Source organism: Cygnus olor, chromosome 12 (assembly GCF_009769625.2).
Source record: "Cygnus olor isolate bCygOlo1 chromosome 12, bCygOlo1.pri.v2, whole genome shotgun sequence".
Taxonomy (NCBI): Eukaryota; Metazoa; Chordata; class Aves; order Anseriformes; family Anatidae; genus Cygnus; species Cygnus olor.
The window spans coordinates 7,216,641-7,360,819 of record NC_049180.1 but is presented as its reverse complement, the minus strand read 5'-3'; the positions used below and the strand labels follow the sequence as shown (position 1 = coordinate 7,360,819).

Below are 144,179 nucleotides of genomic sequence, written 5' to 3'. Positions count from 1 at the left end.
TTACAAAAACATTTTCAGTAGTAAGACAAGGGTTTTACTTCTGGTATTTTGTGAAAAAAAAAATGGGATCAATAAAAGTATTTACAGTGCATTACTGTGGGGAAAAAATAATTTGTATAGAAGTTACTGTGAGCTTTAGACTAATGGTCATAACTGTAAATGATATTGAAAAACAGATAAAATTAAATAAAGACTTGCAAAGTATAAATTTGCTGCTGGCAATCTAAAAAGGATTTTCTTGTTACTCACCCATGGGATTTGGGATTCTATCAAGGAAGCTTTCCTACTTGTCATACATCATTTCAAAGAGACATATATAGCCTGGAAACTGCTTTAAGGCAGCTGCAAGCAAGTGTCACTTTGAGTTAAATGCATTATTAAACTGTTGGGAAATTTCACATCATGGGTCATTTATCTATGCTAAATGGGTCAAAAGCCTCTACACACGCCTAGATAAATGAGAGAAGAGCAAAATTCTCCCTCGGGACGTAATACGTTGGCAACCTCTTAGAATTCATGTTGTTATTTTTAGTAGATATGAGGAAAAATGACTTGCTAAGTACACTAATTCATAAAACCAGGTGCCAAATACCCATAAGAAAAGGTTACCAAATATTTCTGAATTTTGATGTTGCTTCATGCAAGGTATCAGTGAAATGAAGTATAATATGCTTTGGCTCTCTGTAATTAATGGCTGATTGCCGGGCCTAAAAGATCCATGTGGAATAACGCATATTTTACCAGCTTAGCTACTTTGGGAAGAAATGTGTGCACTTTGAACCAGGCATAGAGGTAATAAAAACAGAGCAATATAAAGTTTCCAAAACTTTTACATGTTATTACAACGTCATTTAATTTCCTTGCAGAAGAGGGACTTTGGTTTCCTAAATCCTTCAATGCCCATAGCACGTTGCTGAGCATTCCCAGATACCATAGCATGCTTCATCAAACAAAGTAGAAGCTGACCTGGTAGCCAGTTTTAGGAAATTAGCAGCAATGTGAAGTAACACGGTGAAGTGAGCTAGAAACAGTTCTTCACAGTGCATTGGTATTCTTTCACGTTGAAAGATGAAGTTTTCCATCTCCTTGCGCGTTCGTCCATCGAGCTGACCAGTCAAGAAATAGTTGAGCAAACAATTGCAAAGGGAGTGCCATCCTTTTAAATTACAAGCAATTTTACTTTCTTGCTAGCTGATAGATTTAAAAGTATATTTGGTATCAGTATTAGTTCATAACTCTGAGCTGGCTGAGTTCACACGAGCCCTCAGCAGGATTTCTGGCACTCAGAACACAGACGACCTCTGCAGACGAATCGTGTCAGATCAGGACAAGTCCCTCTCTTTTTCAGCCAGAAGATTATGGGATATTTAACTGAATAAATAATTCACATCTAGCACGTCAAGTAAATTTCCACTAGTGCTGAAGTTAGTGACTGAATCTGTGAAAATAGCATAGTTAGCTTGGTTACTCTCACCTGTGGCAGTGACATTTCTATCAGTACATCACTGGCCTCAGCCCCCAGCACAGAGGCTTCCCTCTGGGAAGCTGATTCATTTCACTTCTTGTTTGTTTGTTTCTTTTTTACTGTTATGGTCAAATCAGAGCAACCTGAGCGCACCAGCAATCCACCAGACTCAATGCACCAGGATGGGGGGTGATTTTCCTATCAAGCCCCATGAGGGCAGCATGATGATGAAGTCATCTAAATTAATTACTAGAAGAAATTTCTATGCAATCTGGAGAGCAATGGAAGTGTTTTTAATGTATTCCTAATCTAGTTTTATCTTGAAAACTTTTATTTATAACTAGTTACTGGTTACACATTTGATGAATTTTATTTATTTATTTTGGTCAGGAATGGCTGAGTCGCTTTTATTAAATCAAAAGTTCAGGTAATCTCAGCTCATTATAAGGTTTCTGACACAAACAAAAATATCAGTTTGAACAGAATAAATGTTTATGGCTTGAGAAAAGACTGGCAAGTGTTCATTAACAGGCTAAATCATTCGAAATATCTTCTTATGAACTGGATGCGAACACCATATATTAAACCTGGATACCATGAACAGGTGTCAGAAGGCCAAAATAAAATAACTAGGAGCAGATAAAGTAAACATATATATACGTAAAATATATATAATTGCTCTTTAATGATAATACACCCTGTGAAATTCAACAACTTGAGTTTCCAATCTTGTATTAACAGACAGGAAATTAATAATAAATAGGTGATGGGCTACATTCAAATGCATTTCATTTTTTGTGTTTTTTTCCCCCCTTTTCTGGCTCTAGCATAATTTTTGCAAGGACAACTGATGACAGTCTTAGCAAACACTTTTCCTCTCTTAATCCATGGACCTTATTGCACTTCAGTCTGAATGAGTCCATAAAACATTTCCAGCACTACTTGATGGTTTTGCAAAAACTGTCTCCATGTCTTATTTTGATAGAGAACAGTGTTCAGTCTGTGTCTTGTTATAGGACCTTGAATATCACAAGCATTCATAGAAGACTGACCAAGATTCCAACCTTTATATAGTAACCTTTATATCATATCTAACACATGTAAGAATTTTAATATGAATGCAATAGGAATTCTGAAGAAGAAAAGAAACCTGAAAAATTTTAGTAAAGGATTATGACGTGATTAAAATATATTTTCTTTCAGATTACTACATGGCTCTGAATTCTAGAAAACTTTCAGTTTATAGTATTTATCATAACCATAACATCAAATTCAAATTAAAGTTACATGAATGTAAGCTTTCTCTTTAACTATTTTTCATATTTATTATTTTGTAAATTATTTTCACGTGAAGAAGACCTATTAAAACTTTAGTATGTTAAAAAATTGATGAACCAAACAAAGCAAAGTCTTGCAAGACGTTTGACTGATGAACCAAGCAAAGCAAAGCAAAGCTGATCTGTTTAAACCAACTGACACTACTGGCATTATACCAAAATGTATAAATATGTAAGCTGACCTGCCAGTGCATTTTACAAAGACGTCATTGAGAGCAAAATTAAGACATGTCTCATTAAAAATTTTCTCAGACACAGAATGTATATATCAAAGCCATGACACAGGCTCTAAATTAATTAACCTATTTTAAAGTACAAAATCTCTGTGCTAAGGTATTCTCTCTTGAAAGTTTCTGACAAGCTCCCTAGGTATCCTGATAGTCTTTTAAGCTTAATTGTCTTAATAATGTAATAATAACTTATATCACCATTAAATTCTTACTTTGTTCCTCTTTATAAATGTACCAGGATGATATGAGAAACAGATATTATAAAACAGTTTCAAAGATTAGAAAATATTCCTGATGGTGTTCATCACACAATGTAAGATTGTTTTACAGAGATTATTTTTAACATACTAGTTTTCTTCTATCCGTAGCTATTTTAGTGTACAATGCATGTTGTCATAACGTACATCAGGGCATTTACAGTGTACACAATGACTCTAAATTAAATAAGCTAGATTTACTTAATTTGCTCAGTAATAACAATATTACATTATTTTAGCCAAATGTCTATGTCAAACTGAACAGAAATAAGAGGAAAGCAGTAATTAGTCTAGGTTAAAATATATCCTCAAAGGATATTAAATATGCAAGAGCTCATCCATGAAAATTAGACTGCAAGAGGTTACACCATGTATTGGTTTATTTTGTTACATATCAAATTATCTCTCATGAATAAATATATCTAATAATGTTTAACTCTATAATTTAATAGTGCCCTATTAAAAATATTTTCTGAATCAACCAAGCTGTGTATTTGATTTTCTATGATTATCAGATTTTAAGTACACAATAATTAAATGTGCAATTTGTACTGACTTCTGCAAGCACAATTAAAAAGACTGTGCACTTTAATCCCTTAAATAGATAACTTCAATAAATACAAACTCTAGGACCTAGTACTTAACTTGAATAATAATATAATTTAAGGAACATAACAAGGTGTGAAGTTCCCAAGAGGAAAAAGATTAGTTTAGATCTCTTTGTTTATCAAAAAAAAAAAAAAAAAAAAAAAAAAGAAAAAAAAACAGTTCCTGAACTACTAAATTTGTTTGACATGCTTTGCAACATGAGCATTGCTGTACTCCCTTTCCCACAGCTACCAAGATCGTAGCTTTCTTAAAGGACTTCAAACCACATCTAATCTAGTGTGAAATCCTCACCTTGCTTGTCATTAGGCAGTGACACAATTTCCCTGTCAAACAGCTCTGAACTTGACTGACCCTCAAAACCTTCACAGAGTTACCCACAGCTGAAAAGGAGCTGATCTGGGTAACCTTGCTGCCATTTGCTGCCACAAAGCACTAAGGGATACTTTGAGAAATGAACTTGGTTAATAGGTGCTGAGGAAGTACAGGTGACTTACAAGTCCCCACATGTAGCATTAACCCAGAATCATCATTGCTCTCTCGCGATGAGAAATGATAGGAAGGACTGTTCTAGTTGCCATGGTGACCTCCGCTCAAATATTGCATCTCTCTCTCCTTTTCCTCAGGGTGAATGAAGATCTTCGAGGAGTTTTTGTTCCCTTTTCACTGGGCCCTGCCCCAGCATCAGGCCCAGCAACAGTGCCAGGCTGAACAAAGAGTGGGTGCTATTTGCTAATTCTAAAAACTCATGAAGATAAATTAGTCCATTTCCTATCATGTTCCCTCCACCGTAAGAAATGAAGATGAAGAGTGGAGCAATCAGCTAATTAACCCTCTTTTCCAGGCACAAAGAGCTGCATTACAATGTGACATTGCTCTGCCCTTTTCTTTTTGAGGTGTTTTCATGACCTATCAGAGTCTGCTCTATGAAAAGACCCTCTGCATCTGCTCTTGCAACCTGCTAATTACAATACTGTAATTAAACGCACACTGAAGCGATTGCCTTCATATATCACTGTGTGTGACAAGCAAAGAGTGACTTTCAGCTAAGACATACTTAGCTCCCCTCTTCCTGACTGAGGAAGCTGCAGACTTGTTTTTGGCTCACCTAGTTTGACTGCTGCCTGAGGACATTGAAAATCCTGGTTGTCTGAGCTGCAGTTCTGTGAAACACGTGTGCACACATCCGTGCATGCAAATGGGCCAAAGTCACTGTGAGTACGTGGTAAAATCCCACTGAAGTTACTGCAACTGGGTACGGATAAGAGAGCAAAGTGCGTCCAGTGTAGCGGTTGCCCCATCTTCCTCTCAAAACAGACAGCTTGTTTCTCAACTACTGTTTCAGATTCCTGCATCTCCCCAGAGATACAAGGTCACAACAATATCCTGGGTGTTTCTTGCTTTGATTCTTCATCCCTTCTGTGTTTCAGCATTCCCAACCTCCTTTTCTCTACCAGAACAACAGTACTTAGTTCTTTTCTAGCAGCACTTCAGTCCCAAGGAGAGCAGAGCTTAAGATGTGATTTTGCTTGGTAAAGAACAAATAAATACATTTTTTGTTATAAGTGGGTTCTTTGGTTTTGATTCATTTTGTTGTTTGCTGTACAGTACACTTTGAGACTGTGTCTGAGCTAAACTTGCTTGAGGTCCACACCAGGAGCATTCAGATGTGTTCAGCTGTGGGATACACAGAAATTTCTGCAAATCACAGTGAGAAACCACAGCAAAAAAAAAAAAAAAAAAAGTCCAGGCAGTGAAGGGAACACTACCTTACCATTGCCAGCAGTTATCTGCAGGGAAGCAGCGGTTATTTGCACGAAAGCAAGGGGCACTGAGGAGAAGTCAGAGGACTTGATGGTCACCTCCTGTTCCCCAGCCACTACCATGCTCTGCTTCCTTACTCTGTCTTGATGGGATCACATCATTATCTGAGGGGGGGGAGAAAAAAAAGTGGCCATAAAATACCAGTGCCTTTGAAGTGTAGACAAAATGCAGACACATCAAAATGTATTTTTCTTTTCTATACCTTTTTCTTAAATGAAATATAATGGTCAGCTTTAGGCTAGGTGCTGCCATGCGTTGCCGATGGGAAGTTAGAAACAACAGCAATAAATTCAGCTTTCTTCCTGAAGTACTGCTTGCAGTGTGAGGCAGCACTAATCAAAGTCAAATCACAAAGGTTTGGATTTCTTCCGTTCAGTACTAATACCTAAGGGCAAGATGGAGGAGAACCATTTGATATCGAGCAGCCATATTCCCCACACTCTTTACCAACCAGTTTAATGAAAGCTCAGTAGGGTTACTGTATAGGAGATTAGAAATGGTATCAAATCATACCAAAACCTATCATTTGATGGCACTTCTGTAGCAGCATACATGAGTTGGAAGAGTTTACAGCCAGTACTACTGATATGAACAAAATGTGTTTTTTTCCACCAGTGAAACAAAGACAGTTACACCTATGAGTAAGTGTCACAGGACTGGGACCTATGATGCTAAGAACAAAATTAGAGGAAACAAACAGCAGGGATGCCATAAGAATGAAGCAGCCTGTGCACAGCATTTCTTTGAAGTATAATTACAGCCGCACTGAAGCATGAATGTAGCCTAACATATTTGCAACCACTGTAATCAGTGTAATCATACTGCCATTTCATTTACTTTCACACATTCTGTTAAGGCATTAGGACTGCTGTGTAGACTGCTGGAATGATACAGTTAATACTGTCGATTTATTTCGTTCATGCTGATAAATCGTGTTGTTATTCTGCTAAATTCATACTTCCTTATGACTTTAAGGCTAAAGCAGCCCATTCCATAGTAGTATAAGAATTCTGCTTCTAGAATAAGAATAGAAGCCCAAATCAGATTTTGTTAGATTTTTAACACCTTTACAAGACCTCATATCTGCTGTTAATTAGCAGTATTGGGACCAAATAAAAAGTAAGGGATAACTCCCTCTCGTAAAATTTTTCTTTCTAGTAGTTATTATTTAGTCACAGTGAACACAGTGAAAAAAAAAAAAGAGGAAAGAAAAAGAGAAGACACCAAGAATTTTAATCTTGCTGTCATTCTACACTGTTCCAAGTCTACCACTTCCAGTTTTCTTTCTTTAAGCAGGTGCATTAGCAAAATAAAATAATATAATGTGAATTGCCTTGAAGGTATAGAAGGTAATTAGAACACTATAGATAGCTAAGTGAAGCAAGGGCAGGGAAAAGAAATGTGCAAGGTTTAACATCTGCACTACCATACAGCCTTTGCAAAACAAGATACAAATTGATTTGGAATAAATTACCTTGCTGATTTATCATATTAATTATAAACCTCCATTCTCTCAGATGGTTCTTCAATGCTGTTTGCATAAACGCAACAGAATGAAGTAAAATTACACGAGTGAAAGGGCAAATGATTTTTCTGCTGGTAAGGTGCTGGTGTTGATGTTTTTAATTTATCTTAAGTACGAATGTTGTATTTGCCTGAATTTTAAAGGAAAAATTCTGTGATACTTCCTAAACGAGGCCATGTAAAGAGGTAGTGGAAAATGGTAGAGTGAGTTTTTAATGAAAATTCTGCACCTTGATGTCTACCTAGGATCTTAAACAGCTATGTCATAAGCAGACTCACAAGAATGGAATCTATATAACAATTAAAATACTAATGCTCTTCTAATCACTTAAGCACCTAGAGTGTGTATCAAGGTAATCACATTCATTGTAAATTTATATGCTGTTCATATCCTTGTAAGCATTTTGAAAGAAAGTGGTGCAGAAGACACAGGTGCCTAAATTAATAAACATTAGAAAATCAGCAAGAGATTTAACTACACTGGTTATTGTTTTCATTATTAAATAATTAGTTTGAACATCTTTGTACACCTGGTCCCAAATCATGGGATTCAATTACCTTGAATGGCTTTGGGCTGCTATTTGATCACTTAATATTAAATCTGCAAATTACTGGGCATTAGGAAGAATATCTGGTGGAGGATACTGAGATTTCCCAGAAGTTTTGTGAAAAAGTTCACTAATCAGAACATTTTGGTTTGCAGATGCATTACTATAATTAATTATGGAAAAGCTTTATTAAGAGTTTTTTTTAAAGGGCAGAGCTAAAGAAAAAGGTGGCAGGAAAAAGGCTGAATAGCATCATTTAATCATTCTCTCAAGGAAGTATTTTCTTTACAGAACATGTATATTTGATACATAATTTAAGATATGTCATGTGTTCCTCCTAACTTTCCTACCATTTGCTATATATACTGACTAGCTCACAGGTCTTGTCTTGTTCAATTTCAAGAGTACTGAACTTGTTTTATTCCACCTCCAATATCTGCCTTGTGAGAATTCTATGCAAATAGAAAATTTAGAAAAGCTTTATTTGAATTTAAGACCTCCAACAGGGTCCTAAACAATACACCTCTGAGCATTCGTGATATATCTTTAAAATATCTTATGCCTTTAAGCAACAAACTGGAATAGTTCGGTGTAAAATTTCATATAAAAAAAAAATTAATTAAAAGCTGTAGGAAAGTTTCACATTGAATCTCAATATTCTGCATGATGTTTACAATATGTAATTATTTTCCTGTAGAATTCAAGAAATAATAATTAAAAAACAACAAAAAAAATCCTAAACATACTCTTTTAATGGCTTCAGTACGATAAATGTGAACTAAATAAATCTAGACTTAGAGGAAGCAAGTATCCAATATCTCACTTACTTTTACAGAAAGACATTAAATAACCAAGTGCCACTTCCACATATATACCCAGATAATGGATATAATTCCCACAAAAGTTTCAGTAAGTCAAAGCATCCTTTTCCTTTCCAAAGTTTTTGAACATTCACTGATTGCAAAACCCTGTAATTTAACAGAAAATGATTTTTTTTTCCTCTGCCTAAAAACTCACTAAAAGCAAATTACTGTGACCCTTTGAAGTATGACAGGAAAACAACATGGATGGAGAGTGTTTTCCAAATCTTGAAAAGGGCTAATTGATGTGAAACTATTTTCCAGGTCAAAACACAATAATGTAGGCAAGATTGACAAAGGAGTGATTTCAGTCTTCGCCTGCATCTCTGTAACTGTTTCTCGTTGCTCTCAGTGACACAAAAGCAGGGGCAATATTGGTGACAACCACTGACATTCTCAGACAATGGTATCCTGTTAAGGTAAGCTCCTGCAACAAAATCACACATTCTAGTATGTTTTTGTGGCATCATTTTAAGAGTTACAGAAGCTAGACAATATTTCAGATCTAAGACTTCTGCTACATGCATTTCTGAATATGACCGTTCACTCTGACTGTGAACAGACCTGATGTTCATATTCATTAGATGTTAATTTTTGTGAATGATGTAATCTGCTCTCTGGTTAAGTATTGCATAAATTACTATTTTCAATTTGATTTGAATTAATTTTTAAAAATTTCCAGAAAAACAAACAAACAACAAAAAAAAACAACTCCCATGTACTTGTTTAAAATGTGCTTTGCAGGTACATTTGTATGAGTGAGACCTAGAGCTATGCCATGGAGATGACACAGAAGCTAGGAATTTGGAAATTCATTCTCTCTGTTACACCACTCAGTACCTGTCAAGGATGATGATGATAATAAAAGCAAATTAGGGCTAAAAGGCATTCATCAAACTTGTATTAGTTGCAAATTGATGGGCCTGCTGGGAAACTTCCCAACAGTCTCAGGCCACATTACTGAGACAGCCTAAACAGCAGGGATTTGGTGCTCTGTTTGGTCTTATATATCATAAGCTTTTGTGAGATATTTACCATTTGAACTGATGTTAAGTTGGGCAGGTGTAAAATTCCACTTCTGTTAAGAATAGACTTTTCCTGTTCTAACATGATGGATAAAGGAGTGCATGGGTATTTCAGGAATACCTGTTTTTTGAAGAAAAAGAAAGTCAGAATTAGCATATTTGGTACAGTCAGTACAATAAATGTATATACAACATTGAATTTTTGCATATGAAAGCAATAAATATTTTAAAAATTAATCACTAATGAGTTTTACTGTCTCAGTCTGTTCTCACAGTATTAGAAATCAGCTCCTTCAAGTGACCATGTAGTCACCAAGGCTAAACCAGGGGTTTATATGCGTACATGTTCTTTAGGGGTAATATAAAATATAGGAGGAATGTTTCTTATTTTATTTTGAGTGGGCTTTGTTTGTTTGTTTTTTAATTAATGGAACAATACATTTCCCTGGTACACACATGGTCTGTCCACCTAATCAGTATACTTTGGAGGTGATATGGCTTCATGGCAATGAATCAGCTTATCTTAGCTGCAGGCCTTGCAGCATTTTATTTATTTATTTTCCTTCATAGCGTCTCTGAGCCATCCCTGTTGGCGCCAGATCCCAGATTACTTTTCCTTGGGTGGAATTTCTCCCGAACACAAAATAAGACATAACACCGTCCTGAAGTAAAAATGATAGTTCCCTAATAGTAAAATTTTAAAACAATAAAAAGTCTACAGAAGTGTCTATTCTTTCTGCAGCACTAAATGATTTTAGGTGAGGAAAATTTGCAAGTGCCTAGAAATAATCTGCATGGCTGAACCTATTTGTCACAATAAGTATTGCACTGGAAAAATCAGAGACCGGCATTTGTATTTTAAACTGAAGTCTTCAGTTTTTCCTCAGATTCCCAGCATTTTGCCACTGATGTCCAAAGTCAGTCACCCAAGTACAGCTAGCCTCTTCAGGACTCTGGTTTATAACAGCATCCAGGGAATAGCTAAGGCCATTTTATACTGAAGAAGTTCCCAGCAGAACCGGTCATTTAGTGCAGAATAATTGTACAGGTAAGCACCTTGCTACGGTCACACAGTAGGAATCATAATACTGAAAAAGGTGAGATTTTTTGGGATTCTGCAGGTGTTAATTAGAACGATGAAGGTGAAAGTGTGTTTTCTGCAGTTGGTAGACATAGTTTTTGCTAGGCCCCTTTACAAGTACAGTTTGGGGAGGTTTTTGAATATGTTCTTTGGAATCTATTTTGGAACATTTTTAATTGGAGGCCACATGTGTGTAGAGATAAATGTTTTAAGTCACTGGGCCTTGCTAAGGAGGCATTTGACTGCTGCCAAGCAGAGAAGTACACAGTAGTGTTACGCTGCTGTTGAAGTTAGGTAGGACTCAGGCTGGCTTAAGTTGTGTTTTGTTCCTGAAGTTTAGTCCAAGTTTTCAACAGTAACTTGCTTCAAAAGGAAAGAGGAAGGGATAAGGACTAGTTAACTCTAGTGTTTTCCACAGGGTTAACCTGAGCAATCCCAGTTATAGCAATCCCAATTCTTCAAAGCAGACCCCAGAAACCCCAAGCTGACCTGATTTATATACAATTTAACATAGAAAATGTGTATGAGAAGGTGCCAGAGAAATCCCAAGACTAAACATTTTAGTGTAAAAATTGTGATATCAAGATTAAATGTTGGTAAGGTTAAGATGAAATACAGCTATAATCTAATTATGATCCTTTCTTATTCATGACATTTTCATGTTGCAGGTTATTTCCTTTATTTCTGTTCTTTTTGTTCTTGTGGATTTAGGATGCAATATCATCTTATGCAATCTCCCAATTAAAGGACTTCTCCTGTAGCTATAAGCATCTCAAAGGTACTCTGATAAATGCCTCCATCTCTTAAAATGCTTTGAGATACAATAAGTGCCTCAGAATATGCACCCGTAAAAAAGATCAGCTACACTGACTACATGCCATAAATTTTGTCTCAAATCTGGATCATCTGTGAAGATTTAAAGGAGCAGAATGGAATCCTGTCTGGAATCCTTTCTAATTTTCATGTAGAAATCCTACAAAGTATCTGAATACCATGGAAGTTTACAGTATGCGCAAACCCAGACTGTAAGAGTCCAAATAAAAAAAAATAAAATCAAGATACGGGTGTAAGAACTAAATTGATTCATTCATGGAGGTTGCAGGTTTGGTTAATATAGTCCTGTCTCTTCTGGGATTAGTAAACCGGGTCACTTCTTTTTTCCATCCTCTATCATAAATTGACTTGCTGTTTTGGTTTGCTACATCAGCAGAATCAAATACAAACCAATTTTCTCAGTGCAATGAGGGTTGTACCAGTGAGAGAGTGGGGCTGATACATTAGCATTCCCACAGTCACATCTCCCCTATCACTTGCCCACAGTATTTTCTTGAGTGAGACTTTGCCTCATCCATTTCCACATCAGCTCTTCTCATGCTAGGTTAGCAGTGAGAGGGAGGAAAGAGAGGAGCTTTAGGATTTTTCTGTTGATTTTGCTTCACCTGCCTTGAGCTGCACCTCAGGTATAAGAAAGGCAGGTGTGACTTGAGAGCTGTTAAGGTAAATACTAGAAACTGCTGGAGTGACAGATGATACTGGCATATTATAATGTAGCCTAGAGGTAACAGGCTTGGGAAATTCCATCTAAAAGCTGCAGTGATTCCTCCAGTAGTAGATTGCTGTTGGTATCCACTGACAGAAAGCATTGAAACCAAGATGCAGAAAAGGAAACAGCAGTCCTTCTTCTTTATATACAGCCCTGCTGGATGTTTGAGCTTTCAGATAGGTTTTAAGGGGAAGAATCAAAGTGTGTGAATTTATGTTGCTTCTTAGGACTAAAATAAACTCTTCCTGCGCCTCTCTGCACTTGTAAAGCGAGGCTAGTGGCTCTGCCACTGTGAACTTTCAAGTCAAAGAAGCAGTCACCATGGGTTAGAGAAGCAGGAAATCTGCAAGTAACTGGAATAAAACAAAAAGGATCGGAGATTGCTTGTCACCCCATCATGGGCAAAGTCGCCTCACCAGGACAAAAGTTCTTTTTAGTGGGAGAGAGTAGTAACAGTGGGCATTAACATCACAGGGAACTCTTGTGTAGCTCCTGACAAGAACTTCCTTGACAAAGATTTCCTTACTGTTTGAAGTATCCGCCCTGCCTGCACAGCAGACAGCTTGCTTTCTGACTACTGTCTTCCCTGTCTGCCCTCCTATGTGCTTCTCTGTTGTAACACCCTGTATTATTACAGGCACTCTCGGCACCTGGCTGCAGGAGTGAATCAAAGTGTTGTGGAGGTAGCATATCAATTTGGGTTTGTGCCATGGTAATAGTTATTTGACGGTTAAGTGGGATCATTTCAAAGACCTTTTTCTTCCTTTTCCCTATTTCTTGGTGCCCAGATCACTGCTTGAGCTGTCTTTCCCCTAAACACTATGTGCTCACCTTTTGTGACTGTCTAAAATAGAAAACCTCTGCTCTTGTCAAAAGGATAAACTGAAACAGTCACTTATCTGGCTGAGGAATTGCACACCGGAGTGCTCCATAACCACCTCCCAGCTGCCTGCTGCTGACTGCAGACCCTTGCCCAGCTGGGACAGCTGCAGCCAGCAACATCACCGCATCCTTACCCGAGACCATCACAGTGCAGAGGATAAGCTGACCTCAAAGCTGTGAGCATCTGAAAGAAGGTGAACACAATCAAATAATCCATTTTGAATTCATGGTACTTACAGAATCTCCCCCCCGCCCAAAAAAAAAAAAAAAATGGATTGTGTGTCAACTGACTTCACATTGCTATACAAAAAACTCTCTTCTTCATTTTTCTTTCCACTGCTATTATCTAGCTAGCTTGTTAGCTGTCTGCATGCGTGCATGCACACACACACACACCACACACACAATTTTTCAGTCCATGATATCTACATGGAAAATACGTAGAACTTGTAAGCATAGCTGTGCAGGCTCTCCTGAAAGTTAACAAGATTTTAGTAAATTCCGAAGATTGGAATTTCCCCATATACAGGCCAAATTAATTCATATGTAGAAAAATTTCTGTCTACAATAACAGGAGTAAATGCCACATAAAACCCAGTCCTGCTCCCATCAGAGACAATGGGAATTAAGCCACTAACTTCAAAGAGCAGTGCTCTCCCTGTAGAGTATATTTCATGCTTCTGCAGTCTTGGCTAGATTAGTGCAAATTAAACATTGGGTTAAGTTGCCAGAGCCTATAAGCGCTCCATTAGGCTCTGGAGGATTTGGCTAATTTTAGTCAAATACTTACCTATTTTACAGAATACATGCAAATTTCATCCATGGGATAAGCCCACTGAACTCGATAGAATGCCACTAATGAATTTGGCCTTACAGCTCCACCGTCTATGCATTTATGCAGTGCTTAAAATGCATTGCAGTTCTATGCACCTTATCAAATCTTAAGAAACAACTTTTTCATACTAGAGCATACAAAATAATTTAATAAGAGTTGTAAATAAGTGGCTTTGGCAAGTGCTAAAGGATCTAATCATCAAATCATATTCAGAGCATACACAAGCCTTTTCTTGCCTGCAGGGCCATCATGGAGAAGCTTGTCTGCAGTATGTCCTTCCAGTACCACTCACTGTCCTATATCCTTGTGAATAGCAAACTGCCCCAGGGAGCTACAAGCTACATTTTTCAATCATCTCTGCTTTATGTTAAATACACTTACAAGCAGCCAAGTAGCATCCCCAGAGGGTCTTACTCTGACAGAGGGATGTTAACAATATACTTCTGCTTTTTTTTTTTTTTTTTTAATATGCTTCAGTTATAGCCATTTCTGAATAATCTCCTAATTAGTGAGGAGGCCTTGGTTTAGAGTCATGGACTGCAGAAATAGACCTGAGGTTTCTTTTCCTAGCTTCACGCTATAGCATTTTGGACATGACGGCATGGACAAAGCCTTGCCAGATTTTCAAGCCTCATTTCCTCTCTGACTGATATTATTGGCCTCCTCGCTGACTACGGCGAAGCACCTCACTACTGCGTGCCTCCGTTCCCACACATACAAGATGGACTGGGACTGACAATAAAGCATTTTGACATCTTAAGAAAAGCACTAGAGAAGCTCATTACCAAGTATTTTGTACAATGTCTGGAACCACTGCCTTTGCAACCTCTGTCAAGGCTTCTGGGTGTTGATACAGATACAAATACCATACTGGTTAGTCATTTTTAAATGGTAGTCCTTAACAACTCAGACATTTAGAAAAAGCACAAATTCAGGCAATACAGTGGGGAGAAAAAAAGAAAAAGAAAAAAAAAGCAAAACCCATTGAGAAGGCAGAAAGGGTCAAGCACAGTGCTGCTCTTCTCCTAAGAAATAATATTCAGAACTTTTATGTGGAGACTTGACCACTCAAGCAGCTAATTGACAGTGGGATGTCTTGCTGTACACATCTTCTGAGGTGCTTTAATTATGCAATGACACCTTGTTGTCACACACATATTATAAATAATGCTTAACACTGATGTTTGAAGAAAGTGCTATTGGGAATTTTTTTTCGCATTATGATTCCCCACTGAGGAGAATTCCATGTTATAAACAAGCCAGCACTTCAGCATAGGGTTTTGTTGCTGTTGGGTTTTCCCCTCCTCAAATTATTATTTTTTAAAAAGCTTCTGGCTCTATTCCTGACTGTTGTTACAAAATTGAGTACTTCAGCAAATTGCTTGGTTGACAAAAGGGAAAAAAATGTTGCTTCCAAACAAACAATTATGACGACTTTAAAGCATAACATAAAATGTCTCATTGATTTTGTCCCAGAGGACTGGTGTAAAGAATGAATAACCAAAGATGCAACGAAGCATGTAATATTAGTGCATGCAACATTACTTGTGCAGTATTGTTTTTAATCCATTTGTTCACCTTTGCCCTCTGTGATCATCTACTATCAATAGGGGAAACACATGCAAGTAATATAAATATTTGATCGCCTCTAAGAAAATAATTTTCTTCCTATTCAAAGATGAACTGGCTGAGTACTGGCAGGGAAAGGTACTATTCATTTTCTATGGTCTGAATGAGGCATTTTTTCTATATTACAATTAATAATTTCAACTTTCAGTGCTTGAATTTCTGGCCACTAGAAGCTGGCATTTGTTTTCTTTTGGAAAATACATTTTACATCTGAACTCTGATTACACTGTAGAACTAGTACCAAGCAGCACTTTTTCCATTCCTGCTCTCTATATCCGTAATTATAAGTGCACTCTGAAAGGGCACCGTGCAAAAAGTTACTGACAAAACTTCACTCACGTGCATTTTGTTCACACAACCCACAGTTCAAGATGGAGGACATTAGAGTGTTAAAGCCAGAAAAGGAAGCAGTAAATGATCAATGGTAGCAAATGTTCTGCAGTCATTTCTTCAAACACAAGTGATGCAGTATTTTGTCCCTAGGCTGAAATAGATTCAATTCCCTATTAGGCTAGAAAAAAACTCAGTACAGCTGTTCTGCTACCTTTGGATATGGCTCTTCTCTAATAGATCATCTCATCTTCAGCCAAGGTATTTGCTTCTGTGAGGGAGAATCTCTGACTTGTAAGCTTCCATTCAGCAGAGCAAATTTAAATTGATAAAAAAATGACATTAATCAGATGGTAAAAAATAGTTGAAAACAATCAAACAGTGGCTGTCAGTCCAAAGTTTGATTCCTAATAGACACAAAACTGAAATTCTGTTAATCATATCCATCTCTCTAGATATGCCTGAAATCAGTTTCCATCACTGAAGTGGAACAGATTATTTATTGTCATGAGTTTCTCAGCATCTTTTCAGTGCTCAAACAATTCTACACATCTTTCCACTTAGCTTCACTGGTTTGGGTTATCATACCTCTGTGAGCCAAACCTCAGTCTTAGATGTAGTAATCAGATCCTTGTTTTTTACTAGAAGGATTCTGTTGAGAAACTGCAGGTACCCCTTTGCTACAAAGATCCAGCCATACTGTGCTATGACCTCTTCTAGACACAGTCAGAAATATTTTTGTATGACACTACATAAGAAAGCGATACAGCCAAGATCATTGTGATAGGAAATCCACTATCTATGTGGTTTTGTTGCCTAAATACTTCAAAATATTTCAGCCTTGTTTTTATGTTCCTGGACTCCTAGTTGTTCTAAATAACTGCATTAACAGTACAGAGAAAATAACCGTTTCCTGTGGGAGTGGCTTGATGATTTTGTTTTCAGAGTAGTAGACTGACGGAAGATGTATCTATTCAGCTCTGCTGGGAAGTGGTACCCAGTAGTAAACAAAATTAGCCCACACCATGTTATTTTACCTATACCTTCCATACCTTGCTTTCAGGTTAGCATACAGTCAGAGAGGATTCAAAGGAGAAAGTAGAGTTTCATCACATTTTTCTTCCTGGGCTGATTACTCCTCCAATACTTCCAGGTCCTGTTCTATGACAGTTTAGACCACAACACTAACTGACCATGCTCAAATCTATATTTCCTTACCCCTGCAGGTTTGCTTTATCATCTATAATGGATGAGAACAAAAAGGAAATCATAAATAAAATTGTATAGCTAGGGAACATGCAGGACTGAAATAATAAGTATTTGTAAAAAATGTGATAAGTCAAACGTATAAATGGAGGGAATTAAATACCATGGTATATTTGCACAAAGCAATGTTTAAAGCAGAAACTGGAATAAATATAAAAATAGATAAGTAGTAATCCTCTCCCTACTTAACAAGGCCATTAGTAACAATTTTCAACGACAAACTGCAAAATATCTTTTAAAATGGGGCATTATGTTAAGGAATTGAAAAGACTGATCCAAGGAAAACAATGAACTGAGCCTAGTTTTGCCTCCAATTCTGTATCCTATGTACAACCGTTACTACTGGCAGTCAACCTATACTATCAGTCACATACAATGAGACATAATGACATTATCTGTTTACATTGGTCTTGTTCTTATAGTGATTTATTTATTTTTATTTTTTTCCTAAAATTCACTGTGGAGCAGCATAGAGCATTTGGCTGTTGGCTTTTTTTTTTTTTTTTTTTAAAGAGTATAGCAGAAAAGGATTTAGAAATAGAAAGAAAATATTCTATTCATTTTGGTCCTTTGAAATTAAGCCACTTGCACTTTATAAAGAAGCTATTGGAGGTGACAAACCTGACATTTTTTTGCCTTGTATAATGCTGCAAAGATAACTGCTTTACAAAGACAATCATTCTTAAGAGTGCAAGCATTATTAGGTTTTCTCTGCTGATCTTCAAGGTGTAAGTGACAGGTAACTTAAATGCCCTGCCAACTGCAAAATTTCTTTGCAAAACATCTCAAAAAATATGATTATCTGTTTTACATAAGACTTCACAATTCATATTATATCTAATCCTTTAACATGTATTCTTCTGTTTTCTCTTTACCTGCAGGATTTCTTGTGAGCAGTGCACGTGGCTTTAAGTATTAGAAAAGTAAATGGTGCCTTGAAGAGCAGAATTAAATTCAGAAGCATCCTGCACTGATAGAAAAATTACCTCTACAATATATTCCTGCAGGCAGTTGTTCTATTAATTCCTGGAAACAGACAAATATCGATCTAATCCCAAAAGTAACAACTGTCAGTATAGCAAGTTCTCTGTGACCCATATTGTGTCTCTAACTCTGACAAGACAGACGAAGAGCTCTCCAGCTGGGAACAGAATTATGCCACCATTTTCAGACATTCTCTTTGATTTTTTTTTTTCCTGTCAGCCTAGTTGATCAGTAGGCGATGTATTAATATAAGCCACCCAGCTGAAACAGGTTCAGAACGTGAAAGCCATGAAGACAAGAGAAAAGAGAGAGAGTTGGGTCAGACCAACTTAGTTTTCTTTTTCTTATAAGAAGGTTCTTCAGGCATAAATGATAAACTTCATGTTCTTTCCTTCCATAATGCTGGTCACACTGACAGGTTTCAGACAACAGCAAAACAAGCATTTATTAAACCACCTCTTTGCCAGTGCAATAATCCAGGATTGGGTGAGAGTGATCAAGCAGAGGTAGGGCAATGAACAGTGAGAACTAGCATGTGGTGCTTGCAGGTTGGCTAAGCACTGTTGAGATCAGCTGCGCAGAGCAAACAAAAGCAGCTTGAGGGTCCTAAGGTGCTGTCACAAGGACATAGTCTGAAAACAAGACTGTTTAATTAGCGAGCTGAGATACTCCAAATCTCTGAGTCAGCCCTTCAGAGCCTCTGAAAGCATATCTGAGTGAGCCTGAAAAGAAAACTCTTACTGGAGGAAGATAAGGAGAAAGGATCTAGCTTCATGCATCAAACAGTTACAAAGGCAGGACTGCAAGTTTGTTCTGCAGCCAGTGGAGGCTCAAGAAGCTATCCCTGAAAGCTCAGATACAACTGTGAAGCAACCTCTGTGCTAACCTAGGCATTTTCAAGCCTGAACTAAACTGCTTATATATGCCTCCTTCCTCCACAGTGTGCCTACAGAACAACAGCACTGACATCCGCTCTTGTATCAGATCTGTGAAGGCTGCCAGTGTTGTTTGAAGTTTACCAGCCAGATGGGAGTTCAAACAAAGTCAAGCACTGAACAGTATCATCTCATTTTGGATGTAAGCACAAGGTGAAATCGAACCTTTCACGTACTAACACTTTTTTATCAAACCAGAAGCCTTGCCTGCGGACTGCAGTACTGATGGGACATTAGGTCAACAGCAGTGGTCACTGGTAAGGGGTCTAATATCTTTTCAGAGAAACTGTTAAATCCAGTATTTCTTATTATTTTCCAGTGCTTCACTCAATGTGAGGTACTGATTTACAAGTAGGTTTAGGACTTGAGGGAGAGAGATCAATAGCTTTTTAGTGAATACTAAGTGCTATTTGTGACAATTCAGAATATAAAACAGCCCCATGCTGTCCAGCTCTCATATCGAAAGAGAGAGGACCAAGACTCATTGACCTGAAGGATGAGAAACCGATGCTGAAATTACTTTTTCATTTTCACCCAGACCTCTGACTTGACAGCAGGATTGGGTGATTATGTACCACTGGACAAAATGCAGAGTACAGAGAGACTGCACTCTGCTGGAGAAGTCACAGTTTAATTTAGGACGGTCATATATGTTCCTAGGATTACCTAGGCAGACTCAGTGAGTATCAGTTAAGATATACACAATCAGACTGAAGCTTCTGGGGAAAAAACTTATTGTCCAGGCAAAAACTTGTTGCTTTTGCATGACACAGCCAGGTTTTGTGCACAGAAAAACTTGAGATGGATCGGATCTACTGTGTGCACATCTATGGACTGTTACAGCCTGGGTGCACAATTGCAGTTTCTAGATAAAAATCAGGTTTTCTGCAGCCATACTGTATGTTTCCATTATGTATTAAATCATTTTGATGCTCTTCTGAAGTACATGGCTTACTATACAAATATATAGCACTGTATAGCAAATGCATGGTAGTCCAACACACTTTGGAAACATAGGACTAACTGAATCAGATCATAGATTTGATCTGTGGATGAGCTGTAGAAATGTTGTACTGAATACCTGCTATTAATAGAGTATTATGAGTAGGTCTGTTTAAAAACATTTTTGTTTGGTTCAAAAGGGCTAAATCTTCTTTACGTATACAGAAGCTCATGTTCCCCAAAGGAACAGAGGAAGGAAGCAAATTTAGGTTTTCACTTCCTGGGCACAGATATTAATTAAAATGAATTAATTTAATTAACAAGAGCCACATCTTCATTAGGAGAATTTGAGCTACATTCCCAAGAAGCTTGCAATTCACTGAAAACATGTTTGGAAAATAAAACATTCAATTGCGATGATAGATATTAAAAAGTGAAAAAAGAGCTTGTTATTAAAAAAAGAGAATTATTAGCCCTTAATCCCATCTGTTTCTTGTGCTCATGGAGTTTAAATTAAACTACTTTATTTCTGTCTACTAATTAGGACTATTTATTACTGACACTTCTCAGATATTTATACAAGAGTTTGAATTACAATAGTTATTTTAATATGGTATAAACACAAATAAAGAATGACTCTTGAGAATCTCTGAAAACACTGAGTAATGTCAAACCCTAATGAAATTGGTGGCAGTCATCATGCTTGGAAGAAACTCTCAGCGAGTTGTAGGATCAGTCTTTGTCAGCTGAATTCTGGTTTCTCATTAAACTGGCTAAGCACAGTGCACCAGGGATAGCTAATCTACAAATCATATCTGGGAGATCAAGTGAAAAGGAAATCTGAAAATTCTTGTAATAATTATGAAGTTTGTTCCAAAAGCAGTAATAGTGAGTGTAGAAATATTTATCCCTGAAACCTAATTAGAAATTAACAATTCAGCTAAAGACTAAGTTGAAGTGAAAAAGATGATCAAATATTTACCTAATTATTATGATGAGTTGTGGGACTAAAAAATTATAGAAAAGTGTTTCTTTATGGCTGTTTTCAAAAACACCTTGTCTGTGTTGAAAAAGCAGAGAGGAAGGCAAATAGTTAAGTGGTATAAATCTCTTAGCAGCACTACAGGTAGGTCCTGTATTGTGGTGCTTCTCATAGTTGTAATATTCAAATTGATGGATTAGAACCTCAAAATTCTCATTTTTATCAGGAACCTTGATGCAGTGAGGTTGATGGAAGCGATATCACCAGATGCAAGTATGCAAACAGGAAAGGTATAACAATCTCAGGCCTTTAAGGTAGTTTTCCCAGCTGTTTCAGAATGCTGATACACAACAAAGGCATATATGGAGGAACACCAAGGGAAGGAAAGAAATAAGATACAGTTTTCAAAGTAGAGAATGAACCCTGAGAAAAACATTAGCTGAACTGAGATACAAAAAGATTTAAAGAACTCACACACACACACAAAAAAAAAAAAAAAAAAAAAAAGGTGTGAAGAAAAATCTTTCAGCTTCTAAAAATAAGTTAAAGAACACTAGATAATGTAGATTAGCAAATGCTAAATATTAGTATTTTTGTCAATACTTGGGTTTGGTAAAAATTCTAGTTCTGTCGATTTGGTCCTTTTCCATACGGGATTTTAAAGAGCCATTTATTATTGGCAGTAAGTCATTAACATCATCCTAATCATTCTCATCTAACTCTAAGGATTTTTTCCTTACTCCAGAGTGATAGTAAGTACCATTCCACCAAATGGAAATACTTTAAAATTTGAAAGGGAAGACTTACAAAATTTCCAGGAAAGACTTATACTACAGCCCCCAAATAACATTTGCATTATTTCTGTCTTAATTATGCTTAATTTAAACAAATATTCCTGTTTCTATAAGCACATGTCTACAACACAACAGATGTCTGAAAATGATGTTTATTAGAAGTACAATTCCAGTTATTAAAATAAACAGTTATTTTCTGTGATGTCCCTCAAAGACAGCTGGAAGCATTTGCCACCAAATCCATTATATCCTCAACAGATTTTTATTTTTTTTTAAATCATTGCTTTTAGCTCAAAGAGAACCACTAATCTGCATGTATTAATCCCAACGTTAAAAAGCATCGATCTGCAATGCAAGCAATACACAGATTGGCAGAAAAAATGCATTTTGGCCAGATAGCAAGTATGGTGAAGCCCTGGAATTATTATTATCCAGCCTTCCTTACCACTTGGGTGGAAATGATTCTTAAATGGCCATGCTGAGTTGACATCAGCATTTCACATAGGCAGGAAAACCCACAGAAAGATAAGGAGTAAGGCAGCTTTGGAACAGAGTGGGTTAGATCACAACCTGATTAGACTCTCAGAGCAATCTCAAGGAAAATTTAGATCTGAAAGTTGACTTCATAAGAACCCTTTCAGGAGGTAAAACACCATGCACATAACAAAGTAGGTACTATTTTCACATTTTGCACATAAGTACTTTATATACATCTACCTTACTTACCTTGTGCTGAGAGTGGTATTTCAGACATACTCCAGGCCTTTGAGACATAAGGCTGCGGCAATCTTTAGAACAGCTGTCATGAAACACTTACCAAAACAAGTGTCCTAAGACAAAACTTCTTTATGTATTGTTTCAAACAGTAACATCAGATGTGCCCTTATTGAGGCATGCAGGGCTTTATATGGAACTGGTATCTTCTGCTGAAAAGCATTAACCAGGTGCTCCGTTAGCAAAGTAGGAAGGTAAAAGCATGAACTTTTAGGGTAAAACAAAACAAAACAAAACAAAACAAAAAATTATTCCTAACCAAATGCAAGCTTTATCCAAGGACAGACTTACACGAAAGGAATTCTTGTACAGTTTCCACACTGTGCTAACTAGGTTAACTGAAAGGTATGTTAGAATGATTTCAGTGTAACTTAAGTCAACCAAAACTAACAGTATTAGCTCTCAAGCAGTCACTCAAGCATACATGCAAACCAGTCTGTAAACAGTAGATTTTTCTGATTCAAGCAGAAAGCATGTTGCTTTGTAGATGAGACAGTCAAATACAACAGTATATGGGATATACACAGTAAAAAATAGGAAAAAAAAACAAACAGATCAGCTTCGGTAATAGCCTCATAGGCCTTTAAAGAGTTTCTCAGTGTAGTGACAGGTTTTGCTCCCTGAAGGTTGCTGAAGCTCTGATCGTAAGACAAACTTTCCCATCTTGACCCAGAGAACTGATTTGAACCTCGTTTGTGTAAATCATGGAAACAAGGACATGAGTTTCCTGACTGCAGGCTGGCATGGTCTCCATTCTGAATTTCTCCAAAACACTTTTTAACTATAAAATTAAAAATCTCTTCTCTCCTGACATCCTGTTGAACATCTGTTTTCAAGTCTGGACAGAGGCTGTCAAGTCTCAGTTCATTTGCTTTGGGGCTGTTCTTGTCCAGACTCTCCACATAGGATGAATAACCTTCACTCAACTACTTCAGCTACGAAACACATGCCAGAGACACCTTTGATTTCACAGTACATCTGGAAATTTCCATTTTATGGATAAGAGGCCTTGAATTTATAGGATATTTTTTTTGCCTCAGGAAGATCTTGTTCTGCCACGGTTTTGACTATGAGACAAGTCCCATTACCAAGAAGATGGATTTCCCAGCCAGTCACGTAAGAAATGGGACAGCACCCTTGTGAATAACTTGACTGATCTGGTACTTGTCCCATGTCAAAAATGCAAGGAAGGGTGAGTGTGCAGTATACTTGGGAAGCCTGAGCCTGAGAGCACTTTCATCCAGTGCTTTAGATACTTCTAGGCATGTGAGCTGATGTGACAAAGCAGAGGACTGGTTAATTCTGTTTGATATTGACTCATTCTTCCATCACAAGAAAGTGAATACCAGTTTCCTGTTCCCTCCCTATGCAACTCAAAATTTTCTTGTATTGTTTACCATATTTTTGTGTTGGTGTGTTGTTTTTTTTTTTTTTTTTTCCCATGTTGAAAGTACTAATCTATTTCATCTGTCCTTGGACAAAAGAAATTCTGTTCTTTGTCACCCATGTCTGTACTTCTAGTTCTATTTTAGCCTTTCTGAGATGGGTAAGCAGTACCACAAAGTGTATTCAAAATGGAAACATACTTTTTCACCTAATCAGCTGGAGGGTGTATATTTTTCTTGACTGAAAACTTACAGAGGTGGAATAGAAGACAATCTGTCCATTTAATTTAAACACCTTAAGTGGGGTGGATTTTGATCAACGTTTTGAAAACATGTTTCCTAAGCTTTAAGAAAGCTGCTAAGAACCCTTGAACTGCATTATCTTGAGAAAATCGGGCATCTCCACAGGATCAGGCTGTAAAATGTTATCTACACCCAGCTCCAATGACCCTTTTATTGCACTGCCTTTAGATTTAGTAGAAAACAAAATAGAACCCTGGAGGGTTAATATTTTCAAAACCAGCCCTAGTTGAAGACAATCAGTGCAGCTCAGTGCAGCTTTTGATAAAACTGATCAAAGGGCACTTCTTGACAGCTTGGAAACCTGAAATTCTATTACTTGCCCTCTTTTAGTTTTGCTCTTTCTTCTCAGAAGACCACTGTTTGTTTTGCATAGTAGGAAACATTATTCCTCTGTTGTTTGACTTTTGCACAGGGGCCCTCATTTCATTACACCAGAGTAAAACCAGTGTGAGATTAGAAAGAGGTTCTTTGTGCTCTGCTATATTAAAACCTTTTTTTCAATTTATCTTTCTTTTCTTTCTCTCTCTTCTACCTCTTGGCCACAATTTACACATCAGCATCTTCTGCTATTGTCTTTATATTGGCTGAGAATCCCCTTGAAATATTCCTACAGAGTTGCTATTTCTCCTTTCTCCTCTTTCCATTGAAATTGAAAGTGTTTAAGATAATGTAATTGGCATTAAATTTAAAAAGGAAAAAAAAATGAATGGGGTGAATTACTAAGATCCTCTCAAGGATAGTTTGTGTTGAGGCTGCAAGGCCAGTGTAAGAGGGCAAAATCATGATACCTTTTAAATCCTGGTGCTGATCAAGGGATATATAGATCCCCCATTGACAAGTAATTAGGGGCACCTTAAAACTACTTTCCTTTAGACTGAATACAAAAGCTGCAGGGCATACATCTCAGCTCCATACCTTTTCACAGGAGAGGACATCTCATCTGGCCATTTAACCCTTTACAAAGGCTGACTGGAATTTAATCTCTCTTTCATAATCGTTAATTAGTCACCTCTCTCAGCACCTTAACATTTTTCTTTCATACCATTTGGAATCAGGACACTTCGCAGAGAATGGCACACAAATTAAACCAAGCATTTAGTCAGTAACAGTCTGCAGTCAGTTTGAAAAGCCTTTCAGGCACAGTGTCTGCTCTCTTACACTGGTGGAAAACTACAGGAAGTCTAAAGATCTCAGTATCTAACCTTCCTCCTTATTCAAGAATGCTGCGGTTGTAAAACACAATGCAGTCCTCATAATTCCTTTGAACCAAACATTGAGATAACTAGTAGAGAAATGCTTAACTGAGAGACCAGCTAACAGTGATAATTTCTATGCTATCAAATCCTTATATTAGTTATCACCCTCAGTTAAGTTTAGAATTGCTTTTTAAGCTTCTCTATTTAAGCTCATAGCTTTAAAATGCAAGTCCCTGCATTCTCAATTCGTTGCTGCTTATTGAGCATTTGGGACATAAAGAAGCAGCATTGTTTCCTAATTTGACTTTAGAATAGGGAGCAAAAAAAAAAAAAAAATCTTACAATTCACCACAGATGTTCACAGTGGAGACCTCAGCAAGCCATTAAGACCTTTCTGCTCCTTAGTTTCCCCAGTCATATAATGGAGTTGAAAGTCTTACCTTACTTACCTGGGATACTGCGTATAAACCAGCTGGTGTTTGGTAGGGGGTTTCAAGAGGAAGAATATTTTCCAAATGCCAAACATCATAATTCCCTGGGTAACACATCTGTGAAAGCTCTTAAAGTAACACCCTGCCTTTGAACACATTTACAGAGGACTTGAGTGGGTGCATTTCCTATTCAATTGCTGTTTATTTGTTTATTTTTGGCAAGTAGATGTTTCTGCTTACACTCCAAAAGGATGCAAATCACAGTTTCAACAGTGACTTTGGGAAAACCATTAGTGTCAGTGGCAACCCTGAGAAAAATGTCCTCCCTTTCATGGGAAAAGGACAAGTCTTTCTAGGAGGCAGTGTTCTCCACAGGGCCGAGGATTCGGATAACTGTGCAAGGCCTCATTTTCACTTTTCTTAAAAAATGAACCAAAAGAAAAGAAAAAAGTCCTTCAATGTTTTTAAATGATTGATTTTTTCCCATTGGAACTGACATTTTTCATTAAAAATGCTTTTTGGCAGAACTGTATCTTTCAATTGGAAAGCTTTCCACATGAAAAATTTCAGACAACTGTACTGTAACAAATGCAGCAACAGTGTCTGATACAGGACAATTTCATAACTAACAATATAGAGAGCTTGGTTTTCTAACAACAGAGCATTCAATTTTATATAATGCTCATGATTAAGCTGTGTGGCTTCAGTGTGCCCACTCACTGTACACAGTACCCGAAGAAATGACATTCTTAGGAGATAATGAACTTGCTCTTCTGCTGATGTGTCAGGAACAGCCAAAAAAGGCCATTACAAACCAGGGCTAAGCTTGTAGTTGAGTTTAGCCCTAACATTAGACCTTCTGTATATTTGTCGCAGCTGATATATATGATCTAAGGAAGGTGCTCTAGACACAAAAAGGACTTGAATCCAAATGCATGACAGTAGATCCAGGTTCTATCCCTACATGATGGAAAAAAATGCAGTGTAGCAGGACACTGAGCAACTTAACTCCAAGGCTTTTAGGCCTTTTCCACCGATTCCTTCCCAAAAATTCTGTGGAGTCACTGAAGATCTTCCCACTGCCATTGGTGGGTCCTGGATCAGGCTCAGAGTGACATTCCTTTTCAAGGTGGTTGTCATTTCAAGGCAACTAATTTCCAAAATGAATAGATTTAGATGTAATTTCCCTCTTTTCTGCATTGCTCTTAAAATAATCCTATAGACCTGGGTGTTTTTATTTCCTACCAGAATCACAACAATGGACTAGACTCTATTTGCCTTCTACTGTACATGGCATTTGAACAAATTCCATCTAAATTCCTTTCTTGCTTTAATAGTGGCTTTGGCAATTAGATTTATAGGCCATCTATGCTCTGGCATTTAAAGTCCCTTAGTACTAAAAAAACACTACTCCTTAGGAACAAATCTTCCCTCTTTTTTATCATTCAATAATCTTAATGACATAATGCAAAAATGTTTATTCAAAAAGTAACGTTTCATTCTGCAGAAAACAGCGAGAAAGCAATTTCATTATATAAAAGTCAACATACTTTTAATGTTGTTCTTAAAAGCTAGCTGTTTCCTCATTTTTCACATACATCTTCATACATCTTGTAGGCTATATATTATTCTAATTATTGTATCTACTACAAACACTGCATATACATCACATGTATTCACTGATGACTAAGCTTAAGAAACAAGAACTTAAATTTACCTGTTATAATTTTCCAGGAGACTCAAGATATTTTCAATTTATCTTTATGAGCAAGAACAAATAGTTCTTCTTTTTTTTTTTTTTTTTTTTTTGTCCTGCAACATCCTCCCTAACAGTATTTCTGTCCTAACAGCTGTCAATCTTATTCCAAACTCTTTATGTGTAGTGGTCTTTGCTGCTGGTAAAAAAAAAACAAGCCTCCTCCCCAGCTCCCCTAGTGTTGTTGCCCTTTTGCACTAGCCTTTTTCATGCTTGCTCCTTATTGCCCTTCCTTCAACCTCTGTAATTTAGAAGACTATTTCTAAGTGGCAATGCCATTCTAGTGTAATCATTGGTTTAATCCCTTTAAAAGTCTGCGATCTCTTCACTGGATAGGTATTGAACATCTCCTTGAAAAAGTAAGATTTTTAGATCCACTTTCACTCTCTAATCTATAGCTATTAAAGACATTCAATGCTTTTCTTTTAGCCTCATGCTTTTCTCAGACCAGAAACTGATGGAAGTGGACTATTCTATTTTTACTTCTCTCGGGCACTGACTTTTTATGATAATGTCAGCTCTCCTTGCTATATACCATAAGGCTGCACCTGTCACCCTGGTAGAGCTCAATACCTCCTTTTAAGTGTGGTCCAGACTATTAGATTTTTAGCTGATATAAACCAACATAGTTCCATTGAAGATGTGTTCATGAACTGGGGAGGTATCTGCATCACTACTGTCAAAAGGACTTTGGGTGGTCAAGGCTTGGGCAAAAAATACAGTATGTATAGGTGATCTTTTAGGTATTTTAACAATCTGACACTAAAATCTGAATTTCTGAGCTAAAATGCTAAACACTTTCCTGTGTGTCCGTACTCAGCAGAAACTGGGATTCAGAGCCATGAGCAGAGATGTGGGATGTAATTGTTCTGTGCAGCCCCACCTGCACCCAACACACCAGATGCTGCTGCCTGCTAGAGCCAGTCTGCCTGTGAACAGCTCTGCAGGCAGCACTGCCTCCTTCCCTGCCAGCCACTGCATGTACTCTGAAGGCACTGTCCTCCCTCTGTTGCTCCAGCTTGGGCGACACTGCCCACGGTGAGCTCTGCAGAGCTGCACCTAGGAAGTTATTACTGCAGAGCTGCCATCTACATCATCCACAATATAAATCCCAAAGTGAATTTAGGAATATATGCTCAACTCCATCATCTTTCAGTTGCATCCAGTGTGCCATACGTTGTCTCCCAAAAGCTTTTGGGAGAAGCAATAACTGAAGACGGAATGGACTGCTTTGTTGTTTACCTCTGCAAAGAGTCCTCATGATCCTCTTTTGCCAGCTACAGGTTAGATCAATTTCTGGAGTCACATTTTGGTATGATTTAGTGTGCTTGACAATTGAAACACAACCTTTAAAATACATATTTACTCTGAAAATGTAGTCATCGATTATGACCTTCACCCCAGAAAATGAAGCTTGAAAGTAGTTGCAATCAAGGAACCTCAATGTGTAAGATAAGTAAAAAATTTAGTTGTCACAGAAATACTGGAAAAGCACTCAAAAATGCTCGGACATTTGTGACTTCATTACTCACTGAAATATTTGAGACAAATTGTCAGAGACAGAAGTAAATTGTCATTTAAAATACCAAATGGAAACTTCCTGGAATGGCTGTTTAACATATAAAAGATGTTTTGTAACTTCTTGACAGTGTTTAAACATGAATGGTGACAATGAGGCAAGACTTGGCTGAAGACACCCACTGAGAGTCCTTAAAGAGAAGGTACAATGTATTTGAGTTTGTCAGCAGCCACAGGGAATTTTCTCCACCTCTCAGTGCTACCCCACCCATGGCCCCATTGAGGCTTTAGCCCTCCTTGGGGTCTCTCTCTTCAAGCATGCACTCTGCCTCAGTTACACTTGGGAAGCTGGATCCTCAGATGGTGTTTTCAGCCACCTCAAATACCATTTACCTCATTTATATTTAAATAACCAACCAAAGAGATTACTTGTGACAGGAAGTAAGAAAGACTTAGAAAAGGTGTGCTGAGACTGACTTTCAGAGGTCATTTTTGGTTAAGCCATGCTTTTTGGTTGTTTGAACTCACTTTCAGTGAACGTACAGAGTGCATGAGCTTTACTTAATAGTGGTACTAACAAAACATGATAATATAATCAGTTACGATGTTCACATTCCCCCAAAGAAAAACCCAGAACACACATATGATCACAGTACATGCAATGCTAGATAATTTGTTAAATTACCAGTCTAAATGCAGAATTTGTACCGTTTGCTTAATATAATCAGACCCACATTGTCCCATTGTACTGACATTAAATTCTGTTCTATACTGCCAGGCACATTTATTTTAGCATAACATTTGCATAACATGATATTATATCCAGTAAATAAAAGCAGTACCTGACAAGGCAGCACTAATTGGCTTTGCCAGAAAAATTCCTTTGTTGAGAGGGGCCAGTGCAGTTTTCTGCCAGGTTAGTGGGCTGAGATGGCTCACTGAAATGTTAGACAAATACCAGAGTTAGAGCACAACTAATACTTTTAGTAACAGCCACCTAACATATTAGCCCAGTCATTTCACAGAAGTTCTCCAAGTCTGGGAAAAAATGTGTATTTTTTCCCTCAATCTCTCCCATCATTAAATGATTTTGATTGTGTCACTTTAACTGTATTACCCCTCAAGTTTCTTCTCTGTTTAGTATTAGTGAGCACCTAGTGAATCACAGGAACCTAAACCAGGAATCCAAAAGCCCATAAAATCTTGTTTGCCAATATAACCCAATGATGTCTTTGTTTGCTGTTATAAATTCAAAGAGTTTACATAAATTACTTCCAATGTAGATCTTCATGAGACAAAAATGAGGTCAGAAGTAAATAGTTAGTCAATCCTTTACAGATCCAGTTTCAGATATTCACAACAAGCTATTTACAGATATCAAAATACAAAATATGATGGAAAATAGACTGGTACGTCTATGGGGCGCTCATAGATATTTCAAACAAAAAAAGGGTAAAAGTGATTATGCCCAGAGACTTATTTGATCATTAATTTTGGTTCAATTCCTCTCACAAATCATAAGGACTTTGCTGGCTAATTTTTCTAAGGAAAATGAATTACTGGCATGACATAGTCCTTCCATGACATTTGCTAATACATTTCTCTGTCAAACTGTGAAGTTAAGTGTTTTCATTGTTGAGCTAAAGAGGCTTAACATTAAAAACTTATGGAAATGGCCTTAATACTGAGATTTACTTCTAGAATACTTTTGAAATGTAATATCCCCAGGTACTTTATAAAAAAAGCTAGACTCCATTTTCAATGGCATTTGCTGAGTTTTTATCTGTGTTCATAATCCAGAATGTGCCGTTATAAATAATGAATCAATCAGCATCTGCTACGCTCACAAAACAGCTGTATCTCAAAATTTACTGTTGGCCTGATTCTGCACCTCTGAGGTGGCTGAGAACTTTGCTTCTAGCTTCTGTCAGAAGACAATAAAGCATACAGCAGCAGTCCTCGTCACAGTCTTTGGGTGTGCATGTACAGGTATATACATTAGTAATCTGACCAAGCCAATGGAATCACTTTGCTGGCTGGTACCAAAATGAAAATGTCATTTGAAAAGGTACATTTTTAGGCTGCCATTACAGGAGTATAATTATAAATATGGAAATGAGTAGAGGATTAATGTCAGTTTGAGACCTCACATTATGACCTCAAACTCTCCTTCCCCAGGCTTTGCCACTCAGGGGCAATACAATGTTATCCATGTGGTACCGTTGCCCCCCACCGTTGGAAGGTGTGGTTTCCAGAGATTCAATTCTTTGAGGCCTTCGTGTACAGCATGAACATTTATCACACATCTATTTTGCCCTGACCCATTTGCAATTGATGGAATGCAGCTGAATTTAGCAAATCACAGCTATCAAATTACCACGAGCCAATAAACACTGATAAAATGTCCTTTATCAAATCTTACCTCATTCAAATCTGTCTTTGATGCCTTTTCAGCCTCATACATTAATTTATACATTCTGCCTTTACACTCCAAATGAATTTAAACATCCTATAAAACACAAACGGTTATTACAGTCTGCTGTTAAAACAAAAAGTAAAACACGGTGGAAACCTTGAATGCATTTGATTAGCTGATACACTAGAAAACAACACATTTTGGACAGGCCAGCTATGCTGGGCATCTAAAGGCCCAAAGAAAGCCATGTGTACACTAGTTTCTCTTCAAAACTGCTGTACATGTTTGTGTAACAACACGTACAGTTGTAGGTTCAGAGATGTAAGGCCTTCAGATGTCAGCTCTCTGATGAGCTCTCTGTTATCAACCATCAGTGCCTAAACCAATCTTGAAAGAGTTTTTTTACAAAGAAGATAACAAAACCTGCAAAAAATGAGAGCAGACAGCAACTAGTTTATTGCCATTTTACCCATAGTTACACAGTTTTCTTAATTTAAGTTCTGTCACCCTCGAGTGATGTTCCAACCAATGCCTACCATACTGTCATCACTCTTATTCAAACATTTTTTAACCTGTTTTCGCAAAATTTATAGAATTTCCTGACGAGAAAACACTTGCACTGCATTGACCTGGTTATAAGATATACTGTGTCCTGGTGAGCCATAAAACACCCCATTGTCATCTCTCATAGGATTCTTTAATACAAGATATAGAAGTGGAAGTCTAGGATTTTGATTGATAGACTGAAGATGCTGTGGCTGATTCTATATAAGTAAGAAAAAAACAAAGTTTTTTTTAACTCTTTATATAATTCAGATACGTTTGGTAAATTAAAGCCCCAGCTAGCATGCAGTTCTCTCTCTGTATCACCTGCCAAATCCTTGTTCTGGGCTACATTAGGAACTAATTCTTAGCTTTGACTCACATTTACTTTTATCGCAGCGTAATCTTGCCACATTTCTATTTATTATTGTCCAAAATCTTACACTTTGATAGTGAACAAAAGTAATCCTATGTTTTAAATGCTTCCAGTTTCAATAAAAACTTCTACTTTCATCACTTACTCAGCAACAGGTAATACACAAATACAGATTTTATACAGGCAAGAGCGTTGGAACTAAAACTACTGCAAAGGCATTGCACATTTCTTAAAGTTATGCCCCTCATTTTGCTAGTTAGTCACATATTTAATGGCAGCAGGGATCTCTTCAGAATTGGCTTTGCTTATTTTGCTTTGTGCAAGATACTGCATGATCATTATTCAGGGTTGTAAATAATTCCTAATTACATCTCAAGGGGTCCATTTTGCCTACCTAATTCTTGAAGAAACTACTCTCTTCTGTTTATACAAGCTTAGGCCATATATTTAAGCTATAATGGTACATTTACCTGCACAGGAACATGTCATAGTGGGACTGCTCCCATTTTCACATGACCCACCTGCATGCATATACCGGGAACAAGGGTATGAGTACGAAGGTTTCTGTCTTCTACAAAAAAAAAAAAATGTAGTCTAAACATGATTCTGTTCTGCCTTGAGCACACAGTACTCACAACCAAGAACATGTGGTTAATGAACAAAAGCCTTTTACTTTTTTTCCTTTAACTCAGACTGTCACTATCTGCATGTTTATTTGCCAGATGCATCCCAGCTGCTAATTAAGCTTGAACGAATTAAGGTGAATTGAATCTTGCCTGAGCATCTGCTGTTCTCCTATTAGCATGGAAGGCAATGAAAAGAAGATGATACTATATCTTTTAAAACACTGTTTATACTTAGAAATATTTCTTGCAATATACTAATACAGATTTTTTTCTTATAACAAACACTTTGTAACAACAAAATGTCTTGCAGCATGTGCCAATGGGTTGACTTGTGGTGTAGTTTTAGCAGTTTCCCTGGTAGATTCTCATCATATGCAGAAATAGAACTAAAATTTTAAATTAGTTTCAAAGAAGAAGGAAGAGCCAGATATCAAACAGCTGAGTGGCTTGATCAGGAGTGACAGAAGTATAGCTTCAATTCCTCTGCTTTTGTCAATACTCTAACAAATGAAAAATTCAAAGTAGTGCTAGGCTAGTAGTAGTGCTACTAGTAGTGCTAGTAGTAGTAGTTCTGTGGGACCTTCTTTCCTAGAGAAAGGAAATAGCTTTCACAACAGCCCTGTGAAAACAGTCCACTGTGTAGTCTGTTTGGGTTTTCTGCAGTCTTCAAAGGTTCATCCTCATGATGCAGAAAAAAGCTTTGTGAGGTGGTGTTTTTTTTTGTTTGTTTGTTTTGTTTTTTTACAGCAGAGTGATATCCATCAAATGAGAAAATGGTCTAAATGGAAATAAAGAAGTCATCTTCATGGCAACATCCTGTCAAAGTAGGGATTCATTTAATTTACAGTTTGGAACATAAATACCTTTGTTGCATTTCTCTTTGGTCTAGATTCATTTCAACTTATGGCCAAGAGTGGGAAAAACTTACACAATTCATATCTAGGAAGAGAAAAATTGGGTGAGTCCTATTATCTAAGCCCATAACAAAAGAGAGATCATTGTGAAATATGCTACAGAGATACTGCCAGAGTGGCATGAAAGGTAGAAAAGACCATCTCATCACCCTTCTGTAGATTACTCCTTTATGGAGTACAGTATCAGTACTGAGGTTTTTCCTTTACATTTAACAAATACCTATCCTGTGATACTTTTGTAATACGCAATCAAAGGAAAAACAAAACAAAACATAAAATAGAAGGTAGAACAAGATATTTGACTAAGTCTACCTGTGCCAAATACAGTTACTGCTTAAGAAGCTTAAGAGTTTTGCCCCCTGTAAAACCACAGTTAATATAGTATTAAAAATAATAAAAATTAAAAATAGTTATGAAAGAAAAGCAAAAAGTGAGTCATTTTGATCTTAGAGACACTTTTAGGTTATTTTAGATGCAAAGAAAATCTCTTCATAAAAGAAATATAAAAATGATTAAAACTCTGTGCCTTGTGAAGGTGCAGACTCTGCTTTTACACAATTTTCAGCAAGTCTTTAGAGTGATAAAATCTTGAATATTAGATGTGCATCCCTTAGGGCTTTCATTTCATTTTTATACTGAAAAAAGGCTAATGCAAGTTCATAGTAATCAAAAATGGTGATAATTGCTACTACTAAAATTCTCTGTAAAAAGTTTGTGCTGTCTTATCGAAAAGCAAGTGAAAATTAACCAAAGCTGTCCAAGTTAACAAATTTACTTATTGCACAAGAGACAACTGGAATGTGAAATTTATAAATGTAAATGTCTAGAATTTAGAAATACAGTTCCTCATTTGTAAGCATGATAAATTTAAGTTTTGTAAATGGTGTATTTTGGCAATTAAAACTAAGGGTATTCAATGGTAAAACTGCTGAAATAATGTTTCTTGCTACATGCCTTCCCATAGGAATGTACTGTTGAAAGAAAATCTAACGGACTTTCTATCCAATAATGAATGTTCCTTTGCTAAAGACAAATGAGAGTCATAGTACCACTTCCTGGCTAAATATGATTAAGTATTAATGCCTATTGAGTTAAAAAAAAAGAACAACACAAACACAAGAGGTATTGATCCCAAATTGGATAAATGTATTTGTTTTATTAAACTTAACTGAATTTTGCCAGTTCATAATGGTAAACTGAGCACCATGAGAAGAGTAGTTAATGATAAGACTCCGGAGATCTTAATGATGCTTGGCTTGTCATGAGCATTACCTGAAACACATTTAACTATTTGGGTAAATTAATCTTCATCGCTAAGTTCTGTCTAGGTAAAATAAACCAGGGAAATGGTTCTAATATGCAAAGTGAGTGAATCTTAAATATAGATTGCAGGACTTAAATATTTCATCCATATTTAAATAAAATCTGAATATTTCATAAAATCTGAATATTCTGTTTTTTTCCATCAGATATAAAATAGTAAAAAGTTGATTGTTTTTCTTCTTTCACTGGCACATCATGAGTTGAAATAAGCATGAAAAAGAATATCAAGTGGAAAATTATTGACATTTTTTGTTGAGTCAAGGTTCATGTACTCTTCTTCATAATTTATTTTTAAAGTGTATCCAGAACAAATCTGACCCTTTTCAGCTAATCCATGCAGTATTCTCAAAAAAAAGCCTTAAATATCATTTTTGGGGGAATACTTGTGTTGAACAACTAAAAATGATGAAGCCAACAACAGCACGAAATTATTGTGACAATCAGGAGATAAGAGTTTCAGATCCAGAGGACTAGTTGCAAATAAACAACACAACACATTTTGGATGTTAATTTTCAAAAATTAAATTACTAATTAATTCTTGAATAATTCATAAATCATACTTCATAACCACGATGAATAATAATTATACATAAAATAGGATGTGCAGGAAAAGAGATTACAATTGATATTGAAGAGATAACAATTGATATTGAGTTGATGAGAAATGAGAAATACTCAATATATCCTTCCTTACTGATCTCTAAATTACAACTCTTTTGTGGGTTTCTCAAAAGCAAAGCACATTTGATACTTACACTGCATCATTTCCATAAGAAGACACAGAGTCTTCATACGTGCCTTCTCATGGACCAGAACTGGTTAAGCGAAGACTTTTTTGTGTAAATTTAAAGCTATGAAAGAAAGAATTTAGGCCTCATTGTTAATGCTAGCTAGTGGTCTTCAATTACATAGACTGGCACTTCACATAGAAGTACCAATAAGGAGAAAAGTATTAGTTTGAAACACAATTTGCCATAAGCATCCTACAATGCTAGGTATTCTATTGTTACCCTGTTTCTTCGTTTAAACATGGATTTTGCAGGTGAATGACCAAACAAAGGAAGTGTAGCATTCATGGACCAATTTGCTCTGTGGCTTTGCAGGTACAATTGCTAATTGAGTTCTATACAAATAAATTCATCTAAAAATGAAGGCCTATGGTAGTTTTGTTGTTTAACTAATAATAGCACCTTGGAAAACAAACAAGCTGTCATTTCCAAATCATAAAAGCTGTTACTTTTTTTATTTAACCATTCAGTAAATAAAAAAGTTATTGATCTCTATATTGGTAAAAAACTGAAAAGCAGTAACAATCAAAAATACATATGAGCATGCATAGGCATTTTATTTAGAGATGAGAAATTCTTATTTCATTTTTTCTTGTTAAATTTCATTGTATCTGTGAACATGTCAAGATGACAGAATCTCATTTAAAAGCTGTGAAGACAGCTGACAGAAAGTGCATTAAAAATTAGATTTTGAATTCAAAGAATGAAAGCTTTAAATCACTACAGGCATGTCTGTAGGACAAGATTGATACCAGATGTTATTTAGTACATGTTATTAACAAACCATTCAAGCCTTGAAGGGACCTTGTCACTACATAACTTCTGTCTATGTAAATAAGATTGAAGCAAGGATTTATATTGCTAGCGATATCAAGCATCCAGTACATCAAAGAAACAGGACAGAAAGTACTGCTCAAGTTAAAGAAAGTACTAGAGAATACTAAAATCTATGACTTTCTCCTGACTTTGCTTACACACATAAATCACTTGACAGTGCCACACAAAATCTATTCCATGGAAGCATTGCCTTGCAAAGCAAGAACAAACACCTACAACTGTGTGCTAAGAAAAAAAAATAATAATAACCAAATATTGTTGTATTACTACAATGCAACACTTATTAATGCAGATTCAGTTAAATTGTTAACTGAAAATATATACACTATAGAACCTGTCAAAAATTCTTTTTTCTCTCTGACTTTCAAAGGTCTTCATGTTACGCTATTCACTAAATACGCAGTAACATTGTGTTTCCAAATACTCAGTGCTTTGGGGAATATTCTGATAGCAGTCTAAGAGGCTAAATTCTGGTCTTCCCTGAAAATCTGGTCCATAACCTCCACTGGCGTATTTATACTATGCTAATTTGACACTTTTCCCTTTTCCTGTGGTCTCTCTAATTTATCAAAACCAATTTTCCCTTGCTTTCTACCTTAGTCATCACATGCATACATATACACAAGTCACTTCAAAGTGATTGCATGTGCTACCAGAGGATGATGATGTTTTATAGTGATTCCATAGATATTTTCTTGGATTCATAATTTTTAAAAGTAAGGAAACCACTTGGAAATCAGTCTGACCTTCTGTCTCAACACTTGTTGAATTAAAATGTTTTCTGAAACATCCAGTGTTGATCTCAAGACTCAGTGAAAGAGAATGCACCATATCTCTACACAAATTTATGAATGGTTATCCACAGTATAACTGTTTTTATCTCTGTTTTGGCCTGATTTTCCTGATATAAAATTTTAAGTACTACATAAATTAATATTTGCTATAAAAACTTGAGGAATCCCAGTCATCAGGAAATTTTAAGAAGAATTTTGATGGGTTGGGATTTGATCTGTAAGGTCCTATGTGTTTTTTGTCTGTGATGCTGCTTCCCCTGTGCTGGCCTACAGCCATGGTAATTACAGTACCTGCAGATCATTCTCTGTAAGAGGAAACTTTGGAACCTGTCCTGAAAAATCCTGATATTTATCTTTGTTCATTATTAGGATACTTTACTGGAGTTTGTTTGTATTCCGTAAGTAGAATTGCAGTGGAGAAATGATGCACTTTGGAGCCCATGAAAGTGATGGAAATCTCTGAAAGCAGATATCATGACTCCAGGCTATACTGCCTGTTCCAGATGACTTCTCACCTTGGTGACTCTCTACCAGTAATCAAGATGAGTTACACTGGAGTCATCCTGACCGAACAAGAGGGAGCCTGTTCTGGCAGGAGCAGCAACAGAGAGACATGGATTCATCTGCAGGATTTCTTCACTTCATGGCTGGGCTCAAGGGCCCAATCTTGACTTCTGAGAGATGGATTAGAAAGGAGTCTGCAAAAGGATCAGCACTAAGGTTTACTCCTCCAAGCTCCTCATGCTTTTTAATGAGGTTATCTGGCCTATGTTAATTACTGCTGGAAATATTCAGCATTTATCTGCCTCACCACATGACAAATAAGGATACTGTTCTTTCATTGAAATTAAAACTGCAAGAAACTCTGCTTGCTACCTCTTTAATGAATCCAGCCCAGAGACTTTACCTTAAGGTGATGCCTACAATCTGGATTTGGTAGAATTCTGTAATGTTTCACTTTTCTGTACTACTATTATTATTTTATTTTAGCCTCCTACTGATCTGTCAATTTGGAATTACAATGTTACTGGATTTACGCATATTATTGAAATATGGGGATTTATTCATTGTTGTGTTAGAAAGGATGTCAAAACACAGGAAACTAACTTTACACTGTAGATGTGTATATATATATATATATATATATATGTATAGACATCTACATATGATGTGTCTTTTTCTGGTTGCTTTTAAATTAATCACTTTCTCTTTGTAAGTCTATTCATTGTAACATCATCCCCTAATGCGTCTTACATTCTCGTCCCAGGCTTTACTGAAATCTGTATAAATGCCCTTGATTTGAACAACATCCAGCAGATTTAAATTCTGCAATAAATTTCAAATGGCAGAATTTTATTAGCACTTCAAGTTCTTGTGAATTACTGAGATTGCAGAATGCAACTGTATTTGATCTATTCAGTCCACAGGGCATATTTTCAGAGACTTGACAAATGCATTGAGGGGGAGAAGACATTTCTGTTTGTTTCCCAAGTACTGAAAATAATTTTGCTTTACTTTACTTGGAACAGAAAGTGAATTCTAGTTTGATTTTTAGGACTGTCGTAAAACAAAGATGGCCTTTCTAAGAGCATCATTTTTTATAAAAGCTTAACCTCTGAATACTTATTCAGAAGTGCTTCCCCCACCCTACTCTTGGTTATGAAATTGTTATACGGTCGTATGGATGGTTGTAAATAATACTGACGGGGCTCTCTACCCTTTTCTAGTTTCTAGGAGGACCATGGGCCTAAAATTGCAGCCAGGTGTGGTCAGATTGCAGATGCATTTTCTTCTCATTGATAGTCCTTTAGGGGCATGGCTGGCTTGAGACAACACAATAGCCTTGACTTTTTCTCTTCATCTCAGGAGGTGAGATATCTTGTCCTGGATAATTCACACACTGCTTTTAGTGGTGGAGTATAAAATGGCTTCTGTACACCACAGGCTTAATAAAAAACTGACAAATTGTAGCATTTCTGGGACATTCTGTCAGTACATAGATGCCCTACTTAGTTGAAGTACTGTTGCAACAAACAAATTTAAAGCATAAACCTAAATCTTATGAGTTGAGGTCAGCTCACATGATTTATGCAAAAATTAGAATCATGGAAATGAAAATATATAAACACAAACCTCCTCCCTTCAGTGACTGTTATTAAGCAGAGATGTGCAACCAAAGCCCTGTCATGTTAAGGTTGAATACATGTTTCAGCTAACTATTTCAGGCATTAAGTGATATATTTTACAGCATATTGAACGATTGCTTTACTATGTTGGTAATACATATTTCACTAAAAAGGAGTAAATTCCTTTTTGACCACAGTAAATTCTAACCTTCTGAAACGAAAGTCTGATCTTTGAATTCTGTGGTCCCATGTTTATTGATGGCACCTTCTTTGATAAGATAGTATGGTTATTATTATTTTCTACAGAACAATAAGAAACTCAATGACTGTGAAACTTTGAAAGCAAAGTGGAATCTAAATTATGTAACATCAACTTGAAATTGGCACACAGTGTTTTCTATATGATAGGGGACAATTAAATCAGAGATAATGGAAGGAATAAACTAATCCAAGCACAAATCACTAGAGAAATTACTGAAGAAATGTAGCATACCAAAACAGGTGAGAATGAGCAAATAAATATTATAACTTCAATTAAAAAATAGAGTATTTAATGGACTGGAAAGGGATGTGGGAATTATATTGGCTGATATATTTCAAACCACTGAATTAGATCTATAATATCTGTTTGTGTAGCTGTATTTTAATGTCTGTGGTTGCCTGGAAGTCATCTTCTAGGAACGGACAAAAAAAAAAAAAAAAAAAAGATGTCAGTATGCCAGTAAGACTAAAATAGTGCTAGTTACTGCTGTCAGAATATAATTGGAACTATTTTGTGCAACCACACATGTCAGGAACAACACTACAGTAATACTAGTTAAAAATCACGCTGGTTTGGGGAACAAAGCTGTTGCACTATGCACTTTGCACATGGTGGGGAATAAGCAGTCTCAAAAAAAATTCATAGGTTTCTTCAGTAGAAGCTAACAGTTCAAAATATAGGTGTTAGAAAGAGCTGCTGAAGAGCACAGCTGCATTTGTTCTTCATTAACACGAAGGATTCTGTGCATGGATCTGTTGTTAGTAGAAGTGTGTATTAGAGTGGATTGTGTATTGCCGCAGTATGTATTAGAGTGGATTGGTTTTCTGAGCTGGAAATTCTTACTTGAAATTATTTCAAAAACAAAATCTCTTTTCAGCTAAGCAGAAATGTTTCACTAGCAAAGAGATTTGACTCTGTATCAAACTGATACAAAGAAAATATTTCACTGTTGAATATCAGGCACTGGCATGTGGCCTCACAGGTGGAAAAGCGATGGCAGTATTTATTTTCTATTATTTATTCAGATTGCTAAAATATTCCCTAGTTGCACACCCTCTGCACAGGGTGCCTTTTCCACTGCTTAAAGTGACACACAGCAAGACAAAATAAATGACTGCACCTCACATCTTTAGGGTATCATTGAACAACGTTATTTTTTCCCCCTGAGACTATAGTGCTGAGTCCAGTAGAGAGAAATAACAAACCGTGAGTTGCTGAATTCCATCATGTGAACCTAAATTCCTTATTTCAAATATATTTGATAGATTTCCAGTGTGGTGATATTTGATGATTCTAAACACAGCTCTTATTTAAGATAACCAAATCTACATTATTCCTGAGGGTTTCATACATTGATGGAATAGCCATAAAACTAGTTTTCAGTGGCTCCATCTATTGTGCATTATTGATAATTTGAAGCTTTCTTTTGCTCATTTTTGAGTGTCTCCCAGACCTTATTGACTATTCTTGAATGTTCAGGGTGCACAAGCATTCAGCACTCATTTAACAAAACACTGGAATGCACTCTGTGTGTGGGTAATGAGGAATTTAGTTATAATCATACCATTTCCACTTCTTTAAGGCACCTGATACATATAAATGGAATAAACAGACTCAAAGAGAAAACCCATTTGGGAAGAGATCATTTGGAACTACATTTCCTCTGGTTGTCTTCCTTAGTAAAATGAAAAAAAAAATCATCACCTCTCAACAGGAAAAGCCTTTGTAGCACACCAATTTTCCTTAGATTAACATTAGGTTTAAAATGATCAGCAAGCCTGGAAAATATATTTTGTCTCGCCTATTCAACACACCTTATTTTGTACTGATAAATACTTATTATTTCATATTTTTTAAGGCTTGGTTGCAGAACACAAACAATGTATTCCTGCGTTGCTTTAGTATTTTGACTTGTCTTGAAAAAAAATAAAAACAAAAAAAAAAAAAAAAAAAAAAACAGCAGTTGAGTACTACTTAAATACTCACTTTCCAAAGCCTGACCAAATTACATTTCACATTCAATTTCTCCTACCTTCCGGAATAAGCAAATTGAATGTGATATGTTGTAAGAGGAATAGGCTCAGCACTTCTATAAACTTCAATATTTTTCTGTTACCAACCACCAACTTGTTAATTAGAGAATGATTGAATCTTATGGACTGGAGCAGTGTAGGGAAGCTCAGCTGTTTATACATGACCTGGTCTGAAATTAAAACTGAAGTAGGGGAAAAGGAGCTAGCGGGAAAAAGGAAAAGAACATAGTTCACAATTAATTTTATATATTGTACTTTTATATGTATATTCTTGGAAAAGCCCTCTGATAATAAGTTTGTTTGGATTTTGGAGGAAGGAGATTATTATTATTTTTTTTTTAAATTCATTGTTGATAGCAAAGATGTAGAATGGTTGTTAGAGGCATTGTGCTTGGGGGTCCTGAGATCGCTGGACAGAGAGCATGAGCAGTGCCCAAACTAAATTTTAGCTGGTGTGATTGGAATACAGCTACTCAAATAACCACCTGAAATTTTACCACCTGTCCACAAATGCTACATAGTTAAAAAATAAAATAAAATAAAATAAAATTAAAAGGATATTCAGCTCTGAATGTACCTACCTACCTTAGGCATTTATTTGACCCTATTACTGTACTATCAAAGCACCTTGCAATCTTACTACCTTTATCCCGAACCCCACCCCCGTGAGGTTTTGCTGTTATCTCTGCACTCACGCTGATACTTTATGTTTCAAGGAATTACAAAATCAAACTGATTCAAATGTAATACTTTCCCTTTGGCCTTGGAGGCCCAAGGCAGCTCTTTCTAAACATGGTTTCAATCATGTTTCACAGATTAAATGAATTATTCAGGTCTGTAAATCTACATTTTGCAGAAGATTTTGCTCAGCTTTAAGATCAAGTTATAAAAAGTCATCATTGCTCTAAACTAACTCATAATGGAACAGTTTTGATAAAAAAATCATGTAAGAAGTATACATCTTTTAAATGCATGCTGGTTTTACAATAAATGGCAAAAGTTTTTTTTTTTTTTACATACTTTAGGGAAAAAAAAAACATCAGTTCAAAGGAGGATCTGTAATTACAATTGAAAGGAGAGACTTCATTTGTACATCTGATAGTTAAAAAAAAAGAGGTTAGAGCTAGAATTTCCTAATCACACTTTGTCATACCTCTTCTGCAGATCACTTTTATTCAGAGTTTGAACAGACATTACATACAGTCCTTGGTAAACTTGGAAGGGATTAAATATTCTCAGATAGGAAATAGAGAAAAGCAGAGCAGAGGGGAGAACAGATTAAAGGGTTAAATTCCATTAAATGATATTTCTTATTTTCTGTTATTTTGTTTCCCCAATAAACCATGATTTACAGTTTTCCCGTTTGTTGCGCTAGATGCAAACTGAAAAAAAGTATGGAGAATTGATTGTGGTATGAGCGATGGAATTTTTGGAGACAGCAGTGTTTTCGAAAAGGCACTGGAATGAGCAAAGGAGATGACACTTTTTTTTTTTCATCAGAGTAATCCACTTTCAGTGGTGAAGAGAAATATACCAGTAATCAAGGTGTAAAATGACAGAGAAGTTGAACAACAAATCAACTGGAGAAGACTCTAAATTTAAACTCTTCTATATTAACAATGGTTGCTATAATATCCTTTTCAGGCTGAGGACTGATGACCATTTTCCTCAAAGGATAGCGATGACTTTGGCTGTCCCTGGCCTCCCCTCTGCTCTCCCTCAAGTGAGTTAGGACAACTGTTTTGGGACCAAATAGAGACTTAGATCATGAAGGTGACAAGGTAAATAATAAAATAATAATTATTATATATTTCATATTATTACTTATTACATATGAGTATAGTTCCCCATTTCACTTTACTATTCAGTCTCAAACTTCTTGTGTGCACTCAGAAAAAGGGGTTTGTAAGCAAAGAGAGAAAAGACACCAAAATGGGAGTCTGGATCTGTTGGATAGGACCCTCACAAAGCAACTGCAGTGCAAAGAAGGGAGGATAGCCTTCAACCATGTCAGCCTGTCAACAGAGTTGCTCTCCGTCTTGTTCCAGCATGAGCCAGTTATTCACGGCTTGTCAGACAATGGAACAAAGCAACTGAGACATCAATAGTCCTGCAAGAGGTTTGGGCTTTTTCATCCGGAAGCTGCATTAAGTTAGTGACATTAGCGCCACTGAGAATCTGTCACTGGGAAGATTATCTAACGAGGAAAACAGTTGTCAGGGAGAAAACCATGAAACCAATAAATATTTCCGAACATGATCCATTGTCATTTGTGAGGGCTGCTGCTCAAATCTCAATAATTGTATCACATCTAATCGTACACCACTGCCTTTGCTTTGTAAGGAACTTCCCAGGAGTGGTCCCATCTCCAGTTTACTTTACACCAATCAACTGGTTAGTAGTTTCAGCAGTCACTTTAGCACCTTGATTTGGAAATATCTTTTAAACCACAACTGGGCAACAAAAACTGTCAGTGAACAATTTTACTTGCTGTTTGTTGTTTAGCCACTGGTAGGAAGAAAGAAGAAAACAAACCTTTCATCAAAAATTTTAGTTGTAAAAGCTATTTTTAGGGATGGCTCTGATCTACTGTCATAACAGATAGAGACTGATGTGATAATTCTTTACCTTTGAAACTTGTAATGGGGCATGGAACAGGCAAGCACTGCTTTCTATTATTTCTTACTACACAAGAATAGAACAGAACAGAACAGAACAGAACAGAATAGTTCTGTTGGAAGGGACCTACAAAAATCATTGAGTCCAACTGCCTGACCACTTCAGGGCTAACCAAAGCTTACAGCATGTTAGTGAGGGCATTACCCAAATGCCTCCTGAACACCAACAGGTGTGAGGCACCAACAACCTCGCTAGCAAGCCTGTTCCAGTGTTTGACCACCCTCACGGTACAGCAATTTTTCCTAATGTCTAGCCTGAACCTCCCCTGGCAGAGCTTTGTGCTGTTCCTGCGCATCCCGCCCTTAGTGACCAGGGAGCAGAGGCTGACGAAGAGCAGGGCCTCCCTCTGTGCCTCCCTTCCTCAGGGAGTTGCAGAGAGCAGTGAGGCCGCCTCTTGGCCTCCTCTTCTCCAGACTAGACAACCCACGTGTCCTCAGCCACTCCCCACAGGACATGCCTTCCAGCCCTTTTACCAGCTTTCTTGTTCTCCTCTGGACGCATTCACAGACCTTAACATCCTTTTTATATCATGGAACCCAGAACCACACACACTATTCAAGGTGAGGCCGCACTAACGCTAAATATGATGGGACAATCACTTCTTTAGACCGGCTGGCTATACTGTGTTTAATGCATCCCAAAACGCAGTTTGCCCTCTTGGCTGCCAGGGCACGCTGCTGGCTCATGTTGAGCTGCTGTCACCAGCACCCCTGGATCCCTTTCTGTTGAGCTGCTCTCCAGCCACTCGTCTCCCATCCTGTACCTGTGTCTGGCACTGCTCTGTCCCAGGTGCAGCACCTGGCATTTACCTTTGTTCAGTTTCATGACACTGACAATTGCCCAAAGAAGAATAAGAACTGTTTGATGTCCCAAGCGTCTGCTCTTCCCAGTCAAATTGTCACCTCCTATTTCACTGTGTTTTATCTATAAAATGCCCAAAGACAAAATTTTTCAGTTGGCATGTGTAGGGTGGATATATCACTAGAAAAAACAATGCAGGTACAATCCTGAATAAATTGTTTGATATTATGCATGTTTCTTCTATCTCTGTTTATGTGCAATGTTGTTAACATCTATTCTAAGAGGCAATTAAAGTATTTGTTTCAAATTATAGTTACAAACGTGACTTCTTTTTAGGTAGTGACTTCAATATTAACCTGTCAATCCTGATTATTATTAAGCAAACTATTCATTTCATCAGTTCATTGCTGCTCATGTCTTCCATCACTGGTCACCAAAGGAACTGGGCTACTGCAGCTGCTCCCTGAATGGAGATCTAAAAGTTTTCAAATGTGAGACCATCAAATAATTGACACTAATTGTCAAATTAATTACACTGGATGTCATACAAATATTGGGATTCATGAAGATTTTCATAAACATGCAGTAGTTATCTGAGCTCTCCTGAATAACACTGCCATGTTAATTACAGTGAGCTAAACACTGCATTTTATTCATTCAGCTATTCATGCCAATTGTCTGGCATTTGGTGAATTCTGTTTCTTCAAAAATCAAAACAGCTCTACTCTGTATTGAAACCCTTATATTGTAGTCTGATGGACATTATATTTGAGATCCTTTTTATTACTGCACACAAAGTAATTACAATATATTCAAAAGACCTCATTTTCTATTTGCGTTTTTTTTTTTTTCAACTAAGTTTTTAAAAAGTTATTATTGGCTCTATTAATAGTGACAATTGAAACAAAACAAAACAAAACAATGAAGCATAGGAAATGTATCCACCTGAATAATACTTAAATTTGGAAATTTCTCTTAAAGATCCGTATTTTTAAAGAAGGGTGTTATATTGTTCCATGCGTGTTGTAACAAAAGATTATTAGCAACTGCTCATTCAGATGAGGCACTTTGCATCTAACTGCCTACAAGCAGTTAGTTGACTATGAAACTGCCCAGTTTCTGTGTGTAATCAAAGTAACTGTGTACACATTTGGCATATAATTACGTTTCTAAATTGATTAAAATCCAGCCCTGAAACGACTGCAAGCTAAGGCTTGGCTCCAATGATTAGTTCTTAAAACTTCTTTCACAAGCTTGAACAAATAACACATTTGCCAAAAAATGCTGCCAACTGTGAAAGTTAATTATGATAAATGTAACACAGTTCTCTCATCAACAATGTACAGAGAAAGGCTTTTACCTCTTCTAACTTTATTGTCCATCAAGACAAAGATGGCGCTTGAGTTTTTTTCCTTTAACAAGGACAGATATGCTCATGAGTGACAGTTAAATTTGTTGGAGGTATTAAATTGCTAATGCTAATGCATTTTACAATCTTCTGAACTGATTTAATATATTAGACTGTCACTCAAAGTCTTAATAAACAATTCTGCACTCTTAGTTTAAAATCATCCTGTCAGATCTGGAGGTTTTCTCAATTGGCCTCTATTGTTAATGTGATAGTAGTTTACAAACAAATGACTTTTTTTTCTTCATAGGTTGTATCACATGAGACTTTAATGGGTGTTTCTCTTGTTTCTCTTTTTAATTTATTATGAAACAGCTGTGCCAGAGCTTAATGGTGTGGATTTGTGCTTTAAAGCACCTGTGCTTGTAGCTAGATTTCTCCCTTTCTTGCAAATAATCTCTCATTCATATTGGAATAGATCTTTCTTCTCATTTTAAGATATTGCAAACTCAGCCTTGTGCAACTTAATACACTTTTGAAGAATGATTTCATTATGTTTATTCTAATATAGTATAATTTCTCTATGGAGTGCCACTTTTGCTTCAGAGACCCATCAGAAGCTCAACAAGTACTGAAGTTTCATGTTTGCAGATGTGAAAACAGAGGTACTCATTATGGCTAATAGACTTTGACAGAGAAGTCATTAAAAATAAAATATTTTTTCTAATTTTGTGGAAAAAAATAAAAGAAATGAGAAATTCATTTTTCTAAAATGCATTTATGGAGAAAACCTGTGTATTTTGATTTTGACGCTCTCAAATTTAAGAAGAGCAGCACCAGTATCAAATGGTTTAGATTATTGTTTGGATAAGTATCCAGATTTTGATACTTTATCTGTCTGAGTATGAAACCAATGTATCTGATTGTTGTCAAAGAAAAAGTTGTAGAGAACCTTAAGCTGGTATTAATAAAGCCCCCTTATGTTTTATTTGTTTTTCTTTATCTGTGTGCTGGTTGCAGTTGGATCTAAAATCTCTGCAACAGATAAATACAAATTGTTCTGACAGCTCATTCAATAGTAGGCTGCTACTTGCTAAAAAAAAAAAAAAAAAAGTTTCATCTCTGACTCTCACGCTTTTCATTATAGACTTTCTTAACTTAGTTATCCTCAGAGTTAGATAAGTATTCCCTAAGGCAGATACCTCTTTCTTTATAGATAGCTTTCAGGACTAGGACAGAGGCTGTGAATGAGAAGAACTAGAACTAGTCAAGACTACCAAGTTTAAAACTAATGAAAGCTCAGTAAGTCAACCACATGACGACGTGTGTTTTCATTTCATATGAATGATGAAGCCTGATTTTGCTCATTTGTATAACTAACCCAAAGCTGTACAGAGAGAGAAAAATCTGCCCAAATGTGAAGTTTACTGTCACTTACTGCAATAGGTTCACTTGCAGAGATCTGAGAAGCTGTGAGTGACCACTGTCTGTCAGCACCGTGATTAGATCTATTGTACTTGATGTGGCCAAACACTGGTTGTTACTACTAACCTGTTCCATTGCAAGGTGACAGTTCCTAAATCTTGGTAGAAAGTGTGGAAGATCTATCTTACGTGCTTCTATAGATCAAGATAATTATATGTTAAAAGATGCAATGCCATAATAGTACTTTATAAAACTTATAAACTTAATGCCAAGGAAGAAATTGGCTTTTGTCCAATGAATATGTTTAAAAGAGTAGTTACAGAAAAGATAATAGGGTGACAGGCACAAATGTAAGAAATAGATAAAGGCAGGCTGAGACAATATAGAAAAATTCTATCAGGATACTACCTTTCTCTCTCTTTAATGCTGTTGTCCATTGAACAGTTTCCCAATCTCTTCATTTCAGTATTACAAATAGACTGAATTTTTATTTTTGAAAGAGGATGCCAAGTATTTCTTCTGTTAGATTTGCAATTCTATGAACTCCACAAAGCATCTATAGTAATAACAGATAATAATTATTAACTGGTATGGTTTTCATTACACAGTTATCTTGCATAAATTTCAAGCTGTAACAGCGCTGGTCTGCCGTTAGTGTAGGATGTGGGAGGAGCTGATGAAAATCAAGTCCCAAAACAATAGGTTTGTTGGGACTGTAGCTGTAACAGCTTTCTTAGTTGTTGCTTCATTCCTTGTGGGAACAGTTGTGCAGCTGCACTACATGCAGAACTCCCACTGAAGTCTTTGAGCAAGTGCATAATTGGGCCCTAGTGCACACTTTAACACATTTGTTTTCATTACCATGTTTACTATCTATGTTTTGGAGGTGTCTGTTTTGCTGTGCTCTGTGTCTCTAAAACTGCAATGCGACAGCAGTATTTTATATTTCTTTTTTGAAATAATAATTTAGCAATTATTTTTCCCCTTATGTGTATGTTTTTAGAAAGTACCTCTGTGTGTTCCAGAAGTGTATGCAAAGTCAGCACTTTACTGAACCTCTTATACTTGTAAACCTTATGAAGTGATATAGATTGGATTCTTCTTTCAGACTTTGCAGGCAGTTGAAAATAAGAAACATGCCTTTTAATAAAGAAGTCTTTTTGTATATAAAATCTATAGCTAAATTTACTAGAAATTTATAGTTGGCATTTCAGTAGACTAAAACATGACATTTTTGACTTTCTTTACCTTTGAAGAATGTGGAAACTAAAAAATATTGCAGTTCTTCATATGCATTCTGTGTGAAATATTAAACCATAGTCTTTGAAAATCTCACTACCAAGTGTAAAAGGCAAGTGGTTCATCCCATATCTTTCTATCATTGAATAATAACTAATATATATATTTGGGGAGGAGGGTATTGAATCAGTGGTTAATGAGAAATATTTGCAGACAGTACACAACAAATCAATACCTTTGTTTCTTCTGCTAATCTTCACTCTACAGATAATCAGCCTTTAGAGGACTGAGAATTTGGGACTATTAGGAGGTAAGGATGAATTGCTGACAGCTTACTCATTTACTCATGCAAAAATACGTTAGGTCATTTTTTTGCTGTGTGAAATATGGTACAGATATATCATCAACATTTGATAAATAGAAAGGTTTTTTAAAAGTTGCATCTGAAATACTTGACATTCAGTACAGTTTTTGAAAATGATAAAATCATAATTGTAAAAAAGACCTGCAGTATTGCCAATCAGATTTTTGCTGTTATGTGCACCCTGATACATATATCTTACTGTCCCCCTGCAGAAGAAGGAATGAGCATAAAGAAAAGAGCAATTTTCCTGCCGTAAATTGGAAAGTCTGCCAACCAGCTAAGTGATCTACCATCAATCAGTGTTAAATTCTTTTTAGCTGCAGAAAATTCAAGAACTAACTATTACTGAGAGATTTCACACAGTGACTAATGGTATATGACAAACACATTTAAAATCTGCATAGACCAGCATCAGTTTAAAATATAACATGAATAATAAACTATTCTAAAGATATCCTGGTGTGCAAAATAAGATATAATCTCCTCAGACACATACTGTACATAGAAGATCACCATTCTAGACATGCATTCAATATCAATACAGAACAAAGTCAAATATACAATACGACTTTATTTGGAATAGCATATTTCACGAAATGTATGCTGCAATATTGCACGTATTCAAGCAAGACTGTACAGCAAGATGGCTAGGTTATGGTATAAAGATGACAGCTGAATAAAACACTGGGCTGAATATATGATTACTTTACTCACATGAGGAACCCCATTAAGTAATACTGAAATCTTGAAGTGAGGAAGGTCTTCTCCTCCACCATGTCATTACTAAAGCCACAACTAATGCATCTGTTCCAGATGGCAAGCATTCAAATGAATGTGAGATAGTGTTGTTGCTTGCATACTAAGTTGGCCATTTCTCAGTACAAAGATTTTTCATTCCACTCATGTCTGTTTAGTTTTCCTTTAAAAACATATTCTTTAGCTACAGAATATGGAAAAATATTTGCCAGAAATGAATATATTATCTATTAAAAGCTGTCTGCACCTCTAACTGAAGAACAGTCCATTTAATAGGAGACATTTGTCTTAAATTTGCATTTTGATATATTTAGACCTTTGCATTTATTTCAATTCACTCTTCATATTTACATATTTAATTCAGAAAATAAAGTCTGTCATTTTGACAATGGCCTTTCTAGCCACAATGTTTTTTGTTTTTTTTTCTTTCTGACAAAAGTGTGTTGCCACAGAAGTCAATAGGAATGGCATTTTATTGAGAATAGGATCTGTTATGTTGGGCTTTGTCAAACTAAGAAGAAACCATAACAGCTTAGGACAAAGGTGTTCTCACTTTAACAGATACATATTCTGAAAGAAATATAAATTTGAAAGTGAAAGAACCTGGGGCAAGGTGTGCTATACTGATAAAACAAGCAGTCCTACTAATCACCAAAGCGAGATGGAAAACCTTGAATAAATGTAAGCATACCAAACAGCCTCAGGCTGAAGTAGTTTTCCCCATTCCTAGCAGAAATACGAGAACCAGGAAGGAAGTGTAACTTCCCAAGAGGGAAGTATAAGCTTAAATGTGTTTAGGTACAATGTTTGTAAGCTATGGTGCAATCTCTCAAATATTAGTCTGACCATATGTCTCTTCATCCACCTTTCTGCCTCCCAAAATCTAGATGTTCACAGCTAGTTTGCTTAAAATCTTTAAATGCTGATACTATTCACCTCTGAGTTGTGATTTTCTGAATCATTCATGGATCAGCTTATCTGATTTTGTCTCCTCTGAGCTCAGATATCCCATATTTAAATGGAATAAAGTGCTATATATATTAAAGACAACAGTGCTGACACAAGTTTGGAAATCTGTGTCAGTGAAAATCACAAGTAGTACAATAAACATAGCTATACCTTATGCTCAAGCTGTTTTTAAAGCAACAAAAGCATGCTGTTCCTCAACCCTAATTCTACAAAAGCAGACTGTCTATACATAGTACTATGAAAGCACTGACCAGGTTAGTCAGATTAAACAAGAATACTTAAATAATCATCCCATTAGCTGAATTATTGTAATGCCTGTGATCTGAATGCACTATATAGCTTCACTTCCATTTACAGCATTGCTAACAAGAAATCAGAAAAAGGACTAAAAGGAATTTGCATTTCATCATTTGGTGCCATTCTGTCTACCTCAATGCCAGCTAATACACACACTTGTGATGGAGAGAAGATACACAGAAAAGGTACTGCAAAAATATACGGTTCCAAGCCTGCTGAGAGCCATAAAAGACCCGTCTGATTATTCCTGCACCTTGAGTAATTGCTCTGAAGGCCATGGAATTTTTTTGTAGGGCAAGTGGAGGCAACGCTATCAAAAACTTGGCTAAAATCCCTTTAGGACAGCTCACATACTCAAAGTTAAGAGAAGTCATGAAGCTTATCATACACATTTTATTTCCAATTATTGACTTTTCCCAAAATAATGTATTTTGTTGAAAGTCAAAACTGAAGTGGAAGTGAGAGTATGGCAACACAGATGACTAGGCAGAAGGATATTTGCCATCTCTTCTTTGTGCTCTCCACTACAGTTAGCAAAAGCCTCTGATGTATTATCATCATATTATCTTCCTTTGTTTTTAATACATATATATTTTATGAGTAAGGAATTAATGGCTGTATGCAAATCTTCTGTGAAGCTAGCAGCAAGAGAAAGCGCTATTTACACTGAAATTCATGTACTTACTAAAAAGTATTAACAACAGCAATTAACAACAATGGAGATTGTGCTGTTTCCATCTGTATTTTGTAATATACAGCAAATGATAGTCACTCAGCAATACTTTAATTTGCTCATTTTCTTCAGCTAAAATATGGGAGTTCTATTTATTTTAGGGCACTTTTATCAAAGTAGTCCAAATCTACAAATCCCATCTGCTAAATAATTAGAAATCGTTAATGATATGAGAATTCATTCATAGCCCTGAGCAAAGTATTATTTCCCTGGGAGGAGCTCCAGAAAGGACTCAAGAGATACTTTTTGGATTTTCTGTTATTCCAGATGGGATAGAAAGGAGTAATATTTTGCATCAACACCATCAGCAGATTCAGGTATTCTGCTCTTGTGCTACCCAGATACATGAACAAAACCTACTGCCTGCATAAAATACTTGGGAGGGGGAGGGGGAGACGGTGAGGGAGAGGGAGAAGGAAGCTTCACCTGACATCCTCCTTTCTTCCTAAACACAAAACAGAGGTAGAGGTGCATGGAAGAAAAACTTGTATATATTTATTTTAATTTTTTTTTTTTGCACCAGCTCAAACAAATACACTTAGCAGCTGAAACAAATTCTTCAGAAATAGTGAAACTCTGCACTCTAGAATTTCCAGGAATAATTGAATTGTGTAAATACTTTTTGCTTTCTTTTAAATCTCTGATTTTAAGGAAAATTTCTCCAGTTCTAAAGATTAGAGTAATCTAGAAATCTGCGAGATTCATGACAGCTTTCTCTCTCTCCAGCAATGTATGTACTTGCTTCATCTATACCTGTACAGCAGCATCCAGGTGGATAATAGGGTCTTCATATCCTTCCCAAGTGACCTTGCAGATACCATTAACCTAAATGAGATTAGTCACTGGAGCTGTGCACAGTTGCTCTTAGCAGATGCAGCCACAGCAGCAGCACTTATCAATAAAAGAAGCTTGTTGAAGAGAGAGAGCCTGGATTTGGAAGTTTTGAAGATGATCATAAGGACATATGGTATCTGAATTTCTGAATATGCCAGAGACAAGCAGGCATAAGGACGCATTTCAAAAAAAATGGGAAAAGCTTCTGTGAAGAATGCACATATTCATGTTCATTTTTATAATACACTGCAAGTGTTTACACAGAAGCCTCTCATTCATGAAAGTGGAGTTTATTACTATCAATCACAGAAACAGCAAGCAAAAGTGCTGAGATTTTATGTACAGTGAGGGTTTTAACACTTCTGTAGGCAGCAGTAGTTATTTTACTAGCAAATGGTGTCATTGGGAATATGTTGATCATCTGGCTATGTTGTAACATTCATAAAATATCAGCATCCCAGCTGAAAAACAGCCATAACAACATAATGGGGCAGGTTTTCCTTTGCACATATTTAAACATTTATGCTCAGGTACTAATTGTTGCTGTAGAGAATATCTTTTCTGTGGAATAACAAAATCATCCATGAATGAAGTTCCAGTGTTATTGTTAATGCAAAATCAGTCTATCCATATGAAAAGATTTTATTTTCCCAGTATCTTTCCCAGATCAAGAAGGTACTGTGGATGCAATTGTATTTTGTGCACTTTGAATGAATTTGAGAAAAATTCAAAAAAGCTTAGATTCATATCATATTTAAATGAATTACAAAGGACAGAATCTACCTCTCATATAGTCATTGAAAAAAGAGAAACACTTCAGAGAGCTGTGGGTATGTCTAAGACCTGAACTATATTTTGAAGATGTCTAAATCTTTCCCTTGTGTACCAGAAGTTTCTATAGACTAGTGTCCTGACTTAAACACCTAAGGTACTTATGAAAGGTTGGGATTAATCTAGAACTTTGTTCTTGAAATAACTTCAGGAACAAGGTCTTATAAAAAAAATCCCAGGATGTGAATTAATATGATAGCTACTGAGTATGGCATTACTCTAGGGTTTAAAGTATCACCTGCAAGTCAAAATCCTGGATTAAAGGCCTTTCTTTAATCAGAACAGTAGGCAATAATATCTGTGATGACAGCTTGTATCAGAATGCACTAATCATTGGGCTGCAGGGCAATATGCACTCCTGCTCTCTTTCTCTGTGGCTTACTGAGTATTTAATTATTCTATGTAAAGTGAAACAGCTTCAACAGAGTGGAGAGCAGGATGAAAATCAATCCTGTAAGTCCTTAATGGTAGGACAGGTTCAAATGTTGTCAGACAGAGGAGGAAACTGAAATTAGAACTGCCAGAAACCGATCAGTTACCTGATCACCTAAATTAAGTGTAGAACTATGGTAGGGTGTACTTCATTTTTTGAAAACTTCTATGGGATCACTTCAAAGAAGGGGAAAATTATTTTCTTTGTGAATCCCAGTAGGTTCTGGATTTCCTTTTAACTATGGAAAAATGTTTTATAAATTTTTAAGGTCCACACAAGTTTGTAAATTTAAAAAGAGATACAGTGTCATCCTCCAAACAATCTAAGACAATACAATAAGTTTTTTTTATCACTAATAACATTGACTTAAACAATAAGGTTTACTGAGGATAATGCTTGGGGTCCCAATTGTTTAATAAGTACTAGTGAGTTTCCAGTTTGTGCCAGAGGTCTGAATGTCAGTATTCAACACTGCAGATGATGACCTATTTGCCAAAAGGAAGTTAAAATTTATGTCTGTCACAAGCAGGTAAGAGCTGTTCGGGAAAGCAGCTACTAAAACCAGTAATAATGTATTCAGCCCTTTCCTAAACAGTGAATATTAAGGCACAGTTGTGACTAGAAGAGGGAAGAACTGACATTTCTCAGCTGCCAGCACCATAGCTAGCTAGGCTGTCTGTCCTCTTGGTCCTTTCTCACAGTTCTGAAAGGCGCCTGCTGGCACTGCTGTGGAGGTATCTACTTACCAATTTATCTGACAGGTGGTTAGCTATTAACATAAATAAAAGTTGTGACCTGTCTGCCACTTTCAATAACTCTTGTGTTATATCCCCAATCTGTCATGTCCTTGGCAGCCCTTTTGTTTATTAGTAAATGCATTATTCATTAGGAAAACTTGATAGGAAAAATTGCCTTAATTTTATTCATTTTAGTTGTACTCTGCTATTATCTCTTTAGCAGCAGTTTTCTTTGCTGTACTCTGACTGTTATGAGAACTAGATGGTGACTGGGCTGGCTGATATGCCACTACAAAGGAACATGAGGGAGGATGACACTTTGCTGCTGCCTTGTACAAGTTCTTCAAGACGTGCAGGGATAAATAAGTTTGTACAACTAACTTTACCATAGTGAAACAGGTGAGTGGATAAATGGGAAACAGGAGACTAATAAACCGGCATTTGCCATACACTATAGCTGAATTAATCCTGCAAGTTTAAATCTGAATTTAAAAAAATTACCTTTGAGACTTTAGACTCGGACTTTGAGACTTTGAGACTTTAGACACTGTGACTCAGACATGGTTCTCTTCACTTGGGCTCCTTATACAGAATGGCGCCTTCTCCCTCCTCTATCCACTTCAAAATTGGTTTACCCCTAAGGAATAAGGAATTTCAATGTCTCAGACAACCAAACAAAACCTTTGTTTATACTCCATTCACTGTATTAAAATTAAAATTAATATTTGAATTGTGAAAGATTTAAGGAAGGCACTGTTCCTTACAGCAGCAGTCCTTGAAACAGATGCTTACCTGTCATCCTTTCTGGAACAAATTTAAGATTCCAAAGAAATACACTGAGCATAGATGGAGTTTCCATGGCTTAGCACTGGGGTTACCATTCTGTGCTCACATTAGTTTGGATATTTCTAATGTAAATTTATTGTTACACTTATAACACCTGTTATTATAGTAGGATTTATTCAGGTTAACAAAACAGTAAAGTCACTAATAAGATATCACACTATAATGCTGAGAAGAGAAAATGCCATTATAAAATTTCATCAAATGGATGTGATAGAAATTAGGAAGCAATGTTCACAGACTGGAGGTAGGAAGATAAACAAGGATATTATGCAAGACCGATCCTAATGTAGGGGAATAAGATGAGGCATAACAGCTTGTCAGTTAAAGTTATTTCAACCAAAGTTTCCTTCCCAACCAGCTATCTATCTTCCACGTAATTTAGACAAGATGATTTTAACCTCAAAGTTCACCTTTTGGATTGATAAATCTGGCCACTTGAGGATTTTGGAAGGTGAGTTATTTGCTTTAACCATCTTCCAGACAGTTTTTGAAATAGTCTTTTATACTGGTGAACTCTTTACCCTGCCCATTTTTCACTTCTGTTTTGTCCATTTGTCTCCTCCTGTTTTCCTAGCTAAGTGCAGCTTTGCAAAGAGAATGTCAGAGACTAATGGCAAACATGCTTGTTAATTACTCTTAAACCTCCCATGTCTAAAGTCACTTAAGGCACACAAAACTTGTTGAACATGACTCCAATTAACAGACAAATTTGCCAGATCTTAATTGAGGAGATATTATTTCTGGGTGTCTTTAGGTGAATTCTGGAGCACAGAATATCCAATGTGCAAACTGTCACAGTGAGAAAGATTGCCTGTTGCACTCCAATCCTCAACTCCACAAAACAGCAGCCTATTTTTCATGATTGCAGCTTTGTCTTAGCTGCACCAGTGAGATGTTTTTCTGGCACGTTATTCAGGGAGACATTACTGCATAGGTGCTTAAAGAATTTTGAGTTAAATTCAGAGTTAAAGGAAGAGAGAGAGAGAGACAAACTCTTACCAGTTGTATAAGGAAACTGAAATCTCATCTGACATTAGATGAGTGAAAAAATAGGAAAGTTAAAAGGATGTAGGATAGAAATGCAATTCTCAAGTATTGTTCCTGCTCAGCTTAAGCGCTGTAAATGCATGTCAATTGTCAATTAACCTTGCCTGTTTAAATATAGAGATGAGTAGATGACTCTTCTTTAATTTTCTCTTTTTCTCTAGTTCAATTTCTGAAGCTGATTTTCAGTGCATGAACATGATAGGAACTATGTTGGGACAATCCAAAGGTCTTTGTAACCCAGTGTCCGATCTCCTAAAGCAGCTGGCAGAGTAAGCACATAGCAGTACTTTCCCAGATATCTTTCAACTTCAAATGATTGTCTTTAACATCCATGTAAAGTATTAGCTTTCCTCTGCAAGCTGCAATTTCCCACCCAGTACTAGTGACTGGGACAGTTGTCTGGCAGGGAGAAAGCAAGAGCAGGACTTCAACCTGACCTTTTTGGCGGGTAGCACAGCTGAGCAGTCTTTTGCTCTAAATAGTCCCTCTGGGACTGAGGAGAACAGTACAGAAAGCTATTTCTTCATGGAGCAGCCAGTTACACCTTGTCCCCTAGTCAGAAAAAGCTGCATTGTGAGAATCTAGTCTTCAACAGACTGGCAAAAGAAGAAAAAGAGTAACTATATTTGTGATGTGACAGAGGATCTAGTTACCTGCATAGAATAAATGAAAAATTATTAAGCAACAGGAACGTGCTAGGGAAATTGCTTCTAAAGTTACCAGATGGCAACAGCTGTAACTTACTTTTCAGCAGTTCTGCCAAGAACCAAAGTGAATGTAACTTAGTACAATATCATTTGTAAAAAAAACACAAAACCAGAAGAGTTTCTGCTGTAATTGTTCCATGATTCAGCAATTCAGCCAGATAACTGCTCCCAATCACACATAAACTCCAATAAATTTGAGTACAACCTCACATACAGGCCATATGTTAGGATGAATGTAAAACCCCAAGGATATCATTGGAAAGCTCATAACGCCTATGCAGAACTTGGGAAGGAAAAGAGTGAATACAAATCTGCAGTATTTGTTTTTAAGAGGAAGGGCATAGGGAACAGATTTTTTAAGTTCACAATTAACTTGCAGCAAGCAAATGCATAGCTCTTCTTCCCCATGATTACCATAAAGTCAGTGGAGCAGCTGCCTCATCCATGGGCAGATACAAAATAAGAAACTTTGAAAATGAGACAGGTTAATACTTCAAATATGTGTAACCAAACACCTAGGGGCTAACTCTGCCACAGTCACTCAGGGGGAACACTTTCTTGCCTAACACATAATACCTCTGCAGTCACTCATGATGTAACTTGTAGAACCTAAGGCCAAATTCAAATCCAAGTTACACTTTGTGAAATTAAGATTCACCACTTTAATTTCCTTTGAATCACTCTTAATTTACACTGGCATAACAGATTAGAATCTGGCCCCTCGAGTTTTAACACCTGCTTAGATTTAGACAGTAGAAGAGCTTTAGCTTAAGACAAGAGCTATTAATTCACTCATCTTTATTCACACATAAAGGCTGATATACGTCTTTATGTGTTCATATACAAGATAATGCAGCTGAAAACTACCACTGTGTTTAAAACTGCAGAAAGTTGTAGCAAATGATTTTCAATACCTTTACGATAATTACAATTAAGCATACAAGTGTGTTTTGATGTAACAGGCAATATTTCCCTGTTTCTGTTTTTCACCACTTTTTTATAAAACTTTAAGGGGATAATCATTTTTCTGGTGCACATATTAAATGTTACCAGCAGTTTGTTTTTGAGACTGTTTACTCCCTGGAGTTTTCAACACTAGATTTTTTTAAAGCAATGAAAAATAATTGTAAATTCCCCATGTAATTAAATTCATTACAGTAATATGCTCATCTGATTTAGTCCACTGTTAGCCAATTTTCTTTTCACATTTCAGCTTCTAGGTTTTGTTTAAATACTTTTTCAGGGGATGGTCACTCCTAGGAGTACAGCATGGGAAAAAAAAAGAAAGAAAATTATTTTGTCATTAGCTACTGGTTTCTGATGCAGCATTTTTTAACTGCAAACCTCTGACGGAATTTCACACCTTCATATAAAAGTGCTAATATCCTGAAAAACAGTTTCAAATTTTTAATTCTTTTTTGTCATCACTTTAGAAGTTGTCTTCAGATTCCCACAGGATGCTGACCAACAACTTGAAAATCACTGCTAGTCCAAAATTCTATTCTTTTTGGTCTGTTCATCATTTTCCCCATTTTTTCAGGTCCCAAGTTCTTGTTACATCCTTAATTTCACTGACAAAAATAAAGAGACTATTTGCTACTGTGTTTGGAGTAAAAGCATTTTTTAAGCTCTGCTGGAAATGTAACAACTGTCTTTTAACAAGAACTAAATTCAGCTACCAAATAAATACAAGGAAGAATGCCCTGCCTTAAAAATTGCTAACCATGCAATTCTCTCAGCAGGAATTTTAGCAATGACACATACAATGAAGCCCAGGAAAGTAAGAGGTGCTATATAATGAGAACACTCTCATTGGCCTTCAGATTGCAAGGTAAGACATTGTACTCTTAGCTATTTAGAAGCGATTAACCTTTTTATGAATACTGCAGTTGGTATGACCCTATTCTTCACATGCTGCATATAACTCTGATGGGAAGAGAAGACTGGGGAATGACCTGCCTTTAACGGTATGTGGTCTATAATAAAAACTCTTAAAATATTATGCCTTTACCCTTTGACTGTGTTTTCTTTTGCCAGAAATGGTGATGTACAAAGACATGACACAGGACTTTCAATTCTCACAAAGAGTGCCTTATTTGTGAGAAATGGCAAGAGGTCAGAAGAGGGAGTCAACCTGCTATGACCAGATCTCTGATTCATTTAAATAAAACAGGTGATCCCTCATGCTAGTATGACCTGATGCTACTCAGTATCTGCCAAAACAAAAAGGGTAACACCCCAAGCTGGCAATGAAATGCTAGATACCATCAGGCACCATTACTCTTATTTTTTACAAAACTTGTGTTTTCTATCATGCTCTGATGCTAATCCAATTGCCACTCATCAACTTACTTCCTTTCATGTTTTGAATTTCACGTAAATAGGAAAATCATGAGAACTGGAAAAAATCGGGAACATTGAGATACAAAAAAGATTTGGGCTTACATTCAGAGAGCTACAGCTAGGCAAACTGCTGGCCAAAGACATGATTTAATTCTAACATTGCCATCCTGCCAGAAAGAAAGAGAAGCTAGAAGCATAACACAGAGCCAGAGATTACCACTAAACTGATATTTTCTTGAATTAACACAGATTAATTTTTAAAACAGAAGAACTATTATTGCAGTACTACTGATAAATAACTCTCAAATTAGACAGAGATTCTAAAATTAAGGGAATTATTGATCCAAATTTCAAGTGCAGAAATGAAACCATACTTGTGCAAATGCAAGCCATTTCTAAAAACATCAGGTGATATTCTGATGTAAGTAACATACCACTTGTTATACCTAGCAGCCACTACCTTGTCACTCTCTCCACTTGCAATCACAGGTTGAGTACTTGTCAGGAATCCCAATATTATCTGTATCTCTGAAAACAAAAGAAAATGAGGGAATGTTTATACTTCTAAAGACCTTAAGAGACAGGGAAAAAAATGTTTCACTGGCATTTATGGGCATCATTAAAAACAAACATTTTGCCATCAACATGAACAGACCGTCACTGTCAAGACAAAATCAGCCTTTCTACCTGTTGAAGAACATTGTCATAATGATCAGGGCACAAATGAATTCCCTTTATCTGTATGCTCGGAAAGTTGCCTGGGGGCAAGTTTTATGATAAATGCAGCCTGTATTGTTCCACGCACACAGAGCAGTATTATGATATGTGACAGGCTGAATAACTATTAGTATGGGCAGTGTGATGGATCTTGCATCCTTCAAAATGAAAATTCCTCTCAGCATCATATATCCCTCCCATTGGCTTACTTTCAAGGGGGAAAGAGAAGTTAGATGGATGGGATGAATGACAACCATAAAAATGATTCTATATAAGCCTCAGAGGGATTTCCTGCAGGTCAGATATTCTATGCATTGGCTTAAAAGGATAACACAAGCTCCAAGAAATCATGAGACTGACTGGATGATGCTTCACAAAGTAATAAATTTTGGGTTCTTTTTATTTAATTTCTGGAATGTTTGGGTTCTCTGTTAGCTGGAGTCTCAGAATCAGTTCTGAAATTGGACATGGGCAGAACTGACGCATCTAAATGTAAAACTTTAAGACAGGAAATTTTCATTCAGCAGTTACTTAATCCTGGAAGTGCCTCATTTATCCACGTGCATCTCCTTCTGAATTTCTCCATGTCCATTTCCTTCTGAATTTTAATTTCTTTCTTTGAATGCCCAGAACTGCTGTGGTTTGAGTGTGGAACTTGACCTCAATCTCATATAAACCCAATCAGAATCAAAAACTACGCTTTTTTTGGCTGAAGTCCCACAGTGAACTCAGTCCAAGAGCACCTCTAGAACTCACTGAGTATTTACACACAACATAAGGCTCCTCAAAAAAACAACAGTGACAATTTTCTTCTAAAATATCATGGTAAATATGGCGTGCCCATGTTTCATATTGATGAGGACATCATCAGTCTGGAGTTCCTAGGATCATGCCTGAAGCAAGTTTTGTAACAAGCTGGACAGTTTTTACAGAGGCTGTGGGGGGCTTTTACACCATCTTTAGGGGTTACCTTACTGTCCCCACATATTAGCTAGAAAGACAAAGTGTATGTCTCTGTATTTTTGCTTAAAGACAGGGACTTAAATTCTAAACTAGTTCGAGCCTCCTCTTTTGCTTCCCCCTCCCCCCCCCCCCCCTTTTTTTTTTAAGAAAATGTAATCATAAAGAATAGTTCTGATGTTTACACTCTGGTTCAAGTTGCAATTTTGTCAAGATATATCCAGTACTCTATTGTATATACAAATACAGTACAAATTGCAATAATGTATTTGTAGTAAACTTTTGGAATTATGGATCTCTGGCCTTATCTGGAATACTTTGCACATTCTTCCACATATTCCTTCCTAACTGCAAAGCAAGGGAGTGATTCAAAGTTTATCTGTACAGTGGAGGAATGTACCTCCATCAGTAAATGCCAATTTGACAAACAAAATACTTCATGGAACTGAAATGACACTAACATTCTAAAAAGAAAATAAGTGAAATGGCTTGTTTTTAATCTGAGCAAAGCATTTAGTTTTTACATTTTTACAATAACATTAATTTGGAAACATTTGTATTCAATATTACTGCAACAAATGAGTTGTCTTTAAAGCAATATTTCAACTACCTGGAATAAAATATTTCAAAAGAGTTCTCTTACAAACAATATGATTTATGTTTTGTCCTCATTCAAAATAAAATTAGATGTTCAATAGCAAGTCAGAAGTTTCAGCCACTGTCCTAAAAGAAATGTTAAAATTTTAAGAGCCTTTAATTTGTACTGGTGGAAAGAGTTTACTACAGAAAATATGATTTGAATGTCTCAGACACTTAATGATCAGTTGTTTAGATCAAAAGATCGACTGGGCCTGCTGCAGATTGCTCCTGCCCAACATTAATACCCCCTTTCTCTCCTCCTTCCCTGAATTCTACACACACCTATCCATCTTTCACTTCCAGGGGAATCTCATACTAATTTGACTTCTCAGAGCATTAAGAAGATAGAGATAGATTGATTGAGTACATGAGCTCAAAGAAGAAACAGTTGTGAATGCCTCATATTTCTCTTTTTTTCCCCAATTATTGAGTAAGTGATCAATTTGCTTCTCATAATGTGCATGTTAACATTCTCTAAAATGTTTTATAGGGCATCACAATGTCATTGTATTAAAAAATCTTACTTTAACACTTCTTGCTGCCTTTTACAAAATGCAAATGCAGATAAAATTGAATTTTCCCATTTTAATTTTAGAGATACAGTATTTGATTTATTTCCTATGCGCACTGAACAGTGAAGTATAATTGAGTTATTTACCACTATGCAAATGTTTTTAATAGTTGGATCTTAAACTTCCTAAAAAATCCTAATAAGGAAACATATTTTCAGAGATGAAGTTCTCCCTCTCTTCAAAATAAAACTATTTAAGACAGTACTCTTCAAGAAAACTTACTATATCACAAGTATGGTAATTAGATGGTTATTTTATCCACTGAGGGAAAATTCTTTTTGCAAGTAGAACAATACCTCGAAAACTATCTGAACATCTGAGTTTTCTTTATTTTTATGTTAAGATAGTGATGGGTTGGCACTGCTTGTGCTGTAAGCTTGAGCACACCCAGGACATGAAGTTGAGGTGGATGGAAAAGAAGAATCTGACAAGTGTAGGAGTAAGATATGATGTAAGGTAAAAAAGGTATCTTAAGTTAAAAGCCTCCAACCCTTCTCCAACATCAAATCAAATTAAGGTAGAATCGCAAATGTAATTAGATATCCATAGGTATTCAAACAGTAATATCTGGGTATCTGAATAGCATCCATTTGCTTGGGTATTAATCACCTGAGTTTTTACACACAAGGCACATGAAAAAGAAAAAAAGCCTTCTTAGTCTATTAGTAGTATTTTCAAACAACATCCCAACATTTTTGAAATATAAAATAACTTAGAGGTATTTAAAATCTGTATCCAGTTTAACCAATTTATATCAGTTTGCATTATTTGTTGTTAAATTACCTGAAGTTGAATGTGTCACTTGTATACTATTTAAAGTCACCAGAAACATGTCATATTTAGTAATATTCAAGTGTCCCAGAGCACATTGCTAATTGAATATTATTTTTGATATTCGTGAATGATTAATGGTAGGCCCCAAGCCACTTATTGCTGAATCGTAGATTTCTAAAGGAAAAAGAGGTTATGCTATCATTATTTACAAGATCAAGTTTTGTGTGGTAATCAAAATTCTGTCTAAGAAAGGGTCATCCTCTAGAGATATGCCTGCTTAACAACAGTAATAGTAATGAATGACTGATTAATGGTCTGACTCCACAGCAAAATCACAGAAAAAAAAAAAAAGAAAAAAAAAAAGGAGAGATAATTTTCTTGACACACAAAAGCAAATTTGAATAACACTTTTAGAACTGTGTTTTACACTGCTAATATAACAAAGCTCTGATATACAAAGATAAGGACAAATGGTGAAGAATTCAAGGGAAGCTTTAGTAAAAGAGCATCCGCTAGAAACTAATCAAAGATACTGAGAATAAAATATTGTGTAACCCTGGTGTATTTTGATACCTTATTTCATCTGTGCTTAATCCTCCCTTTGGGAGGGACAGCTGATGTCACCTTAAGGTTTTCTTGTCTCTTGTACTGCACTAATTTTCTAACATTTTCTGTTAGCAGGACATATTCTGTTTCCTCAATGGACATTTACAGTGTGATATAGAGATGACTCACAGTTAAATGTCATACATAAAATGGTCTCTGGCCATTTTCTAGCACAACACAAACATGAAAACTCTGTGGTAGCATAGATCTATCTGAACCTCAGTATCTGTTCTTGTCTTTTTTGCACTTTTATATCCTCATTCATAAGCTACTGAACAGAGTGGTGAAGAAGACATCAGAGAGCTAGGTCCTATACATTCTGGATTCTGTAATTTACAACTTGTGAAGACTCTTTAGAGGAAGAACTTTTTGTATCCCTGCTCCTCTACTCACTCAGGTAAGACATGCGCACAGATTCCATCATTCCTTTCTGCAATATGGATCACAGCAGGCCTGTCTTGCAAAACAAATGAATATAAAATAAATTTCAGAATGGGGATACTGAGACTGTGCAAACAGAACAATCATAACATCTAATAAACTCACCCTAGAAATTGGTGAAAAGTAATATTTTTGGTGCTTTTTAAGGCAAGACCTTATGGAGACATTCTAGAAATATTCATAAATTACATCCGTATGGGTATCTTTCATACAACTAAAAGAGCAAACAGCAAGAAGCCTTCCAAGAATGCAAGCCTTTATACAGCTTGCTACTGAGTCAAAGTGCTTTTGTTTCAAACATTTTAAGCTATCTTCAAGTAACCAAAACATTTCTGATTTTTTTTTCTGGGAAAAAAAAAAAAAGAAAAAAAAGAAAAAAACGTTTTTTGTTTTGTTTTGTTTTTAAGCTTGGAATAAATGGGAAAGTGCCTCTTAGATACTGACTTGCTAATAATTTTTTCCTCTGTAAATGCATTAGTGAGGCTATCATTTAAATGTTCAAACCATTGCTGTGCTATACTAGTTCTCTTCAGAAATTTATTCAAGTCATGAAAAGAAGTTGTTGTTTATGTACATCATTAAATTGTGAAAAAAATGGGAACTTCCCTTATGGGAAAGCCCTAGTGAGTACTGTCAATGTTAAGAGACTTTGTGGTTATGCCTGGACAGTAAGCATTCCTCAAGTCTCATGACATTAAGATATTAGGGAGCAATAAATGGTGGGTTTTGCTCACAGTTTAATAAAAAGGACTTTACTTTTTCATTTATGTAATTTTGAAATTCTCTAGTAATATGTCAATTAAAAAAATGGAGTAAACAAAGCTGGGGAACCATCAGGGCTCACAGGAAGTTCCTGGGAATGCTACCAAAGAAGTCTGTAACACGTTAACCACATTCCTGTAAGTTTTTTATTCCCATTCACTTTACAAGGTAAAGCAGGTATGTTTAGATTATAAGTCTATGAGCAACCCTGTTATAAGTAGTTAATCAAATCTAGTTTAAACTAGATTAGATGTCTGTAGTAGCAAATTCTGAAAACTAGTCTCTTCTCAAGATCCATTTTGCTCAGGCAGTGCCTTAAAGGTGTCAGATTAAAAAAAAAATATGTTTTGCTAAAGCGTTTAAAAATCTTATTTTAGTTTAGATGCCTATTTTTTCCATTTCCCTGTTTTTGATCTAGACTAGGATTGTCATATAAATACAATAAAATCTGTATTTAATCTCATTATGACCAGGGAATGCATGTGCTTGTAAGAGAGACACAGAGAGAATAGTATTGAACCCCTTAGGCTAAAGTACATACTGTGGCCCTAGCATTTATTAGGCCTTTATAATGTACTTTGCTGGATTTATTATCTCCACCTCCATCTACTTGTGCTTGAAGAGAACAGTCCTAAAATTGCCCTTAAAAGAAGACAATCATGAGTCTTAAAATAGAGCATCCTTTCACAGCAAATCAAAAGTGGAGAACAATAGTGAGGGGGCTGTCTTTCCAACCTTACTGTGTGAAGTTTTCCAGCTGGAAGCTTTAAATGAAATAAAAATCAGCCTTTACAATGAGCCTTTACAGATAATAGGATTGGGCAAGGACTTTGTTGGGTTGCCTCCTTTTAACTTGTTTCTTACTAGGCTAAATGAAGAAATAGCCTGATTGAGGGAGAACTGACTTTATCCAGGTTACAAGACAGGGAACCACATCTAACAATCACAGCAGAAGGTGGCAGTGACATGTAGCCTGAATTATTTTCTCAGCTCTCCATGTGGTCTCTTCTGGCTAAAGTGAATGCATCCCTTTCTTGCATCCCTGCAAAACCGAGATGACTAGCAGGGGGCAAGAAGCATGGGTCATTTTGTACACTACTTATTCTTACCACTGTTTCTTGTCCAACAAGATTTCTAAGGATTTAGCTGAAGATTCTCAAATTCAGTAATGAAGCAGTGAACAAGAGACCTGAGGCTCTCTGAAGGAAGAAAACAGTAACTAATCAGATGCAGGGGCAGTATATACATATCTAGAAATGTCAAATCTAACAACTGTTCTCCTCTGGAAAGAGAGGTACAAAGTATTATTCAAATTATTTTTATTTTTATTTTAGATCAATAAGAGTACAATTCATAGGAAATGATAGATTCCTCTAGCGGCTCATTCTGTGCTTACTCACTCTCTCTGCTGCTGAAAGGATTAAAGAAACTAAGTTTCCACTCTTGGGAATACTGGACTTCAAATGGTTTGCCCTGAAGCTTCTCAAAACTTACACATGAATTCTATAAAATGTCTTAGATTAATTCTCCTCTCAGTGACATGGTGTGAGCTGGAAATACCTGTGTTGAAATGTGTGGGCCAGTATGGTACTATTTTCACATTACAATCTTAATTTGATTTATCTTGAATGTATATGATGGAAAATTTGAGCAGAAGTACAAGCAAAAACAAAAATGGATTTTATTCCTTTCCCATACTTTCCTCACGTGCAGCACACTAAAAAAGTTGTTAGCCATTTTTTCTGCTAAACAGTTTTATACAGCTCAAAATCTAATGCCATGTAAAGATTCTAGATTCTGGTTTTATCCAGAAAATCTGCATTTCTATGTCATGCAGTTCTGTATGATCACTACTTCCTATTTGTATTGATTCAGCTGCACAGCCAAGGACATAGTTTGTACTGTCAGATGAGGTCCCTATGTTCTCCTGCGTATAATCGCACTGTCCCTGCATATAGATAATCAGTGTGTAGACACAGTTTGGAGATCAGACATACAAAGAACTTCCTAATGCACCCACCTTCCTGGTTGTTGCTCTCACAGACACATCAGGTTCCATCTTCAAATTAGTTTGATGACCTCCATTCCTAAGGCTACCTCTGACCCTGATTCTAATGGAGAAGATTTCTTTTTAATTCCATCCATCTTATTCATGGCCACAGGATAACATATAACAATGTCTACAGGTTAGCTGCCTATGAGCAGCTTATTATGCTGCTCATCCCTCCCCCATTCAGACAATAAACTTACAGATGATGCTATAGAACATGATATCTTGCTTTAAAACAATAAATAAGCCAGGGACCCTCACTACCAGTGGAATGGAGAGGCCATGATTATCTCAGCATCTCCACTTGCCAAAGCTAATCAGAAAAAACATATGCTCAACCATTATTAAATCTGGCTTATAACCAGAAAATTAGTAGATTTAGCAAAAGATCCAAGAAATGAATTGACCTTTCAAAGTTGAGGCCTGTTTCTCTTTCCCTGAGCTAAGTAACTAAAAAGTTAACAAAGAATGAGAGGAAAGGCACAATGAGATCAGCAAATGAGCAAATGTCTCATATGCACAATTGTAGCTACATAAAAATAAGTTACTAATCATTTCTATAAGGTACAGTTATCTAGCTCCAGTAGTAAAGTAATGGAGGGACTGCAAACTAGCATTCCAGCAGTTACATACTATTACTCTGGTAAATGGATGCATTTTTAGGTAGAAACACATTTGGAACAGATAACCGCCATTGAGCCTTGACTAGCATATTGAAAGTATATGAGGGTGCTCCTGAGAGTTTTGAGAGTTCTGCACAGTTAGGTTAAATGATGTCTAGAGTCCCAACAAGCTGGTTCCCAGTGATTCAAATGCTGGCAAACTGTTCCCTCTAGAAATAGTTGCAGAAGCTCCAGAATTTACAGTCATTTTCCTTGTAGGCTACAGATAAATTGAAAATTTGAAAACAGTTTTCTTCCCTCAAGATTTCCCTCCTCAGAAATTCAAATGTCTTTCAAGAGTGTGAGACTAACAGCAGGATGGGAAAGTCACTTCTGTTCCTGGGGACAAACACGGAGACAGGTAAGGACAATTTAACAATGGAGAGTGAGATTCATACATTTAGAGAATCAATACGAGGACAGAAATCGTGGCAGTGTATAGGAGCAGATATAAATTTAATCATTGATTCCAAAGGACATGGCTTTTATCCAATATCTGTAACACACCCAATTCCCAGATAAACACTCAAATGCTTCATAAACCTCATAGTCTGTCTCAGAACAGGAAATTCGTTTGGAAAGAAGGATGTTTTGGTGTCTGGCAGCAGATATGGCAGAGGACTGTTTCATTAGCACAGGATATTTCTAGAGCTTTACTACTTTCCTTCTCCACAGCAAGTAACTTTAATTCAATATAATGACCAAATTTGCATCCAAACAAGTTTGAATATTCTTGAATTTTCCATTCTGTCTTCAGTGTTGCCGTATTCTATTGAGGTCTCATCTTGCACTATGACACATTTATTACCAGATGATAATTGAAAAATAGAAGAAATGGCTTGGAGAGTAAATGGAAGAGAGGCAGATAATTTTAGGATTCAATTTTCTCTGCATTTTTTACTGGTAGGCATAGCATAATACTGCAATAGAATCCAATCAGAACTTCTCTTCTCTACTTGTCACATTTCAGTGAGCTAACAGTGGCATGTCAAAACAGCTACAAATCTTGAAGACTTGTGTTTGCTGGAATTAACAATAGGACAACCAAAACTATGAAGAACAAATAAAAAGAGAATGCAAAAAATAATTGTTAGAGTAAAGGATTTCAATTATGATTATTGCCACCTTAATTTGCTTTTCCTCCTGTGTAGCACAGTCCTCAGCATCATGTTATAACACAATTAATTCAACCACTGTAATGAAATTAAATACATTTGTATAATTTGCACGTTGGCAGAAAACAGTAGCATTAATATTGCCTGTCATTTGGCAAACAGATAATAAAGTCCAAATCTAGTTAAGAGAACTCAATAAAATCTTTAGTTGGTAACAATGGACTATGTTAGCAAGAAGTTATTTGCATGGACCAGAGTGAAATTAGTGGAGTAGTGTGCAAACAGAAACACAAAAATGTGTATGTGGGGTTCTCTAACAATTCCCCAAAGAGAACATATAAGAAAATCCATTAAGATTTACTTATTTCTACCACAGTGAGTCTCATAGCAAGTTTCATTTCATTAGCTTTTTATTCAGTTTTTGAAAAAAACCTGCCTTAGCTTTGCATCCTAGGCCAGAAGAATATGTGCTTAGAGTGAGATTTGCAGCTGTGGAAGAAAGACAACGTTAAGTCAACATTAAGTCCCAAGTCTGGGAGCTGAAGGGCCCTCAAAATAAACCAGAGAGTATGCAGAGGTTCTCTGTAAAACCCAAAATCATAACTGTGTGATGAGATCCTCTGTCTGTCTTTCCCATTCTCTGCTCTGTTTTTACAAATCCTTACTCTGTTCTAGTACTGTGTTCTATGCCTACACCAGGCAAACCATGTCATGAGTCTAGGTTTTTAGGACTTCTTCATCTTATGAATCACAGTAAAAGCACAGAAAAATTCCATCATTTTCATTACTGATTTTATGAATTTTACTGTGCATATCCTCTTGATATACAGAATCAAGATACAGGCTTTTTGATCTCGTGGCCTGGAAATGCAAAGAGATTATGACATCATGGAGAAGGTCACCAGCAAGAAAGGCAATTTGGGATGCTTGCTAATCATCTCTTATTCCAGCATTCCTGAAGCTCATCTATTCTTTATTTTTTGTGCCTATAATTCTACCTATGATCTCTCTTGTAAACATTTATGAGCAGACATTTCAGAGGCTTCATATTTTCTTTAACAAACGGTTTATATCATTTCTGTGAAGAGTACTACATAACAGTGCAACATCACACATTAATATTTAAAACAGAATGAAATAACACCTCAACAAGGATAATTTTTTCTCTGTTTGCTAGCTGTCTTAAATCCATTTGTGAAATGAATTAGAACAAGGAAACTGCAGAGATAATGTTTCCTTGCATTTTTATGAATAGACAGCAAAATAATTTTTAGAAGAAATATTTGCATAGATGTCTTCTTTTTGTCTTTTTTTTTTTTTTTCTTTTAGTGAAAGGACACCTGTTTTCACAAATTATAAATTTCAGGTTCATCAGATGACTAGAAGTTCTGAGAATATGATTTATAGGCCATATCTTCCAATCAAGAAAGAAAAATAACACTATACAAAATGAATTTTAGAAGAAAATTCAGCAGAATTGTAAAACAGAAAAACTGAATATTCTGTAATTGCTATTTCAAGCAAACACCACTTTCAAAGGCAGCATTATTGAAACACTCTTTAAGAAGCAGCAAACAAAAATAAAATACAACAAAATGCCATAACATACAAAATGAGAACTAAAACAGGTTTGGAATCCAAATCAGGATTGCTGATGCAAGCTGTATATCAGACAGCCTTTGTTAGCATGCTGCTAGAACTTGTCTTATCTTGGATTCCCTTCTGGAACCACAGGGATTGTCTACAGTAAGGAACATTGCTGCTTCAAGAATTCTTGGAGACCTTCTCATGGCCAGTCAAGGCAAAACAATATTTTGCATCCCAGCACCAGCTGTATTCTTGCATTCCCCCTGGTGAGTTGGCAGAAACCTATATTTATTTATTTATTTATTTATTTATTTATTTTAATGCGGTCACATCTGTATTTGCTTTTGATCCATGTCCTGAAGGAGGGGCATCCTTGTGGTTTGCATTCTGCCACCTTGTCATTTTGTTGCCTCCATTTTTCCTGTTCTCCTATCAGTGTTCCCACTGTTTCAGGACCTCTCCCGGTAAGGGCTTGATACTATTTTACAGAGGTGCAGAGAACCCTTTTGGTGATGAACACGTATTTCCAGAATGCAGACCTTCCAAAATTTGTCACCTTGTCACCCTTAACCCAGTCCCCTCAACTATTTGTATTCTTTTTCTCTGATTATTTTTAACACCAATTTTTCTTTTCATTGCCCTTAGGCTCCAGTGGGATCACTAAACCACAATTTACAGTTTCTGCAAACCCAAGGTACTTTCTTCCACTCTCACTTAGCTGCTTTGGGATTTGCAACTTATTGCCTCCTTTTTTTTTTTTTTTTATTTTATTTTCTTACAAGAAGCAATGTGTCCCTTAGATGACGGTCTACATAAAACATTTTTATAGACCTGAGGTCAGGGTACATTTTTTTTTTAAAAAAGACATTAAAATTTAGCTTGGAAACTGAAATATTTATGACATGCACTGGATTTTTTAAAAAGGGAAAAATAATCAGTCCCTATTTAGAAAAGAAAATCAGCTCAAATCAACAAAGCACAGTCTTGGAGGTTCAGACAGCCTTATGCCAAATAAAATATAGTTATCTAACATTTTTACTTTTGAAGAACTCAGCAAAGACCCTGGATACTTGCTGACAAGACCTGGATGGATTGGAGAGTATCAGTCTGTCTATATATTTTTAGACTTCTGCTCCTTATTATTTGTATAATAGTATACTTCAGCTTATATTAAGTCTCAGCTACTGTCCTTGCCACTGTACAAACCCACAGGAAAGTTCCTGTCCCTTTGAAGCTACAATCTAACTGGATAAAACAAACAAATTACAGAAAGGGATACATGATTTTAGGGTAATGAAGTTGCTTATACTATTATCACACATTATGACAATGGCAGAATTTAGGCCAAAACTGAGATTACCTGAATTCTGTTTGGGTCAGTGTTCTGTTTACTGGACAATCCTATCCTCTATGTCCAACGCCAGTGGACTTGCCATTATTTCACAAACAGTTGTATTATACAAAGAGAGCAAATTCCTTGTTCACTCCTCCATGATATGACTGAAAAGAAAGGAGATAACTTGATCTGAACATCATTTTTATCAAGATTTTCACTTAAATAGGTCTGATATTAAGTACTATATGACAGTGATAATATGTGACAAATATATTTTTACTCTAAGATACAACACTGTTCTATACATCATCTACATTACTATTATGCAAAAGGATGCAAATAGCTGCTGACAGTAGGTAAAACACAGGTGACACTTAGTAAAATCATGTCAAGGTAAATTTGATTAAGTGAGAATGACATAATCTGATTTACGGATTCCATTGACACACTATTTCCTTCCTGGCAGTGAAAATAGTACTATTTATTTCTGTCAAATACAGCTTCCCACATTTACCACATTCTGGGTCTTGTATTAAATGGGCTCCATTATAATACTATTTATATGACATTAGTGCCTAGAAAGTCCAGTTAGGTCTTCTCTGTGACATGAATAACAAAATATGTCTGCCAAGAAGTGTTTGTTGTTGAAATGTTCAAGTGAAGCAAAGGGTGGTTAAAACAAATGGATTTTCATGTTCTACAGTAAAAGACACTGACATCTTCATGCATGATTTCTTCATCTGCTTAAATAAATTTGGAAGAATCTTTCATCATGACTGACGTGCAGGGTTCAAGCTGTAACTAGTCTTGCTGTCTTCATCTTCCCGCCCTGTGTATCAGCACTGATTTATCTCTCTTGCAGCCTCATGACATTTCTTCTAGCTAGTGCAGCACAGCTTGGCACTAATGCATGCCCTAGCCTGGCAAAAACACAACTGGGTATGTTTTCTTATGACCAAAAGAGCTTGCTTCCAGATTCTATTTCCTTATATGATTTTTAATCATCCCAAGCCATCTTGTAATACATTCTTATTTTTTAAATGAAAAGTGTGGGAAATAACTAGGAATGAATGGGATAATCGAACACAGCTATAGAAGAATTTCTGTTGAAAGGGACCTCTGGAGGTCTCAAATCCAGCCTCCCTCTCAAAGCAGGGCCAAGTAGATCAGGTTGCTAAGATCTTTGTACAGTCAATTTCTGAACATCTCCAAGGGTAAATATTCCTCTCTTATCCCCTACTCTGACAGGATGGACTTGGATGGAAGTTGACAGTATAAAATAGGCCAGAACTTTCAGATGCTCTCTCTACCCACACCATGTTCAAATGAGTGACATGCCAGAGAGGAAAAACTACAGGTTAGCATAGTCTAGCAAATCCCACTCCTTGCTTCCAAAATGTGCAATAGGACTTAGATAATAATTATTAACAAGAACCTCCAGAAAAAAAAATATAGATGCCTTATGTTCCCATGACACTCTATGAGTGACACATATGGAGCAAAGAGGAACAGAAAATCTGTCCCATCCCATTCATTGTAGTCCTTTGACCTTTTAAAAATTATAGATTTGGCAGAAAAGGCTGGACACTGCTGGTGCACTTGCTATCAATATATTCTTAATAGAAATGACTGAAACGGCAGCTGAGCCCATTCCTTCTGCCACAGAGAACTACACAACACAGCAGCAACAAAAAACTACTGCAAAAAAATGAACGTATTTGGTGATACATATTGTAAATAAGAGGTTTAGTGGCAGCTGTCAGATTACCTTCTTTGTAAAGTTGCTGTTCTTTAAATTTACATCACTGCAATCATAAAAACTGTAATTAAAAGCCATGTAAATTACTGTTTCCATTTCTAATGTAATGGCAATTTTAAAACAATGTATCAATATGGAGCAACAAAGAAATTGGCTGTTTTCAGAACTGTGGAGAAGAGATTTTATTCTACGATACATGTGTGTTTCCCAGCATGATTTTTCTTTTAATGATACCTCATAGCAAAATAGTCCACTCAACTTACTGATCATGTTAAGCTGTTGCCATGGCAATATGAAGACCCTACTATACTCAGATGTTAACTCTTAAAGCACAGCTTTACCCTTCTTTATTAGGAAGTTTATATATATTTTGGTTTAAAAGAAGAGCTCTTGGCACAGCAGAATTCAGTTACTCTTTCAGCTGCCTAGCACGATAGCTTAGTAATGAAGACGATGGTTAGGGCTTATTTCAAGAGTGTTGCAAAGACCATGACAGTCAGCCCTATGAAAGTATCACACACATACATCATTTCCCTATGAATAGAGAACTACAAGAAAATTGACAAACAGCTCCACAGACAATGTAAATAGTTGTTAATGAGTCAACTTCATTAAAAATGGAGAGATCACTAAATATGGCTTCAGCTTAGTCTATCACCTAATTCTTCTTGGTCAGAAAATGAATATGTTTTCTCTCTTCTCCTTTACTTCTATAAATTTCTTTTAGAAAGAAAGATCAAATACAATGAGAAGCAACCCTTCCCTCCCTTCCTTTTTTTTTTTTTTAAGTGGGTTAGGATCACCAAGACATCTGAGTATTGAAAACAGAGCAGTGAAGTCAAGAAATGTCTCCTGATCAGCTGTAAAAGGCTGTCTTTATGTTATGGGAATCAATGTCAACCAAGCTGTGATTCTACCACATCATCCTCTGCCATTCTGCTGGCTACAGAAGTTGGTGTTTCTGGCCCAGCTGACCTCTACACCTAGAGACAGACCTTTGATCTTTTATTAGCATAGCAAGGGATTCTGTATAGTACCTAAAGTAAAGCCAAAATTCAGGCAAAGTTTCTGTTTAAATAACCAGGACAAATAGTCATTCTATCTTTCTCCATAGCTCCTACTTATAACCAGAAGAATATTTCCGAAGAAACACTTCTCATGCATGCTAATGCATCTAAAATGAGTTGTCAGGAAATTCATTCCAGATGTCCAGTTACAGTCAGCTTGAGAACCAATTGATTCTCAAATGCAGCCTTATAAAGGTAAAGCAAATGTATTCAGTTCTCAGTAAGACATCCTGATCTATACAGGTAATATTATTATGAACAATGTTTCAGCAGGCAGATGCTTACTTTCTAAACACTGACAACATAAGAAAAACAGCCTTGCATTCCTAGCACCTTTAATCATCTTTTAATGCTTTTGTTTGCCTGTGGTTCTTTCTTGCCTTACAAAAGGTAAACACATGCTCATATTATTTTATTTGAACTTACACTAACCAAATACCCAGATAATTCTGAAAATATGCATCAGCATGGTGATTTATAAGTGAATTATATACTTACTGTATGTAGCAGTTATAAATCAACATGGTGGGTCTCCTGATGCTCAGATAATTTGTTTTACAATCTTTATCTTCCTAAAGCTAAAGAAGTTGATTTAGATGGCTCTAAAAGCTTAAATGAAATACAGCCTAGAAGAGTAGTTTCCAATAACATACATCAACTCTTTATACATGGTGAGAAGCCTAAATCTTAAGTCTACACCTTTTTCCTGTGATAAATGCACTGCATTTTTCTTCACCAGTGACAGAATACAGACTACACCTCTTTCTTCCTGCAAAGAAACTCAAGTACTTGTGACTTGGTGTTGGCTATCTTTAAAAAACAGCAGTACATAGGGGGTTTGACATCTGCACTGTGCTTTCACTATGACTGATGTCATCAATAGTCTAAACACAGCATGGGGGGGCCAGGAACCCTCTTGTGGACTGTAAATTGGGATTTGTCACAGATTCTCTTTGAGGCCAGAGGCAAGTGATGTGTATGTCTGCACAGGCCCCTGAGTAAGGTAAGGGTTGATTACCTTGCAGAAGTATGTAGATGTTTTGATGACTAAATAATTGTCTCAATAAATGTCAAGTATCCTTGTAACACATCCCTACTTAGTGTATATCAGTTGAAGGTGACAATCTTTAAAGTCACTCCCTGAAGAGATTCCTAAATATGTCAGTGCTTGTTGGCCCCATGCAAATCCAGTTCAAAATCAGGTGAATGTCTTTTTTTTTTCTTTCCCCATCATGTATTTGTATTACCTGGTTTATTCTTTCACTATTACTGCTTTTCATACGTATCCTCCTACCACCCTCCAAGACAGATAAGTGCTGTTTGCTTCCACTGTAGGTGAGTGACAGAAGCTCAACAAGATTAATTACCACTGCAAAGTCTTACAGAGTCTGCTAAATTAGGGGCAGGAACTCAGATATTTCAAACAGTATCCCAGTTTACAAAGCAATATTAGATATCATTCCTTTCCTGTGCTGTCATCTCCTGAAACCACCACAAAAGTACCTGATAAGTATAGGAAGGCCATCACAGAAAGTATGGAGCTACAGTTCTGACAGCCATATTTACATACAACTGATATCCACAAGAACTAAGTATCAGAACAATATTAAGAATTTAAAGATGCTGTTATATTTCTCAGATGCTTTGCAACATTGTTAAGGCTTACGTATTTGGGTTCTTAAGTCTGCCCATGAAAACAGGCTGATTTTTTGCACTGTGAGCCTTTATGACCTCATCACTTAAAAATAAATCCAAATCACCTGACAGATCACTAATTAGAAACAAATTTCTCTGAAAATCCTGTCCCACATGATTAGATTTTATTTTAGCATTCAGCCCAAGGATGCCCAGTACAGCTCTGCTGTGAATGAGCAGGCTGTTTGGTTACACATCTGCAATTTCTACTTGACCCTGGAGAGCTTCCTCCCTTCCCTCTCACTGGGACACATGCCAAAAGCAAGGATGGAGCTGGGCAAAGGCAAGCACTCAATCAGCTGCAGCCTTTCTGAAACTCTGGAGTCCACATGGTAGATGCAGCTGGTCATCAGACAAATCAACTACATCTGACACACATACCTCTTAGAATGGGCGATCAGCCATAGCTTGCTGACTGGACTGCAGAAGGGGCAAGAAGAAGTGGTAAAAGACAATGACCAAGCAATGATGAGAAGAAGGGGAGCAGAATACTATATAATCTCACACGAAGGGTTGTTTACGGCAGAGGATCCACAATATTCTTTTAATAGAAGTCCTTGAAAATTCAGTTTATATGAACAAGAAGATAACATAAATCCTTTTAAATACATTTAATTAACAAAAAATAACCTACCCCAAAATCTCATTTTGAAAATAAATCCTTCAGCAACTCTAGCATACAAATCAATTACCACATATATTCCTTAAGAGTTAGTCTCTAGATGCCTAGTGAAAATCAATGTAGTTACTTAACTTTAATATAGGACAACACCAGCTTTATGAAAGTGTGTAATCAAATGTGTTCAACTGAAACTTGGATGGTACTTGCACCTTCAGACTCAAAACAGACAAAACTGCTGTGTTTGAACAGAGACCCATTATCAAAGAGTTAAACCAAACTCAGTGCAAATAACTGAAATTAAAGACACCTAGTGTCACTTAATCCTAGAATAATGTAGGCTGAAAGGGACCTCAGGTTGTGTAAATGAAAGCTGGTCACATTATTTTCTACCTCTATGACTGACACATGAACAGTCTATATAGGAAGGTGTAAGATTGCTCCTCATGTAGATCTCTTTCTCAACTACAGCATTTGTTTTGACTGAATTATGGAAAGACTTCTTGACTGGATTGTGTAGGAACGATTTTTCAGAAAGCAGAAGATACAGCTAGCATGATATAAGGACAAGATTTTGTATAATCTTGGGGTATAGAGGTTTCTTCGTCGAAAAGAAAAAAACATTTTCATTTGCATTTTCAGTGTAAACAGGTATCTGTAGTTGGATCTGGACAGATACTTAGGATTTTTTTATTATTATTATTATTTGGTAAGAAGGGGTAAAATATGCTTCTAAAGAATACTAAAACTGAGGATTTTATGGAAAGTATATAATTAAGCATGCTAGCAGTAACAATGTGATTGCAAAGCAGAAGGGTGCATATATTTGCAGGATTTTCCAACAAAGAAAAATATGTTCAAAATGTAATTCAACTGAGTGATGCAGACATGCCTTTATCCTCACCTGCACTTATCGGCTGCCAGCATTTCAAATCGTATTGCTATTACTGGAGTGAAACTTCCCCTGTTCTTATACTGACTGAAGCTTATCTACAATGTTGAGACACAATGGGTCTACTTTAAAGATGCAGATCCTCCTTTGAGGAGGAGTTTCTTAACTCTGTTAGACTTAAATCTAACCCTCAGGGTATCTTAAATTCCTGGGGTGAGCACCTGTTTTTAAAGGCTCATCAAAGATAAAAAGCACCCCTTTAGCATCAGGCTGATACTGCACAGAAGGTTGATATTGTTGCAGTGTGTTTAAGAAAAAGGCTGAATTTCAAAATGGCTTTTAGGGGAATTGGCCATGGCAGCTAGCTTCTGAATGTAGGGTGAATGTGCTCTGCACATTAACACAAGTTAGTGCAATCCTTAGAATACTGGTATCTCAGTCAAAAGTGAAGGGTAAATTGGCTTGAGAAGTGCATGAGCAGCTTCATCTTCAGCAGGAGATCCCTCCCAAAGCCCTCTCCCATTAAACATCCTTCTGGGTCAGAAGAGCAAGGAGGAGGTTAAGAACCAACCCCCTGTTGCCTGAACTGTACTTTACCAGGATTTTGCTTTTAGAGTGTTTCGTGCTGTGATTAGTGAGAGGCAGCCTGAGATGGCAATGTCTCTGCTTAAAAATCTAGCCGGTTTTTGTGATGTCCAGGCTACATCCTGAAGGGCTGGCAGGTCCACAGGGGACATAAATTGCAGTAGCACTCATCCTATCACAAAGAGGTGAGTATCAATCTGGATATCCCTGGAATGGAATCAGATACATTCTATCGTTTGTACTTGCAAGTAGAGAAAGCAGTATGAATATGTAGCTTATGCTCGGGATTTCTTACCCAGTTTACACAGAAGTCTCAAAGTGCAGCTGGGCTTAGTTCACCCAGCACTGCCTCATCTCCTTGGCATCAGGGAAATGTGAACATAGGCTATGTACCTCTTTGGCACTGACTGCTAGGCTGTCAGCTTAAGTGTACCTGAGGAAAATTTTCAAGAGCCAATATCATATTTCATAAGCAATACCTATGCTGTGTAGTTGCTTCATAAAGTGGTAAAAGCTGTGTTAACTGTTCTCAAAGCACTTTGGTACACTGGATGAAAGAAATTCCATAATTACAAATCAGAATTATTTAAAGGTATGAAATACAATAGATTTTACTGGCTGCTGTTTTAATTCAGGCATACAGCCTTTTCTCTGCTTGCTCCCTACAGCACGCCATCTAGAACTGTGTACCACTGGAACTGAACACAGCAGTTGAGCATAGCAAAACAGCAAAACCGTCTCAAAAGAGCACAAGTATTGCAAACCAATAATCGGTATGATGGCCCACCGCACTCCCTCCTTTTGACTAGGGCAAGAATTGTGTCTGCAGAATGAACTGACATTTCTAATGTATTTGTCTTTTTGCCCTGTTAATTGGACTGATGTAATACATACTTCTCTTTTTCTCTGTTGCTGAAAAATATTGCAAGAATACATCAAGGCTGATACTCTTTCAGTCAATCAGAGCAGATTCCTGCACATAGCCTTCCTGACAATAGTGTGTTTGCACTCCCTCTGCAAACTTGTGGTGTGGGAAATGTAGGCAAAGGGAAAAAATAATAAAATAAAATAAAATAAAATTTATTATTCATTCATTCTATTAGGATGAAATTCAGACCACTGCAAAGGATCTGCACAAGAATGCCAGTCCCATTTCAGTACCACAGAGGCGAAGCATTATATGTAGAGAAGGATTTGACTGGACAAAACTAACCTTTCCAGACATTTTCTGCAGAGTGGAAGCCACAGTTGTTTTGCCTGCCTCTCAAATAATCATGTCACTCTAGTACAGATGATCTAGAGCACAAAATGGAGCATCTCTGTCCACAAGATCTATGCCTGATATCTCCATGTAAGTGTAATGGTCTAAAGCTCACACTCCTGCGAACTTAGGCTGCTGATGCAAAATACATGCCCCTGCACATTCCTCCTTCCTGCACTCAAGTGTATCCTGTTTGCTTCCATAGTCTCTTAAAGGCAACTTCTGTAACCTCTTCCTCAACCCCTAGATTGAGTCAGACTTGATTTCACACTGCCACAGTGTCACTGTTGATTTCAACAATAAAAAACCTCTGAGGTTTTGATAAATAAATACGTGTGGTTTTTTTTGTTTTGTTGTTGTTTGTTTGTTTTGTTTTGTTTCCCTACTGAGCTTTCATCCAGTCTCTGTCTGGTCTTTTAGAGTCCTCCTCTTATACCTGATTTTTAACAACTTGCTCTGTTATAGCCCACAGTTTCAGGATGTTGCTGCAGAAGGGACTGATGGCCTGTTAAGTGACTTGTCCCAAAATGATACTGCTCTCCAGAATAGCTAACAAATAGAGCAACAGTGGATTAAGCATTGCTCTTATGAGTTCAGGCATGATGACCATTTTATTTCATGAATTTGAAACTTGTATTTCTATGAGAGTCAATGGAATTATGCTGGCATCAAAATAGTGCAATGGAGTGGAGAATTCGGCTCTTCGAGTTAAATTCAATATGGAAGAACTAAGTGAAGCTTTATAAGGGATGGAGAGTGACTATGACAACTCCTAACACTCTTGTAAGTCTGTCTGAACATCAACATTTATTATTTCTCAGACTTTGTCATCTCCCCTCAGATACATTTGCCATGATATTCCCTAAAGGTATTGACCAAATGTTACAGTATTAGATTCTAAGAAAACATTGCAGTAAGAATAGAGGAAGTCTCTGTGTGATCAGATAGATCAGCTGTTACAGCTTATTGGATGGAGCAAGCAGATGGTTCTAACATGATGCACAGAGGTTTAATCTTGGTATTTTATGAATCTACACTCATCCACACAAATTCGGTGAACTTCACACTTGAGTAGCAAAGTATCTTTGTTACAGCAAAGCTCACTAGTAATACTATATAAAAATAAAACATACAAGAGATGTTTTAATTAGAAATGATCAGCACTAACTCTCAATAATCTCTACGAACTATAGCTTCACTTAACACAATGACTGCAGTATAAGTGCAATGGGAAAAGCAGTAAAAATTATACAGGTTTCATATGACATGCTACAGGTAATATCTCTGATCATTATAGTTGAAATAATATTTTGAAAGGAAATATTTCATAATTTTCTTTTATTCTTTGAATTTACTTTGTTTTGATCTGTTTTGTGTAAGTATTTCATACATCACTGGTCTTTCATACAACATCACTGCTGATTTTTATTTTATTATGGAGCTTTCATGGTTGGTTTATACAACAACAATTATTTTGTGGCAAATAATAGCATTAAGGCAGGGAACTAAGAATTGGTTTAGTCTTGTCTCCAGCAATTCTGAAATAATTCTTGGAGATATATAAAATGATAGGCATGTTTTGCCTGAATACTGAATCCCAAACCAGACATAATAGAAATCACTTCTGGTCTTCAACCTGTTTGAAAACATCAGAATGACTTGTAAATGAACATGCCAGAAAGGAAGGATGCAATGTGTTTAGCATAGAAATAATACATATGTTATCAAGGACATCCAGTTTCTTGTGTGCTTAATGGCTGTTTGGCCCGCAAAACCTATCTCTGTGAACTTGACAAAATAGTTGAACACTAAATATAAAAAAATGCCCACTCAATCTTATTTACTATCTTGGAGGTTTGAATCATTCAGCACACTGACTGTCTGACTTACATGTTCCTGAAAATTAAGACTTAAGGATCTCAAGTTGAGCATCCAGAGAAAATAATCCCCAACCCAAAGTGGGTACTTGAAAATATACATGTTGTCCTCCTGGATTCACTTAGACCTCTAAGTGATGGACAGGAAAATTACATCAAAGCTTCATACATGGGTCTTCAGAACATGCTAAGACATTTCTAGTTGTAAGCCATAAACTTGTACAATGCAATTTTACTGGCACAGCAGGGTACCTTGTATCCTTTCCTGATAACATTACTACTTTCCTTTAAATATAAACAGAAAACAAATACAAAAGTGTTGAATAAACATTAAAACAAGGATTAATTTTACGATTCTCTGACTTTCTGTCAAAACTGCATTCATACGTATTCAAATATCATCTGATAAATAACTTAACTGGAGATTAACAACAACAAAAAACAAAAGGCGTGGGGAAAATACAGATACCTGGAAAGATTTCAGTAAAGATCTAACTCCTGGAGTGTTTCCAAGCAGCAGCCTTGATTTTGATTAATATTATAATACAGGCCACTAAAACAGCTCCTCATAAATATCCATGAAGCAGTTTATTAGAGGTGGTTGTAAATACTTAAAATCTTGTCTTGCAACCCATCAGATTTCAGAAAAAAAAGACAGTTGAGAACATCAAAAGGTGAAAATAAGATGAATTCTTAGACGTTTTCTTGCTCTTTAATATTACAATGTATTGGTCAAAAAACTGTTATCCTGGAGAGTGGAAATAGGAAAATGTGTGGGTTGCTTTATAAACACAACTAGCAGAGATTTTGGGACAGACAGACTGCTGGAAAATAAAGACAGAAAGAGAGGGAATACATGAAAATTATACAACCCTCTCTTTTTTATTTCAAAAACAAAACAAAGTACTACTTGCAAGAAAATGAAGATGGTATACATTTGAAACTTGGGTGGAAACAAAAATGCTGAGAAAGAAAGCAGTGAAATACTGGGGCATCAGCAATTTACTTTTTCAGTCTCTTCATCTTGGAAGACTGTTTTCCGATGTAAACATCTTGTGATTGTAGAACAAAATAACTTTAATTTAGGATCTGTTATATTTGAAGTTTTAGTCATCTATCCTCCAAGTTACTGTTCTATATCAAAAGTCTATGTGTTCCTAGACAAGGACATTTAATGTTTTTCTGCATTTCCCTTCTCTTAAAATGAACTTTAGCTCATGAAGTCTGAAAGACAGCCCAGAAAACTAAGTCATGCATTCACCTAGAGATGGTAGACAGTAGGAAGATCAACCTTCTAAAATGATTGCACAAACGCAGTGCCACAGCTCTAAGACATCGGCCTCCAATGGTAGAAGACATTAGTGGTCTGATGCTTCATCCTCTCTGGGAAAGATCACAGTGGGGAAACTCACGATAGATCATCCTGCAGGAACTGAGTTATGATCACAAACTGAAACATCTGTCTCGAGGGAATTGTCAGCAGTGAGAAATAGAAAAAGTCATGACTGACCACAGATAAGCTACCTATAGTAAGGCCAATCTGCAACTGCTATTCCAGGTCAGCTCCTGTCTAGCTGCTCCCTGCAGATGGGTTGAAGTCACAGTGTGGATTCAGCAGAGTGTCAGACCAACACTTTACTTTCAACTCCCACTCCCTTTGCTGTAATAAGAATTTCACATGTAACCAGCTCAGTGCTGCAAGTCCTCTGTTTTCCTGACTATGCGTGGCAAATACATGCCCCCAGACAGTGCATGGCTCTCCCAGCCTACAGCCATGATATACGGAAACATGATGCAACACGATGGGGTGTGTTCATCCCCCTGAATCAACACTGGGGCTGCATATGCTCCTGGGAAGGAGAGAAATAAAAGAATGCTATGGAAAACGATAGTGTGCTCTCTGTCTTCCTTCACACTTTCTAGCTTAGCTAGTCCCTATGAAACCGTTTGTCACATGTTACCAATTCTCGGTGCTGCTGAGGTAGAGCTGTTAAACAACAACAAAAAACTTTCTCCTCCCATAGAAAGTTTTGACTTGGAAACAATGCCAATTTTGTGCATGGTATTGCAGTTCACAAGCCAGATGCTATCATTCTTCACTGTCAGGCACATTCTTTGTGCTGCATATCGCACAACGCACTTCTATCTCTCTTCCTGTGTGGGAACCTGTTGTATTTTGGAAAACATATTTCTACTTGGTTGTCATTTGGAATATATTGGCTTCCAACATTCAGCTTTAAAAGCAAAATACACACGTTTATAAGACACTCTTTTGCAAAATGAGAATTTTGGTGTGAGCCAGGAGGCAGACCAATCACAGAAAGCAAAAGGCTAACTGCAAATAACAGACAACAGGAAGATGAAACAAAGGTTCATAGGTAGATGATGGGAAAAGGAATAGCACATACTAACACAACAACTATTTACTTTTTAGAAATATTAGCAACTCTAATAACATTCTTGTTGCTGGGAAAACCCTAAAACCAGTTATGCTCTTGGAAATGCTCACTGAATAGCAGAAATGAATGAATGAATTTTATACACAGCCTTTGTGTGAAAGTGCTTGTGAGTCACAGAGTACTTGGTTGAAGATCAAGTGTATTTTAGTGTCGCAACTTCATACATAAGTATCTATAAACTTTATCTTTGACTTCTAGGACCATTAGTCTTCAGCCACAAAAGCATATAACCAGCCTCTTACAAAGCCAGATTTCCTGATTTCTAGTTGCAGTGCAACACCATGGCCGTGCTTTCTTTCATATTATGTATGATCATGAATTGAAAGAACATTATTTATCTCCTTTCAGAATCTATCAGTAAAAATACATTCATGAACTATTTATGGTATGATTTCCCAAATGAAAATAATAAATAGCTCTGTAATTAACAAATTAATTATGTGTCATAATTACACTGTTTTCCATAAATGGCATAGTAGTAACCTTTTGAGACTGCTGAAATACATGTTTACCTTTTTTTTTCTTTTTTTTTTTTCTTTTTTTTTTTCATTTAGATAAAAATGTAAATATTTTTCTTACTTGTCAAATTTCAGGCTACTCCATTTTCAGTTGAAGTCTCCTCCATTACTAATAAAAATCCCTCAGGGAGATGAGCTGTAGCTGAACACACCAACCAAAGAAAACTGATGAACTACAAAAATATACTTGCTCAGTGTGGATGTCGAAGGAAATCATATGCTACTCTCCTGCTTCCCTACTAACATTATTTTCTATTGAATTGTATGATGCAGCTCTTCTCTCTCCCTACATTCTTTCCCCGGAGTAATCATTCATTTTCAGCAGTCTGGCTATTTTGATCGAGGTATTTTGCCTACTCTTCACTGAATATGCTTCATATAAGCTGGAACACCAACCCTCTGTGTTAAAACCGGAAAATAAGGAAGAGGTAATTCCTTATCTGAATAGTTGACATACTTCTAACAGAATGTTTAATATAAAATACAGCATGAACTACCATTTATTACAGAAGGAAGACCCAAAAGAACACATTCTAAGCAACTACAGCAACTATTTATCTGAAATTACAGGACAAAAGCTAAGGAAATTATTCTGCAAACTCACCTTCATGGGAGCAATCTTACAAGTGCTAACAAGACCTAATAAGAGCCAGTTCACTGAACTTAAAAAAACAAACAAACAAAATTTTCAAGGATATAACTAGGGCTGGTAGATACTGTATACTGGCAATCACAGGGACTCTGATATTCTGAGCAATTCATTGATGAATTATCTTGAAGATAATGAGGTTTTAAAGAGTCAACACATATATAACTCTGGCCACTTATTCAGCTTTTAAATTTAACTGAATTATAGAAGCACTAAAGCTTGACAGTTCTATCCTTGGAAAACAGAAGCCCATTACAGTTTATCCTTAAGGTCAAGAAATTCAGGCTCCAAGACAGCAAGCTGGGAAATGGCTTCTAAAGCTAGGAGTTCCCCTGGGGTAGTGTTCTGTTACCAGCTACTTCCTGTTTAACTCAGAGGTTTAAGCCCTTTCATTCATAAACCTGCAGTAAAATTACATAGAAAAAGAGATGATTTTTCTCCAGTAGCCCCTAGGAGTCATAAATACATTGCTCCAATGTCAACACAACTTTAAGATAATTGATTTGATATAATGTACAGATGAATAGTCTTAAGATGCACAAAACAGAAGTGCACTCCTGTCTAAAAAGATACAGTTTAGATCTTGGACCCTTGGTATTTTCCTTAGTGTAACACCACAATAATTATCTGTGGTGATCCCTCATTATAACAGAAATTGACTCCTACATTCATTGTGCTTTGGTAGTTGCATAAGAAGTCCAATCAAGGTCAGGGTTTCCACCTGCTGTTATGGTTTGTGTACCTAAACAAGGCCTTGTGAGAATGTCTTAATATACAGTATTTATAACGCATCATCCTACTTTTTAGTGATCAAAAAGTTTCTCTGTTTTTCTTTTGCCTACATGAGAAATTTGCACTTTTTAGAACCATGAAAGTGTAGATGTTTGCAAGCTGACAGAAGCTTATGTATTTAAAATAAATCCAGAGTTTGTCTGAAATTTGTGACAAGTATACAAATATAAAGACTGTAATCCTGTAAGGTTTATTACATAAATGAGAAGTCTTAATATTGTACAGTATCATTTTAACCTCTCTGTGCAGTAATATAGCCTGGGCTTCACAACATACAACTCCAACCGTTCTGACAGTTTTGCAGTATGAATAAAAACTAACATCTTTTTCCTTACTTAATCAAGGCAAACTAAAACTGTACATGACTATAGAACTGTGCCATGGAGAACAGAGGAGTCCTCCTTGCATGGAGGACAGCTGACTAGCAATAGGATTAGAACTTCTTCAACAGGTTTAGATTGGTCACAAACTGGTTAAAAAGAGATAAAGTTACTGTTGAACTTTCTCCAGAGCAAATAAATGCTAGAACTACTGTGTGCAATTGCTAAAATAAAGATAGAAGACATGATGTTGCAAAGTACCTATGTTTTTATTCTTAGCAAAGGCTCATCTGTTGAATATGGACACAGAACAACTCCCATTCCATCTATGATGACAGTATCTTCAGTGGCAGGTCAATAAGCATGGCTAAATTTTCAGCACGATTGCCGTATGTCCTGTGGATAAGGGAAGAACTTCTGTTTACTGTGGTTACTATTCATTTAAAGGAATTAAAATTGGTATAATAGTTGAAAATATGTCCTCTTTTTCTAGGAAATAATATTCACAGAAGGAGTTTTGGATCTGGCAGCTTGTTTCTCAGGACACGAGTATTTCAGAAATGGAGCTTCTTTTGGAAACAGAAACATCTCAGTAAATCATATAGGAAGAGTTAACTCATGATTTTAGAGCATTGTAATCTAACAGACTGTTACACAGTGTGCAAGAATTAAGTGACCTGAAAATGGCATAACTAATTGCAGAGTCTTGAAAAAAATAACGGTAACGTGGAGGTTCATGAAATGTGTATGAACTGTATCACATATTCATGCCCTATTACTGTAAATTCTGAAGTGTCTTACTGTTCAAGATAATAGACCTTGATTCAATTCAGTCTGATGTAGGATGAATTTCATGTGCTAATTAGTAAAGCATTTCTTAATGATTAGGAAAAAGTAGATAACATCTGATTGAAAACCTAACTGTCAGAGATAAAACAACGATACAACTCAGGGTGGAAGAAATGCCAGTCAGGATGAATTCAGGTGTCTTAATTATGATAATTAATGACTGTATTCCCTATATAAATGAACTCAACCAACATGAAAAGCATATTGTAATTAAAGTGCTTTTGAAAAGCAACATTTAAACAAATGCCATTGGTAATATTAATTACTTTTCTCATTTTCCATTTCACGTTTGATTGCATTGGTTCACTAAGAGGCTAATATGGGAAGACTTTGAGCTACTACATTTCCTACTTAAATCAGAACTTAGCACTACAGACAGAAAGAGGGCTTAAAAAAAACCTGCATCTTTATCATTGCACATAATCAATGAATTTTCTCACATGCAATGAAAATATATTCTCCCATTAACAAATTATGCATTATGTTTTCCATCTCCAATATGCTATATTAATGGTTTTCCTCCTGGACAAAAGAAAGCTACAAGTAAATATGGAAATATCTATAGATGTTCATCTGATGTGGGAACATCTACTGATGTTTTCCAGAGGAAATGTGAACTGAAAGAAAGTGCTTTCTGGGAAGAGACCTGTTCAGGAAACGGATCTTGTGTCCTAAAAGAGAAAACTTTTTTTTTCTTTGTTAACTATTGAGATGTAGGTTGATTGGACTGAAATGACAGTAGGGTTTGTTTGTGTTTTTGTTGTTGTTTTATTTGGTTGTTGTTGTTCGCTTTCAAGAGCTAACATCTTTCCAGAGAAAGCTTGATTTCATTTAGAATAATGCAAGAGGTCTTCAAAAAAAATCATCCATTTATGTTTTGGGTGCCCTAGGCCCTTTTGTAGTCAGTTCCATTAAAATAGCTACTTGTCCACAGGATTCTTGCAGCTCTATAACAAGTGAAGCACTTAGACATTCTTATTTAATGCTTACACTGACCCTATCATATAAAGACTTGTCAAATCTACAGGTGACAACATATGTGGAAGTATCAAAAGTTGTATTTTAAGATTGGTAAGAAGTATATCAAGAAATTTGTCATCTACATTTACTATAGTAGGAAAAATGCTTAGTGACAGGACTTTTCAAAGTAGTGTAAAGTCAGCATATTAAGGTTAATTTAGCCTGATAGTAATATGGTGAGTACAGAATAGCTCCCCTGGAAGCCAATCCTGTTCTGATTACAATTCTACATGGGAGATAACACATAAGCTAGTGAAAGTTTCACAGCTGCAGACCAAAGTGACAACATAGAAGAACAAAGAGATCAGCGATAATGGGTAAAATTCTGGCCTCAGTAGGGTCAAGAGCAAACTCCCATTGATTTTAATGATGCTTGATATTTCTAATTCATCACCTTTGAAGTGTCAAACATACAAACACCAGTTAGTACAGAGAAGTGGTCTACTAAACCACACCTCCACAAATGTGCTTTTTTTTGCCGTGTTTAGTCAGCCACCCGAGAAATTTGCCAGCAGGCTTTGAATGTACACTTTGAAGTGATTCAATTCTCTTAAAAGTGTTGCCTGCTCATTTCCTATTTTTGAGCTTCTTAAAAAAGCAGTCTGTATTTATTCTTCCAGTCAGAATAACCATTTTCACTAATGGAAAAATGAATTATCTAGGGAAAGACTGGAAATGTCACTGTAACAGATAAATACTACCTATTCTTTCTCCCTTTTTCTCTTTACTGCCCTTCACCATCCTCTTTTTAAAAGTTGGATCTCTCCTTATTTTCCCATCTAACACTGAGCCATGAGAAGCCCAAGAGCTGCTACAAGCAGAAAGAGTAGCCCAGGAAAGAGATTTTACTCTTTTTGAGATTACTGCTGGCTCTGCACTAACCTGTATGTTTTTAGAAATGAAGTGATCTGAAGGAGCAGTGTATTCTACAACACGAAGAGACAACAGCTTGAAATGTTCCCTTCTTTTCTGTCAAGGCCTCTGTCCTCCACTACATAAACTTTCACGCAGCTTCTCCTATGCTCATCTGGACAGTTTGCATCACCATTGTTACCTATAGTGCTGTTTTCAACACCCTCTCCACTACTTTTTTAAATACAATGCATGAAAATTCATTTCCATTAAACGGCAAGGCTAGCATTCCTGTCAACTTTTGCAAGGTTGAAATTTTGCTTAATAGGCACAAATGTAGTATGAGCCTTTCCTGGAACTAATTATGCTGTAATTTCAGCTAACAGACCTACAGGGCAATGAGATTTGAGAAACTAAGGACTGACTTGCCTTCTGGCCATAAGCTGAAACTCTGACAAGCTGGAGTAACACACTGTCATGTGTGAAAAGAGTGACCACTACAATGTATGCTCACTTGGGGCTCAAAGGCACCTGAGACTAGGATTCCACAAAACCATGCTGTTGTCATGAATTGTCTCATCTGTGCTGTCCTTCTCACGCCTGCAATTCCTGGTAGAACTCATCACTGGAGCATAAGAGGTAAAAAATAAAAAATAAAAAAAGAGAGAGAGAAAGAACTAAACCAAAACAAACAAACAAACAATCTGGGTTAAAAATAGTTCATTTAAAGAATAATCTGTTTTTTATGTAGGATTTTTAAACTTGCTTCTTTAATTCAGTTTTGTTTGTTTGTTTGTTTGTTTAGATTTATTTGTGGGAAGAATCACAAAAAGATTTATTATTTTTTTTAAAGACAACTGAGTGCAAGGTAAGCAGTTACAGCAACATGGAGCAGATTGTGAACTCCTAAATCAGTTTGCCACCAATGTTATAAAAACTTTTTATCCATGACCTGAGGCCAAACTATTGTCCTAGCTGTTTTCACTGCAGTGTACAGCTTCCCCACCTCAGTTTTGAGGAGGCTAATGTGCCCCCTTTTATATTTACCACAAACAAAAACCCAAAGTTTTGCATGGGAGTACTTTACAGATCACAGCACAAGGGCAGACAAGAAATCATATTTCTTACAGAGAAAGAGTTATTTTTCACTTTTAGCTTCCTGTCTCTTCCCCTAAACAGACTGCTATTGCCCATATTTCGAGTGCCTGTTGCTTTATTAGCATTCATTGTCTGCAGCCTGTATTCCATTTGTACTATACAAAAGTATTGTAAGTCTATTTCCTAACCCAATGGTCACCAATTAAATACCACCCAAGACTCAACATTTAATCAACTTTTGGCTTTTTTTCACAAATCCCATAAAAGAATTTAACTTCAGCGATGATTTGCATTTTAGAAGTGCTTCAGTGCCTATAAAGACACAAATGTCATTCCAATTTTTCACACCAACTTCCAGAGCTCAAAAAGAATTGAAAAGATAGTAAATCACATTTAAAAAGGAGAAAGTAGAAGAGCTCTTGCAGCTTATTATCTAGATTTACAGATTTAGTATGCTCTGTCTTTGAGAGTGGGGTCTATACAACCCCTTGACTGCCCTTGACTGTCCTCTGTCCTCTTCCTCTGTCCCTCATGAACATTCTTGAGCCACGCTGCATGCACTTTTCTCCTAGTGCACCTGGAATCTCATACCTTACCTTTCAACTGTGTCGGCAGCTCCCTGACCTAGAATGGCATGTCCTTATTTCTCCCAACAGAAGGCTTTTAAGTCAGCTCAGCTGTTTCAGCCTATCTCCAGCTCAAGTCTGGGCTCTAGAGAGAACACCACAAAAGTGGATTGTCATCTATAGGAGGGTGTCACAATTACACACTCTATCCATGATATTTGTTCTAGCACCCACATGGCCAGATACATGCTGAAGGTCAGCATGAACACAAGCTCCTTCTTACCCTTCAGATACATCTTTATGTTTTGCCAGAAGTCCCATTTCAGTATAAGTTTTCCTCTGCATAACACAAATGCACAGTGAAGATCCATACATAGATTTAACATGGAAGAGTAACAGCTTTCCTTACTACTCTGTACACAGTTTCAGCTCTTTCTGAATATAAGATCATTGAAGGATTTCTTCATGTACTTCAGTAACTTGCCTATAGAAAGATGGACTTTTTTATACCATGGTGTTGGAAGACAATTTGTGTATTTAGGAAATTCATGCATTCATTGAAAGCCATTTTAGTCTGAGTGGAAAACTGACTGAAACTTATTAATATTCCTATCATTCTTTTTAAGAAAATTCCATATTTGTGAGACTTCTTTTTTTTTTTTTTTTCATATTTTACTGTAGTTAGAGGAGAGACAAAAAGCTTCTAAATAGTAATCAAAGTTATATTGGGATGCAACTTCAAAAATAACTAAGCCTGAAAAGATTCAGAATACATAGTTTTAAGGGGATGTTTTCTATTTTAAAGCCTTAATTTTCCAAGGCAGATGCAAGATTAGTTACTGATTGGTACAGAGAGAAGGAAGATGAAATAAAAGTGATAAACTTTATGTCATATTTAAGGATATATCTTCATTGTAATAAAGACCTAACTTCGGGCTAATCATGGTGGAATGACTAGCATGGGCTACCAGATCTGTCTGAGCAGAGAAAAAAAAAAAAAAAAAAAGCTAAAAAATAAAACTAAAGCATAGATATGTCTGTGTCTAAGTTACTGCTGTGACTGTCTTGATGACATAAAATTCATTGGCTCAGCAAATCTTATTAAGATGATATTTAGAGTGTCAAAATATACACTCAGAAAGATAACTAGAACTTAAACTCTATCAATCAGCTCCTAACAGCTGAAAAAAACAGTTGCTATTAAAAACTTATCAAGAAGATTGTAACAAAGATAAGCATTTCATTTGGTTTGCAAGGATATTTTCTTTTACTAAAGGAAGTCTTTGTCTTCAAAAACATTTTTGCCAACCAATTTAAATATAGTCCTAAACTATGTGATACTGTGTCTTTAAAAATCTTGTCACTGAAATTGTGAACGAATTTAATGATAAGAACTGATGTAATCCCCAGTCTCATCTCTGGATGTTGTCTTTTTTATTATTTTTTTTTTTTTTTTTAAGTTATGATTTTCCTTGCTATATAAATGTTTTCAACTACTATGTTTTATAATTAAAAAATGTGTTTATGTACCCCTTTACTCCCACTATAGCCTTTGATAATAGAACATTGGAGTTGAAAATGGCCCATCCACTAGTTCAATTGCATTGAATGGGAGAGCAGGGCTAAACAGCACAGCAAGAGGGAAATTACTTTGGTGTTTATGTTTGCAGTCTGAGGTCCTGATCCTGCAGACATTCAGGCAGTTGAGACACTTTACACTACTGAATAATCTGATTTAGTTCAAAGGGAGTATTCAGGTGTGTTAAATTTCTTACCTGCCTACAGGTTTATAAGCTGGCGGCCTAAATTACGACTGAGCCGTTACTTTTGGTGGAGGTAACTTCACTGGATGAAAACACCAGTTTTTCATTTTCTCATAATTGTTGCCAAAGGAACAGTATTGCATTCCCCTGATCTAGTTTTATGAAATACAAAACAAGAGTTTGCATTGCTACAGTGCACGTGAAGCTAAATTGAAAATGGTAGCTGGCCTTAAACTTCAGGACAAGGAAGCGGAGCTAAAAGGCAAGTTAAAATAGTTAGGATACAGAAGAATATTTTCTGTTATGTAGTACATACATTCTGCTCCCATTAACTCTGGTACTGTACAAGTGGGAGGTATTCTGTATTTCCTTCAGAAATGACACTGAAAAGGTAGGCTTCAACAGAAGAATTTCTCCCTACTATTTACCAAATTTCTTACCTATTAATGTAATATATATGCTGTCATAGTACTGTGATTCCACGTTTACAATCTGCATAGCAAAAATAGTGTACACGAATGGTATCAGATGAAAATCTTAGCTATAATCAGCAAATATCAAGGGAAGGCACAGGACTTCTAACTGCATTCGAAAAGGAGGCAGACATTTACTTTCTAGAGTTTACCTCTGAATTCTTAATAATAATATTTTGTTCAGGCTGTTAAATACTTGAATTAATAAAATACATTAATAAAAAAAAAACCACAGCACTTTTAGTACACTTTCATTAGACTACTTCAACAAGAATCAGTTTTTCATCTTCAGACAGCATCATTCTAAGGTTCTGAGATATGACCAAAATGAAATCATCATAATTTAAGTGTTACCCTTTTAAAATATAAGGAGACTTTTTTCCTTCTTTTATAATTTATATTATCTGCACTGTGGGAACAACTTCATCTATTAACTGCAGTCTCTCAAATATAATGAAACCTCCTTAATGCCATCAACATTTCGTCAAAAGAGTATCACAGTTTGTACTCTGACCAGACATCACTGAGAAACAGTTGGTTGAACGGAAGTCACCAAGAAAGCCCATATCTCCTTACAGTTCCAGTGAAATTAAGCAGGAGTAAGCTTTGTACATTAAACAGAATTATCATTGCATGTGATAGGCATAAGCAAATGAAAAAAAAAAAAAAAACATGCTGTAACAGGGATTTATTAAATATAGTGAAGGAAACATTGAACAGAACACAGCCCATATAAGCCAATGTATTAAAATCTTAACGTGAATTAAGATAACAAATACTTTGAATATCTCTAAATGTATTTTCTTGTGCATTAATGCTAATTGATATGTAAAAGCCAGTTACTCTGGACGAAGTGTTGCTCCCAGGAGAATGATGACACCTTTTGTTGAGATGTATTGGCTCAAGGGCTAGTATTCTTTCTTGACATAGAGCAATTCTGCCCTAACACACATTTCTATAGTCATTTACCTGTGTTCCAACTGGATATGAATCACTGACATACAAAGGACTGTCATACTGATTTCATAATGACTTAAACACAGTTTCCACAAGCATAAATGCACAAAGATAGAAAGCTGGGAGATTCAGATCCCGGCTCTGGATATTATGATCAAAGCAGGATGGAAACATCTCCTGCTTTGCTTTATTAGGAATAGATACTTCCATACATAGAACCTTTTGGATAATTTACTGAAGGAAACAGATAAGCTGAGTAATTTATATTAATTTTATTCCATAAAGAGGACAGGAATAATATGGCCTTAAATACTGTACAAACAGCTACTTCCAAATAAGATCTGTGGAAGATACTGTTGTTTAAATAGAGTTCTTTTATCTGTGGAATCTTGACAATGAAGTCTTTCTAATCACCTCAGCTGTCATCACTATTTCAGCCCTAATTACTGTGCAGGGCTGCTACTTGAATTCCCTCCCACCCCTCAGTGGGTTAGTTTTCACCCAGGCTAGTGGAAACATGGGAGGTGGGGAGGACATGTAGCCAGGAGATCAAGATTGCTCTTTTCAGTGACAGCCCTCCAGCCAGATCAGCTTAAGCAGACCATGAAACTGAACCCTGAGGTAGTTAGCTTCGAATTCAGGCAAGGGAAACTGTAACATGTTTTCTCCCAAATAATACAGCTATCCTGAATTCTTTTACATTTATAAAAAGATATTAAAAAAAAAAATAAAAATCTTCCTACATCCAGTCTGGGTTGCTATTTTATAGTGCTTTTTGTTAAACTAATGTAACACTTTTGAAAGTAGTACTAGTAAAGCATAATACATATGTGTATATCGTTACTTACAAAAAAATTGTCACTCCCTCAGTAATTGTGAACTTGAGTAAGTAATACAGGAAGAGCTCCGTACACCTTCTTCCTCCCCAGAAAAGGCGTAATCTTTTTCTTTCCATCCCTCCTCCTTTATTTCAGTATTCACTGTACATTATTCACAAAGTAAAAGTTCAGATAGTTCTCCTTATACTTTGAAAGATTCAGATTTGGATCCAAATACAGATGTTAGGTTCCCAGATCAGGCCGTATCAGCTTATTTTGTATTATCTGGGACATATCTTCAAAAGAAAGTTTGAAACGTATGAGTGAATATTCTTGCCTTTTTTTCTCTTTATCCTGACAAAAAGGAGTTTTCCACCCATCAGTAGGCTTCTTAATGGTAGAATCATATCTGGGACAGATTAGACTATGCTTTATATATGCATCCAATAAAACACTTTTTCTAAATATGTATCTAAACTGATAGGATTTAATAATTATCTTCTCAATACACCTTTCTTCTCCTTTATATGAAAGTTTTCTCCTTCCTCAAGCTTTTTTCCACCAAAACGTTCTCTAATGTGTCTAAATCCAGCTACTACACTGGCAATTTGCAATCTTAGATGTTCCCAAGAGGCATGGGAAACCTATAAAGATGCCCCCAGACACATTCAGTTGTCCAGTTGCTTCATTTAGCTAACCTCTTCTTTCCAGATGAAATGTAGGTCAGAGTTCTGATGTGAATGCTTGAATTTCTAACTTATCATACACTATTTTAGTTTTACTATGAAGTCTTCTTTTCCAGCAGAGTTTCAAACTTTATTAAGAACTAAATCAATACAAAGAATTATCTCTCCCATGCTTTTGGAAAAGGAATCCTCAGCACCATTTCATCCTATCCTGCTACTAAGAAATTGAGCAATATGGGCAGTTGCCCTGAACTTACGTACTGAAGTTGTTTTTATAGGGGATCATGAAGCTTAATGGGCTGATTTAATGTGCTTGGTTACTGATTGAAATCTAAACATCAGCAGCATAGACCAGGGATTTTGTAAATGTAGTTCTAGATGAGATGCACCAAAAAAGGCAAAAAACAAGACAAATTAAAAAAAAAAAAAAAAACAGGAAGCTTCAGAATCTTCAAATGTTTTGCTAATTGTAGATGTAAAGTATTATTCATGGTAGGAGGGAGTAATCTTTTCATCAGTAAAACAAATACAAATTTCAAACATTCCTGAAAATTCAAGGGCTGATTCATGATTCAATGCAGAAGCACCTGTGATTACAAACAAATCAGGTTTGTTCTTAAACTCAGTCAGAGCTGAGCACAGAATGCAATTATGCTTTATAGTGAAAGCAAAAAAGTAAATCTCACTTGTAGAGGGAGACTGGTAAGTGAATAGCAGCATGAAATCTGAATACATATATATGCTACTAATTCAATACATACATCTTCAGCTTAAAAAAGCAATATTAAAGAAGTCACATTTAGGAAAATATAACTACTATGCTTCATTTTCAGCTTCTGGGAAGGAGCTGCTGCACTCCCTTTACACAAAGAAATGATTAGAAGAATACGCTTAGAACAAAAAGCCCACACAAATGAGCTTTTTCTTGGCCATTGCTTTCTGAACCTGCTTTGTCTTTAAGCAGAGTTTACATTGTGTATGTCAGAAGAATTTCAGTTTCTGTCATACTGCTTATCAGGTCTGATCTAGCTGAGAATTCCTCACCCATGACCTCTTCTGTCTGACAGAAAGGCTCTCTGCTCTCAGGCTAACAGAAAACTCAGACTCACTCTCTAAAAGCTTATATCCAGCTTTAGGCTTCTCCATGTTCTGGAGTTCATTAGTTCTTAGTTTTTTGCCTCCAGGACTATCACTTCATATTACACTGAAGACAGAAAACCAGGAAACTCACACCCATCTTCTCCTGCCACAAAGAGAGTTATGTAGCATAGCATAGCTAAACATACTATCACAGTTTATCTTTCACTACTTCCTTCGATTCTCTTCTCACTTCTCATTATGTACTTTTTCTACTTAACATTTTTCTTTTTATCATAGGTTGAGTACTGCAAAGTTAGAACCCATAACCACCCACCATTGGTATTCCACCTATTCCACAATCTTTTATAAAACTTGCTTTTAATTGACTTCTCTATCACAGCTGGGGAAAGAAAGGATACGGCCAAGGATTCAAATGGTTGCTCAGAATAAGGAATAGCAAAATCTTGAACCTCTTACTTGCTAAGTCTGCACTTAACTATAGATTATCTGACTGTTCTCTACTGTATTTCTACTTAAGTTTTAAAACAGAACTGGGTTTTATCTTCAAGCAGAATAGGAACTTGCTTGAATTTACAAAGAAATTTTGTAGGGTGGATAATCCATTTCATACCAACACCGTGTTTATAACCTTTGCTGAGCTGTATGCTATGAAGATATTAACCTTGTGTACAGGTTAACATTAAGCATAGTGTATGGCAACAGCTGATTTTAAATAGAGACATACCTCTACACAGGGTACATACCCTTCTCTAGTCAGGCTTCCTTTTTTCAGCTATCAGATGAATACAAATTAAATTGATTTCAGTGTTTCAGACTATGAATTCAAGCTTGAAAGAATTCAAATTAGTCTGAAGATTCACTAGAACTATAAGAATAGGTGACCACCTGAGACATTTGTACGTGTTCCCATTACTTGCCTTAAACCTTCCGCTGGTAAATAATAATAATAATAATAATAATAATAAATAATAATAATAATAAATTATTATTATTATTATTATTATTATTGGTCATTTCTCATAACTCATGAGCTGCTCTCAAACACACACTTAAATTCTTTTATGAAGTATGGTAAAGATATGAAACATCCCTATACTTTATTTAAAAGATATTCTATTTCCAGAAAGTAATTTATATTGTTTCATAATATAATCTTTCTTTTTTTCAAAAAGAATGTCACACTTGTGTTCACAGTGAACAATAAATCACAAGTTTCTGTTTCTTTATTTTTTAATAATAACATTCTTGTTGCCTTTTAGCTCAATAAATTAACTTAGAGTAACACTTTGATGTAGAAAATCACAAAATGAGCTAGCTAAGCCTTTTTTGTTTCTATTTATACTTTCTCCTTTCTCTGGGCCCTAGACTGAATTATAAAAACTTCTGAATGTCTCATCACCACTCTTCAATTTCATTCTAGATTAAATGCTCTGACAACTTGGAATGGAAACGCAGGAACTATTTATTTCCCTGGAAAGACTAGAAGTATAATGACTTTCCTGTTGTCATTGTATCTTGCTTCCATATCTGGCTGAAACATTCAGCATTGTGAGAAGAAGCCTAAATACACAAGTATCAGCCTCAATTATTGGAAATACATTTTTTCATTAACTCCAGGGAAAGACTCCCTTTTCCTACTCAAAATTTTATTTTCAACTCTTACTATGAGAATAATATCACACAAAGATTTTTTGGAAACTTGACGCTGATTGACAAAAGTGATTTTTTTTATAGACAGTTTATCTGTCTACTGAAGATGACTTTTAAAGTGGAAAACTGCTTAAAAATGATAGAGAATGGTTGACGATTAAAAAAAAAAAAAAAGAAAAAAAAGATGTGGGTGAAAATACTAATTTCGTTTCCTCTGATAAATTGCTTCCTGCATCAAAAAACATTCCCATTTAAGGAAACAAAAAAAAAAAAAAAAAAAGGAAAAAGATACCTGCATGTTACTTCTGATTGAAAAGACTGAGCACATAATAAATTTCCTATTTGGTACTCATATTCACAGGAACCCAGGAGCAAGGTTTTCCCAGAGTCCAGTGGAGTTTTAGGCACTCCCAGTTTCTGATATTGCTCTCTGCCTGGATTACTTGCTTCCTCGCCCTGTAGGTACATGCAGTGAGAATTACTTCTCAGCGGACATCATGTCTTCAACTCAAAGGGAAATTCCTGTTTGTCAAATGAACTCGAGTAGAGGAAAAATGGTAATAATTTAGCAAAGGGAATATACAAAGAAAATTCAAATGGAAGGCCTTTTGGCATAAATTAAGTACTGCAGATATACTAAAAGAATGACTTTTAAAATTTACTGGAATGTACACTCTGCTTGTCAGTATATAACACTATCATACTGGAAATAATGGGATTATCTATAGATAATTTAATAGGCTGGCATCAAAGGAAAGAAATACTGCAAAGACTGAGATTTTTGTTTTTAGTTGTGTTTACATGTCATAGTTTAGAACAACTGGCACTGGCCCTAGTGCAAACAATGGAACACAGGACCACTAGCGCTGAGGCTGCCTTTCCTGATCTTCAGAATCTGTCTCCTGGGCCTTAATAAACTGTGGACCCTGATGCAATTACACTTGATAAGTTTGCCCTGCTTATGTACATCTTTGATCTTTATATAAACAGTCCCTGGACATTCGTGCATGTTGAGCAGTACTTTGATCCATGAATAAAATCAGTCAAAAGTCCTAGTGCAGCAAGGTATGGCTCAATAATTATAAAAGTAAAATCTTGACATAAACTGCTTTCACAAACTTGCCTTCCTCAGGGACAACATTCAGACCTAGCTTGCTGTTTTTCTGGTAAGCTGTTTGGAGTTAGAATAGAATTGAATGATAACTTTAATGGAATGGAAGGAGAAGAACAATAAAGTTCATTTTCCAAGTAAAAATATTACAGAAAAATTATGAATTGATTTTGTGCAGAATCCTTCCTCTTTTATCATTTTATTTAATTATTTCTTTGCTTTAAGGAGGCCTGGCTGTGGGCTGATATAATCTCAGAAAAAAAATCATCCTGTAAATAATTTCTAATAAATTATGTGTTAGTGAGAACAGGGAGGTTGAGTGAAAGACCACTCAACCTGAATTCTCTATGTACTATAAAGTATGTTCTATAACAATATAGTGTGATTCAGAACTCTAGAACTCTTCAGTACCTTCTGTTGCCACTATTTCTTTTTTTTTTTTAATTTTCTTAAGAATCTACACAATGAAAAAGATATATATATATCTTTATATATTTCTCTCTATATATCTTTATATATCTATATATATCTTTATATATCTATATATCTGTGTGGGACATAGACTCTGTGGATATGTATCTAATTCTAGAATTAATGGAACACGGTCCAGAAGGAACTTGTGGATATTGGACAATAGTATGTTTTTTATCTCACTCTTTACCTGAAAGCAATATACCCCTTTGGATAAAAGTGATGCAATTGTAAATGTTATAGGGAAAATGCAAAAATTTATTGGGAGAGTACTGTTAAAAGAGTTGGTGTTTTTTTTTTCATTTCATACCAATGTCACAATTGCTCACAAGCTATTTTGATAGAAGTAAGCTAGGCACAAGAGAGTCATCAGCTCTGAATGTATTTTACTTTATACTAGGATACTGTATGTGTATTTTCTTGTGAGAAACAATAATTTCTCATATGGAACAAACTGCGTAACTCAAAGATGGTCACAAGTTTCTGCAATTTACATTCTATACTCAGAAAAGCTTCTGAAAGATATTAGATGAAAGCTGCGGATTCTTCATTTCCTCATTTGATCATGCTTCTAGTTATCATTTCACAAACTTCCTTCAAATCAAACTAATGCAAGTGGAGGTGTTGTTGAAGAACCTTTCTGTAACTACTTAAAACACATTTAGCAATATATTGGCTATATAAGTGTAGTTTGCAGTGAGTGCAATATGGAGTAAGAAATATTGAACTGTGATATACAGAAAATATTTGGACCATTTGTTCACATGATATATATTTGCAGGGACTATCTGGGTAGACCCGGGGAACTATAGGCCTGTTAGTTTGACCTCAGTGCCAGGGAAGCTCATGGAGCAGATTATCTTGAATGGCGTCACGAGGCACTTGAAGGGCAGCCAGGCGATCAGGCCCAGTCAGCATGGGTTTATGAAAGGTAGGTCCTGCTTGACGAACCTGATCTCCTTCTATGACCAAGTGACACGCCTGGTGGATGAGGGGAAGGCTGTGGATGTGATCTACCTTGACTTCAGTAAGGCTTTTGACACTGTTTCCCACAACATTCTCCTCAAGAAACTGGCTGCTCGTGACTTGGACTGGCGTACGCTTCGTTGGGTTAAAAACTGGCTGGATGGCCGGGCCCAGAGTTGTGGTGAACGGAGTCAAATCCAGTTGGAGGCCGGTTACTAGTGGAGTCCCCCAGGGCCCAGTGCTGGGGCCAGTCCTCTTTAATATCTTTATCGATGACCTGGACGAGGGGATCGAGTGCACCCTCAGTAAGTTTGCAGATGACACCAAGTTAGGTGTGTGTCGATCTGCTCGAGGGCAGGAAGGCTCTGCAGGAGGATCTGGATAGGCTGGACCAATGGGCTGAGGTCAACTGTATGAAGTTCAACAAGGCCAAGTGCCGGGTCCTGCGCCTGGGGCGCAACAACCCCAAGCAGCGCTACAGACTGGGAGATGAGTGGCTGGAAAGCTGCCTGGCGGAGAAGGACCTGGGAATACTGGTTGATAGTCGGCTGAATATGAGCCAGCAGTGTGCTCAGGTGGCCAAGAAGGCCAACAGCATCCTGGCTTGTATAAGAAGCAGTGTGGCCAGCAGGTCTAGGGAGGTGATTGTCCCCCTGTACTCAGCTCTGGTGAGGCCGCACCTCGAGTACTGTGTTCAGTTTTGGGCCCCTCGCTACAACAAGGACATGGAGGTGCTCGAGAGAGTCCAGAGAAGGGCGACGAGGCTGGTGTGGGGTCTGGAGAACAAGTCTTATGCGGAGCGGCTGAGGGAGCTGGGGTTGTTTAGCCTGGAGAAGAGGAGGCTCAGGGGAGACCTCATTGCTCTCTATAGGTAACTTAAAGGAGGCTGTAGAGAGGTGGGGGTTGGTCTATTCTCCCACGTGCCTGGTGGCAGGACGAGGGGGAATGGGCTAAAGTTGCACCAGGGGAGGTTTAGGTTGGATATTAGGAAGAACTTCTTTACTGAAAGGGTTGTTAGGACCGCCCAGGGAAGTGGTTGAGTCGCCATCCCTGGAGGTCTTTAAAAGACGTTTAGATGTAGTCCTTAGTGATATGGTTTAGTGGAGGTTTTGTTAGTGTTAGGACAGAGGTTGGACTAGATGATCTTGGAGGTCTCTTCCAACCTAGATGATTCTGTGATTCTGTGATTCTGTGATCTATAAGCCTACTTACAGTACTGAAGTACGAACATCAAATTAGCATTCAAATAAACTGGGTTGTAAACTCAGATTTTTCTTATCATATATCAGATATATTTTTTCTTTCACATACATTCTCTGTGTTCTGTTTAGTATCTACTTAGAACTTCCAGGATTTGTTTCATTCAAAAATCAAGATCAGGTAGCTTTCTAAGACATTTTCCCCATCAAATGAGGGATTTTCGTATGTTATGTAAGAAGCATTGACATGAGATTGAACTAATGATCACTGTTGTCTCTTCTCCTTAAACAAAGAATTGACAAAAAGTGTGCTATATACAGGTTAACCTTCTCTCTACTTTGTAACTTAAAATTCACTTAGCCATTCCTAAAGCTCTCTTTACTCTCACATTCAAACAATGTTTTTCTCATTTTGTGTTATGAATAAATTTCCCTTCATTCAGAATTATTTTAATTCTTTGTTTTTAATGTTAAAATTCATTCGTATTTCTACTTTTTCAGTAATTTCTGACAGATACCTAACTACCTGTGAACCTCATGGAAAATTCCATATTCTTTCTTCTTCAAAAGTTGTATGTGGGTATTATAAGCACCACTTGTAGCATTATAATGTAGGATTATGTTACCTGATTTTATTAAACTTAAAGAAGCAGGAAAGAGTTTGAGATTTCTGAAGTTAGTGCCATTTTCAAAATGTCTTATTCAATGTTTAAGATATGTAGAAATTTAGATGTAGCCAAATATATTGTTATTGCATCAATCAAATGACAATTTGAGGAAATTATTACATGTCACAAAGAAGTATTTCACATTAATGTAATAAAAATGGTTTGCTGAGTGAGTATGTGAAGGATCTGCCACTTGAACCATAGCAGAACTGGAAGTTTGAGAATCAAATAGCTAAGAATAACACTGCTCCATTTTCAATGTACTAAAAGCTTTTTACTCAGTGGGAAACTAAGTTATTAGAAAGGGCAGTCTAAAAATGTACTGCTAGGAGATTTGGGAGTAGTAGTCCTTGAAGTGAAGATTTAGTATTGTAGATTTTACAATTTATCCATTTTTGGTGGTTGTGATGTATGAGTCACAGGGGTAATAAACTTCAAATAGGTTGAAGTAAAGTTAAGCACTTCCCAGTATCTTCTATTAATTATCTGTGGAATAGAAGAAAATAAATTAATGCAGAGACATAAGCTCATCTTGGAACAAAAGGGGAATACAATCTTATTGAGATGGTTTTACTGAGTCTTCTTCAGAGAGGGCTGAGTGATCAAGAAGTATTTAATGTCTATAGATTACTTAAAATATTTCTTCAACTTTTTTACTTTTTTAATTTAAATGAAGAATGTAATACTAAATGAAGGATGGCAGACAAATTCTGTAAACAGAACTATCAAAAGAGTTGTTCTCTTCCCTGTGTGAAAGCTGTAGGTCAATCCTAGCTAGCAGGCTTACCCGCTGGAGTTGTTTCAAGAGTATTTCATGTTTTTTGTTCTTTTAACCTCAGATTTCTTCTGAGTGAAGACTGTACAGTGATAGAATATTTGTCACATATATGATAGCTCTGTGATTTAGCAGGCAGTTGATATGCCATTGCTCAAGGGAATCTCTAAGCTTTTTGCTTGGCTGTTCCAAAGCTGGCTCACCAAGATGATCTGTGTTTATAGTCTGATACAAAAAGAAAGGGTAAAAATTAACCTTCCACTCCCAACACATTCTAACATCCCTCCTAACTCCCTAACTCTGAAGACTGCCAATACTAGCAGAGGATTCTTTCCCTAAAGACAAGTTTTATATGTGTATAGTATAAGCAACAGATTACATACTTGGATTAACTGCTGATTTGGGGTGACCTTGATAGATGTCATCAAAAACATACTCAGTTTTATGGCCCTTTAATAAACTTATCTCCAAGTGCAACATCCACATTGAGGTCAATCAAAAGCACAAACATAACAACAACAACACCCCACCAAAAAAAACAGAAGACTCATTTAATTTTCATGAAGAAAACATGGTGTTTGTTTACATAAGTGTTGCCTGTGAATATTTAAGGTCAGCTCAAAGTTTGACTTTGTAACTTCTTATTCTTCAACTCATCAGCATAGCTAAAACCTCCAGACCTACATCCTTTTGATCATTTCATACCTGGACACTCTCCAACACATTAACTCTCATCTAAAGCTTACAGCTTCTTGGCAGCAGTAACACTATTTACTTCAACTTTGCAGAGGCTTCAAGAACTTAAAATAAACCAGTATGTTTTCAAGTTTTCTTCCCTTGGAAACAGTAAAATACTTGTCTCTTTGCTCTCTTTATGAGGATATTGTCTTAAGATACTGATGTTACTAATCCTCATGTACTACCAAGAATCGGTGTATTTGGTACGCAAACATATAAGGGAAGTTGACATCATCTGTCTTTTCCCATGCCTACGAGAAAACACCAAACATGACATTGCTTCAGCAACCGGAAACTGATGAATAGTAATTGTCAGGCAAAATAAAGCATTATTTCAGGTCCCAACTGTATACAATGTACTTCAAGCTTAATATCCATTAGCTATCAAATAAATAAAATAGTTTTTAATGTGTTTCTGTGAAAGCATTGACCTTTCTTTAACTAGATCCTACAATTTATGCTAGATTGACCAAATAAAGCAGAAATGTCCAGTTCTAAAATGTGCAAAAAAATGTCTCATGGTTTTTTTACCCATCAGCCTCTACCTCTGAAAGACAGTGTGAAGGCTTGTATAGATATAAACAGGTTAATATACTCCATAGTCTCAGAGCTGAGGTTAAACAAAATGCTCAGTCTAGTTTGCACTCTTCTTGTTACATTTTCTAGATCAGCCTTCCACATGTCTAGCTAATTATCAACATCATCTCTCCAGATAATCTTGTCAGATGATGACTGTGTCTGAAGATAATCTTTTTAGGGCATAATCTCACCGCACAATCATATTGTCTCAAGAGAATTGCATTACATCAGTAGCTCCCAAGAAGACGGTACATATTGAGAAGCAGTAATATATAGTTCTTAAGTTTAAAACATACACAAAGCTATGTGATATTTGTCAGCGTAGCAGTGGAAATCAATCTCTTTATGTCTTTGCAAAACATCCTGCTCAAAAATGGTTATGAAAGAGGACCCGAATGAACAGCAATTTTGATAGTATAGTAATTACAAATAAGTAGTCTTCAATTCTTTCATTGTAGGTTATAATACTTTGCATTAAAGCTTCTCTTAGATGAGTTTCCACAAGCATTACTTTGCATTAGCAGTTTCTATTTGTTGACATTCCACAAGCTATTCCAATAAATACTGTCTTACTGCAGTATTCTTAGGCAAGTCTAGAGGATCTCTCATTTTTATGGGTGGATTAGGACAGTCAAGCAATGCAATACTAATCACTCACAGTAAAAACTCCCACAAACACTACAGCCTCATGTACAATGTTAAAGAAGATCTACTGATTTTGAGTGCTTTTATCAGTGTGCTAAACTCTCACAGCTAATGACACAGTAGTAGTGGTGGAATTAAAATTTAGCAATTCTGATCCTAGGGCCTTGTCCATTTTGATATTCTCAGAAGCACATAACCAAGATCATACTCAAAACCTTCCTTTTTCTAGACAAAGACTTACTAATTTATCATTTTTTCCTGACTGTGGACCAGTCTCTGCTGTTCTTATTACTAACTCTATAGGTTATCAAGAATCCATTCAGTTATCAAGAATTCATGAATTACTTCAAAATACACCAAGGACAGCTTAGCTTTTTTTTTTTTTTTTTTTCTTCTTATTTTTCCCTAGTTTGATAATGAGTTTCTGCATGAATACTAGTTAATATTTCTCCAAGAAGTACAATATACTAGCCTGCATTCATTTAAATGAAAACAAAACAATCCTACTCAAAAGCTACATCCTCAGAATACACAGTGCTACTTTTTCAAGTACTCCCTGAAATCAATTCGAATTTCCAGGCAACTGTGGTAACTTTACACGTATTTGTTGAATTACTGTTACTCTGGCCAGCTTGTTTGTATTAGTTCCCTCATACTAGACAACACTGTCATACATTAACTGCTAGTGCACCTTCACATTAGCTCTGAGCATAGCTTTTAATTGCTTTTCTGGTTTTCTAGTTTTATTAACAACATTTTATATCCACTACACCTTCTTTATATATATATATATGTATATATGTATATATATAAATTATGGGTTGTTAGAAACACAGCTTTATCCCTCTTTGTTTTAACTAATTTCTAATGTTTCCTAACTTTTACCTCAACTAGCCAGCAGAATGCATGTCATGGTATACCTACATTAATCGATGCTCTCCATTTCTACTGCAGCTTTCACTTGTTCTATGCCAGCTGCCTACTTTCAATTTATCTGGAGATATTCTTTATTCTTTTTCTTCCTGACCTTCATGACCCTATTTGTGCTACTGCAAAAAATAACGAAGAGTGTCAAATATCCATGAAATAGTTCAACTTGATATTTTTGGAGAATGTACTGTTTAAAACCTCAAGTGGCAATACTAAGCCTTCATGATTTGTTACATGCTTATTCTTTCTCCCATCACATAGAAAACACCATTTTACTACATTTTCAGTCTTCATAACTGATGATTTTGTCTTGCATTACACAGTAAACCTCTGTATAATATTATCAATGATTCTTGAAACTTCCAACTGTTATTCTGATTTACAGTCTTTCCCAAACATATTTTAAAATTAATCTTTAAAGAAAAATGATGATATAAGCACCTTACACAATTGAAATCATATGCCTCAAAAGGCCCAATGAAAATCTGATAGAGAGAATATTTAAATGTCATTTGCATTTGCAAAAACATCGCCTTCAAAGCAGTGTTAGTGTGTTTTAGTTACTGAAAGAACAGGACAACCTTCTGGTGTTAGAAATAAACCTTGAGGAAGAAAATGTGAAATCCCATTTCACAGAGACAGAAAAATTAATTAAGATTGGGGTATAGTTTCACAGTGCATTGGAACCGTTCTAACGCAGGTAGCTGTCTAAAGAGGTATCTTGGTCCTCTTCCAATCCCATCAATACATCCCACCTTACCCTTCAGGACAGTTCTAGCTACTGCACGGTTTGCAACTACTTGGTTCAGACATTTCTGTGTATCCACACACATAGATCCTATGTTTGATCCATTTATATATATGAGTATGTATTTTTATATATAATGAGTTGGAGCTTTTCAAAAACTCACAAAGGAGAGAACCTGAACCAAACCACTTTCTTTCTCTGAAGAATACCAAAGATACTTTCCAGATAGACCTATGTTCAGAAGTATAAAGCCATCTCAGCTTGAGACTTTTAGATGTCCCAGTACCTTGCAAATCAAAACTAATGAAGATTTAGGATTTTTCAGTTTCAGAAGTAAAATTTCTAACAAGTCTTTCTGCCATGCTTCATAGCACAGTCCACAGAAACTCAAAGGTCTGCACAAGACTCCTGTAATACACACTGTCTCCCCAAATTCCAGAATCTGTTATAACAGTCTCCTTTTTTACTGTGTTCCCTGTACAGGCAGGTATGTTTTCACAGGTATCTCTGCCGCTGTTATGCTAAGATACTTCTTTGCCATTTATCAAAACATCACTTCATACATCTATATATAAGAGCTGTGTTCTAGTACAAGTAATTCCTAGAGATATTGACTTCTTAGAAACAGAAGACAGTATCAGATCAAGATCTATAGGCAAATAGAAATGAGTAACTTATATTTACACAAAACAAAAAATGCTCTGAATTTTAGTTCAGCCTTCTGTAGGTTGTTCATCTATTTACAAAGCTGAAAATGGTTCTGGTGAGAATGCATTTTTTTCAAAGGAAAGAACAAAAACATTTTGTCTGATGTTGTTAGGTATGGCATAAGTATTTTCACGTTATACCCCCTTAATACGAAAATGGGAGCTCTCAAAGTATATTTCTTTACTAGAAAATACAATATTCATTAATTTTCTTTTGCTTTCTTGTGTTTTCCAAACTTAATTTAGAGTTCATTCTGCATTCTTTACTAGCTTTTTATGTAGCTTAAAGTATATTAAGTAATTTAAATGATAGGCTGTGAAATGTATAATAGGAAATATTATCACTAATTTGAAGTTTGTTATGACAACTCAGACATACTGAACACTTGAAGAATTAAAGTGTTAAAACCATAGTACTTGCAGCTATTTAGCAAAACTTTCAAGATCAATAGTTCTGCTTTACAAAACCTTTAAGTGTTTATTAATTTAAGTAAATTTCATAAAATTTCTTTGATCACATTTTTTGCAACAAAGCTTTTGCAAAGTGAGCATGCATCCTAATTGTTTATTTACACAATATTAATATTCAGACAGAAGGATCATAGAACCACAGTTAATTAAATATAGATTAATGTGGTGAAATATTTAATTATCTATTCTACACCTCACAACTAATGATTATGTAAATGCCTTGCATTTAATCTTGTTCCCAGGAAATTAACTTAATGGCCTTCAACAAATGAACATTTTGTATGCATTGCAGGACACTTTATCTAAATTTTAGCAGCATGGTATTAGTTTCAGATAATAACATGATTACACAATTTAAAATGTAAATGTATACAATACTTTTATTTTCTTGATTTTACCTTAAAATTGAAAGTGGAATGTAAAACTATTTATATGTCTATAGCTCTGAAGTTCTGTTGTCTAGATTTCAGACAACATCTCTTTCCTTATTTGCTTTCAGCACAATTACTGTTTTCTCTTTCACTCAAACACAGACACTGGTCCTAGAGAGAATAACTTCCATGCTGGCTGTCCTAGCTACAGAACACCAATAAGAGAGATTCAAAAGATACATGAAAATGGCATACTGTAACACAAACCTTCCTAGGTCCAGTAATAAATATTGAAAGGTATCCACCAAATTAAAGATATGAAGCTCCACAGACTAGAAAAAGTCTGTAGCTTTTGTAAATAAGGGGAATATATATGTATTAAAAATACAACAAATGTGATTCTGGTAGATAGGTAAAGCAGGTTACATACAAAATCTTCCATAAAAGAAACCACTTTAATAGTTATACACAGAAAATATAACATTCCAAGGCAGTATTTTCATCCTCCAGTTTTTTGTACTTTTAGAGCTATTAGGCACTCTTGCATACTTTAGCCTCAGAACCCAGAATACTTTTAACTGATCTCAGAATGCAATTGCAATTACAGTAATTACAACAAGTATCATTAACTACCACTAAAGTACGTTGTGGATATAGATTTAATGTTTCTGGAAAAAAAGTTTCTTGCTACTAGCCAGTATAATTAACATGCACTCCAATTTAGGATTGATCTAGAAGAGTTAGGCCTCTCAAAAGGAGAAGAGAGGGCTGTATGGGTTGTATGTACATCCAAAAAATGGACTGAAGATTACTACTTACTTGTCTGCAGGCCTAGGAATACCTGTGCAGAGTGTCAAACACTGCTTTTTTCTTATTACTCACACTTTTGCTTCTGCAGAATGATTACAGCGGGGAAAAAAGTGAAGTGGTATTCAAAGTCAGTGGAAGCCAATGCAAAATGATCTGAAATTAAAACAGAAGAACAACAATGAGCTTTTATATTACATCTTACAGAATTTTACATACCTTTACATTTTACAGCTTCACAGTATTTTACATACTTTACAAAAGCAACACAACACAAAATTATATAGCCAGGTAGATTTTACCACATAGTGGTAAATGGTATTTAGAAAAAAACTCAGGAACTATCCAAAGAATAGTTTAATCCAAAAACACCAAATGAAAGTTTTCAAAACTTATGTCATTTTGGTATTATTTAAATTAAATGTTTCATTTGTGAAATATGGAAGAGCAAAAAGGCTTAAGAAGATAGAATCTCTGTTCCATTTATAAAGAATGAAAGAATAAGAAATCCTAGTTCTGACCAGGTACATTAATTTGAATTACACATTTGCTTATCCGCAGCTCTGCATTTGTTCTAATCATTACTGTAATTGCATTCAGGAAAAAGGGCATGGAAATTCTGTAGAAAAAATCTTTGAGTAATTTACCCATCCTGACTTCAAGGGTAATAGATGTTAGTTTTAAGAGATTTAACGTTAAAAAAGAGCAAAACGAGGCTTCATTTGAATGCAACGCAAAAGTCTGCTTTGCTCTGGATTCCTAACCTGGAGATTTTATGTTCAGTAAATCTTTGGGATTACCCTCGTGGTATGTCTGGGAAGACTAATTTTGACAGTCCATACTTCAGAATAGGGTCTCAGAAGATCAGGAGTACCAGAACTGATGTCTGATAAATGAAAGGACAATTGCACTTCTGATAGAATCCTGGTGGCAGTTGCCTTCATTTTACTGCAGCAGACAGGCAAGGATAGCCATTTCATAATACCACAAAATACAATTGGAACTGTGAAAAAAGTGAATTTTAGCACAATTTGGACTGCTATACACCACAGGGTTTCAGCCAGACAGCTAGTTCACATACTGAGTATGTCTCCATAGTCCCTCTGGAATCTGATGCTTTATTTTGCTCATTCATGTATATAACTTCAGAGTCCCTTGAGAACATGAAAGGAAGCAAAGGAAGAAAAGGAAAAGGTAAGAACTGCAATGACCTACAAGTTTACAGCTACATGATGTAAATGCAATTTGATAGCCTGGTACAAACTAAGTTCTTTGAACTCTAAGACACATTGAATCCCAGTTCTTGAATGCTGGTTATCTTTCCCATTATTAATGCAGAGTACATACTAAAGTGTTTTGTCCTTTAGATTCTGAAGTGGTACATATTCATTATCATTCACTCATCATAACTGTCATCCAAAAATCAGTTGAATAATCACAGTGAAGTGCATTCATAAAAGTGAGTTGATCAAATTAAAATTAATTAGTTGACCTTGTATTCTTTGTTTAGCATGGTCTTTCCCAGCCATCTTCTGCAGGGTTATACTCATGTCTCTGAAATAGTTTTTTGCCTTTGCAAAAGAAACGAGTGATGCTACACTAGGTACATAAAGTTCAGAATATTACATCTTTTTTTGTCTCTCTCACATATCTTGCTGATTACACTAGGAATTTATCTACCTTCCACTGTGTAAAAATCCTTCATTTTATGTTTCCTTTGTTACTTCTTGTTGTTTTTATTTTCCATTACTTCTTTCTCAGGGTGAGAAAGAGGCAAACCAAAGTTTTAATCCAGCATGGAGATGGAAAATTCTTGGAGGAGCTTAGCATTCAGTGGAAGTTGATTACACTTAATAATTACATAGAATACTCAATACCTTCCAGGATCCTTTGCCAGGTGAGTGAGAAAGTGGATGATGAAGAGCAGAAGTAGCTATTTTTACATATTATTTCAAAGGGCTTACTTAATTCAACTCTCATTTAAGTCAACAGGAGATTTTCCACTGAGTTTAACGGGAAAACTTAATTAACATTTTACACACTTAAGAATTATGCCATTTAAACATCTGCCTATCCAAAGCTTTTACAAGAAACAGAGCTAAATGCAGATTCTAAATACTATCCTGTAATCTACCCATCATACAGCACCCATCTCCACTAGGGATTCTGTTGACAGTTAATCGTACTGAGTGACGAGTTCAAATGAGATAGTTCTAAAAGTGTACGCTGTATATTTTAATACACCTCTGTGTATAAAGCCAGGATTTCACAATGGTATTGTATACCAGAAATGTTTACCACATGTAGAAAACAAATACACAATGAAAGAATATATGACTCCATGCTCTTCAAAATAATCATTAAACTATAGTTGAATCACAATTCCCTATTTGAAGCAGGCTTTATAAACTTTCCATGCTTCTAACTATTAGACTAATTTATTTTTCAGAACATCACCCATGGGTGTAGAATCTTCTTCTTCGTCTTTTCCTTTCATCCCTGCTGTCTCCCCCTTAAAACTGCTCCTGATCTCCTTTCCAGACCTTTTCCCAGTCCTTCTTTTTATACTTGCTCAGTGGAAAAAAAAAATGAGCAGCCATAAAGTAGCAGTAGCCATAAATTTTGTGGGGAAGTTATGTGGAGAGCAAGTTCTCAGGGCAGAGTGCTGGGGATGGTCAGTAAGGGGAGTTAATTTAGGCTCTGCAGCACCCTTTCCTACTGTCACGTTCCCTCTGAATCAAGCTGACTGTTTGCATCAACATATTTAGAAGAAATTAATTTCCTGTAACTAAGAGCACACAGGAGAGCGATCCAGTTACCATCATTTGTGGTTATCTTTGACATCTCAGACTAAATGATCTGGCTATTTTCAGCTAAGTCAGCTAACGGCAGACTTCAACCATCAGAGATCTGAACTCACACTGTGATATCCACACGGAGACACATTCATAGCTCTACCTTTATGTACAGTGTGCACTTTTCTTTTTTGAATGATGTAGATATATATTCTGCCATCTCTATTGTTTACCATTCTTACAGCCTGAGATCTCTTTTACTGGCATCAAGCATCTTCAGAACCCAGATTAAATAGGATTTAGTCCAGAATCACTAGCATCATTTCTTCAAATACTTAGGCTTCACAGTCATAAAATAGCAACTACTCCTTGGATTATGGCACCACATCCTTGATCCCACATAATCTTAACACATACATTGCAGGGTTCTAATTTTCAGTGACTGTCAGGCACCTGTTTATATTTATGTGGCGTGTTGACATTTCAAATGTCCTGCAAAGACTTTCACATTGATTTGGACAGAACAGCTCACAATTTAAAAAAAACCAAGCATGTGAAAAGTCATTAGAACATGACCTCACTGCAACTTTCTGATAGGAGGCTGACATACATCGGTAACATCGGTATTAGCCATTTGCTTGTGCATTTTGGGGAGTATGATGAAACACAGACATTTAAAATGTGTTCAGCTTTTGTGTGACTCTCCTCCTGTTGAAAACAATGGTAATAAACAATATATTTTTAAAGCAGCAGAATTAGGTCAGTCCTGAGCACCTCTGAAAACCTCTACTAAATTGGTAGCTCAGCCTCTACATAGCTGAAGAACCTCAGCATCAAATTTCAAAGCTGATGTCATTTCTATCTTTTGTGGGGTTTTTACTGTTTAGGAAAGAGTTGCAGAAAGAAATTACTGTTGAAGTGAAATAAAAATCAGCTGAATATTTGTGCACTTATGCTGTTAGGTCTCCCCTTTCCATTTCTTCATTAGTTGAGACATAACTGTAATACTTGAACAGTCAGTGAGTTCACTTTATTAACAGTTCAAACATAACTTGAAGCTAATATTTTTAATGTTAGTTATTAACCTTCTTTAAATTTAAGCTGCGTTTTTCTCACTTAATTAGGTAAACTACATTGTTTTTCTCTTAGTGGTTCCTCTCTTTAATATGAAAGTAATAAAAGCACCATAGGGTGCACTGTATTTAAAAAAATGCATTAGAGTATACATTTTTCTATGAATTTTAAATTGTGTATAATTTTTTTCACCTTCGCTACTCTTAGTCAAGATTTCTTCACTATAGAACATCTGATCCCTAATGAAACCCTTTTAAAAGTGACTGTACCCAGTCTGTAACTAATTAATTATCAACATAATCTGCTTTAGTGACAGTTATTATTTAGCAAAGCTTTATAATGCAAATCATGGCATTTACATTTTTATTCAAGTGAGTCTACATTTAAAATCTCATACAGGATATTGCCTTAGAATCAGTCCACAACTTTCTCTTTTTTTGTTTTCTATTCTCTCCTCTACAGTTCTCATTTTCTTTTGAAATAGAACAAAACATTGATAATTTGGCTGAAGCCATTCTCCTCTTCATGGCATTTTCATCCATTAGTAATAGTCTCATCGCAGACTGACTATATCAAGCTATTGAACATAAAGCTAGAGAGCATTTCACTATACATGAAATGAAGGAAGATCATGCTGGGACAGTCACCTTCAACATCATGCATTCAGTCTAAATTTACAGTAATAGACTCATACTCAGAGAACGCTTGCTGTGTTTGTTTGCAAACTAGTATGCAGTACTTACAAGTCTGTGGTTTTATTGACATATTCCTTTCCTTTCCTGTGGTTTTTAATTGAAACCCCCACTGCTCAGCCTAGCTCCTGGAAGTCAGAGAACAGAAGTTTTGCGTTTAGTTTAGCATTTAGACAAGATGAACACATACAGTAGAGTTCTGCTGGTTGATTATGAAATACATAGTTCAGAGTTGTTGGGGGTTTTGTTTTGATTAAGTAAGACTCATGATACGTGTATGGAATTATCACTGGGTTACTTAGGAAAATATTTGCTAGAAGGCATTTACTTCCCACTGCAGCACACACACTGTTTGTCTGCATGTCTGACTTGAGTATACAGCTCACAGCCCTTTGAGTTATAACGTATTAGTAAGCTTGTTTAGGGTTAGCTTTTCTTTCTGGTCACTATAGGGATGAGCTGAGAACTGAGTCAAGAGTATCCCTCTGTATCACAAGGAAGGAATGATTTGTTTAAAAGCATACAGTGTTCTTTACCAACATTGAAACATTACTATTTTAGGTATTAATAGAGTAACAAAATGCATATACAAAACTGATGTAAACTGATATACAAAAGTCATGAAATTAAAATCATACATATCAGTTCTGCAATTCTTATGGCTCGTACCATTGCCTTATGACAGAAGTTAACACCCATTAAAAGAATTGGTTACCAGTAAAAAAAAAAAAAAAAAAAAAAAAAAAGTTAGGCAATGCAAATAGCATGTAACTATGACGAAAAATGGCAACTGATGCCCACCAACCAATATTTAAAACTTGATTCTTGAGGGCTTTCTAAGTATTTTTTTTTTTCTTGAAGTAATTCCATTGCAAATGTGTGTGGTGAAGATCTGCCAGCTATACTTAAGAGTTTTCACTGCCAATGACAAAGCAAACATACGTCATTATTCTCATATTGCAGAAGTAACTAGCTCCTTCAGTTGCTATAATACATGTAGTATGCAATTCACTTGTGATTTGAACATCATCTTGGATATCCTGTAGTGTATTTGTTACTGCTCTGAATAATTAAACCATATCCCCGTGACCAGGGTCACCTCTTTTCATCCAGATAATGTATACATTCAGTAGACTGTGATTCTGGACTAAAATGTATCATTTCTTCCTACCATGAAATGAAGGGAATGGCTTACTCATATTCAAATATGGATTTTAAAAATTGCCTTGGATGCAGATGGAAGACTTTCAAGTATTCCTCCTGTTGCATTAACACCCTTAAACCAAGTAGCCAGCGAAGTCTTTGCAGCACTGAAGTTCTGCCTGAAAAAAAAAAAAAAAATCCAGCATTTGTCAAATAAATGTCTGTTAATGAATAACATGAAAGAGCCCATGTTCCTTAGTTGTAAATAAGACAGAACACAGAAGTGTGGAAAGAACTCTGCTAAAGAAACAATGAAATATTAATAAACTTGTATAGGAAGCCTTGATAGGTGAGGGAATAGACAAATACATTACTTGCTTTCTTTATCTTCCAACAGAACCCTGCCTACATGAAATGGTATTCACCTATGAGGTGAAAAACACACCAAAAAAAAAAAAAAAAACCACACATGAGAAACAACCCACAATTCTACAGTCCAGTTCATGTCACAGACCACTGCACAATTAAGGAGTTTACATGCATAACAACATGACAAAGAAAAATCTTGTATTTGATGTGTGTATAGACTGAACATCAAGTTCATGCTGATAAACATTTACATTTCTTTCTTTTATATTTATAGTCATACTTGAAGAACTGACATGAACAGACATATGCTATTATATTTCAACAGTCAAAAGATGCTCCAAATATCTTGACTTTGTAACAAAAGAGATAGTAAATTACTGATTTTCTCCATATAAAGCATGTGAACAAATTCATATTTACTGTGTACCATAGCCGTGCAAACACACTCTGAATCCTTTTCCCGAACTCAGTATCAAAAAATTTGAAAAGCAACTATTGATCATTTAGGTAAAATTCATCCTCCTTTGGAGAACTGGTGATTGAAGTCTTAATGATTAGGGTCACTGTTCACTTGTTACTGGTAAATGTTGACTTTTTAAAGGAGATGACAAAGATAACTGGATGACTTTTTCTACAGCTTAAGGCTGGAAGGTATAAAATCACTATCTTGTCTAAAGATCTTTCAAACTGAAATGGTAAACTACAGGTTTTGTCAGTGGGATTCCACAGTGTTTAAGAATTTGCAAATATACCTGTCAATATTGTTTATTATGCAAGAAATAAAGTCAGACACTGTAAGACACTGTCACTCCTTTGAAGGGTAACTGGGAAACAATTGCTAGTAGTCCACTGAAATTCCAGTGTGTGAAGGACTGACAGTTGGCTCTCCAGAACATGGACAAAACAAGGGGTATTTTCTGATTATCACTCCAAGATCAGCCCATTTGGCCTAAGCCCAATCAAAATGAAATGTCCAGCTGGGAGTTAGCTCCCACTTGCCCCTTGAAGTTTTAATCCATGTCTGCAAAAGGTAAAACAACTATTAGGTTATTATTGCAGCAAAGAACCTCTTTGGGGAGTAGCAGAAAGAAAAATCTCCTACTCCACTGTGAATAGTCACCTGGTAGGAATGTATTTGCTGGCTAATATGATCTGAAAGAGAGCAAATGGAATAGTGAAACATTTTTTTAGACTCTAGTGCTGGTGTTCTCTTATATTTGTTGTGATGTTACTTTTTATGCAGACAAAATCTAACAGCTAGCTAGATACTGTCCCAATTAATTCATATTGATTTTAAAGGTGTAACTTTTCCATTTTCTTTTCCATATCATTTCCAGGATCAGTTTGTCAAAGTGGAAATTAGATTATCCTCCTTCAAATGAGCTCCAAATGAAAGGCTCTTTCGTGTCCTTCCACTTTGCCTTCCTTCAGAGAGCAGCAACTTTTACTTACTTATGTTACTGTCAGGGAAAGATGACCCTTTGGCTTTCAGCTTCATCTAGAGATTAGGCACCAAGTGCTCTTGAGCTGCAGGTTGTGAATTCCTAAACCTCAGGAAATCTCAGCTGTAAATGCTTTCAGCTTAAATTATGCTGTTCATATAGCACTTGAGGATGGTATTTCACTGAGGGAATGGATGTAATGCAAGCTGAGTTCTGGTCACATCCAGAACATGTTTCCTATGCAGGCGGCAGAAAACTATAGTGGGAAATAATTTTCTGAAGACCCTCTCACAAGAGGATAGCTTCAGCTTGGAAAAAATGTTTTGGAAAAGGTAGAAAAGGTAGCAAAGACAGTCCTGGATTAAGAAGTTTTTCATCATTTTAATGAAGTTTGATCAAGTAAATTTAACCTGTAATGCTGCTATATGATTTGTATGATATTTTGGCATTATCTCCAATCAATTCTTTGAAAATGAATAATGACATCCTAATAAATGACTGATGATAAATTGTAGGTTTGTATTTGCTCTCATTTTTCTCTAATGATGGTTTTCTCCTCCACATATTTTAAGGATAATTTAAATATTCTACCTGACTGCTTTATAATGCAGACTTATTGTCTTGTTATTGTGAGAAAGATCCACACTAAATACAATAACAGGATTTAAATTAAAATGCAACCTTGGATAAAAATATCTATGCTGAAGACCTATATCACAGAGTATATTATTTTTCTTCTACATGTATGGTAACAGGATTGGAACACCTGATTTATTCCGTATTTAGAATTCAGAAGTGCAAGGTTCTTTGCAAAGTAACAAAGCTTTCTTAATTGAATCCTTAAAGTCTTTTCACAGTGCAACATGTGATGATATACCAGGCCCCATTCCCATCAGACCCATATTAGCACTCCTCCATATAGACAAAGATTATGCCATTCATGCCCCACAGGACACCTACTTCTATCACTTCTATCTCACAGATCAAACTGAATGTAGGCAGCAATCACCATGTAAAAATAAACTATATGGTGCTCTAATACAGCATAGTTTGTGGCTGACAAGGAACCAGTATTCTTAACAAATTTGTATTCTAAATCCTTTACCCATAATAAATGTTTTTGAATATGTATTTCATTTATCTTGAAATGAACACATACTTACCATGGCTTAAACTACAAAAGTTGAAACAGAGATCGAGTTATAAAAAAGCAACAGAGGATGAATAGCTACATTCCTAGCTCTACTCAAACACCTACTCAGCTTCTATACACTGTAGGGAACATTTCTGTCCTTACATGGAATACTTTGCATCCTGTATTTTTTAGACCCAGTTGAGGCTGGTGTAAAGCTGGATAAAATCAGCCTGTTTCATAAAAATTTATCGTTATTTTCTTAAATATAATCATGAAAGCTTTTGACAAACCTCCTGTATCACCGCTGTCTCAAAGCACTTTCAGTGCACCATGAAAGTTCTGACAATTGGTTTTGTATGCAGAAAGGAATGAGTATTAACTTGAATGAGTATTAACTTGTCCTTCTCAGTTACCTGTTACCATGTCATGGGTGAAACACAGTAAAAGATAACCTGTAGTGGATCTGGATACCAGGGTTTATTTAAGAAGCAACACAACTAAGAGCTTTTGGCCTACCCGGTTATCCCACACGCCCTTCCCATTCCCTCCCCAGCATTACGTTCATGAGATCTTAATTTTCCTTCCCAGCAGGGAGGCCACTGCTAGTTCAGCGAGGCCAGGCAGAAAGTCACATCAATCTTTGCTGTGCAGCTGCTCAGAGTTATCTGTCTCAGGTGTTGCGGACAAAGTCCCTGGGCATCCCCTGACATTGCTCTCTGCATCCATGCAGATCTCCGATCTCCATGATCTTTCCAGACAAGATCTTAAACTTCTAAGACAATTTATTCTCTTCAGGAATCCTTTATTCAGTCACCAGCTTTTGAGAACTTGTTTTGCCCAATTTCAATAGCAGACGCACAATGCATGCTCAGCCTCCTAATTGGTGGTTCTGTGTTATGTTTCTTTATTAGCTGGAAGATTTGGAATTTGCCACTTTTGTTTAGTCTGTTTGGTTAGCTGTTACCAAAATTTACAACCAGCCCATATTGGACACCAGACTTCTGTTTGAGAGTTCAAAAGTTTAGTTTTGAACATCTATCCACACATGCAAATACTCTCAATTATCTGCCACTTGTTTGCAATTTAAACTACTTGTTTTGACTACAACATACCACCAGTACACTTTCTTTTTTCCACTTTTCTTTCATATTACAATTTTGATTGCAGCCTATTTTTGGATTATTTCATCATTTTATTAAAGAATTAATAAATTCCCAATTCAGAAATGCAATATTTATTGAAGTAACATAAGTAAATAAATTAATGCTGCAATTTATTCCAAACATTTAATATTTCACTTGTCAGGTCCAACTTGACTTTGCAGTAGGCATCCTGTTGGCATGTGGGGCTAAGACTGTACCTTAACATTTAAAAAGAAGTAAGGAGGGAGCCTAATCTGTGGCTACAGTAGCTGTAGAACAATGATCAAACCCAGCTCAGAGGCCATGCTGTGAACAAGAACTCTGAATTTGCCAGGACTCCTTCTGGGGATTTATCTTGAAGCAACAGACACTGTACAGTTCTTTTAAAGTATCTAATGGCAGTTAGGACAGATCCTGTCCTAAAAGGACGGGAATTCCCTTTCATCTTTATGGAAGCTGTCTCAAAATGATATAAACATCACCAAGTCTTGATTTTAAAATGTTAATTTATCTTCCCAAATTACCACACTCACATATGGCTCATAATTGCAGTATCATGGAGTGTCAATTGAGCAAAACAGATGTATTTTTCAAAAAAATGTGACACTGTTTGCAAAAGTGCTCTATTCTCCATGGGTGCCCATGCTGCTTCTACCTTCTGCTTCAGTACCTACATATTGATACTGCTGAACTAAATGCAGATTTTCTGCTTCAAGTATATACAACACTAACATTCAGGCCAGCAAATCACTTCATTCTGAGAGTGTTTAGATAAATCCAAATAAACCAGTTAAAGCAAATGTTTGTGCATGAAGTAACAGAGCAGGATTTCCTATGGAACCCACAAGAAAGTTAAAAATTAATATTCTAATATTACGTCAGATAACTCATGAATCAGGAAAAAAAATCTAATGAAGTATATAAAATAGCTTCAGGTACAGTAGTTAGGAGCAACCGCTTTGGTAAATAAGAATCTTACCCCATTACTTTTTAAGTTTGTGATTTGGATCTGCATATCTTTGGTAGTATGAAGTGCTCAGTTGTACTGAAACTACTCCACAGATCTTAGTAGACATTAAATTTGGTCACAGTGACCAGCCTGTCTGAGCTACATTTTCTTGCATAATCCTACATAAAAACTGCTGTTCATTGGTCCTCCCATCCTGGAGATCTTGCTATATGATCTTTGCTATACATTAACTTTTGGACACCATTTTCTTCAGGAGATGTGTCATTAATTCTTACATTACACAGAACTCTTGACTTCTAGATTGACACTGGTTTTAGCTGAATATTGGGATGGTTTTCAAATGGTTTTCTCATTTTCCTGAAGAAAATTAGTTTCTTGAAGAAAGAAGCAGCATTTATCTAGGTTTCAAGAAGTGTCAAAATATTTTCTATTTATTTTTTTTAAATTGGAATTTCATCATCCTGAATTATTTAAAATATTAGTTTTTAAAACAGGCATATTTAAAAATTCTGATTGTTAAAGAAATTTGCTGCTTTCTGGTATTAATTGTGATGTGAAAAAAAAAATCCATTTTCAAGAACTGCAGGAAGAAAAAATATCAACTTTAAGCATTGTTATCTTGAACTAATTTCTATCTGTTACCATTGCTAATTGCTTGCTGTGCAACTAGTCATTGAGTTCTTGCGGATAGCTTTTGATCTTTATTACTTTAAAGTTTAGCTCTCTAGTAGTTCAGGATGAGTTTTTCATTGCATTTCTGTCTATCTTCATGTATTTTCTTGCAGCAGAATTTATAGCAGTATCTTCTTCATATAAAAAAGAAATCTCAACGTGATGGATGCAGAAGTACTTCTGAAACAGTGTGATATACTGCTGTTATCTTTTGGCTCTTTTGTATGCAGTACTCCGATGGGAGTTAGATGAAGTGAGAGAGTGGGGACTGAAGCCTGATGTACAAGCTGGAAGCCTTTACCAGATACAGGCAGAGTAAGAAATCATAGTTACATAGAGAATGACAACAACAATTTCACTTTTATAACAATATTATAACAATATACTTCTCATAAATTGCAATATTTAAAACATCTAAGACTGCTTCTCCCTACTAAGAATTTTACCTTTTGGCTTTTCTGACATATTTTTAATTCAGCTTCCTCTTATCCAAAGGAGATTATATCTAATTCCATGAGAATAGGATGGAAGCATGGTTAAGTTCTCTCTCAAAGTCACTTAGCGCTTTACAGAATTGAGTCTATTATCCCTGCACCAATCCAGACACCTTCTGCCTTGCTACAAAAATTGATAGAGAATATACTGCGACACTGGAGACTGCTGTTGTATACTCCTGGATATGTTTAGGACAGTTTATTGCCTTCTCTGTGTCCCTTTTTTTGTAATGTAGGGATAGTAACATTTGCTTTGTTTTTAAAGCATTTGCAAAAATACAATACAAAGTAAGTAGTGCTATTATTGTAATCTTATTATTTCATTTATAACTGTTCTAACCTATATGCAACTCCTTTTAACTTACAAAAGAATACAAAATCATACATGGCACCAGCAGTTCTTAGTTTAGAAAGATATCATAGTGGACACAACTTCACTGCCAGGAATAAGGTTCTGGCACTTGTACTTGTACTTCAGAATACAACATGATTGTGTCTGTAAGTCTGACTTTTCATGTTAAAAATCAGTGTTGAAGATAAGACTCTATATTGGCTTCTTTTATAGTTTATGTCACTAAGAGATGTAGGATGCAATTACAGACTTTTACCTTCTCCATCCTATCAAATATGATATTGTGAACCTTCTCAAAATGTCACCATTGGAAAGAAAAGGCAAAGCTGATTTCTTCTATTCTGTAATGTGTTACTATCCACTGTGTGGTTCAATTCAATTTTACAAGGCTTCCCTATGTGGTGCAAGAATCTGATTTATGATTCTACATTAAAGCCTCCTTCACTTTTGAGATTCTGGTTAAATATTATATGATGTGACACAAGTATATTGAAAAATAGAGTTTCAGTTTCTTATAATGGGCTTTTGCTTGCTACCCTTGCAGCACGTTCACTTCAGATTGTGCAGGGTGTCCCACATTTCTATTTTTTATGTATCTCTGGTAAATGTGAGAGTTCAATTTGATATACTGTGCTATATTCTCTCTCAAACAAAAGTTACTAGATCAGATCCAAAGAAAAGTCTTCATCTTCTGGAAGTGCCTAATGGTTTACTATGGGCAAGCAGAAATGAATATTTTATCACATACTATTATTATGGATGAAACTTTGATTCTGGGCATCTTTCTATGAGATGGAAATATGTGATACCACATTCCAGACAGATTCAGTACTACACAGCTACAGTGAGATTTAAACATGATTACTTGGATCAGTATCAAAATCTGTCTGGTAACAGAAAAGCTTATTTTTGCCTCATAGTGTTTATAAATTGCACAGATTGTTACTAGCCCTTCCATGGCCACAAGAACATATTATAGCATCTGTTCAGATTGGGTTTCTGACTCTAGGAAGGTTTTCAGTGAAAGCACACAGTATATATCTACTGCTACCTATAAGTAAACCAACAGGTTTTGAGCCTGACGAAAAACAAGCAGAGAGGACAAGGAATGTGAGAAACCCAAGTTCTACTGCCTGTTCTCATCAACCAGACTAGGTACATTGGAGAGCAGTGATGTGGTCAGGAAAATGGGTTTTATGAGGAAAAGAAGCAATATAATGTCAAGAATCATCTGCACCTAGAATTCATTCATAGCTACATACCAGATCTCACCTTAGTGAAAACATAAAATAAGAGAGATGTTTCACATTCCACAGTGATCTTTCAAGTAACAAGAAATGAAACACCTAAATAAGATGTGCTTGCGTTCAAGGGAGCCACTTGATCCCAAGCTATGCAAACTTCAGAATAGTCTAAATCTCTTACAACTACACATACAGGCTAGAGTTAGACATGTATTGAAGAGTAGCTCTGCATACAATAGTCATGAAAAAGACATAGACTGTTGGGAATAATTAATAAAGGAACTGCTCCTTGGGTAGAGTACAGTATTATATTATCGTGCGTACAGCATATTCACATCTTCTTTACTACAAGCAATTTTCATATCTCAAAAAACGATACAACAGACCTGAACAATATTAGTAGTGTTACGAGATATGGAACAGCTACCGTATGATGAGGCTGGGAAAGCCAGTATTCACAAGCCTTGTAAAGAATAAAAAAAAAATAATAATTAAAAAAAAAGCTAAATTATTTACCAGTCCTTGCAGCATAAACAGATTAGGCATAAGGTTTCAAATACCTTTTTCTAAATTGCAAAATCCAATTGTCTAACTCAGTGCCACAAGGTGTTCTGCATGCAAAAACTTAAACGGGCTCAAAAGAGTTAGATACACAAGTAAGAATATGTTTAAATATAGCTATCAATATGATCATCCGGATGAAATTTCTGTCTCAGAAGTTCTCTAAATTTGACCAGAGGCTGGGAGCTTATACCTGTGAAAACAACAAAATAAAGTTGTTTACTCCTTCACTGTGCATCAGTTTTGCAACAGATGGCCCTTTCGTCTGAGCCAGACTCAGCATTCTTCTCTTCTCACTATTGTATAAATTCCCACAGCAGAACTAGTATTGGTTGCTGGTTTATTATTTTCCTAATATTTTTTTTAGCTTTCATAATCTTGTTGTCATAGTCAATTACAAACACATCCATGGCATGGTAGAGTTAAATCACAAGTGTTCTTAATTTAAAAATTATTAGCATACTACATAATTAATTAGACTTTTACACTTCACTGAGTTTTGGTTCCCCAAAGAAAATTGAGCATACAGAATTTAATTTGATTTAACGTTTTGTCAAGGTTTAATCTACCTGAAACATAGTTATATTTCAGGGGAAGCATAAGCTGCTTAGATCTTGTCAGAATTTCCTTAGTGGGAACAGAATTTATTTATTTTAATGTTAAAATACAACAGAGTTGTTTAAAAAGACTGCTTTATCCATTACCAGTGAGAAAAATGAAAACATAAGCAAGGAGGACATACATGCTGTATCCATGGAATATTAATAATCTTTTCAGTATGTGAACACTTATGACAAAAGTGGTAATTCTACCAGACATAATTAAACACTTAAAATAAAATACAAAATTAAAAAGAATAGGTGAAAGGAGTGAAGAAAATAAATGCTTTAATAACTGCTGAGTAGGTTAAGAGAACTTAGATGACTTACTAAGGATATTTAATAGTATGGATTGTTCACTTAACGCTGGATATTTGAGGAGTCTGTGCAGCTGACAAATGATGCTTCCTACTTAAAGAGTTGGTGAGAAGAGCTAATAGCAAAAATCTCCTCCAGACTTTGATATTACAAAGACTAAGTACCTGTAGTGAGCTCCCCATTAACCATGATAAACGGAGACTCAGAAACCAAGATGATTCAAAAGTTCTGATCCTATTCTGCTTCTAGATTTGACATGACTGTAAAATGTTTCTCAGAATTGTCCTCTCAAGTATTCTCAGTTCCAAGTGGAATTAGTTATAGAGACAACACTGCAGATATACATGGGAATATTTCAGAACCTAAATACACCTATATTCACGTTACGCTAAGCCTGAGCTGATAAACTCTCTTAACCTAGATACACTAGGAAAAGTAGTGCAGAAACATTTGAAAGCTTCCCTGCTGAGCAGTCTTGGGCGGTGAGAGGAAGTGCTGAGCCTGAGCTAATAAGGCCCACCAGATGCACTCTGACTCTGTGTAGAACTGTTTTGGGTGTGCTCACATTGCTCTTTTAGTATCAGGAACACAGGTTACCCTAATCTGCCCTTCTGCATGATATAGTTGAGACCTGCTACAGCTTGTCAACATAACTAAGCATCATATTTTGTAAAACTAGGACTTAACACTTCCCTTTTCTGTAAGGAGTTTTAAGGCAAAGAGCATCCGTTAAGTGAAAGCCTGATTTTCTAATGTTCCATGATCTACTGTAACAGACAGGCTGTCAAACCAGAGAAAATGTCTGGATGGAATAAAATTCCCATTTCATGTACACTGAATATGAGATGTTATGAAGAGCAGAGTTATATGTCATAGTCATACAGCAGGTACATATAGTACAACTCATGAAGAGCAACAGAAATCACGCTCCTGCCCTGACAATCACAAGTGTTGTCTATACACCTTTGGAAGAAGCACTGCTTGTTCCTCTTCTCTGTCTTTGTTCCCTTCTTTTTCTTTGGTATTTACAAATTTTTTCAACTGCCAGAAGTACTGAGGAGTGTAGTTGACAAAGACTGCTGTTAATTTAAACAGTTGAAGGGGAGGGCTGAAAATAATAAAACAATTCTTCCAATCTTCAATGCTACAAAGACTGAGTAGCAAAATATCAGTCTCAAATGTGTTGGATGGGATAAACTATTCATTTTGTGAATGTACAAGCAATTCAGAGTCTTGATCTGGTGTGATTAAATCTGAGAAAAATTCTATAATTAATCAGTTCAACAGAAGGTATATTTTTAAATGACTGTCAAGTAAATTGTATTTTTTCACAACCTCAGCAAATGAGTAAAAATGTTCCTGTCTTATAGTGTCATTTATAACCATTATGCCTCCAGAGGACCACTCATTCCAAATGAATGGTTTGTTGTTAATTCTCAATTTTATATCCTGCCATAAGGAGGTTTGGGAAGAGAGAATTTTATAGCCTTAAATATGTGGACAAAGCATTGTCTTAGGCCATGTCCATAACTCCCTGCAGCCCAGTTTATCTTAATCTGACTAGAATAAAAAAGTCTTAGAGGAGGAACCAAATATGTGTTTTGAACATAGATTATTAAATGACAAGAGTGATCAGAAAACATTTTCTATCTTGGAAAATAATATTTTTGATTCTCTTATTCAATAATTTTTCAACATGAAAATCACAGAATTGGATTCTATAGCAGCAACCAGAAAAACAGAGTATTTCTTTAGCTGGTAAAAGCCAGCATTTAGTTTATTTTTTTATTTCTTGATGTGCTCTTTTATAGAGTGGATCAACTTCAGTAAAACAGGTGAGAAGTTCCCCACTTTTTCTGCTTCCTCTTTCCACGTATGGTAGTTTGAGGATTCTCGGGATATGAGAAGTATTTGTTGTATAAAATGTCTGGTGTGTAAAAAGGGGTGACATTATGTGTGACACCTGATCTTCCAGGTGTGTGCTAGGTGTGCTCAGAACACATCTACTGGATTCATACTCTCAAGGCAGAAAGGCAGGGAAATGCCTGGTTCTTTGAATGGATGCAGCTGAAGCATGATCTAAATATAGATTTTTTAGCCATATCAAGGTAAGACAGCTATACCTCTGAAAAAAGGTCTCTAGAAAAGTGTACAGGAAAAATATGCAGAGATGTCATGTTGGTTGGTATGGGACAAGCTGGAAGCAGATGGGCATAACTTTATAGGAACATAAGTTTGCGGTGTGGTCTCCAAACTCCATTCAAGTCTGACTAAACATTTACTTTCTTCTTCAACCTGAACTCCTGCTGCAGTTAGCCACCAAGACATTTTTCAAAATACCACCAATACTACTTAAAGACACTTAAAAAACCTGCCCTGAAAGCTTCCACCAAGCCTTTAAGAGTTGGCACCAGAGCAAGAAAGCTTGCTCTGAGCAAGATACCTAAGCTCTGAGCTGGGTTTAGGTGTCTGATAGTCCAGGTTGGCATCCAGTTTCCAGAAATTATACTCCCTCTAATAAAATCAGCTAAGCCTTTCTGTGTCACCATTGCCCTATTCTTTGCTGAGCCAGCCAAAAAGTTGTTAAAAAACAATCACACATTTGAACAGAAAGCTAAACAGGACTTAATTTGGCCTTCTTTCAGTGACATGCTGTAGCAACGATTGTAGCTATATTATAATGTTATTTCAGGTCATGATAGCTTTGAAATAATTTGTCATTAATAAAAACACTATGAAAAGTTGCCACTGTGTGTGCCTAGCAGCCCTCTTTTAAATTAATGTCTTTGTTCTGTCAGAGACACTTATAAAATACAGCAAATGATATCGTCTACATGACCGACTAAATCCTGCAGAAGTTCTTCATTTTAGATTAGATGAAGCTGGTTTAAAATCAGGAAGACAGGGTTTCTTCTTTGTCTTTATCGCAGTCAATTGTTTAGCTATTTAACTCTATTCTAAAATAAAATGAGTTTTCAGTCAGCATGTCAAACAGCATACTGAATGTCAGCAATAGTTATTATCAAGGAATTATTAAGCATACAATATGTAGGTTTATGCTGGAAACCTCATGAACCTGTGTCGGATGAACCTTGCTCAAATCAGAATGCCATTACATCCAGAATGCCAGGCCTCATCTGAATGCAGAGAAAAGCAAGATGATTTGTACACATACTCATATTCACTTTGTATTTGGTGTTGTTGCTTCCCTGATTCCAATATACTTTAGAGGAGCTACCCTTAGACTCACAGGAATTCTGAAAGGGTGATTTCCATGTGTGTTAGCAATCAGGCAGCTTCTTTGAAATTAAGGGAGACAGCGGGCTTGTATACACATGGTAAGTTTTATCATTTCCAAATTTTTATCTAGCAGTGTGTGAGGTCCCATGTTCTGGGGCAGCGGCCATAAAAAAGGGGAACTGGACACCTCCCATTTTCCAGATCCTAATAGATACCATATCCATAGGTAGTGAACAATACACCACCTTTGCTCTGTGTGACTCTGGACTTGGGGAACCATCTATGTTAGCAGAAGACAAAAAAGCCTTAGTAGAGGCTAGCTTACTAATGCTTATTCTGTACTACATCTTGTCAAAAACATTTTAAGGATCAGCAGCTTAATTACAGATCTATTAAAGAATCACAAAAATTAGAGGTGAAAAGGCTTAGTACATCATTTAGGTTTGCTAATGCAGGAATTTCTCTCTAGCATATTTATTCTTCATTCAATTCTCAGGCCCATTTTATAATGTGCATAGATGGTGTTTTGGTAATGCAGAATTTCCTCTGGAGCTTATTTATTCCTCATTTGTTTCTCATGTCCATCTCAAAATAGATATAAAGACCTCAGTGCATTAACTTTGATGGTGCAAAAACATACATATCAGGGGACTCTCTCTCTGTCTTTTGAAATATAATTTCAGTTTTCAGGTTATTTTGCTACACATGTTGTATCTATTTACCCTCAATGTACTTCCTTTTAACTTACACTAGTACTCAGAGTATAAAGCCTTCATATACTACTATAGCAATGTCACTTCTCTTTTTTATTAGTAACCTTCATGTGTTTGATGATGGTTGTACCATTTTTCTGATCGAACACCTTCTTAATCAATTAATAAGAATAGAGTAAAATATTTTTTCAAAACCCTGCAGACTCCAAGTGAGCAGAGATGCACAAAAATAATAACAGGAGCATGTATGGAGTAAGGTATTATTCAGAAGAAGTAAAATTGACCGAATTCTGCCATAAGAAGTGTCTGCTTTATTGACTATTTCAGTCTATTTGTCTTTCAGAGAAACATTAATATGTCCAATGCTTTGATAATGACAAATGAGATCAAAGATGGACTAATCAAGAAATAAGTGTTAAACCAAAATGGAATAGGAAACCAATGTGTGAACTAATTTTAATAGACACCAGTTGTCTATTTTGGGTTATTTCTTTTCTTTCAGTTGCAAGGTTGTTCTACCAAAATGATTTTCCATGAAGCTGGTGACAGTCTCATTTTTCACTATCAAGAAAGTCTGCATTATCAATTACATTCTATCTTATTATAAATCTGTCTGTTCCAACACTCCACTATGATATTGTTAAGGGGAAACAGCATCATAGAAAACTTTCAGCAATGAAAGATTCACTTCTTTAATAACGTTTCTATAAATATACTTTCAGAATGCAGCATGTCAAAGGCAAATAATTTTGAATAATAAAAGCTGATACACCTGGGAGTGTGGGACAGACAAAAATATAGATATAATAGGCCAGTTTTCAGCTCCTCTCTAGCTACTTTGACTGCAGAAGGCAGTAAAAGATGCAGCCTGGAGGGTTAAATGACTCCTGGGGAGCACAGGACCTCTAATTTTTGGCAGTCCCCACATAACAAAATAGACCTTGAGGCTGCCCCAGTTTATATTAGCTCTTAGCCACACTCAGACCTTGATTTATCCCAAGGTTGAAGTCTGATGTCAGAGCCTGAGAGACTAAATACGTAAAACAAATATAATACTTAAGAATTTCACTGCTCTTAATTTAATTGTTTATGCAAATCATATCTCCTTTACTTTCTGCACTATAACTAATCACTTTCTCATGCTATGATTTCCACATTTCCAGATTCCATGTTTCCATATTTCCATGTTTCTAGATTTCACTCCTGTGATGATGGGCTGAAGGAGTTGAGGTTGTTCAGCTTGGAGAAGAGAAGAGAAGGTTCTGGGGAGACCTTATAGCGACTTTCCAATATATAGTGACTTTTTCCCCAAAAGGGGCCTACTAGAAAGCTGGGGAGGGACTGTCAGGGGGTTTAGTGATAGGACAAGTGGGAATGGCTTTAAACTAAAAAAGGGTAGATTTAAATTAGACATTAGGAAGAAGTTCTTTACTTAGAGGGTGGTGAGGCACTGGCACAGGTTGCCCAGAGAAGCTGTGGATGCCCCATGCCTGGAAGCATTCAAGGCCAGGATGGATGGGGCTTTGAGCAACCTGGTCTGGTGGGAGGTGTCCCTGTCCTTGGCAGGGAACTTGGAACAAGATGGTCCTTAAGGTCCCTTCCAACCCAAACCATTCTGTGATTCTATGATTTTATGTTTCTTACCATTGAAATTAACTTTTAAAGAAAGAGATAACTAGTCTCTCACATTCACCTGTGTTTGGAGGTTGAGGACCTTCTAAGAATGCTGATTTTCACTTCACTCTGAAGATTATAACTTCTATCCGCATTTGTCTGGGAGCAGTTTTAGCTGGCAAACACCCAGGCGCACAATCTGAACCAGTGCTCCCAGGGTAGGAGGAGTTTACAAAGGAAAAATGGTTGCTGTTATGCAGTTGTTCATAAATCTGTCTGATTTTGTATCTCAGAGAACTGTGGCTTTCTATTTTAAAAGATTAGCTCTGGGTATCTATTCAAATGATCTGTTATTTATTTTTTCCTAAAGTTCAAAGAGCACTGCTAGCATTTAGAACTACCGACTTCTCTAGTTCTACTGACCCACCTATGCAGTGCAGGCTAGCTCATGCAAGACAATGTGAATATCAAGCACCGACATCATATTTCCATGAGATTCTTTACTGTCATATCAAATCAGTTTAGATTTTGCTTTTTGACTGAAATACATGGTTTCATTTTTTACAAGGTATTGACATTTTCGTAAGAAACGACCATTTGTGTGACTAATTTCATTTCTCCAGAAACTCAGCTTTCAACCATCCATGTTATATCACTGTAAGTGACACATTTGGAAGGTTTTCAATCTTTGAAAGATTTATTAGCATGCTGTTTTCAGAAAGACTTCCATTTTTGTAACCATTACTCTATTGTGCTAAGAGTCTTTAATGTATTGTGCTCAAGTTTGATAGAAATTAAAGATAATTGTTAAAAATTACTGATAGCACTAATGAAGGAATATGAATTTTATAAGTCAATGTATGCTTTCATATGTATGACTCCCATTAATGTCAATGAAAACTCCTCAGGCTTGTAGCCCTGAGACTTAAATTAGATTCTCACACATTTCAGTATTCCTGATTACGTATCCTATACAACATATGTTATGACGTTAATGAGGCCCATCATTGCAAACATGCTAAATGGACAGAAGAAACATAATTTATATCAAACTCATATAAGGCAAATTGCTATATATACAGTGAAGGACCTATAAAACTCATTATGCATAAAAGACCCGTGTGCTCAACCGGTGCCCCTGAAAAGACGATAAGGATCAAAATAACCTCTTGCCAAAAGCTGCAGCACATACATTTATCATTTAAAAATGCATATAGGTATTAACTTGACAGATCCAATTGCAAGGTAATAAAGTTATCCTTCAACTTAAAATTAGAATAAAAGGAATGAAAGGCAAGAACAATTTGTGTTTATTTGATGAAACTTTGTGTTTAAATTACCTCAGTATTATCTGTCAAAATGCATAAAACAACACTGTTTGATAGGACGAATCCCTTGTACCTGAGGGATCCAGCTTGAGCAAGCTGGGTGCATTATTATAACAACTATTCATTTGATGACACATAACTTGATGAAAGTAATCTTGAGAGATGATGACAAAGAGGCTTTTTACTAAGCCTGGTAATTCCTTAAAGCTAGTATGAAAAGCATCTTACTTTGGGGCTTCTTCTGAATACTGAACAGTGAGTAATAATAGCTATACTATCAGCAGTGATCATTTTGTTCACTGATTTTAAGTTTATGTGTTGAAATTAAAAAGTAAGCAATATCAGATATCTTAACAGTATTTGGACATTCTCTGGAAACTGAAAACTTCCTAAGTACTTTCATGCAACAGAGACAATGTGGATGTCACTAGTTACCAGCTATTTAACTTACATACCTCTTTATATAGTATCACCGAGATAACCTGCATATCTGTAGAGATAATTACTAATTTGAAGACTAATGGAATTAAAACAATGAAGAAGACAGGTTCCTGAAACAAAGTATTGGATCTGGATCTGGTAAGCATGGAGGATTAAGTATTTCAAATGGAAAGGTGTAGTTTTGCAGTTTTGTCAAAGAATGTAGGCCATGCTTAAAGGAAAGGAAACTTGTCTACCCTAGGAAGCAATGATTCTGTTACGAACGTAGAAACCTGGTAATTAAAAAAACATGAGTTTGTAGTGAAACAGCGAGCACCAAGGAGATTTACATGATCCTTAGATGTAATAAGCAAGAAAATATAAAATAGCAAGAAACAGGTCATATTGCCTTAGTACTGTCAATTCAGTAAACCACTCTGGAATACTGTGTCTGTTTCTAGTATCCGCAGAAGTACACTGAAGAATAGGACAGGCTTCAAAGAAGAACAACAAAAATAATTAAGAGGTTATCTAAGAGAAAAGCTCTAATTACACAGCTGCTATGGGACTAAAGGCAAAAATTAATTCTAGGGAATCCTAGGGCCTGTGCTATGAAGTATTGAAAACGAAAGGATTGCAACTGTCTCTCCTACTCTTGGAATTTTCCAAAAGCTGCTTTTATTTCTACATAGCAGTAGAAAAGCATCTAGTCTGGGGAAAGTGTTGGAAATCCATAATCTTCAAAAATAATTAAAAAAAAACAAAAACACTCTGTGATCTGCAAGTAAGGAAGCAGTTGATCCCATCCAGTTTCTAAAAGGCAAATACTGTGCAAGATGAAAACTGGATTGCTGTTGTTTCCTTTTCAGCAAAGTTTGCCAGTCCTTTCTGGAGCAGGTGCCCAAAAGGATGGTGAACTTTACCATCGAAATGAAGATACTTCTACAGTTTGTTTGAGAACATTCTGAAAAAGGTCTCTCCTATTGATTGATCTTTCCTATTACAAATTCATTGGAGTTTTTCTAGTAGCATTACTCTGAGAAGAATCCTCAGCCAAACTGAATTATATAGAAAAAATGGTTCCATTGCCTCCAAGGAGTTTCTGCTCAGAGACCTGGTGGTCTTTTTTTTTTTTTTTTTTTTTTTTTTTTTTCCCCTCAAGAAGAGTTTTGTTATTCTTTTAGGAATTCTACTGCCTAAAAAAAAGTCTGATTAAATAAATAAATAAATAAATAAAAGGAAAGGAAAGTCCTTCTCATTCTGAGCTTCAAAAGCAGAAAAAAAATATTTCTGAAGTTCTCAGGTATGTTCTTTGATACGCAGACTTCAACAAAATTAGTGTTCTTTTGCAGATAGCAAATCTACCTACTGAGCTGTAAAGTTTGGGATTCTGCAATTTTATCTTTCCTCCAGTTCTGCATACCTTAACTTTCGGCAGTTCTCCCACATTACTGATGCTGTCTGGAATCTTGCCCAGTATTCAATTGGCACCAAACTTGGAACTCAGCTCTACACTTCTTCATGCGGTCTCCCATCCCATATGTAATGACCTGATTCCCAGTGTCATTGCTGTAGGAATAGAAAACACTTGTTTGTTTTTTTCGAAATACCCTTTATCTTTTGATTTTGATCATTCAAATATGCATTTTAAGCCATATCTTGTAGTCAATATATTTAATATATGGTTATATGTAACGATTAAAGATTTCTTTATTCTTAAGCCAATGTTTTTTTATACTAATTGGTGCAATGTGATCTGAGGTTTATATATATATATAATCTGTACAAAAAGCAGCAAAATTTGAAAAATATATCAAAAGTAAATGAAATATTAACTAGAAATCAAGTATACTATTCCTGATAAAAATCTTTCCCTTGCTAGAGAATATGTATGCAGTTCTCCACATTACATACAATACACAGCATTTACTCTGTTTACTCTGCAAGTTTTTATTGGGAAGAAATCATGAAGATCATGGAGATGAAAGAAATACAAGAAATAGATATAAAAGCCTGGTATCACTGAGGCTAGTAGAAAAACACCTTTTTGACTCCAGTGAGGTTAACTTATACGTTTATTATACAGTGACATTCTTACTTTCCTGCTGCCTCTGCTACCTGGAGATTTGGGAACACAATATTTTTCTGGAACAACTGTTTTCAGGTATATCCACCATGCAGGACAACTCTTTTTTTTTTTTTTTTTTTTTTTAAATGGTGTAACACTGGACTCTCCATACCTTACTACAAAGAAGAACTTTCATAGACTAATATTTCATAGACTAAACACTTTCTTTTTAAGTTACTGGTCACCACTGACTTTGCTGTTCACCTCATCTAAGAATTAACTTTCTCTCTTTAAAGTGAAAATTTGATACTGATTTTTTAAATCCCACATTTTCCTGTTTGGACTGCTACTATCTTTAGCTATAAGAAACTGTTTGATATTCTTTTTTTTGATTCAAAAGGTAGAATTCTCAACCTCATCTTTATTCAGGTCCCAGAAGTGATAGACCCCTTACATCTGCAAAGCGAATATGAGAGAAAGTGAATTACTGATATAGGAGAAAGTAGAAGGCTTAGAAGAAAAAAATAATAATAAAAAAATTAAATGAGGTTCACAGACAACTTACCTTTTCTTTATATTAAGTAACATTTATCTATTCATTTTCCCTGAGCTTTACTGTATTTTGATTAGTCCCTGAAGCACCGAAAATATATGAAGGATTTTGGTCCCAGAACATAAAGTCATACCCAAATAAAATAATAATAGAAAATTTAAAAAAAAAAAAAAAAAGAGAGAGAAAAAAACACCAGACTGGGGACTGATAAAATTATCAGAGATAACTTTAAATTATTAATTCAATAATGAACCATTAATAATGAATGCAGGAAGTATTACAGAAGCTATCACAGCATGATACCATCCAAATTTTACTTACCAGATGTGTTTTATTGATTTCCAGAATTGATAACTCAAATCTAAGAGAGGTATACTGGGGAAACCATGCATACATAAATAAATGATTGCATGTGGAATGAGCAGTGCTGCTGAGGAAAGCTTGTGCACCACAGTCATTTTACTCTTTTGAAACATGTAGACTTAGGGAGGAGTCATGCAGATAAATGGCAGAGATTGTATTGGGCTTGTTTGTATAGACACCCAGTTCTATTTCATGTATCCATCTCAGGAGGAATAGTTTATATAGATATTCCAAGTGGCTCAGTTTACCCTTCAGTAACTTTATTAAGTATTAGGCTTCTGTACTCACATAAATCCATTAAGGGATTTATCTAAGTGGCCTAACATTCAAACATAGTTTGCTTATAGATCTTATTACAATCTAACTTGGTTCCATGCGAGGTCTACAGCCAGACACTGCAGGTCAGAAATGTGGTCCAGATTTTACCATAGTCAACCTCAGACACAATTGCAATGGTCTACTAGCATGTAGCTCAAAACGGTAAAGTTCTTCTCGCTTGAAGACATGGAAACCATGTCAGCTGAGGATCTATCTAATGTTGCAGATTCCTTAACTAAAAGACGGTTCATCTGATATTTTATACAAATCATTTAGATATTGGAAAATAAGGTAACATCTACTGCCGGAGGAAGAAAACTTAAACAGATCAAAATTTTAAAACCAGATCTTCTCAGACATTCTCTGTTACCAGCCTCTTTTTATCTCCTCCATCCACAGCCCCAAAGAACAGCAGAATGTAACCCTTCTGTCTGAAACAGTACCCAAAATATTGTAGGTCAGATAGCGAGGGCTCCCAAAAACTACTAAAAAAAATACTGCCTGGATCTGAATAATGTTTCATCTCATCAGTATTCAGCAATGCTCTCTTGTCATAAAGAAGGCTAAAATAGAATGAAACCATGAGAACAGCAAGTGAGCAGTGATAAACATTCAGAAGACATTAAGATTTGTTTAGCCCAGACAGCTGCAGATTTTCTCTGTGACTACTGAATCTCATTTCCCGTTGAGAACTGTTAGAGTTCCTTCTCCAAACAGAAGTTTGACTGTTACATGTGGCATATGAGAAAGGCTTGCACATGAGAGTTAGGCAGCTAGCAACCACACTCACTATATGCACATATATTTTAAAAAGAAGGGCAGCTGTTACACAACAAATGAGAGAGGTGTAAATAATCCCTGGCACTAGCCATAGTAATGCTTCTTCATAACAAACTCAGTGATTCAGACTCACATCACTCCTTTGTTTCTCCCTCTCAACTGCCAAATTCTGCATTTGTATTTTTCTTCATTAATGGAAGGTAGATTGTTTGGAACTGAATAATGCTGGAAGAATATCAACAGCTGCTGTGATGTTTACTATTGTTATTATTCTTTACACAAGTGCTACAGGAGCAATTACATTTGCCTTCTGTAGCCAGTTCATTAAATCAAGCAGGAATAAAGGGCTACAGATACTCATCCTATTGATAAGAAAAAGCCCAGGAAAGCCCTGGAAAGCCCAGGAACTGGAGAAGTGAAGCAGAAATACAAGGACACTGGAATAAAGTACTTCACAGGAGGTTCGGATTCATGGCTCAAGCTCACGCTTAGTTCTTGACCACTCAGAGACTCTATGTTCTGGAGGGAAAACTGGAAGGTGTTTCTCCGAGGCAACAGACTCAAGTTGTGCCAGGGGAGGTTTAGATTGGATATCAGGAAGATTTTCTTCATGGAAAGGATGGTTAAGCATTGGAAAAGGCTGCCCAGGGAGGTGATGAACTCCCCATCTCTGGAGGTATTTAAGAGACGTGTGGATGTGGTGTTTAGGGACATGGTTTAGTGGTGGACTTGTAATGTTAAGTGGATGGTCAGATGTGATGATCTTAAAGGTCTTTTCCAAACTAAATGATTCTATGATTCCTTTGGTTGACTCTGAATTTCTCTTTTACAGACTGCTTTGGAAGCATGAAGCATTTCATTCATACTATGATGTCTTTAGGTGGGATAAAAAGAGCTATGAGAGGATTCCTAGACCTCCACTACTCTCCCTTCTGCCCCCTAAAAAGATCAAAGAAAGCAGGGTTTAAATTCACCTTTCATATGTCCTTTCCCTTTGTATTAGGTGATAAGCCACTTAATAATCAACTGGCAAAAGCTGGAGGCCACTAACTTTTCTGCCTCATGAAAAATCTATTATCAAAAAAAAATTAAATGTAACACAGCTGCATCGCCTAGAGAGTCAGAAATTCCATGGTAGTGGAACACTGTCTCATCCCAGGAGTTTTTAAAAGGGTGTTGGTGAGGGTACATGATCAGTGCAGCTGTGTGAAGAGTGGTCTAGTAATGTGACCTTTTGCCACCTTTTTCTGTTCGGCAGTTCTGTTCACTTTCCTGTCATGCTGAAGTAAGTATAACCCCCCTCCCTCCCCTTTCTACTGTTGACAGTAGTTCCACAACCCCATGTTGTGGGCATTCAAATATTTCTGATCCACGTCAGTGTATCTTTTCATATGATGGCTTACTTTGCACAGTTATTAGTTCATTAGCAGAGTGAGCATTAGGCATGGATTGTGAAAGAAGTAATATATTAGTACTTTTTTTTTTCCACTGGGATTTGCTCTTCGAGAGAATCTGAGGAGGAAAAGGTTAGATATTTCCCTCTGTTGCACTGCTAAGTAAAGAAGGGAAGATACGACTGGGAATCAATATCCATCCTTAAACATAAATAAGATAGAAGGACCAGTTATGGAAGGAATTCAAATGCAGCAACCCAAAAGGAATATGCTCCCCTTCCTCGAGGGGGCGGAGGGATAGTTATGCCTACAAACTAGCTAGGGAACATATGTGTCAGTATCAGTAATATTTACAGTCGAAACTTCATGAACGGCGAGAGAGGGCACAGACATACACATTCTTACAGATTGTGTTGAAGTGGCTTAAAGAGATGCTTTCAGTTTAGACTAACATGTTCTAATTTGTATTGAAAGAGACTGGAAGTGTCAACAAGGTCATTTACCACATCCTAGCAATTGAGAAGGGAAGCTCCACTTTTGTAGAAGGATGTTTACAGTCACAGTCATAAATTCTAGAATGTTCCCTACCCAGTTTGCAAGAGCCTTTGTCCAGACTGCATAATACTAACACCTATCATGGCTAGCACAAGTCTGAAACATTTACCAATGTCAACAATTTCCTGTTTTCATCTGCATTTACAACACAGGTTGGGCAAGACAGGCTTCCAAGGAACTGTCCCCCTTAAGGATATATCTGAGACTTTACAAAGTGGGAAAAACACTATGTGGAAGGGACATGAAATTAAAGCAGATTCTCTGTTCCTTTTTACTGTATGCTGACTGGGACATGGTGTCCAGATAAGTGCAGCAATTATTCTATTAGCTCAGAAGCAGTCTTCAAAGCTACACAGATTCCACTAAGGACAAGTGGCTTTGGTGGCCCTTGTCATTGTTCTTGGCAGTTCCTAATGCCACTGGATTGATATGAATTAATCCTGTATTCTAGGACCAAAGCCATTTTTGATCCAGACTGCAAACATTGCAAATCTCTTGCATTTGCCTGAAGGCTGAGAAGGCAACCCTGAGGTGATCCACTTGCGCTGGCACTGATAAATCTTTGGGCGATTTTTCCCAAGCTAATGCAGAAAGCTTTGGAAATGCTTCTCTCTTGTCTTTCTGAGGAAAGTCAGAAATGGTGACACATGGACTCTCAGCAGAACAATTGCAGACATTTTCCTGCCTATTTATGTACATGTCAGGTCCTGTCATGTGTTTGTTGTGTAGAAACAGAAAGCACACACAAAGGACTGGAACAGTTTGAAACCCAGACAAATAATGTAGCTTTTTGTGTCTGCCTTTTATTGGCCAGCACTGCTTCACTCTTCTGGGGACAGACATTGTCCTTCTTGCTAACCTGTTTTCTTAAGTCACAGTCAAACTCTGCTATTTGTTTTCAAAAAATTACTTTTAAGGCAGAGAAAACAGGCTAATGCTCAGAGCAGAAAAATCAAGATAGTAAACCCGCTGAACTGTTGTTTAAGAACAATTTTCCTATCTATTCCAATGTTTTGTCAAAATTAGGAAGTCTTGTGGCATTATTTGTTTATGTAGTATTGTTCAGAGAGACAAAACATTGGAATTAGTGTATACTGTTTTAGGAAAACATACAAGAAAGAAAATGGTTGATGGATAACTAGAGACAGATAAATGTATCCCTAAGTCATTTTTGCCGTTTTATTATCTCAGCTACAAAGAGATGGGGTGGAGCAAGGTATGGAATGAGCTTTAAAAATATCCTTCAGTTACAGTTTCTTCACTTGCACTGTGGCATACCTGCCACAGTTTTACCATAAATATCTTAACAATTATTTCAAGAGACATTATTCTTCCATTTAAGTACATGTTATACATGAATGATGTTATCTGTAAAGGCAATAAATTCAGTCACAGCACTAAAATGTAATTAGAGTATTTTTCTGTGACAGAATTGATTTTGGGTAGGTATATTAGACTCATTTGTAAGAAAAAGACACTGATATTGCACAGCTAAAATTCTTACAGATGAAGTTTGCAAATAAAGATTTCTCCTCACTTATGCTAGATTAAATTATTTAATATTATTCTGAGACATTTAGGAATCAACGAATAGCAGACCAAAGTGATGAGAACATAGTTGTATTTTTCATTGGTGGAAAGAGAGGAGGGAGGCAAAGATTTTCAGGCTGCCTGTCACCAGTCAGCATTAATTTCCCACCATGACCATGAATCTACTTCAGTCAAGGATGGCAGAGCAATAGCAGAGATAGGTGAGTCAAGAACCATGCTTATAATTTTAGTGACCTACTTTGCAACTTCATTTGATGTACAAGGCCTTGTAGAGATCATCATTTATTTTACATCGTAGAGTGTAACTAATAGTCATGTTTCAGTGTCTTTCTGAGAGTGTAATATAACTCCAGAGATGCGTTGAAATCTGCATCTGAGGGAGTACGGGCAGTTCTTGTTGCACAGGCTATCAACACCTTTTCAAATGAGTTCCACAAGAGGAGGCCCTCAATTACACAGCATCCATAATTGCAGCAGGTTGCCAGAAAAGATTTGCTTCTACTTATGTGTATAAATAAGGATCTGATACTAAAAAATACTTCTGAAATTCTAATCTTTTATCTGAAATATTTTAGTACACTTTTACTGTGTTTTTGCCTACTGACAAATTTCAAAACTAAAAAAAAAGCCACAATATAGGAACACATGAATTTAGAATTTTTTTTTTGCTTTCCTTGAAAAATAGAGTCTTAGCACAAAGAAACAAATGGTTTGGAAGAAGCTCAAGAATAAGTGACGAAATTTAAAAAGAAGCCTTTTCAGGAATTATTGTACAATTGTTTACTTACCCCATGATTTTTTTACAACAGTAGAAACCACAGCACTTTCAGCATTTAATTGGAGAGGAAAATATGAACTAGTTTCTTCATTTATTCTTCAACACTGTAATCTGGTATCATTTTGCCTACACAGGACAATTGTGCCATGTAAGAAGAGATTTCTCTGGCATCATTTCCCAAAATCCATCTGTTCTGTTATGCTCCCTTTAGATTTTTGAACTGTGTCAATTCCTGCTGTATTGTCCAATAGCATGTTAAGCAATGTGACTAACATCTGTTGATGCATTGTTTATTTTCTCATCTTTTCTCTAGGGAGAAAAGTGGTGCTTGTTTTAGTAGTGGTTTTCTTTGTTTTCCTTTGCTTTGCTGCCTTTTTTTTTATTATTATTATTTAATTAAGTAATGGTAGTATTTCCAACCTGGAGAAGGCAAGGTCAGCAAAACGTTCCCAGTACACGGAGCTGTTGGTAGAGAAACGGCACTGATCTTTGGTTTCTGGGGGAATTTATTCCACACATGACTCCTGTACAAGTAAAACTTAACCCTGTAGAGATTTCCATGGGACAGAAATATGAAGCTTTCTGCCAGAGACTTTGTTTTTAAAAATTTAGGATGAATGTCATAGCATAAGGAAAGAAAGGACTGGAATACAGCACTTAATTCAATTTTGTGACTACGTGGCCAGCCAGCATAGAAAAAGAGATTTAAAGTGATAAGACAGTCACCTTTTGCCAAAGAGGTATTTCAGACTTTTTTTTTATTACATATTTTCTTAAGCACAGTAAGATTCACACCCTGCTAGCTCCTACTGCATATTGTAGACAAGAGGTTACAAATGCATGGGTAACTGAGTCACGCCATTGTTCTTCTGGTATATAGATCTTTGAAGACAACAAAAAACAACTGAACTAAATACTATAGATGCTGCTATGCCAAAGGTGTTCAGTCACAGAAACAGTGCTTTGGAAAACTAGAATTGGTTGTTTGGTCTGAAGACGAGCAGAAAACAAACTGAGGTAAGTCAGACAGTGCCTGAAGCTTGATAAACTCTAGCATTAACGTTCTTAGTTTTGTAAGCTGAAGAGCTGGCCCATATACCATATTAGTAGTTAAACCTTAATAACACTCGGTTCTGGCTTTTGTATCCTAATCAAAGTTAAGCAGAGGGAGTACTTTGGTTAGTCAATAATACAGTATAGCACAGAAACTGACTTGTGACAGGTGGGTGAAGTAAAAGCATGGGGAAGCAAAGGAAGGCAGCTGGCTCCAAAGAGAGATTAAGCATAGGCCTGCTAAACATGTGCAAAGAGAAGCAAAAAGATGTGACCTTTTCATAAAATACATGGGCTAAATATGGAGAATGGAAGGTAAAGGGTTAGGCAGCTTGTTAGAGAGCACTTGTGCAGTCAGCCAGCATTATTGCAAAAGCTACAGAGACTCATTGAAGCCAGGTTTTTGGACAGTGCTGCCTTCCTTTGACATAACCCTTTCCAGGTGTCTCTGAAAGAGACCTTGATGGAAAGGAATGGTCTAATGCAGATTAGTTACATTGTTCAATACACCATACTGAGACACTTCAGGGAGAGTGATAAGAGAGCTGACACACATTCTTGCATAAAGTATATATACAGGTACATAACTGCATTTATCTGCTTCTCTCCAGTTTATTTCCCTTATCCAAAGATCCCCCTTTCCTCCTTTTACCGTGCAATAGCAACCCTGCGTCTGGTTCAGGAAAATTGGATTTAATTTATTTTTTTTAAGAGATCCCTATTAATAGAGCTTGAGTATTAATATAGCTAAACCCAAACCTCATGATACAAGGGATCAGTTTGTTAGCAGACCTGAGGAAAACCAATGGCTGAGATATTCAGTACTACTCAGTATTCTTAAAGCCAACATATCCAGTTCCCTAAGGATTCCTATCTTCAAAACCTGCTGCATTACCCTCTTCTCTTCCTAAATAGAGGGCTTGACCAGGGCTGGCCTTCTAGTCACTGATGTGCACGAGAATAGCCTTGACTGACATTGTGTGTTAGTGAAGACTTTAATCAAGAGTGTTGAAAACTGGCTGGAAGCTGCTCAGCAAAACTAGCTGATCTGAATAAGCGTAACTAAGGTCACAATTAAAGCACACTTAAAAAAAATATCATGGTTACATTATGAATGATTTTGCTGTACAAAAGCACATGCTTTCTGAAAATCTATTAATGTATGGGATTATGCCGGCTAGTTTGCCTAGTCATGATTTTAATTTTATATTAATCAAACCAAGCTTTCAGAATTTCAGGGATATGAAAGTGAGTTTGGTTCAAACAATGTTGTAGAGTACAGTTAGTAAACTTCAATATTTTGCATAACTTCTAATGTAAAATTGCTTTTAAATCTGTTCAGTTCCTCTTCCTCTTGTTGGAAAGACTTGCAGAACAATTTTTCAGATATTTTAGATGTGTAGTTACTGTGATTATACAGACAATTGTGCAATAAGTTATTGTAAGCTGGCATTTCAATGTTTACTTACCCAGCTGGCAAACATAAAGGAAGTAATTATAGTCACACATTAGTCCCACAATCACATGCTTAAAGAGTTCTAAAATCTGGTTCTGACTGTCCAAGTGTGATAGCTTGTTTCTAAGAAAAAAAAAAAAAGATTCAGGTTGTTGGTCTTGTGTGCCTTTATTTTCAAGTCAGCAAAAGCAATGAAAATCTTCACCTGGATTTGCAGGTAGGTTCTGACAACTTTGCAGAGCTCCAGTAGCAGAAAGAGGCCTAAAATGTAAGCTAAGAATAGTTGAGGTCCCTCTCAGGACAAAAGCAATATAGAACAACTGCAACATTTTATCTGACCTGTTAAGCTTCGGAGTTTGCTGCAGTGATCCATGGCACTGATATACTATTCACATGAAACATTAAGGGCCTGATTCTTCACTCAGAGCCATTCAGCTGAGAACTAAAGCTAGTGAAATTGCTGTGGTTTAAAATCAGCGCAACTTTGTGAAAAGAGATTTGAGCTCTTAGAGTCCAAACAGAACAGTGGAGTGATGAATTATACAACATTAAAGATTCTTATAACTCTTTGGTAAATGTGAATTTGATGA

General features: G+C 36.2%; 5 long non-coding RNA genes across 6 annotated transcripts in view; all 5 read right to left on the bottom strand.

The window, feature by feature from the left end:
- The window catches only part of LOC121076797, a 20,042-nt gene extending 10,113 nt beyond the window's left edge, over positions 1 to 9,929 (bottom strand). The window contains exons 1-4 of the long non-coding RNA XR_005823719.1: positions 9,687 to 9,929; positions 5,922 to 6,104; positions 5,670 to 5,823; positions 967 to 1,438 (exon numbers count right to left, since the gene is read on the bottom strand). This is a non-coding gene — a long non-coding RNA (uncharacterized LOC121076797). The remainder of the gene's footprint in view (positions 1 to 966; positions 1,439 to 5,669; positions 5,824 to 5,921; positions 6,105 to 9,686) is intronic.
- A 16-nt stretch (positions 9,930 to 9,945) lies between these two features.
- Positions 9,946 to 49,083, bottom strand: LOC121076798. Of its 2 annotated transcripts, XR_005823720.1 has the most exons (8): positions 48,943 to 49,083; positions 34,067 to 34,142; positions 31,665 to 31,751; positions 30,085 to 30,180; positions 22,606 to 22,678; positions 17,029 to 17,216; positions 16,191 to 16,275; positions 9,946 to 13,366 (listed from the first exon to the last, which is right to left on the bottom strand). It is a non-coding gene; the product is annotated as an uncharacterized LOC121076798 (long non-coding RNA). The 2 variants fall into 2 exon arrangements; XR_005823721.1 differs by lacking the exons at positions 34,067 to 34,142; positions 48,943 to 49,083 and adding an exon at positions 33,489 to 33,577.
- Positions 49,084 to 56,263: 7,180 nt separating this feature from the next.
- On the bottom strand, positions 56,264 to 64,489 carry LOC121076507. Its single transcript, XR_005823542.1, has 3 exons — positions 64,342 to 64,489; positions 61,131 to 61,198; positions 56,264 to 56,364 (listed from the first exon to the last, which is right to left on the bottom strand). It is a non-coding gene; the product is annotated as an uncharacterized LOC121076507 (long non-coding RNA).
- A 4,566-nt stretch (positions 64,490 to 69,055) lies between these two features.
- On the bottom strand, positions 69,056 to 110,553 carry LOC121076768. The gene is made up of 3 exons (XR_005823698.1): positions 110,479 to 110,553; positions 72,916 to 73,055; positions 69,056 to 69,192 (listed from the first exon to the last, which is right to left on the bottom strand). It is a non-coding gene; the product is annotated as an uncharacterized LOC121076768 (long non-coding RNA).
- A 4,467-nt stretch (positions 110,554 to 115,020) lies between these two features.
- On the bottom strand, positions 115,021 to 143,713 carry LOC121076928. Its single transcript, XR_005823799.1, has 3 exons — positions 143,603 to 143,713; positions 134,144 to 134,289; positions 115,021 to 115,092 (listed from the first exon to the last, which is right to left on the bottom strand). It is a non-coding gene; the product is annotated as an uncharacterized LOC121076928 (long non-coding RNA).
- Positions 143,714 to 144,179: the final 466 nt, after the last annotated feature.